The 144,179-nt window shown below is 33.9% G+C and overlaps 6 protein-coding genes, 1 long non-coding RNA gene and 2 pseudogenes across 9 annotated transcripts; 4 read left to right on the top strand and 5 right to left on the bottom strand.

Annotated features, from left to right (window-relative positions):
- Positions 1-7,740: 7,740 nt before the first annotated feature.
- LOC129872584 (ankyrin repeat-containing protein NPR4-like) lies at positions 7,741-11,609 on the bottom strand (annotated as a pseudogene).
- Positions 11,610-15,936: 4,327 nt separating this feature from the next.
- On the top strand, positions 15,937-17,946 carry LOC129873918 (uncharacterized). The gene is made up of 3 exons (XR_008762811.1): positions 15,937-16,142; positions 17,041-17,091; positions 17,660-17,946. It is a non-coding gene; the product is annotated as an uncharacterized LOC129873918 (long non-coding RNA).
- A 1,617-nt stretch (positions 17,947-19,563) lies between these two features.
- LOC129872582 (ankyrin repeat-containing protein NPR4-like) lies at positions 19,564-26,851 on the bottom strand (annotated as a pseudogene).
- Positions 26,852-33,320: 6,469 nt separating this feature from the next.
- Positions 33,321-49,428, top strand: LOC129871963 (potassium transporter 11-like). Of its 3 annotated transcripts, none has more exons than XM_055946780.1 (8): positions 33,321-34,404; positions 34,936-35,161; positions 41,628-41,873; positions 43,132-43,182; positions 43,318-43,578; positions 43,687-43,854; positions 45,971-46,225; positions 48,332-49,428. In XM_055946780.1, the coding sequence occupies exons 1-8, from the start codon at positions 34,276-34,278 to the stop codon at positions 49,375-49,377; spliced, it is 2,382 nt and encodes a 793-aa protein (XP_055802755.1). In that variant the 5' UTR covers positions 33,321-34,275; the 3' UTR covers positions 49,378-49,428. The 3 variants fall into 3 exon arrangements, with proteins under 3 accessions (XP_055802755.1, XP_055802754.1, XP_055802756.1); XM_055946779.1 differs by having other exon boundaries at positions 33,321-34,428; XM_055946781.1 differs by lacking the exons at positions 33,321-34,404; positions 34,936-35,161 and adding an exon at positions 40,761-41,410.
- Positions 49,429-51,755: 2,327 nt separating this feature from the next.
- On the bottom strand, positions 51,756-60,086 carry LOC129873809 (uncharacterized). The gene is made up of 9 exons (XM_055948997.1): positions 59,912-60,086; positions 55,955-59,123; positions 55,754-55,834; positions 54,901-55,053; positions 54,300-54,463; positions 54,042-54,189; positions 53,611-53,733; positions 52,974-53,061; positions 51,756-52,231 (listed from the first exon to the last, which is right to left on the bottom strand). The coding sequence occupies exons 2-9, from the start codon at positions 58,892-58,894 to the stop codon at positions 52,029-52,031; spliced, it is 3,900 nt and encodes a 1,299-aa protein (XP_055804972.1). The 5' UTR covers positions 58,895-59,123; positions 59,912-60,086; the 3' UTR covers positions 51,756-52,028.
- A 10,478-nt stretch (positions 60,087-70,564) lies between these two features.
- LOC129874034 (protein CHROMATIN REMODELING 4) lies at positions 70,565-90,422 on the top strand. Its single transcript, XM_055949256.1, has 11 exons — positions 70,565-71,121; positions 73,002-73,288; positions 73,655-73,756; positions 73,895-74,704; positions 79,809-79,913; positions 80,080-82,830; positions 84,334-84,491; positions 86,264-86,378; positions 86,659-86,747; positions 86,987-87,626; positions 87,954-90,422. Exons 2-11 carry the CDS (start codon positions 73,070-73,072, stop codon positions 90,072-90,074), a joined length of 7,110 nt encoding a protein of 2,369 aa, XP_055805231.1. The 5' UTR covers positions 70,565-71,121; positions 73,002-73,069; the 3' UTR covers positions 90,075-90,422.
- A 22,987-nt stretch (positions 90,423-113,409) lies between these two features.
- Positions 113,410-118,130, top strand: LOC129872581 (protein FAR-RED ELONGATED HYPOCOTYL 3-like). Its single transcript, XM_055947535.1, has 10 exons — positions 113,410-113,581; positions 113,759-114,136; positions 114,254-114,563; positions 114,773-114,878; positions 115,237-115,305; positions 115,592-115,660; positions 115,767-115,823; positions 115,913-115,981; positions 116,652-116,706; positions 117,979-118,130. The coding sequence occupies exons 1-10, from the start codon at positions 113,410-113,412 to the stop codon at positions 118,128-118,130; spliced, it is 1,437 nt and encodes a 478-aa protein (XP_055803510.1).
- Positions 118,131-118,792: 662 nt separating this feature from the next.
- On the bottom strand, positions 118,793-121,552 carry LOC129872580 (receptor-like protein EIX2). Its single transcript, XM_055947534.1, has one exon. It carries the CDS (start codon positions 121,550-121,552, stop codon positions 118,793-118,795), a length of 2,760 nt encoding a protein of 919 aa, XP_055803509.1.
- Positions 121,553-123,660: 2,108 nt separating this feature from the next.
- LOC129872332 (UDP-N-acetylglucosamine diphosphorylase 2-like) lies at positions 123,661-134,894 on the bottom strand. The gene is made up of 15 exons (XM_055947287.1): positions 134,622-134,894; positions 134,298-134,352; positions 133,946-134,097; positions 132,622-132,661; positions 131,565-131,657; positions 131,384-131,493; positions 131,197-131,271; positions 128,490-128,529; positions 128,242-128,324; positions 128,061-128,138; positions 126,452-126,595; positions 125,444-125,511; positions 124,965-125,079; positions 124,707-124,863; positions 123,661-124,013 (listed from the first exon to the last, which is right to left on the bottom strand). The coding sequence occupies exons 1-15, from the start codon at positions 134,769-134,771 to the stop codon at positions 123,916-123,918; spliced, it is 1,458 nt and encodes a 485-aa protein (XP_055803262.1). The 5' UTR covers positions 134,772-134,894; the 3' UTR covers positions 123,661-123,915.
- Between the last annotated feature and the right edge of the window lie 9,285 nt (positions 134,895-144,179).

The following is a 144,179-nucleotide window of genomic DNA, read 5'->3' as shown; positions in this document are numbered from 1 at the left end:
GCAAAGACTATGATTTTTCTCCGTCATCATATTAATGAAGGATTAAAAACTGAATATTTAACTGTGAAAGACCCCCTTGAATTATGGACTAATTTGAAGGATCGATATCACCACCTAAAACTTACGGTGTTACCAAAAGCCCGATATGATTGGATACACTTTCGATTTCAAGATTTTAAAACTGTGGCAGAGTATAATTCTTCTATCCACAAAGTAAGTTCCATGTTAAAATTATGTGGAGATACTATCACTGATGATGACTTACTTGAGAAAACTCTTTTCACTTTTCACGCTTCAAATGTTTTGCTACAATAACAATATCGTAAAAAAGGGTTTAAGAAGTATTTTGAATTAATTACATGCCTATTTGTAGCTGAGCAAAATAATATTTTTCTAATAAAAAATAATGAAGCTCGTCCCACTGGATCTGCTCTATTCCCTGAAGCAAATGTTGTAGCAGCAAATAATCAGTCTGAATCAAGATAAAATAATTATCGCGGCCACGAACGTGCTCGTGGACGTGGACGAGGACGTGGAAGAGGAAGAAATAATTATCGTCATCATGATGAAAATAAACATGAGAACAATAAAATTCTTTAAAATAATCCTTTCAGAGGTAAATCCAATATTTGCCACCGGTATGGTATAAAGGGTCATTGGGAAAGTGAATGTCGCACGTCCGTTCATTTTGTGAAACTTTATCAAGTCTCTCTCAAAATAAGTTAATTATGTAGAGGCACACTTGAATTTTTGAAATGATGATAATGAAGCAACTCCCTCAAATAAATATGAAGATATTGAGGCGAATCTTGCTTATAAAGATGATGTTTTCGAAGATCTACCAAATATTACTCATTTGAAAGCTGAAAATTTTATGAATGTTGAATGAAGAATTGATCATCTAACTGGGGATAAAAATAGTTATTATTATTTTTATTATGTTTGATATTATGTTGTCCTTCGTAAAATATTTCTTAAGGCAGTACAGTTTCTTAAAGTTTCTTATGTTATTAGTTTTTCACATTCTTATAATGTATCTTTTTATTTATGTAGAATATGGAGATTCATCAGTCATCAGTTGGATCCAAAAATAATTATGATGATATATGTCTTATTGATAGTGCCACAACACACACTATTTTAAGAGATAAAAAATATTTCTCTTATTTGATTATGAAAGAAGCTAATGTTAATACAATATCTGGTAATACAAGATTAATTGAAGGATCCAGAAAAGCTAAAGTTGTACTTGTCGAAGGAATAAATTTAACAATTAATGAAGCATTATATTGTAGTAAGTCTCAAAGATATTCGTCAAAATGGTTATCATATTGAGACTACAAATGATGAAAAGAATGCATATCTTTACATTACCATAAAAACGTCGTACAAAGAGTTTATATACTTGAAAAGTTATCCGCTCTTTCATCCGGCTTTTACTTTACAAGTATTAGCATGGTTGAAACACATGCCATAGTAAACCAAAGGTTTACTAACTCAAATGATTTTATTATTTGGCATGACCGGTTGGGCCATCCCGATTCTAATATGATGCGCAAAATAATTGAGAGTTCACATGGACACTCTTTGAAGAATCAAAAGATTCTTCAATTTAAAGAATTCTTTTGTGGTGCATGTTCTCAAGGCAAATTGATTACTAGACCATCAGTAATCAAAGTGGAAAACGAATCCCCAGCATTTCTGAAATGTATACAGGGTAATATATATGGGTCATTCACCCATCATGTGGACCATTTAAATATTATATGATTTTAATAGATGCATCTATAAGATGGTCACATGTGCTTATTATCAACTCGTAATATGGCATTTGCGAGATTACTTGCTCAAATAATCAAGTTAAGAACACAATTTCTAAATTATGCAATAAAGACAATTCATCTTGATAATGCTGGCGAGTTCTCATCTCAAGCATTTAATGATTATTGTTTGTCCACTGGGATAACAGTTGAGCATCCGGTTGCTCATGTTCAAACTCAAAATGGTTTAGCGGAATTATTGATTAAACGTCTCCAATTAATTGCTAGACCAATGCTTATGAGAACAAAACTTCTCATTTCATTATGGGGTCATGCTCTTTTGCATGTAGTAAGTTTTGTGCGGATCAGACCCACAAGGTATTATAAAGTCTCCCCATTACAATTGGTTTTGGTCAAGAGACGAACATTTTCCATCTTAGAATATTTGAATGTGCAGTATATGTTCCAATTGCTCCACCACAACACATAAAAATGGGACTCCAAAGAAGATTGGGGATATATGTTGGGTATGAATCTCCTTCTATCATAAAATATTTGGAACCTATGACTAGAGATTTATTTACTGCAAGATTTGTTGATTGTCATTTTGATGAATCAGTATACCTAATATTAGGGGGAGAAAATAAGCAGCTGAAAAATGAAATTGGAATGCATTATCACTATCTCATTTAGATCCTCGTACAAATAAATGTGAACTGAAAGTTCAAAAGATAATTCATTTGCAAAATATTGCAAATCAACTATCAGATGCATTCACTGACCTATCAAGAGTTACTAAATCTCATATTCCAGCTGCTAATGCTCCAATTCTAGTAGATGTCCCAGTAGGACAATTACTTAATGCAAATGAGTCTAAGCCACATTTAAAACGTGATAGACCGATCGGTTCCAAAGATAAAAATCCTCAAAAAAGAAAAGAACCAAACAATCAAGATGGTAATGATATGATAGAACCTGCTCAAGAAGAGCGAGGAGAAATATCAATTGATAAGACCTTGGAAGAGGTTAAAGCGCCTGAAAATGATAAAAAAAATTCAATAAATTATGTCTCATCAGAAAAAATATGAAATCGAAATAATGTAATTATCGATAATAATTTTTCTTATAATGTTGCTATTGAAATAATGCAACAAAATGGGGATCTTGAACCAAAATCTGTCGATGAATGTAGACAGAGGAATGACTGGTCAAAATGGAAAGATGCAATTCAAGTTGAATTAGCTTCGCTTGAAAAATGCAAAGTTTTCGGACCGATAGTCCTAACACCTAAAGGTATAAAATCAGTGAGGTACAAATGGGTCTTTGTGCGAAAAAGAAATGAGAAAAATGAAGTCGCAAGATATAAAGCACGACTTGTGGCACAAGAATTTTTGCAAAGACCTGACATTGATTATATGGAAACATATTCTCTTGTGGTGGATGCAATCACTTTCAGATATCTTATAAATCATGCAGTTCATGAAAAAATTGGCATGTATCTGATGGATGTCGTTACAGCCTATTTATATGGTTCTCTGGATAGCGATATTTTTATGAAAATTCTTGAAGAATTTAAAATGCCTGAAACATATAAAGATTCTTGGGAAACTAGTTCAATAAAACTAAAAAAAAAATTATATGGGCTGAAACAATCAAGGCGAATGTGATACAATCGTCTTAGAGAATATTTTGCTAAAAGAAAGATATAAAAATGATTCAATTTGCCCTTGTGTCTTTATAAAAAGGTATGGATCTGAATTTGTCATAATAGCCGTATATGTTGATGATTTGAATATTATCGGAACTTTTGAAGAACTTTCAAAAGTAGTAAAATGTCTAAAGAAGGAATTTCAAATGAAAGACCTCGAAAAGACAAAATTTTGTCTTGGTCTACAGATTGAACATTTTGCAAATGAGATATTTGTCCATCAATCAACATATACAGAAAATATTTTAAGGAGATTTTACATGGATAAAACACACGCACTGAGTACCCTAATGGTTGTAGAATCTCTTGATATTATGAAAGATCTATTTCGACCTCATGAAAATGATGAAGAGCTTGTTGGTGCTGAAATACCATACCTTAGTCCAATTTGTGCATTAATGTATCTTGCCAATAATTCTAGACCAGATATAACTTTCTCAGTAAACTTGTTAGCAAGATTTAGTTCTTCCCCAACGCGAAGACAGTGGAATGGAATTAAGCATATATTTAGATACCTCCGAGGGACCACAGATATGAGATTGTTTTACTCAAATGAATCAATGTCAGAATTGATTGGTTATGCAGATGCAATATATTTGTCTGATCACCGTAAAGGTCGATTGCAGGTAGGTACTTATTTACATGTGGTGGTACAACTATATCATGGCGTTCAACAAAGCAAACTATGGTTTCCACTTCTTCAAATCATGTAGAAATAATAGTCATTCATGAAGCAAGTCGAGAATGCGTTTGGTTAAGATTAATAACTCAACACATTCAAGAAACATGTGGTCTTTCTTTGATAAGAAACATTCCAACAATATTGTACGAAGACAATGCTGCATATGTTGCTCAATTAAAAGGAGGATACATCAAAGGAGACAGAACAAAATATATTTCACCAAAATTCTTCTTTTACCCATGATCTTCAAAAGAAAGGTGAAATAGATGTTCAACAAGTTCGTTCAAGTGATAATTTAGCAGACATGTTCACCAAGGCATTGTCAACTTCAACCTTTGAGAAATTGAGATACAAGATTGGAATGCGTCATCTTCGAGATATTAAATAATATTTTCATCAGGGGGAGTATAATACGCACTGCACTCTTTTTTTCCTTAGTCTAGGTTTTGTCCCACTGGGTTTTCCTAGCAAGATTTTTAATGAGGCAGCACTCAAGGCGTATTATCATATGTGTGTACTCTTTTTCTTTCATTAGGCTTTTTCATACTGGATTTTTCCTAATAAGGTTTTTACGAGGCACAATATCTATGGGGGTTCAGAATAACTACTATGTATATTGTTTCTTGTAAAGTTTTTAATGAGACACATTACACGTGGACATTCAAGGGGGAGGGTTAGAAAATAGCAAGTGGATGTTCCACTTTATAAAGTGGGATCCATAAATGCAAATTGAATTTGGCTTTTACTCTGGCTATAAATTGACAGTTTCTGGCAATGAAAAATATAGAGAGATACGTTTCATTTTCTGCTCCTCTTTCTTTCTCTTACTCTTTTTTCCTTCTTAATTTGTTAAGTTAGTTTATTTTATAACAAAATGTTAGAAGTAGGAAATATTAATATTTGAATGGGAAATTGAATGAATCAGTACAAAGATGGAATAAATAATTCTGCTTGTGTTTGGGGACGATAATATAATATGAAAATCTTTGACTAATGGTTAGATGGTGGCCTTATTTGGGAGTAAAAAATACACATTTTGTTTTTGTTGTCGAGAGAATTGACACTGCCTTAATAATATAACGAATGTTGGTATGAATATAAATATATTTTTAATTAATTGGACGGATATTCAGAAAGTGAAGACAAATAAGTTTTATTGGTGTACAATATCTTCTTAAAACTAAACATATGTTAATAATGAGCTTAGGGTCGTTCATTTGCACGGGTAAATTATCTGGTATAACAAATATAATTGGAATCAAAATACTAACGGCAGCAGTGTGGCAATTGTTTTTGAATAAAGACAGATTTTAAAATGCTTCTGCTAGGTTTCTCCCTTCATTATTGGGCAAAGTGTACGCCCATAAGCTTTACTTACCATTTTTTAAGCCCAATTTATAAAAATTACCTAAAATGGTCATTCGGACATATTCTTTTTCCAAAAGAAATGGCCAGCATCTTCTCCGTCCATCCTCTTCTTTTGCGTCTTCTTCTGCTGTTGCTGCTTCGTCCTTCTTCTTCTTCTTTCTTCGTCTTCTGTTGCTGTTTCCTCCTCTTCTTCTTCTTTATAATTTAACATATCACAAACGTGAATCGTTTCGAACAAATTATTTATTAAAAGACTCAAAATATCGAGAAAATTTCATATCTAAAATTTGAGACGGTTTAAAGGTGATATATATTGAGTTCGTTGAAATTGAATAATTAGTGTATACTTCATGTATATCCAGTTTAATTCATGTATAGTTAAACTATATTAAGCTTTTTAAGTATATCAAAATATATAATCACTGTATAGCTCATTATAGGTAAACTATATTCAGTTTTTTGAGTATATCATAATGTATAGTCAGTGTATACTTTTTATAACTTTTGACTATTTTTTATGTAAATAAAAACATGATTATATTTATTGTTGACTAATTACTTTATTGTATATAGGGAAAAAGACATCATATACCCCTCAACTTTGTCATTTAGAGTTGATATACCTCTCATTGTAAAATTGGCTCATACATACTCCTATTGTTACACAAATGACTCACATATACCCTTTTCCTCTAACGGAAATGAAAAAATCAATTTTAAATTTATTTTTAAAAAAAAATTATTAAAAAAAATATATTCATGTAGGGGTATATTTGATACTTCTCACACGTATTTTTTGTCTTTATTTATTCAACGGCTAATTTAAATTTATTATTTTGATGGTCAAATTTATTTTTTCATTAACTTTCTTGTAAAATTTATCATATATTCCCCAATTTTTTTTACATATACAAAAAAATAAATTACAATATATTTGAAAAATAATTAGTTTTAAATCTTTTTTCTCGTTTTTCATTCACATTTTTTTTCCTCATATTTTTACACTAAGAATGAAAAAAAGAGAAAAACTTAAATAATGATAATCAAAAAAGTAAAAAAAAAAAAGCATGTGTGAAAGGATCATATATACCCTTACATGAATTTTTTAAAAATTAAAAACTAAAAATTTAATTTAATTTTTTTCCCACTTTCGTCAGATAAAAGGATATATGTGAGTCGCTTTTGTATCGGTAGGGATATATATAAGTCATTTTTATAACGATGAGGTATATGCAAGCCACTTTTGTAATGAAAAGTATATCAACTCTAAATAACAAAGTTGAGAGATATATTAGACCCTTTTTCCTTCTATATATTTGAAATTATATGAATCTATCCCTTCATTATTTGGGAGATTTTGCATCTTAGCATACTATATGATCAACTATATATTTCGCCCACCAAATCAATCTTTAATTACATATCTCAAGTTCAAGCCCTGAGAAAGGAAATATTTTTTGGGAATATATATATATATATATATATATATATATAAAGAGTAGTTAATTAGAGGGAACCCAAAACAAGGAATCTCCAAATGGGGAAAGGAACATGAGCGCTACAGGGCAACATATATAACCTCTCTCTAAAACTTTTGTACATCACTCAAAACTTCAAAAGCCTTTTATACTTGAAGTTATACAGAATGCACATATAGTTTGCTCAATTGCAAGTTGTTGGTTAGGCTGGATGTTGCTTAATTTATCACCTTTATATTGATTCTACAGCTTCTACGAGTATTGCAGGGCGAATACTACTGATATATGGAAGACAATTGAGTTTTACAGTTTGGTGTCGAGGCAAGTATCATGATGCAGAATTTTGCCAGTTGCTTACACTTAAATACATACAGCTTTTTGCCTGCAGAGAAACTTGTTAAAGAACTTTAGAGCTATGGAAGCAAAGCACAAGTGTACCATACTATGATGTAAATGGAATGGAATTGCTTTTTGAGAATTTCATGATAAATCAAATCACACACTTAGGAACAGAAATTCAATGTGCTAAACCTATTAATTAATTATTACCAATCCCAAATAGCATTGATGGAGAAATTCGCTCAAGTTTCATAAACAAACATTACAATTAGGAGTAAGGCACCTCAAAGAATCCTGATTCTCTTATTACATAAGAATGTAAAATGTTGTTGCACGGTATTTTACCAATAATAATTAAGAAGATACTCCTATGTGCAACCGTTATCTGCAATGAAGGCTCTGCTGTTAATAGAGTTTGTGCTTTCCTGATCTAAAAAGGAACTTGGACCAATATGTTGATTTTACGACATCAAACCATAGTTTATACTGTAAACACCCAAATAAAGCTACAGGAATAGCAGCACAAGCAGCAATGAGCTTTGGCTCCCAACCCATATGATTACTGTAGACCAAAAAGAAGGTTGTTGCAAAAGTCAAGAGCATGCTAACTATCGAGACAAACAGCGCCGTGAGTCCGAAGAATAACTTGGCAGGCAATCACACAAGAAAATCGTCTTCAGCATAGCGAGATGTCAGAATGGACAAGAACATAATGATGGAAACGATTGAGCTGAATAGAGCCACTGCATCCAATATGACAAAGACCATAAATCTATTGAATTTTATCAATATTGGAATACCATTTTCACCGTTATTACCGCCTGGCACAGTGAAACCAGCAGCAAACATCATCGTTGCAATCAAAGTTGCAACGATCATACAAGAATTCGCAGTGTGTTTCATCCAGCTTTCCCCTTCTTTTAGTAATAGCTTGTGCTCTTCTGTGAATAATTCCCTTGGGGTTTTTCCAGCTCTGTTTCTGGTCTTTCGGAGTGAAGGTGGTACAAGTTTCTCCACTTCCTAGTCAATTAGTAATTAGTCATTCCGCAGCAACAAAAAAAAATTGAGAGCCATAACTCCTCCCATTTATGAAAATGCTAAAAATGAATGCCTTTAACAAATAAAATGGCAGATATTTGAAATGCAACAAGACGTGTTTCCGACTGCGAAATATACTTTTAGATAATCTCTCACCTTGAACCATAATAACTCCCTTTGCATTTGAAGTGCTGCTCTAGAAACCCTGAGAAATGATGGTGGCATAATCTTCTCCTATTGGCCAGCTCATTAATTATTTAAACAATAATAATTAATCCAAACACAATATTATACAATATTTCCTGTATCTGTGTTAAATTGGAATAGGTAGATAGAAGGAACATGTATAGTTTAAAAAGAATGAGGAAATACCTTATCATATAAGTTTGTCTGCCCTAACCTCCCAGCCGAATGTAGAATGTTATTTCCATCAGTATCATATCCTTCAAGAAGTAAGTTTTTCATTCCTCCTATTTGATGTATAAGACTGAGCACTTTTTCCTCTCGACATAAAACCGCAACATGGAAAATGGACCGGGCTTGATGGTCAAGGTACAATATGGAATCAGGATGACTGTGAATAACCACAGCTAAAAACTCTACATTTCCTGCTCTTGCAGCAGAATGGAGCAAGCATTCATTTAGCACTCTCTCCAATAGCTTATCCTCTGCACTTCTTTGACACTCCGCCCAGAGCTCCTCAAGTAGTAGACCAGCTTGTTTCTCTATTACATATCTTTCTGGGAGTACCCCGGAAGTTCTAAGCAATTTTAGCACTACAAACGGAGATGATATTAATTAAGCTTGTCTTCACACAAAATAATGAGATTACAACTTGCTTGGAAACATAGTACATCTTACATGTAATGAATTGACTCCCGACCATGAAAATCATGCTAATAAACTTTCTCCACACTGGAGAATCAGCTCCTTCTATGAATCTCTTCAAATTTCCTTCTCGGTTACTCATCACCAAGGACCTTTGAGATAACGTGTATATGACATCAACATTTTCTTGTAACATTTTAATGGCTAATTTTCTGTCCTTCTTAAGTATATATAATGCTACCTCTGCAAGAATAAAACCGAATTAACTTAGCTATAGAAATACATATTAGTAGGGTATTGTGCAAGATAGTCAAATACTACAAAATGCATTTTGAATGCGTAGTAAAAAAGGGAACAAAATGCATTTTGAACTCGTAGTAAAAAGGGAGGTGCAATACGCAGATTTTATGCGTTTCTAGTTTCCTATAAATAGAGGGCTTCTTGCCCTCATTTAGATTATCCCACAAAAAAAAATACAATCCAAAAGAGTAAGAACACAAGGAGAGTTATACATCAAGATAAATATTGTAGTCTTGAGTGTCCTCTTTAGTGAGTTGTTCCTTTTACAAGAGAGAAGTGTTAATTGTTGTTTTCTACTTGTATTTGAGAGCAGTGTACTCCCATATTATCATAGTAAGATCCTTCTACCCTGTGTTTTTTCCCCTCTATCTGTTTGAGGGGTTTCCACATAAAATTCTCGTGTCCAATTTATTTTCATTATTTATTATCATATCAAACTTTAGTTGTAGTGCTTCCTCTCCCCAACAGTGGTATTAGAGTCCTCGGTTATTTTGTCTGTTTTATGCGAATGTATTATCTATGAATAGTAAATTTTCGTAAATAGTAAAATTCGGTGAAAAGTACTATTCACGTGAATAGTAAATTTTGGTGACGGTACAGTTTTTTTGTTCGCAAAAATATTCAGAAATAATCTAGAAGGGTGTGAAGCAAATAACAATGTCGAGTATAATAAAGTTTAACGTTGAGAAATTCAATGGGACTAATTTCTCATTGTGAAAAATAAAAATAAGAGCGATATTGAGAAAAGACAATTGCTTAGCTACAATTGAAGGCAGACAGACAGACTTTACTAATGACAGCAAGTGGAATGACATAGACAGTAACGCAATTGCTGATCTACACTTGGCTCTAGCTGATCAAGTGTTGTCTAATATGGCTGAAAAACGAACGGGAAAAGAAATATGGGATACTCTTATGGGATTGTATTAATATGCTGAAAATACAATGTATATATATTAACACTGTATACACAAAGTCTTCATTCCTATGTAAAAGAATACTTGATATATATATATATATATATATATATATATATATATATATATATATATATATATATATGAGTTAAACGTCCACAAAGTCTCAGGTTCAGTAATAGGAAGAAGACAGCTCGATCTGTCGTGCAATTAGTTATCAAGAAAAGAAAGCAAAAACGTTCCAATTATATAGAACGAACCCATATATAGGCACTCTAATCAGTTTGTATATAACATGAGTACAATTTACATGGTTTGCAGGGTGGAATTCAAATTGGATGAATAGCAGGCAGTAAGTGAGGATCCATCCCCCACACAGACAAGCTCCTCATCGCGCGAATTAAGCACACTGGAACATCTCCTTAGATTAGATTGGTATCCAGGGGCAATTTTGTCATGAGATTTCTGTGATAAATTACTATAGTGCTTGTAACAGAGACAATTATCACGAAATGAAGAAGCTGTGAACTGCTGCTTCTGCTTATCCTTGCTTAATTATCAAGCAACATGGCTTTTTTGATAACCTCTAGTAGTTGGTTAGGCTCTATGTTGATTCTACAGTTGTGTTTTACGGTTTAGTGTCGAGGCAACTATCATGATGTAGGATTTTGCTAGTGGCTCAGACTTATATATAAAGCTATTTGCTCTGAGGAGAAACTTGTTTTAGAGCTATAGAAGCAAAGCATAAGCTACTATACTATGAAGTAAATGTAACTGATCTTGCATGATGGAATTGAATTGCATTTGCAATATGCAGCACCACTAACCAAAGATATTCTGAGAATTTCATAATAAGTCAAATCAAACACTTGAGAACAGAAATTGTTGGAATAAAGAGAAGAGAAGACAAAGAGAAACAACTTGCTGAAAATTATGCAAACTAGTATGGGTTTATTGTTAATATAACTAGTATGGGTCTTTATTGTTGTTTATCTTTTATGGGTTTTATTGTTATTTTAACTAGTATGGGCTTTTATTGTTTTTTTATCTTTTATATTTGTATATATAGACATGAAGATTGTAGAGGGTAGATCATCAAAAAAAATAATCAAAAATCTGTCTTCATTTTATACTTTCTTTCATGGTATCAGAGCAGCTGTAAGATCCAAATCTTTTCTTTATTTTTGTCATTTCAATCCAAATGGAAACCACATCACAATCATCTGAGGAAAACTCTTCTTCATCTGCAGTAATGGATTGTAGCAGTCCATATTACCTTCATCCCTCAGATTCTCCAGGAATGAATCTTGTGAATTTAGTTTTCGATGGAACTGGTTTTGCTGCGTGGAGAAGGTCCATCATTATTTCTCTATCAGCTAAGAACAAGATGAGTTTTATTGATGGTTCTGCCGAAATACCATCTGCTGATACACCTGAGTTCAAGTTTTGGACTAGGTGTAGTAACGTGGTGATTTCTTGGTTGCTTAACTCTCTTTCAAAAGAAATTGCAGGGAGTGTGATATACTCTAAATCTGCTAAAGATTTCTGGACTGATCTTCATGACAAGTTTGGTCAGTCCAATGGAGCTCAACTCTATCACCTTCAAAAAGGCCTCACAGATCTGATGCAAGGAACAACTGATGTAGCAGGATATTTCACAAGAATCAAGAGGATTTGGGATGAGCTGGATGCTCTCTCCAGCGGAGAAATATGTTCTTGCAACTGCACCTGTGGAGGAAAGAAGAAAGTAGTCAAATCCAAGCAGGACGAAAGATTGATCCAATTTCTAATGGGACTTAATGATGTTTATGCAGCAGTAAGAAGCAACATACTTATGATGTCACCTCTCTTAAATGTGAATCATGCGTACTCTCTCCTCATTCAAGATGAGAAACAGAGAGAGGCATATGTTAATCCTAACTTTCCAGGTGACACATCTTCATTTCTTGCAACACATCAGAATTTCTCAGGTCAGAGGTACAACAATACTGATTTTAGAGCAAGAAACTACAACAACAATCTGTATTGCACAAATTGTAAGAAATCAGGGCACTCAATTGCAAAATGCTACAGAATAATAGGTTATCCACCTGATTTTAAGTTCACCAAGGGGTCAAAATCACAACCAAACAACAAAGGGAACTCTATGGCTAATGCAGTGACAACAGTTGGATACTCAGGTTACGCAATAAATGGGAAACAAGCAAATGGACCTGCTGCACAGGAGAACTATGGTGGTTTAGAAGAAAAGTTTCAGAATGCACAGATTGGAGATGTGCCATTTGCAGAAAGTGAGGTTTCAGCTAACATGGTGCACTGTTTTTCTGGTAACACTTTCAGTGATCTAAGACTATATCAAACTCATGCTAACTCTAGCTACTGGATATTAGATTCAGGAGCTTCTACTCATATGTCTTTTGACCCTGATTTCTTTACTACTCTTACACTTCTGTCTTCTCCTATTTATGTCAAGCTCCCAAATTCTTTCAGGGTAAGGGTGACACATAGAGGAACTGTCACTCTCCCTCATAATTTGCTACTAAAGAATGTTTTGCTTGTCCCTTCTTTTAAAATCAATTTGATATCAGTTCATCAATTCTGCAAACAATTCTATTGCACTCTAAATTTTTCTTCCATTTGTTGTGTTATGCAGGGCCATTCAATGAGTACCCCTCTGGTTATTGGTGAAACAAAGGATGGGATCTATATCATGAACACTACTTCAGGTCTACAAAGTCTTGCCAAGTCTAGTTCTAAATCTGATGTTTTACTCTCCAGTTGTAGTTCTTTTCCTAGCTCTTTTTCTATTCCAGTAAATAATAGGGATGATGTAAAATTATGGCACATTAGATTGGGCCACATGCCTTTTGATTCAATGAAAAACATCAGTTCCTCTTCTTCCTTTTCTCATTTTGATCACAAATGTGATATATGCCCTGTTGCTAGACAAACTAAACTGTCATTCCCTTCTAGTTGCATCAAAACTAAGGTTCATATGGACACTTGGGGACCCCTACAATGGATACAAGTATTTTCTTACTATTGTAGATGATTTTAGTAGAGCAACTTGGACTTACCTCTTGAGTACTAAAAGCAATGTTTTCCCTACACTAAAGAACTACCTAGCTTACACTGAAAGACAATTTGGGGCTAAGATAAAAATGATAAGGTCAGATAATGCTCTTGAGTTAGGCAGTGGAGTGATTCTTTCAGAATATTTTCTCTCAAGAGGAATCATCCACCAAACTTCTTGCACTGCCTCTCCACAACAGAATGGAGTTGTGGAAAGGAAACACAGACACCTTTTGGAGACTTCTAGAGCTTTATTACACCAATCTAAAGTGCCTATTTGCTATTGGGGTGATTGTTTATTGACCGCAACTTTTCTAATAAATAGGTTTCCCTCATCTGTGCTCAAAGGAAAAACACCTTTTGAATTGATTTTTGGAACTTCTCCTTCATACAAGTTTTTGAGAAGTTTTGGATGTTTGTGTTTTGTTTCAACCCCTTCACATAACAGACCCAAATTTGCTCCTAGGGCAGTCCCTTGTATATTTCTTGGATATCCTGTAGGGAAGAAAGGGTATAAAGTCATGGAAATGAATTCTAAGAAAATCATCATTTCAAGGGATGTAGTTTTTCATGAAACTACATTTCCTTTTCACACTCAAACTCCTTCTCCTCCTATTTTCACTACAACCACAGCTGATTTAGGACCATCTATTTCTTCTTCTCATACCCTATCTCCATTGGTTTCTACCCCTGATGAATCTGATTCCTTAGGGTCCATTCCTAGTGATTCTAGCTCACTTCCTTCATCTAGCTCATCTATTGATGTTCCTCCACCTTCCCCAAGTCTATCTTCCTCATCTAATAGTCTTCCAACTCATGATGTGGATCCCGTCTTTGTTGCACCTGAAAGAAGATCAGAGAGGGTTCCTAAAAGGCCTGTGTATCTAGATGAGTATGTTTGCAACTCAGTTTATCTCACTGATCTTTCCACTTCATGTTTTACTGATCCCATTGATCCTCCTATTTTCTCCTTTACTGCTTTATCTATCTCTAATCAACAGGTCTTGAATGCAATTTCAAGTATAAGTGAGCCAAAGAATTATTCCCAGGCAGCTATGGATCCTGGTTGGTTAAAAGCTATGGACACTGAATTTGAGGCATTAAATTCCAACAACACTTGGGAAATTGTGAGTCTACCTCCAAATAAGAAAGCTTTACCCTGTAAATGGGTTTATAAAGTAAAGCACAAAGCAGATAGGTCTATAGAGAGATTAAAGGCAAGATTGGTGGTAAGGGGATACATCCAAAGAGAAGGCATCGACTTCAATGAAATGTATTCTCCTGTTGTCAAAATGACAACAATAAGATGCTTACTTGCAGTAGCAGTCAAGAGAGGTTGGAATATATCTCAACTAGATGTCAATAATGCCTTTTTGCATGGTGAATTGCAAGAAGAGGTGTATATGAAATTTCCTCCGGGTATGGAATCTTCTAATCCTAACTTAGTTTGCAAACTAAACAAATCTTTGTATGGATTGAGACAAGCCTCAAGACAATGGTATGCAAAATTAGGGGCTGCTCTTAATTTCAAAGGCTATGTTTCATCTCTAAATGATTACTCTTTATTCTACAAGCATTTAGGTCACTCAGTTTCTTTAGTTGCAGTCTATGTCGACGATATAATTATTACTGGGAATGATTCTATAGAGTTGTCTAATCTCAAGCAAATTTTGGACACTGAATTTAAGATAAAAGACCTAGGAAGCTTACATTATTTCCTTGGATTGAAGGTGGTACGAGAAGACCATGGTCTGATAGTGAATCAGAGGAAATTCACTCTTGAACTTTTGTCTGAGTACAACTGTGATGACTTAGCTGAAGTACCTTCTCCACTTGATCCTTCGCAAAAACTCTCTGCTGATGAAGGGACACCACTCACAGATCCTTTTTCCTATCGAAGATTGATCGGAAAACTCAACTATTTAACTCACACTCGTCCAGATTTAGCCTTTGCGGTTCAGCATTTGTCACAGTATATGCAGTCCCCAAGGTTACCTCATTACGATGCTGCAATTCGTGTTCTTTGATATCTTCGAAAATCTGTTATATCCCATATTTTTTTTTATTTTCACAATAGAACATTTTTGGGATAACGGTAACAAGTCAAGGGCAAGGCTATGTTTGATTTTGTTGGATACATAATTCTTATGACTAAATTGGGATGTGAAAATATTGGAAAAGTTTAAGGGTAAAATTAGAATTTCACATGTGGAAATACTATAAAAGATTATGGACAAAATTGGAATTTCATATGTGGAAATACCATAAAAGATTAAGGACAAAATTGGAATTTCACATATGGAAATACTACAAAAGGTTAAGGACAAAATTGGAATTTCAACTTGGGAATATTAGAAAAGGTGAGGGGCAAAATGGTGATTTCACCTAGGGGTCTTATATCTTCCAACTCCTAGAATGTTCAAGAGAATTGGAAGAAGATAGAGGAGCCAAAAACACTAAGGAAAAATAAGAGAGAGTTCGGCCAAGGCAAGGAAAACATAACTTCTTGAAATTTCATCCCAAAAATTACTTTCTCTTAGTATTCCTACTATATCAAGGGTCCTTTATAACATGGTAAACTTATTTTGGAAGATAGAAGGCTTGTTTGGTTGATTTGAAGCTTTGGTAAAGTGAAGAAGTTGGAAGGAAAAGGTAAGAATTAATCCAATTTCTTTGTGTTATGAAGTTTATTGATGTTGTAGTATGTAGAGATGTGTAAAATTTATGGAAATATGGAAGTTTGCATGGTGGGTTTTACATATGTATAAATCCATGTATATGAAGATTTTGGAGGCAAGATGAATTAAATTTTGTGTAGTATTTTAGTAGTAGTTATGGAGTAGTAGTTATGGTAAAAATTTTATGTTGGAATTGGAAGTTGAATGAATTTATTAAAGTTGGAAATATGGGTTAGGTGATGAAATGGAAAAAAAATTAAGTTTGTATAATTTATTAGTTGTGGTTATGATTTTGGGGATATAAATGAAGTTTAAATGGTGTAAGTTGGTATTAAACTAGTTTGTAGGAATTATGTAATTTGAGTATGATATTATAAGAATATGGAGGTAAATTATTAAAAGTATGGAGTGTTGTTGTTGGTTGTGAAGTTGAAAGAAGGAAATGAATTTGATTATGAAGTTGGAGGAAGAAAATGAATTATAATATTTTTGTTGTATTTATGGAATTTTTGAGTGAAATATGGAATTGATAAAAATTGGATAGCTTACTTAGAATATTTTTCACTTATGATGGAATGAGTTGAAATTAATTATGGATATGAGATATTCATATTTATTTGGAAATGCAAAGTTTGGTTGAAAGTTGTTGCACTAATTGGAAAATTACACCAATTTATGTTATGGTGTGTTAAATTGATTATCGATGGAATTGGTGTTGTTGTTGGCTTGGTTGTTAATATTGTGGCCGAGTTGTAATCTCGGGGTGTCATATATATAGGGGAGATGCTGCCGAAATTTTTGTAGACAAGTATTGGAAAAATTGAATTCTTAAAGTCTTATAAATAGTAATTGGTAAATGTGACCAATTGTAGATTTTGGAGGAAACGGGAATTGAACTTGGACAACCGTAAAAGGCCAAAAAGGTATGTAAAGCTTTACATTTTCTTCTCTTGGCATGTCCTTAATGTAATAGGAGTGAATACGAACCTCGGGGATCACTCTACTCTTCGGAATCGACGCTCGAAAATTTCCCTTTTCTATTCAATAGAATTGAATTAGGTAATTATGAATAGTTTTGGAAAAATTGTCTAAACTTCTAGATTTTGCACAAATGAATTCCGAATACCTTGAAACTCTTCTAAATAATGTTATGAAGTCTAACGCACGTGATTTGTATACGCCACTTCATTTGACCGAGGTGGGCCCCACTATTCCGAATTTTTCTTCGTTATTCCGTTTGAATTACGGTAGGTAGAATTTGAAAGAAACTCTTTGCTATGCTTCCTAATATTATATGAATAATTATTCCGTTAATTCCCATAATATATTTAGAAGTACGGAGATGATTCGGAAAATATTATTTTTACGTAGACTATTGTGATATTGAAAGTACTTATACTATTATTATTATTCAAGTTTCCTTTTACGATTTGTTATCGAAATTATGCCATCGAGTCTGTATAAATGTTTTGTAATTTAAATTGCATTTAGTTTCTCACTACTCCACTCGTGGATGCCTCAATGCTTCTTTCACTGAGCCTGGGCCAGGATATGTTTTCGTGCGTATTTCTCTGCATTGTTCGCCGTGTCCCGACGTGAGGGGGCAGGTATGACATGTACATGGGGTGGTAAATGTTATGCCACGGAGTTATGCTGTGCCATGTACATATATGTTTATGATATGATATGATTTGATATGGCCATCTGATATGATATGATTTGTTACGGAGATATTCCCTACTCTGGTGTTATGATGTGCCGTGGTGCCGATGATGGGAGGGCAACCACACTTTGTTCACCGAGTCCCATGACATGGGGCTGGATATGGCATATGTATTTGCATATATGATTTGGGATTATGATAAGTATTTTGAAATTCTGAACATTTATTTTGTTTTCTGTACATACTATTCCGATTATGATTTTAATTTATTACAATTCATGCTTTACATATTCAGTACATTTTCCGTACTGACCCCCTTTCTTCGGGGGGCTGCGTTACATGCCCGCAGGTACCGACGTTCGTTTTGCTGAGCCGCCTGTTTAGGACATCTGCTGTGTTATTGACAGTGCTCCCTTGTTCGGAGCTTGTATTTTGGTACTGACTTGATCTCTGTATATTTGGATATTTTGATCAGGGGTACGACGGGACCCTGTCCCGTCATATGACTATGCTATCATCTGTAGAGGTCTGTAGACAGATTTATGTTGTGGGTTTTGTATATATGGTTTGGGTTTTGTGTGTTTTGTGACGGCCTATCATCCCTCGTGCCTACATCTATTTTTTTTGATCTATTTAGCAATTTTTTTTTCACTACCTTTGTTTATTCGGTCAAAAGGCTAATTTGGGATAAGGGTACGTTTGGGTGCTCAATTCGGGCACCAGTCACGGCCTACGGGGTTAGGTCGTGACATCTCCAGGTCAAGGATTGTTCTTCAGTAGCAATCCTTCTTTTTCCATTCTTGCTTTCTGCGATGCCGATTGGGCCTCATGTATGGATACAAGAAGATCTGTCAGTGGGTATTTTATAAGCATGGGTGGCTCTCCGATTTCTTGGAAATCCAAGAAACAAATTTCAATATCACTTTCATCTGCGGAAGCAGAATATAGATCAATGCGACGAGTTGTTGCTGAAGTCACATGGTTGAATCGTCTTCTTCGAGATCTATCAGCTCCGCCAAAGCTACCAATCCCGGTCCATTCTGATAGTCAATCGGCACTCCACATTGCTAGAAACCCTGTGTTTCATGAACGCACAAAGCACGTCGAACTTGACTGCCACTTTGTGCGCCAACAGTTCACTGCAGGTCTCATTTCTCTAAATTTCGTTCCATCTGCATCTCAAGTTGCAGATATCTTCACAAAGCCTTTATCAGGACCAGCTCACAATACCATTCTTCGCAAGTTGGGGGTTAATTCTCTCCCCTCCAACTTGAGGGGGATGTTGGAATAAAGAGAAGAGAAGACAAAGAGAAACAACTTGCTGAAAATTATGCAAACTAGTATGGGTTTATTGTTAATATAACTAGTATGGGTCTTTATTGTTGTTTATCTTTTATGGGTTTTATTGTTATTTTAACTAGTATGGGCTTTTATTGTTTTTTTATCTTTTATATTTGTATATATAGACATGAAGATTGTAGAGGGTAGATCATCAAAAAAAAAATATCAAAAATCTGTATTCATTTTATACTTTCTTTCAGAAATTCTCTCAAGTTTCATGCACACATACTACAATTAGGAGTACTTAGAATATTGCACCGCCAAGAACCCTGGTTCTCTTATTACATAAGAATGTAAAATGCTGCTGCACTGTATTTTACTAACAATAAGAAAATACTCCTAAGGGTAATCGTTTTCAACAATGAAGGCTCTGTTGTTAATAAAGACTCTGTTATCCCAGTCTAAAAAGAAACTTGGACCAATATGTCGAATTTACCACATCAATGATCAAACCACACTGTAAACACCCAAATAAAGCTACAGGAACACCAGCACAAGAAGCAATGAGCTTTGGTTCCCAACCCGTATGATTACTATATACCAAAAAGAAGGTTGTTGCACAAGCCAAGAGCATACTAATTATCGAGACAAACAGCGTTGTGAGTCCTAATAGTAACCTGGCAGGCAATGACACAAGAAAATCGTTTTCAGCATAGCGAGATATCAGAATGAACAAGAACATAATGATGGAAACAATTGAGCTGAATAGTGCCACTGCCTCTGATATGACAAAGATCCTAAATCCATTCAATTTTAGCAATATTGGAATGCCATTATCAGCGTTATTACCGCCTGGCACAGTGAAACCAGCAGCAAACACCATTATGGCGATCAAAGTTGCCACAATCATACAAGAATTCGCAGTGTGTTTCATCCAGCTTTCCCCTTCTTTTAGTAATAGCTTGTGCTCTTCTGTGAATAATTCCCTAGGGGATTTCCCATCCTTGTTTGTGACCCTTTGCAATATAGATGGTACAATTTTCTACACTTCCTAGCCAATTAGTAATCAGTCATTCCGCAGTGTGAAATTTACTTTTAGGTAACTCTCACCTTGAACCACAACATCTCTCTTTGCATTTGAAGTGCTGTTCCATAAACCCTGAGAAATGATTGTGGCATAATCTTCTCTTCTTCCTGTTGACGTATTGACCAGCTCATTATTTAAATAATGATAATTAACCTAAACTACGGGACTTTTGTTAGGTTTAAGTGGAGTGTAAATGGGAAAGAATGGAAAAGAAGAATTAGGAAATGTGGGGAACCAAATAAAGGAAAAATGAAAAATCATTTCTTCTCATTGGTAGAAAAAAGGAAAAGTCTTATCCTTATATTAGGAAAGATTTCCTTTTAACTCATAAAGAGTTAAAGTAGAGGGTGACCCCTTGCGCCGTCGTCGCTTGGTCGGCTCAGACTCTGTGATTGATTGGTAATTTTTTAGACAAAATTTATTTATTAATCTCATTATTTGATTTTCTTTTTCTGAATATTAGTTCAGTATTAATTCGGAATTATTAATTAATTAATTTGCGGATTAATTTGAATTAATTAAATTCACAGAATTAACTAAAATAATCGAAATAACTAAAAACGGGATTTATTTTAAATTTCGCGGAAATGTTTTGAAAGGACCTGTTCCTTTCCGAAAAGACGCTTCCCTCCCAAAAGACATTGTGCCTATTCTGAACAGATGAGACTGTTCTGGACAAGCATATTCTAACCCATTGTTGGCTATAAATAGAGAGGCTTTCTCTCAGTTTTAGACATCGAAAAAAATATTCTCTTCTACATATATTTTCTTATGAACAAAGTTGTGTTTTTGTGTGATTACGTTGCTGTTTTTCCTGAGTTCGTTGATATTATCGAAGTTTGAGGTATCGCTACTTCTTTAATGTTCTATCTGTTTTATCATAGAAAATAATCCATAATCTTGGGTACAGTGAGAAGATTAAATTTCTTAAGAACACAAAGTGAATTCTGTGGATTCGAATTCTGTTTTATTTTTCATATTTAGTGTTTCTGATTTACTAACCTTAATGCTGGAGGAATAACAACTTTTGGTTATACAATATTTCTTGTATCATGTTAAATTGGAACGAAGCAAGTGTATATATAGTATAAAAAGATTGTAAAAGAGAGAGGGGAAATACCTTAACAGACTGTGTCTCTGTTATGTGTCTAATCTCAACATTATTATCAGCATTAGGAGGCACAGTCTGGACTTCCATCTGTCCAGTTTTCTGTTCACGGATTGCCTGCGCTAACAATTTCCAGCCAAATGTAGAATGCTATTGCCATCATCATCAAGCATTTGAATAGCTAAGGTTTTAATTTCTCCTATTTGGTGTATAAGACTGAAGACTTTTGCCTCTCGATATAAAAGTGCAACATGAAAAATGGTCCAGTTTTGATTGTCAGCTTGCCATATGAGTTCAGGATGACTGCGAATAACCACAACTAAAAACTCTATATCTCGCTTTTGTTGGAGGAAGCACCACAATTAAAGTTTGATATGATAATAAATAATAAAAATAAATTTGACACAAAATTTTTACATGGAAACCACTGGAACAGATAGAGGGAAAAAATCACAGGGTAGATGGATTTTACTATGATAATATGAGAGTACACTGCTCTCAAATACAAGGAGAAAACAAAAATAAACACTTCTCTTTTGTAAAGGGAATAACTCACTAAAGAGACAATCAAGACTACAATATTTATCTTGGTGTATAACTCTGTTTGTGTTCTTACTCTTTTGGATTGTATTTTTGTGGAATAATCTAAATGAGGGCAAAAGGCCTTTATTTCTAGGAAACGGAAAACGCGTAAAAATACGCATTTTCGTGTAAAATACATATTTTTTTGTCAAAAATTATTAAAGAATACAATAACTTTTGAAATGCGTAAAATACACGTTTTCTTCTTGAACGATGCATGTGCATCCCTTTTTGACTTTCTTGCAGCTTTTACAGCAGAATGGAGCAATTTTTCCTTTTCCACTATTTAGCTCCAATAGCTTATACACTTCTTTGACACTCCGCCCAAAGCTCTTCAAGTAGTATACCAGCTTGTTTTGCCCCTACATATCTTTCTTCCATTAAATGAAATCTGAACGCTAAAGTTCGAAGCAATTTTAGCACTACAAACGACTGATATTAAGATTGTTTTCACACAAAATAATGAGACATTGATATTATTACAACTTGTATTGATACAAAAAGGTTTAAAACACTGGACACTTGAATTTTCTAGACGGACAAATATATGATCTTGAGCTACACAGGTGGGTTATGGGTAATCAATTTTTAACATTTAATCTTTTAATCAATCAGTTGACTTAGCTACAACGAAGGATAATTACCAGTTGGTTGTTTCCAGTCAAGTAATTATCTCAAATTCCTTATGAAAAATTAAAGAAATGTCTAATTAGTTTTTAAGGTTGGCTACCGTCTCCTAATTAATTGCATATAAACAATATCTAATTATCGAGACAAAAAGTCCCCCATAGCGATCAGCAATTCCAAAAGAATTGGATTTATGTTACTTCTGATTAATTGCATATAAAAAACTAGTGCAACAGCACATGTATCAAAGAAATATGAGCCAAAATTATTGAGTTCGTAGGAGCATATAACTTGTGTTGGATTTTAAAAGTTGTGATGAAAGGTTGTGACTTTTTCGAAGAGATGCCAACTTTTTATATTATTGTAACAATAATACAATATTTTTTTCTATATTATTAGTGATTTATTTGAATTTATTTGTAGAATTATTGAAAAAAATTACTTTTGCTTAGTTTCTTAATAATAAAATCAGAAAATTGAAGATACATGAGATATATGTACTCCTAGTAGGTTCATGGGACTTGCGCCCCGTATTTCGGAGCTTACACCTCGCCTTATGCTACATAAAATGTCTCGCTTCGCATCCAACCTTTTAAAATATTGAAGCTTAAATTGCACACATATGCATGAGGAATTAAAATTTCTTAGCCACTTACAAAATGAATAGTAGAAAATAGTCTTTTAAGTACTTTTATATATAAAAATATAGATATCTTATGTGTAAAAATCAAGATCTCTCGTAAAAAACACATAAAAATTTTCAAAAAATTGTAAGTGATCTACAAAACTAATTCTTCTAAATTTTACCTTGAAATTTAAATTTTTATAATAATGTTTATTTATTTTTAGATATTTGGCGATAAATGGCCAATGAATGCTATATATTTGAGATCTTTAATTGTACGCTTGGCAAATCAATATCTTATTTTGTTCAAAAAAAAAACATTTATTACTCTTATTAGAAGAAACAAATGGAAATAAAGAAATAAGAACCACGTCGTTTCACTTTCTCATTATTTGTTAATAGTTGACTTAGTAGTAATAATTCGACATACTTTTAGCCCTACTGCTCTTTTTCTATATGATCTATGTACATTAATCCCAATTATTTATTGCCTAAGACTGACCTAATTTTTTTTAATGACAAAAGATCATGTGGCTGCTTTTGGCATTTATTGAATTATTAGATGAACATCGACAATGATATTATATTAAAGAAAGAACAATTAATTCGATGTACGGTATCAAGATCTATAAATCCATTATTAAGTGATTAACATGAACATAACAGGAAAAAAATAATTGAAACTTTATGTAATTACTTTTGACTTTACTATTCATAGTGTCAAACTTCCACGATCCTCCAATAATATTAAGTGCTCAGTTTTTGGTAGATATTCAATAAAATCTTATTAAAATATTTCATTATCACTAATAGATCTAGATGTCACTGCACCAATAGTTTTTAAATTAATTCAACTCTGGAGTCTAATTACAACCAATATAGTGATTTGATTCTTGGTCAGATAGATATTTAGTTGCATCTTATGTATACTTTCTCCGTTCCTATTTATATGACTTCCTTACTAAAAAAGATATTCTTTAATGATTGTCATTTTACTAAATCAATACATAAATAACACTATTCTTCTTATTTTACCCTCGAGAGTTATTAGTTTGAAGGTCAAATCCATCAGTGACCTCCTAAAGTTGGCACCAACTTTCACTTAGACACCTCAACTAAATTTTGTTCATTCTAGACACCCCATGTCGGATTCCGCTGTGTCATTTTGACACTTTTTTATATTTTTAAAATCAGATTAAGCGCGTATATTCAAACACCTCTTATGTGGAAAAATAAACGAATCAATATGAGACACGTGGATTTTTTAAAAAAAAAAACAAACAAACTCACTTTTACTTTATTTTTTCCCCTCCAATCAATACCAAACCCCATGCCCCCGCCCCTTTTCTTCTTCTTATGCCTTCTTCCCCTTCTCATTTGTTCTTCTCTACCAAGAAGGTAAGAACAGGGGTTAGTTCACAAAATAAAATAAATTGGAAGAATAAGTTAAATTCTATCAAATCGAGAAGTTTTTGTATGACATTTGAAAGAAGTTGATTTCTTATGCTGCTTTGATTGGGATTTACAATGATGGATATGTAAAAGAGATTTCTTTTATTTTTATTCAAGTGAAGGTTCTTTATTTCTTTATTTCTTTTTTTGTTCTCTTGAAATCAGTTTTATTTCTTAATTTCAATGGGGACGGTAAAAATGTAAATCATTTTTTTCATTTGAAAGAAATTGATTTCTTTTTTTGTTTTCTTGAAATCAGTTTTGTTTCTTAATATGAATCAAGATGCAAATTTGATTTTCAAAGAAGATGAAAGAATCAAAGAATGTAACCTAATTTAATTTGTAGAATTTTTTAAAAAGTTGTGTGGTTGATGGAAAGTGGTGAAAGGTAGAGAAGATGGAAGGGAGAAAGAGTGATGAAGAAGAAGGAAAAAATATATATTTATAAAAAAAAAGTCTCTCGCGCGCTCAAAATTCGTGCAACACACATACTAAGCTGAGTCAGCGAAAAGTGTCAAAATGACACAATGGGGCTTGACATTAGATGTGTAAAATGAACAAAATTTAGTTGAGGTGTCTAAGTGAAATATGGTTCCAACTTTAGGTGGCCACCGATGGGTTCGGCCTAGTTTGAAAGTATGAATTTGACCAACATAGAAAAACTAAATGATTAAATGCCTTCGCTCAGATAATCGAGGCGAGTATACTTACAAGGAGTTCGATTCCTATTGCAAGAGACAAGGGATTCAACATGAGAAGATGGTCCCACGCACCCCACAACACAATGGAGTAGCCGAGAGAATGAACCGGACAATCATGGAAAGAGTCAGAAGTATGATCAGTATGACAAAGCTGCCTAAGCCATTCTAGGGAGAAGTTGTTTGCGTCGCCTGCTACCTAATTAACCGGTCACCATCAACCCCGTTGAATTTTGAGGTTCCAGGGTAAATATGGTTTAGTAAGAATCCCTCATATTCTCATTTAAGGGTATTCGGTTGTTTAGCACATGCACATGTATCCAAAGAGCTCAGGAGGAAGCTTGATGGTAGAACTATACCATGTATCTTCATAGGCTATGGAGATTAAGAATTTGAATATAGATTATATGATCCAATTAAAGAAGACGGTGATCAGAAGTAGGGATGTTGTATTCTACGAAAACCAGGCAATAAAAGACATTGAAAAGCCCACAATGTCTCATGAAAAAAATTCCAGTGCCCAGAAAGTTGGTCCAGAACTACTACCATTGCAGTTTGCCACAAATAGCATATGGGAGCAAGAAGCAGTACCAGAAGTAGAACAGGAGGATGTTTGGCGGGGGGGCACAAACCCCTCCAGAAGCTATAGAACCATCATAGGGGAACGATGATGGTACACCTCCTGAAGCCAATGATCATATGCCTTTTTTGAAATGACTTTCATAGCCTTGTTTGTTAAGAGTTATACCTGATATTAGATTTAGCCGAAGATATGGCACATAACGGACATCCTTCAGTATCATTGTACTCCCGATATTTGTTTATATTTTGATATCACCAATTTCAACTATCTCACAAGAAGAAGTGTTCCCCATTTTCACTGCTCCAAAATCTCTTTCTTTGTATGTTGTGAAGAGATCCCTTTGGGATGTGACGTAGTATGATGTTGCAATATCTATCACTCATTCGTTATCTTTTTGACTTAAGACGTGAAGGCATGTCTCTTCTTGGATGGAACAAATGGCTACCTCTCTGTGGGTAGTGACTAATGCATCTCCATCCTTCTCCTTCAACTGCCCCTTCTCCTTCTGCAGATCTTCTTTAAATGGTCATTTATTCCACAGTGGTAGCACTTATATGATAGGTTCGTACCATATGTGGATTTTCCCCTATCTTTCTTCTGACTCTCATCTTATCTTTACTTTTTTCTTGTTGTCTCCCTCTTTCTATAATAAGGGCATGCGACTCACCATGATCGATGTCTTTTCTTCTGGCCTCTTCATTAAATAAGGCATCTTTGATTATAAACATGGTTAGATTTTCATCGGGAGCTGAATTACTGAGAGAGAATACCAACGTCTCTAAGCTATCAGAAAGAGAACTAAGAAGTAGTAGGACTTGCAACTCATCCCCAAGCGGCATGTCAACAAATGATAATTGATTTATCAAGCTATGAAACTCACTAGTATGCTCGGCAACTGAAGTTTCGTGCTTTAACTCCAAATTTACCAAATGCCTCATCAATAGGGCTTTGTTCCAAGCAGTCTTGGCTTGATACATCCATTCTAACTTCATCTAGAGGGCATACGCATCTGTTTCTTGTGCAATATGATGAAAAACGCTATCGTCAATCCATTGTTGAATTTGATCGATAGTTTTCATGTTTAGTTTCTTTCACTCTGCTTCTTTGGTGGAATCAAGGTTCTTTTTCTTTTCTTCTATTGAATCATACAAATCTTTACAACTGAGGAGATCTTTCATCTGTGGTCTCCATAATGTGTAATTTGTGACAGTAAGTTTTGTCATAGCTCTAGATGATGATGACTCTTTCATTATATCTTAAAAATGGCTTGTTCAAAATTTGAAGCAGAATCTCACCAAACAGAACTCACCAATATGTCTGAAATGGTGAAAAATGATAGGATTGACTCTTCTTGAGTCAAAATTGGGCCACCAGAAAATTTTCAAATTTACACCAAATAATTAGGGTTAAATTGAAAATATACTAAACATTTGGGGTAGAATTATAATTTTAGTAACTCCAGGGGTTATTTCATAAATTTTAAAAAAATTATGATAACTGGGTGTTGACGTGGCACTGACTGGGTGTGATGTGACATCTACATGGCAGGGTGATTGGGCACTGAGGTGGTGCTGACGTGGCAGGTACTGCTCACCTTCTTTTTCCTCTCAACAGAAAACCAAAAAAAAACAGAGCAAACTTTAAATGACTATAATTTCTTTGTTTTAGCTTCGTTTTACCTTCGGAAAATTATATTGAATTCGTATCAACATAAGAAATCTAATAAAGTGATCGAAACATACCGATGATCAAGTTTTCAAAGAAACCCAGCTTTGGCTTAAAATTTTTGTGTTCCGATATATTTTGACAAACACAGAACCAAGGGCTTTGTTACCACTTGTTGTGATTCTCTGATCACTATGAAGAATATTTGGGAGGAAAAACAACTCTATTTTACAAGAATAGAATTACAGAGAATTTGCACCAAGAATTTCTCTCTACAAAAAAAACCTCACCAAACACTCTGTTCTTCTCACAATCTCTTCCTAGATTGTATTTTGTGTGTTGATTTACAAGTGAAACATAAGACTCTATTTATATCCTTAAAAATGTTGTTGGTGGCTAATTTTTAACAATGGTGGCTGATGGCTTCAACAACGGTGTGCTGCTTCTAGAATTGTGGGCTTATAGAATGGCTGCTGAACATATCAATTCTCCCCATTCAGTTGCATTCCAACACAGCTACTATCTAAAAGTTATTCCAACTATGTCTCTGCACAGCTCTAACTATTCTTGAGTGACCAATTTTGTCAATATATCTGCTAGATTCTCCTTCGTATGGATCTTAACTAGTTTCAACAGTTGTTGATCCATCACCTCGCGTATTCACTAATAGCGAATGTCGATATGCTTTATCCGAGAATGATACATTGAGTTTTTGCTTAAATCAATAGCACTTTGACTATCACAACGTATCTTATACTCTATTTGATTTATCCCTAGTTCTTGAAAAAATTGCTTTAACCATAACATTTTTTTACCAACTTCCGCTACAACAATATACTCTACTTCAGTTGTGGATAGTGTAACACACTTCTATAATCTTGACTGCCATGACTCAGCTCCCCCTACAAATGTATAAACATATCCCGAGGTTGATTTTCTACCATCAGGATCTCCGTCCATATCTAAATCTGTATAGCCTTTCAAGACTGGATCAGCTCCCCCAAAGCACAGACTTGATTTTGAAGTACCTTTAAGATACCTGAGAATTCACTTAACTACCTCTCAATGTTTCTTTCCAGTATTAGAAAGAAAATGACTAACCACACCTACCGTATGTGCGATATCTGGCCTCATGCAAACCATGACATACATCAGACTTCCAACTGCTGGAGAATACGGAATTGTAGACATCTCCTCAATCTCTTTCTTGGATGAGGGGCACAAATTCTTGCTCAACTTAAAGTGATTTGCCAAAGGGACACCTACCGATTTGGCATTACTCATATTAAACCGTTTAATCACCCGTTCAATATAATTTTCTTGAGATAGACATAACTTCTTGTTTCTCCTATCTCGAGTTATCTGTAATCCCAAAATTTATTGAGCTGGACCTAAGTCTTTCATTTCAAAGGACTTAGAGAGTTCTTTCTTCAACAGTCTGATTTTTGTTGCATCTTGTCTGACGATCAACATGTCATCCACATAAAGTAGAAGTACAACAAAATTGTCATCCAAAAATCTCTGAATGTAAACACATTTATCTGCAACGGTCATTTTATATCCTTGACTTACCATGAATGAGTGAACCTTTTTGTACCGCTGCCTCAGTTCTTGCTTTAGGCCATATAAGTTTTTTCGTAAGCTTATAAATGAGGTTTTCTTTTTCTGAAACTTTAAAACCTTTTGGCTGCTCCATATAGATTTCTTTATTTAGATCTCCATGAAGAAATGTTGTCTTGACATCCATTTGTTCAAGCTACAAATTCAAACTGGCTACCAATCCAAGGATGATACAGATTGAAGTCAATTTAATAACTGGTGAAAATATTTCAACAAAGTCAATTCCCATTTTCGATAGGAATCCTTTGATTACTAACCAGGCTTTGTGCTTCACCACCTTTCTGTTGCCATCTTTCTTGAGCTTGAATACTCATTTGCTCTTTAATGCCTTTTTTCTTGTGGAAGTTTCACAATCTCATAAGTATTTTTTTGTAAAGAGTTCATCTCTTCGGTCATTGATTGCAACCATTTTTCTTTATCCTTATGGGATATAATTTCATGGAAACTCTACCAAAGAAGAAATATACCAATATATAAGTGCTCACCCAATTTCCTTAGTATGAGGCCTTCCAAAAATAAATATGTGAGGACTTAGCCCAAAGCAGACAATAGCATACTAATATGGAGTTAGGGGGTGGTATGTGCGGTCACAACATGTGGTATCAGAGCAAGGTTCGTGTGTGTCGGAGTAGTGGATTGCGGTTTGTGAGAAATTTTCGGTGTGACAACAAGACTAGAGATCTGCAGGGGTGCCTCGTGTCGAAAGTCTTCCTGTCAAGTAGTGGTCCAGGCAGCGTATCCCATTGGATGATAACGGCGGTGCAAAATGATTTGACAGATCAGATGGTGTGACCTAGCGATTGGAGATCTGCAGTTGATGCCTTGTGTCGAAAGTCTTCTTGTCAAAATGGTGGTCAAGCAGCGTATCCCACTGGTTGGTAGTGGCGGTGCAAGATCATTAGCAGATCAAATTTATTATCGCTGAAGGGGAGGTTACGAATTGTGTGGTATTGATTTGAGGGAAGGATTGTTGGGTAACAAACCCATCCCACATCGGATGGAGAAGAAGAAATGTACCAATATATAAGTGCTCACCCAACTCCATTAGTATGAGGCCTTCCAAAAATAAATCTGTGAGGTCTTGGCCCAAAGAGGATAATACCATACTAATGTGGAGTTAGGGGGGCGGTACACGCAATCACAACAGTTCATTAATTAATTAAAATAAATTAATTTATGTTCATATATTAAAAACTAACTTCAAGAGAACACTAAATAAGAATACAATCATAAACTACCTGGTTTCTTGAGAGACGTGAAATTTAAAATGGTGACATATAAACAAGAAGGAAGTATAACATATTAGATCTTCATCTAATGTCTCTGCATGACTCATGAATAGCTAAAATTGTACTCACTACCCAATCACTATCAAGTAGTGATAGTTCAGCTATCAAATTACTCTCACATACACTCAAAACTTCAATTTTAAAAGTGATTCTTTCTGACATGAATTCGAATTATTTAGATCTTAAGTTTCAGACATAAGATAATCAGAAACAAACCAATTAAATTGAAATCATGCATGTACAACAAGCCAAACATAAAATATATGTGAATTCTCGATTAGGGTTTTGAATTTTTAATGTTTTATTAGTTTAATAAATTTGTAAAAATAACATGAAGACTTAATGAGAAATAAAGGGGGGAAAAATAAATAAACCTATTTTTTCCCTCTACCCCTAATGGGGAAAGAGAAAATGAAAAATTCAAAAGAAAAATTTTCTGTTTTTGGACAGATAAGAGTGAAATCTTTGATCTTATCAATGAGAAGATTATTGCTTAAGAAAAAAAATTAGATTTATGTTGTACATCATCTTACATCATCATATGAAAATTCAATGAAGGTAGACACTAATTATACAAATACGTCATGCATGCAAACATTATTTAGAAACTTGAAAAAAGAAATTAGAACTAAAATAAAATTACAACTATATGGATTTCCATCATCAATTTTTGTGGGTCCTCAAGCATGTGAACACTCTTTAAGCTACAATAATTAGAGAAAAATATATAATTCTAAAATATTGTCACAATTTTTAGTTAGAAATTTATTGTGACAGTATATGAACCTACATATATTAATTAAATAAATATCTTGTCTCTTTTTCTTATCTTTGTATTTCTTTTATTATGGGATTAAAATAATCTCAACCCATGACGGGTTTGAATTTGTTTGCTAGCACCACTTCCTGTCTGTTAACTAATATATTATATTAGAAGAAGATATAAAGATAAATCTTTTTTTGTATGAGTAGTTTACACATTTGTATATGATATTTTAATTATTCATTTATATGTTGTGATTGATTCGTTTGTATTACAGTGAATATCACTTATGAAATTTATTTTTTCAAATTGTATGAGAAATTTGTTTTATTCAAAAAAGTATTTTAAGAACATTTTGACTAATCGAATATGAGAAAATTGAAAAAATATTTTTTTGAAAAACACACACGTATTTTTATTTTTATTTTGATATTTACTTAATTCCATGTAGGTGGAAATATTCCCACTAAATTAAATAATACGAGAATTGTTAATACAAAAATGGTAGGTTCTAATAACATCACATGAATTACACAATATTGGTAGGCCTAATTAGATTGGACACTCAAAATCTACGACCATACTTTTTCCTTTTTTATTTATGTTTTTTGCTAAAGGGAAAAACATAATATGATCAATCATTTGCAAATCGTGTTAAATCCTAAAGTCATCCTCTTAATACCTATTTAGTGGCTTTACTGATGATAATACATTATTCAACTTTTTTTTTTTTTCGTCTTTTTTTCTTTAGTTTAATCTTTTAATTGATCGATTAATAACTAAGGATTATTTGCTTCATAATTAAATGTCAAGAAAGCATTCTTCATAAAATTGTACGGAGTAAATAAATGAATGAGACAATGACACATGACAGCTATGATAATCAGTATGAAAAAACAATCAATTTAGCTCCAAATTAATTAAAATATTGAATATGTAATGTCGAATCATTATAGATTTAAAATCGTGATATCTTCGCTAATGGTTACTTGCTTGACTATTATACGCATGTTTGACTTCTACTGACTTGCGTAGAACCCTTAGAAAAGAGTTATGATAGTGCAATTTGAAAAGAATTTTTTCTTTACTTTCTATTCACCTTCTTAAACTTGAACGAACAAGTCAATTAAAAAAAATATTAGGTATTTCTTAGAAAAAAATCTTAGTGTAATTCTTCATATCTTAAGCAATTATTATCTAGAGAGTTACTTTTTTTATATTTTTTAAATTTGATAAATTACGATTATAAAGTTACATATTGTTTTGTCATCTTACTCAAACAGTGTTAAGAAAAATGTTTTTTTCATGGAAAACTACATAAATTAGATCCATTAAAATTATTTATTTAAATTAGATCTAACTTAAATTATTTATGTGTCTACCCTACTTTCTCTTTTCTTATATATTGCATAACGGCAGTATCACAATTATAAATTAATCATCTATGATACACCGTCGGTATATTGATATCATATCAGTATCATATAGAACTGAGCTTAATCTTCTGTAATACTCCATCGATATATTGATACCTTATCGGTATCATATAAGATTAGATTCTTTTTTAAGAAATAAATAAGAAACAATTAAGAGAAAATTATGAAAGTCATAATCTTATTTATTAAACTCTAAAATAGTAGAAAATATATTTTTATAATTGTTTTTCTCTTTTTGCAATTTTTTTAAAAATTGTATCTAAATTATGACTCTTTTTTTAACTGTTTTTAAATTAAAATATTAAAAAATTAAAACAAACATCAATATGTATGATACAGTGAGAGTATGTAGATATACTGTAATAGTATAGGAGTAATCTCATCAAAGGATTAAAACAAATATTAATGAAAACACTGATGGTATCAAGGAGAAAGAAATAGTCTTTCAATGAAGACGCTCTTCAATTACTCTCTAATACCATCAGAATACTATAATATACTTATGATGATATCAGAAAAGAAAAAACGGATGAACGTTGATATCAACGCACAAATTTAAAATAAAAAAAGATATGAAAATAATGAGGCATTTAAAAAAAAAAAAAATTACTTTGTTAAAGCATAAGCGTTCTTTTTCCTTTTTTTTCATTTCTCCTGAATTCGCGAAAATTGTTAGGTGATCTGTGTCTCTTTCTCGGTCCGCCACGCCAGCAGAACAAGTACGTCCTATTGAAACGACATCTCTCTTTTTCTGACCTTGAGAGAGAAAGGGAGAGGAACAGAAGCATATGAAAACGATGGAATTTTCTGTTATGTTTCGTAAATTCTTCTTCTTCAGGAGAGGAACATAACATAGTTGGGGGGGGGGAAATGAGGACTTGACTTCCTGCTGAAGCCGCAGAATGCACAGGAAACAACATATATAAAGAAAGAGCAGGAAAAAAAAACAACCCAAAAACCGAAACTTTTCTTTGTGCAGACATAATTCATCTTTTTCTGTCGTTTCAAGAATTGGGGTTTTTCTCATTTAGTCAAAGTTGAATTTATTTGGGTTCAAAATTGAATCTTGAACCATTTTGGGAAAAGAAGGAGAATTGGGTATTTAGCTAAATTGAGAAGAGAGGTTTTTGAATTGGTTTTCTGATTTCCTGTGGCTTTTATTGATTGGAGTTGGATTTGGAGCTGTCCCCACTCACGAGAATTGGGGTTTTTCTCATTTAGTCAAAGTTGAATTTATTTGGGTTCAAAATTGAATCTTGAACCATTTTGGGAAAAGAAGGAGAATTGGGTATTTAGCTAAATTGAGAAGAGAGGTTTTTGAATTGGTTTTCTGATTTCCTGTGGCTTTTATTGATTGGAGTTGGATTTGGAGCTGTCCCCACTCACGAGAATTCTTGAAAACACAAGAGAGACAGAGAGCAAATTTTTGTTTTAGATTTATACGGCTGGTGTTCTTGAACTGTTCCAATTCCAGTTTTGACTTTTGGTAAAAAAAATTGCAGAAGTAAAATCATTTTGGAAGTTAATCAGTTCTTTGATTGAGTGTTCATTTTGGTTGATTAGAAAGGTTGGGTGGCTGGATGTTATGTATTAGGTTTGCATCTTCTTGAATCATATTTGTATTGAAGATGGCTTCAGGGATGGGGCTAGATAAAGACAGTGGGGAAACTAAAGGAGGCATGTGGGATTTAGACCAAAAGCTTGATCAGCCTATGGATGAAGAGGCAGGAAGACTAAGAAATATGTATAGAGAAAAGGTAGGATGTGGCTTTTCTTTTAGTGTACTTGATTGATGCACCTTTCCTCTTTTTCTGCTTGCTTTAATGATTTTCTTTTATTCAGGGGATTAGTTTGTTTTATGTAACTGAATAGTCAATTGTATTTTCTCATTCATCTTGATGCTGGTTGAGTTACTCTTTTGATCCTAGCATGTTTCTCGATTCATGTCATGTGGAAGGCTGTTTTTCTTCTCCTTTTCACCCTTTGGGTGGGGGTGGGTAGCTGGATGGAGGGTAGGGTGTGGGAAGATAATTTTTCATGTTGGAAAACTTGTTGACTTCATGTTTATGAACTCAAAAGTAGATGATGTCTTATTGGTGAGCAATTGACGAAAATTGATTTGGTACCTATCTGCAGATGACCTATAGTCATATTTTTACTTGTTATATGAGTTTATGATCCCATAATTGTGAATATTTGGTTGATTACAGAGTGGAGTAAATTATGAGTTCATTTTTAGTTGTGATCGCTCATTCTCCCAGTGTGCTGATTCAGTTGTCTTAATTCAGACTTTCTCGTCATTGTTGCTTCTGCGGCTTGCTTTTCAGAGTCTGGGAGTGGTTTATGGAGACTTGGGGACGTCTCCTTTGTATGTGTTCTACAATATATTTCCCCATGGAATTGATGATCCAGAGGATGTCATTGGTGCACTTTCACTGATTATATATTCCCTCACACTTATCCCTCTCCTCAAATATGTTTTCATAGTTTGTAAAGCAAACGATAATGGCCAAGGTAAGCTAATTTCGGAGTTCAAGTCACTCATCTGACTTAGTTGATAATTCTGTATTATGCATGTCTCATGGTTTTTAAGTTTTGCATGCCGTCATGCTGAGCTGCTTTCCTGTATGAAATGTTTATTTCACTGGTAGCTGTAACTTCCAAGAGAAATGCTGCTAAGACATTGTTGAAACAGGATGTTACTGGCTTAACATGATTAGGCACCTTTGTATTGGCTGGACAGGTTGGGACTTTTTGCTCCCTTGTCCAGTTAATGAAGTTTCAAGACAGGTCAAGTTGGAGAGAATCCTTCAATTCTGGCTTAAACTAACGTAGCAGTGCAGCAGTGAAAGTTGGGTTTAAGCAAATCAAAAGGATTTGTCCGCGTGCTTGTGTGTCTGTTTATGTGAGAGATAAAAATATAGGGATGAAACTATAAGGATGCAACTAAACCAACAGCCCTTGTTCATGAATTACACAAACAAATTGAAATATATGCTCAGCCATAGATCTCAGTGCAAGTATGTTGCTTTTCCCCCCTTTGGAGTAATTGTGCGAAAGAGGCTGTGATGATGATCACGTTTTATTTTATGGGCTAATAAAGCAGGCCATTGAGGACAGTCCGACCTGTATCTTGGCTTGGAAACCCCAGGATGGCCTGCAACTGAGGCCCTCTCTTTTGCGTGCAACTGGTGATTTTGCAGCCATGGCATGGTTTCCTTCTATTTTATTGACCCGAGGGTCTATTGGAAACAACCTCTCTACCTCATTTCCACAGAAGTAGGGGTGGTTTTCATACACCCCACCCTCCCCAGATCCCACTTGTGGGATTACACTGGGATGTTGTTGTTGTTGTTGGCGTGGTTGCGTTCTCTTTTATATGTTGTCTCTAGCAACCAAATAAATCTTGACAGACAATGCAGTTATAAAGAAGTTCGAGTTTATCACAAAAAAATGGGTACTTTATCTGCTTCTTAGATATAAAGCACATGATATCAGAGAAGGTTTAACCTAAGAGACTCTGTAAGTTTGTATTTACGCCAAAAGCATTTTGGTTTCAGTGAATGCTGTTGATAGGTAGATATATAGATAGAGAATATGAGGCTATGATCATATTCTTTTCCCTTCCTTTATTTGAGCAACTCAATAGGGCAAGAAAATAGAGGGACCGTTTCTTGGCGAGGCAATCCGTATGACTAGTGATTTCGTGTCATGCAAACAGTGTTTGCATTCATGGCGTTGCCTTCATTCTCTTGTCTTATTTACAGACCCAAGCCTCAATTTTACTCATAAGGTCTCTTTGGTATGATGGAAAACATTTTTAACGATGAAATCAGTACTTGGTTACCATCGTATTCCTATGAGGAGAAAAAAGTTGTGAAATTTTCATGTGAGATCCAAGAATTCCTAAAAGAAGTCAGCCGAGAAAGAGAAATGAGGTTAATAGAGAGAAGGGATTTTCTTCTAAGGGGGGTTTCTCCTCTCTGTTGTACCAATGATTTCGTGTAGCTACTAAACCAACAGCCCTTGTTCATGAAATACTCAGAAGTAGAAGATGAATCCATATATCTCAGTGATGATAATAATGTCACTCTCTGGGTTAATAAAATGGGGAGTCGAAGAAAATCCAATCCGTACCTTGGCCTAGCAAATCCCAGTATGGCATGCAATTGAGGCTCTCTCTTTTGCATTGCAGCCATGGTGTGGTTGCTTTCTCTTTTATTGAGCCAAGGGTCTATCAGCTACCCCACAACGTTAGGGGTAAGGTCTGCGTACACCCAATTCTCCCAGACCCACTTGTGAGATTACACTAGGTTGTTGTTGTTGGAATATTCATCCTTAAACTTTCCCACCTTGTGTACTTGGTTCGTTTCTTGAGTTGCTTACTTCTCGAGAAAATAATAGAAGTGTTGGGGCTGTGTTTTTGACTGAGAGAACAGTATCTTTTTAAGAATCCCATGGTTTAACTGACGCATCATATTTAAAGCGAACAAGAACCCATAATCATTTATGATGTTCTAATTTGTTGCCTACAGTTTTAAATGGATTTCAGATTTGACTTGGGATACAAAGTTTTATGTCTCTTCCAGATTTTTCCGTACTATGTGTTTGTGCAATTCATATTTGGTTAAGATTGTAGGGTCTTTAATCTTGAAGCAATTCTCATAAGATGTAATGACACTATAAAATCCAAAGATGAAACAATTGGCTATTGAGAGCTTTGGTCTGAATGCTTCTGCTTTTCTTATAATCTCTTAGTTCGTTAAAGGGTTACTTGCAACCCCCCCCCCCCTAAAAAATCCTTGTTATCAGATCAGATCAGCGGGGTAGTTGCTCAATATCTAATATTTGAAACAAAACATGCTCAATTTCTAACATCCATTATCTGACTCTAAGAAACCTAACATTTCTAATAGTCCAACTATAACATACACAATTGTAATATACCTGATAATCAACCATTTTTTCAAGTGAATTTCTTTTTGCTTCGGATGGAGGATGAATGGAAAGAACTTATTTTTTTTTGACAATTGGTAAGTAGTATTCTTCAGCATTAGGGAAGGCTGGCCACCATCAAAAAAGGTGACAGCCATGTTCCAACAAAAATTACAAGCTTCCTATCATATCTATGATTTGATCTACATCTTCTATACATTAATTGTTTACACCAAAAAAGTAAAGCTACGAAACAATTCCATTTGACTTTGTGGATGGAATTGAGTCTACTTCAAAACATATATTATTCCTTTCTCTCCATACAGCCCACCAAATACATGAAGGAATCAATTTCCACCATCTCTTTTGAGTCTTGCTGCCTCCTCTTCTAATCCAACAGCTAAGAAGGTCAGAAGTATGTTCTGGCATGGTCCAGCTTTGGCCAGATATGTTTAGGAAGCTCTCATAGTTGAGTAGTGTGCTTACAATGTAAGAACAGGTATTCGTTTGTTTCTCCTGTCAAGTTACTCAAAAAACACCTGGGAACTAGTGTTTTTCCTTTTTTTTTGCAACACTTCTTGAGTAAGACATGTTCTCTTGATAACTAGCCATGTGAAGCATTTCACCTTAGTGGGTATCAATCCTTTCCAAATGTTGTTCCATTGGTGAAGTCTACCACCTGCCATTTCTTGTACCCTTCTCATAGATGCACTATTTACTGTGAAAACCCCCACCTTGGTGTGATTCCAAATTACTCTATCAGGAACATTTGTAGAGCTGTTAGCTCTGCCTAGCATTTCCAAAAGGGAAGTTACTCTAGCCACTTCCCCGTCATTCAGAATTCTTCTAAAGGACAAATCCCAACCTTGTGCAGTCCAACATTCACTAATTTTGGCTTCAAGATTGTTGCATATAGAAAATAGATCTGGGAAGACCTCTCTCAGTGAGCTTTGATTGATCCAAACATCTTGCCAGAACGTTACGTTGGTGCCATTCCCCACCTTCAGAGTTAGTTTTCTTCGAATGAGTCCCACATAGCTCTGATGGATCTCCGCACTCCCCAACCATATGGCATTGAGGTTATCCCTGAAACCCAAGGGCTACATTCACCATATTTTGCCACTATCACTTCCCTCCATCTCCCTACTGATATACCTCCAAAGCCATTTCCTTAGGAGACTTTCATTCTGCACTCTCAAGTTTCTGATTCTCAAGCCTCCCTTTCCTTTGCTTAGCATCACTGTATTCCAGTTTACTAGATGATAGCCCTTCTCTTCTTTGCCTTTTTTCCAGAGGAAATTTCTTCTTTCATCTAATTTTTTTCACCACCTTAGGGGAGATAGGAAATAGAGACATTACATAGGTGGGAAGTGAGTCCAATACTGAGTTTATCAGTATGGTTCTACCTCCTAGTGAGAGGTATTGAGCTTTCCATCTTGCTAACTTCTTTTCAGTCTTTTCAATGATCCCATCCCATATTTCCAAAGCTTTGTGCCGACTACCTAGTGGCATTCCCAAATAAGTGGTAGGCAGTCCCTCTATTCTACAACCAAGTATACTTGCCAATATCTGAATCTGAGGAATTTCTTTGATAGGAATCAAGCTGTTTTTTTCCCAATTGACCCTTACTCCTGCTACAGCTTCAAAAAGGATTAAAATCAGCCTGATGCATCTCAATTGCTCAATCTCAGGGTCACAAAAAATTAAGGTATCATCTGCGTACATCAAATGACTGATCTCTTTTCCACCCCCATTTCTGTCTCCTATTTGAAAGCCCCTTAGCCATCTGTTCTGTGTGGCTATTCTCTTTCTTTGATTCCAATGACCGATATCGTACAAGACGGAAGTCTTCTCTCTCTTGAAAGTGAAAGCCGAAGACGTTGAAGAAGGAAGTCGCTTGTAGTGGTTGTCTTGACAAAAAATGGACTGCCCGTTAGATGAGTTAGCTTTATGCATTCTTTGTGATTTCTCAGAGTCTTTGGTCAAAACCTTCCATTTCCAATATAAACAAATAAGGGGAGAGGGGGTCCCCTTGTCTCAATCCCCTTTCAGCATTGAAGAAACCCACAGGCTTTCCATTGACAAGGACAGAGAATCTAACTGTCTGTATACATGCCTCTATCCACTTCAACCATTTGATCCCAAAGCCCATCTGTTTCATAGTGTTTAGTAAGAAAGACCAGTTAACATGGTCATAGGCTTTCTGAACATATAGTTTGCAAAGTAATCCGGCATTACCATCGTTCATCCTTGAGTCTATACATACACTAGCAATTAGAGCAGCATCCATTATCTGTCTTCCTTTTATAAAAGCCATCTGATTTTTGTTTACCAATTTATCCACCACCTATTTTAGCCTTTCTGCAAGTAACTTGTCCATGATCTTGTACACTCCTCCAACTAGTCTAATTGGTCTGTAGTCTTTAAGATCCTAGGCTCCAATCTTCTTAAGTATTAATGCAATAAAGGTTGCATTAAAACTCTTTTCAAAAAGCTGCTTAGAGTGAAATTGTGCCGAGATCTCTATTATTATTGAAATGCAAGAACCAACTAATATCATCGTTCCTGTTGGTTAAAACTATATGCAAGCACCCAAGGGTATGACCTAGTGATCAATGAAGTGGTGAGAACCTTGAGGTCTCATGTTCAAAACTCAGTGGAGACAAAAAACACTAAGTGACTCTTCCCATCTGTCCTAGCCTTGGTAGACAGAGTTACCTGGTACCTGTTGCTGGTGGGAGGTGGCAAGTATCCCGTGGAATTAGTCGAGGTATGCGAAAGCTGGCCCGGACACCACGGTCATCAAAAAAAAACTATATGCAAAAAGAAAATAGTTGTCTTTAGAATGAAGAGGAAAGTCGTACTTTAAGTATATAGAAAGTTAACATGACAAACAAGAGCCTCAGAGTGCTATACTCTTATTGAAATAATAGATCCCAAAACCTTTGTATTCCGTACTTAAGGCTCAAACATTGACTTTACAGAGACAACCATCAAGCACCTTCACATAGGAGTGTTTCCCTTCTGTTGTGATCAAAGCGCAGCATTTAAGAGCTCATGAATTGAGATGTGAAAACAAGTAATCTCTTGCATCCCCCCTAAGGCGAATAACAATGTTGAAGCAGGTCATATGTCTTATCACACTTCCTTATCCTTTCACATGTGTGCCCCGACCTGACTTGCAGACATGAGCTGCTAAAAATTGCTGAGAATTCTGCAGAAACTTATTCCTTGTTAGCATTTACTATTATGTTTTCTATAAAAAATTTGTTTTGCATCTGTGGGATGATGAAGGTTCGTGGAATTCTGTGTTAATAGGTGGGTGGAGGTTTTGGCCTGAAAATCTAAGCTACGGCCTTCCCTAACCTCTAGATCTCTCCAAGTTATCTTCTTTCATAGACCTTTCCTGACCTTCATTATGGTGCGTGTTTCGTGAGGCTCTCTTGTTGACCGCAAGATTTGACCTTGTTATTTTCCGTTTTTTAAAATCTCCGTTTACAGAGACTTCTTCTCTTCTCACCATTAAAAAATCTGTACTTCTCCGTTGTTTCAGAAGAAAAAGAAAATAAAGTGAATAGGGTAAGCATAAAAGAAGTTGCAGAGGTTGAAAATGTCGAAATGACTAATGGATGAATGAAAATTTTAGATTGTATTGCAATTTGAGAAAAGCTTGTTGGATAATACTGTTTAGTATATCTTAATTTCACATGGAGATGCAGTTACTATATGTTGAATTTAAAGAACATTTTGCTTATCAATTGAAGTTAATTATTTACTGTGATAAACCAATTGCTCTAATGTTGACAATGTTACTGACACGTCATGAAGGTAATGAACTTAGCTCATTCTACATTTACATTGAAGGACTTTGCATTTGCATGCATTCATTTGATATTGTTATTTAGTTAACTTAATTTCCTTTTTTCTCATGTGCTTTACATTTTTCATAAATCAACTCCCAACTGTAGAGCAACATGAAAGATTCGTTCTCTAATTAATGCATGATATAATTAAGAAGATAAAGTTGAATTTTATGTCTTTTCAGGTGGGACTTTTGCTCTTTATTCTTTGTTATGTCGCCATGCTAAGATAAAGACAATTCCCAACCAACACCGGACAGATGAAGAGCTGACAACTTATAGTCGCACCACGTTCCATGAGCACTCATTTGCTGCAAAAACAAAAAGATGGTTGGAGGCATATCCGTTCAGGAAGAACTCGCTTCTTATTCTTGTAGTTATTGGCACTTGCATGGTAATAGGTGATGGAATTCTTACTCCGGCTATATCAGGTACTTGTTTGAAGCTTGTCTTTTACTTGTCGTCTATTGGATTGACAGAAGTTCATTATTCTAGTGTATGGTGAAAATTTTTCCAATTGGTAGGATATGATTGCAACCTGAATGTCCTAAATCCATCAAGGACCAGCTTAACCCTTGATAAAAATGCACAACCTAGTAGAGACAACACATTGTGTAGACTATGATGGATAACTGAAGGTGGTGCTGTTCATTAGTAATTCTGATCAAAAGAGAAAGGCTAATCCGATTAAATGGCATAGTTTTTTTTTTCCTTTTCAGCTAGTAACATATTCCAGCATGTCATATGAATCTTCAGCACAAAGATTGGGTTGGAAGCCGAAAGGTGTTTACAACAAAAACCAAGATACATTCCTTTCTCTTCTTACAAGGAATCTAAAACCTGTAGAATAGAATCTGGATCATCAATATATTTAGCTTTACACCAAAAACAAAAAAGGATAATGCAGTTCTTCTTGATCTTCTGAATAGTGCTAGCTGTATCTTCAAAGCATCTGAAGTTTCTATCCTTCCAGACAGTCCATCAAATAGCTGCTGGGACAATATTCCACCTGGCTTTGTTGGTAGTAATTTCCCCCCTTCATCATTCCAACATGACAGAAAGTCAGTTGATCATCCTGGCATTGCCCATAATACCCCTGAGGTCGAGAACAAGTCCCACAGATGACTGGTCACTTTGCAATATAGGAATGGATGGCTGATTGTCTCGGCCTCTTGGCCACAAAAGTATCACCTTGAACAAATTGATATACCCTTTTCCTCAGATTGTCCTGGGTTAGAGCAGCTTCTTTCACTATCAGCCAAGTAAAGCATGCCACGTTCTATGGTATCTTTACTCTCCATGTATGTTTCCTTCCAATGCCACAATTAGAAATGGAAGTAAATGTTTCATAGTACTGAGATCAAAGCACTTAAGTCCTTTAGAAAAGAATAACTAGATTCAGAGTACGAAATTGATCTATTTAGTGTTTGTTCTCAATTCAGAATACACTTTTTAATTCTTTAAAAATAAAGTTTATGCATTTAGAAATCACATAAAAGAGACACTTTTTTATAATAATAATAATAATAATTAAAAAATTTAGTCAAAAGGAAAACGGTTTAGTTATGGTATGATAGAGAGTATGAGAAAGCTTATGAAGATTTATTCTCTATATTTTGGTTTATGTTTCTATTAGTTTTTATGTTTTAAGTTTGTGACAGAGAACTTATTTGGGAAAAACATTCTCAGTTCTTTCAGCTTCTGGTGGGATCAAGGTGGACCATCCAAAAATGAGTAATGGTACTATTCTACTTATTTGTTAACACCACTGTGTTTTCTTTGTTGATTCATCTTCTTAACTGCTTCTGTTTTAATCATTTACTGTCCATCCTTTGATGCTGTGGGAAAAAACTAATTTCGTGTTCTTTGATGCAGATGTTGTAGTAATTGTTGCTGTCATTATATTAGTTGGTTTATTTAGTGTACAACACTATGGCACAGACAGGGTTGGTTGGCTGTTTGCTCCAGTTGTGTTGCTTTGGTTTCTTTTAGTAGGAGGTATTGGCATCTTCAACATCTGGAAATATGATAGCTCTGTTTTGAGGGCCTTTTCTCCTGTGTACATATATAGATATTTTAGGAGGAGAAAGAAAGACGGTTGGACCTCCCTGGGAGGAATAATGCTCAGCATCACAGGTTTTATCCTCTTCACAAACATCTCTTCAAATTGTCATATCTCAATAGCTTCTTTGATGGCTAAGAATGACCGTTTGAACTCTGATAGTTCCTTGTTGACTACTTCAGGAACAGAGGCACTTTTTGCTGATCTTGCTCATTTTCCAGTGTCAGCAATACAGCTTGCTTTCACAGTCATTGTTTTCCCTTGCCTTCTTTTAACATATACGGGGCAAGCAGCATACCTCATGCAAAATAAGGAACATGTTGTCGATGCATTCTACCGTTCTATTCCAGGCATGTCTTGCTCTCTTAACTTTAATATATGTTGTTATATCTATTGGTTTTGGTCCATGATGGTGTCAAAATCTATTAGTAGTGTGAATGTTAATGAGTTGTATGTCAATAGAGCTTAGAGCATGTTTTCATTGTCAGCTGTCAGTTCACATCAAAATTGCCTGTACTAGTTTTCTTTCTTTTTCCTGATATGTCCCTAGCTTTTCTAAATTTTGTCATTAGAGAGCATAATTTGTGAATTGGAAGAAGAAAAGAAAAAGTATGTGGACTCTGGTCACAAAGTGAGACAGCTACGACTGCTGGTAGACTGGTTTAGAAAAGGAGACCAAATTTTGTCCAATGGATATTTTCCAGTTTCTCTAAAATATTCCTTTACAGAAAGCAGTACTCTTGAATCATGCACTGAATACTTTTTTGAAACTGAATCATGCACTGAATACTACTGAAGCTAAAAGCCCTTTCTCCTACAAATGTAAATCAAGAGAGGCAGTCTTAAGGAGTTGTGCCCTTCAGCCCAAAAAAATGCACCTTGCTTGAGTTATACCTGAAGAGATACCTCAGTTTGCCTGCTCCACTAGACTTTGCCTTTGAAAATTAGTTTTACTTGTTAGGTTGCACTCCTTGTTTTCATTGTAATGGATACTAGATTCTTTTTATTAGTCAAAATGCTTTTGTTTATGTCACATCAAGACTTATATTGTGTTTATATTAAGCTTTCAAAAAATCCCATCCAACTAATCTGTATAACATGTGGATTCTATTCCATGTTTTCGCTGTAATGGAAACTAGATTCCTTTTATAAGTCAAGGTGCTTTTGTTGACGTCTCATCAAGGTCTTCGTTGAGTGTAGATTAAGCTTCCAAAGAAATCCATCCCACTAATCTATATAACATGGAGTATCCTTTCTACATCAGAAGTACAAATGGAATAAAGAAGAGATAGTTACTCTCCCAATCGGACTTCCAATTCCTTCAAAACTCTTCTGTTTCTTTTTCTCATTTTCAGCCAAAAACACAGAAACATGATTGTTTCCACAATACATATTTCCCTTGCTTTCTATCTCAATCTCCAAGTCACCAGTAATTTGCCACAGTTCTAGGTAGCACCCAGGCCACATTAAACATGGCATACACCTAGGATAGTAACTCTGTAGTTAAGATACAGTAAAGCAATATGTGGTTGTATCTAACCCACTTCCCTTACAGAAGCTGAGCTAACTAACTATTATCATCCTCTTACTTCTCATATTGAGCACTTCCACGTGACAATTAAGTGAAGAGAGCTTCTCTCTTGGGTTCTCATTCTTCCATATTTGTCTCCACATAGGCCTCGAGTCCCTTTCCCCAACTCCCTTCCCCGTGAATAATGCAATCATAATTGAACTTAACCGAGAAGTTCTTTGATGATGACCCTTACCGAATGCTGTCTTGTCCAGCGCTAGTGTAACTGTAGATCTTCTGGGGAAAAGACATCGAGATCATTCCTACTCCAGTGGGTATTCTGAAAAATATTTCATTACACTTAACATCCGTCTTTTTTGAGAAGATCTGCTTGTAGTCTCTTTGTTAATTGTGATAAAAAATAGATTATGAAAAATTTGTCTTTCCAAGTTGAGTTCCCACACCAAATATCAGAACATATCTGATGGCCATTCCTGATTGTGGAGCTGATGGATCTAGAGAACTCATTCCAATATAATAATCCATCCGTTTTATATAGTGATGTTTTCAGACACATAGGACCTACTCTATTCCAGTAATTATGCCTCAATTCTACAATGCCTTTTTTGTCGTCAATGACTGCTCAAAGATTAAGGATAGTTTTCAGTCCCTGGTTGTGTCAGGCACTTTTTTGTTATCGGTTCTAATTATTTTATTATTATTAAAAAAAAAATTGTGTGTGTTTGGGAGGGGGGGGGGGGTCCGAGTGTGTATACAAAATCTCTGAATACTCTGATACGTTAGTTTACAGTCTTTAGAAGGGAGCATTTTGCTGCCCTTTTATGAAAAACAAGGGTTAAAAAGCAAATGGAAATTCTAGTACTAGTGAAGTTGACACCAAATGTGTAAGTGTGAAGTTGTAATGTCTTTGACAGATCATCTTTTTGGTAATGCAGATAGCATATACTGGCCAGTTTTTATTGTTGCAACATTAGCTGCTATCGTTGCAAGTCAAGCAACAATTACCGCTACGTTTTCTATAATCAAGCAAGCTCTGGCACATGGCTGTTTCCCAAGAGTCAAGGTAGTACATACATCAAAGAAGTTCCTCGGCCAGATATACATTCCTGATATAAATTGGATCCTTATGGTTCTTTGCATCGCTGTGACTGCTGGATTCAGAAATCAAAGCCAAATTGGCAACGCATATGGTGAGTATGTGTGTTGAATATAATATTGCTTGATTTTGTTCGACCTTACCTGATGCAAAATACAGATAAATGTGATGTGGCTGGTTGTGTGGGTGCTGAAACTGCTGCTTAAGATACTAATTTACTTATTTGCACTTTCTATCTTACTTGCAATTAGTACTTCTGTTTTTTAAAATATACATTCATTCAACCTCTTGAATGGTTGTTCTATCTTTCTGGGACTTTATCAGGTCAGTGGAAAGAATCAGTGTTCATGGTGATGTTTTGATGTATGCATGCTAGAGGAAGTGTGTCTTGACTTAAGTCTGGAAGTTTAGTGATTGAATCCATGCAACGAGGTTTTATACTAGTGCACACAAAAATGAGTTGAATGTGGTTTTAGGTTTTTTCTTAAGCTATAGTAATCGCGTGGTATTAAACTTATGAGATGCAATGAACTGTGGAAAGTGTGACAAACCATAGATTTAGGGCTATTAAAAGGGTGACAGAGAACCAATGTAGAGTTATTTTTGGTAGATCTACAACAAAGATAGATGAAATTTAATAGGAAGAGAGTAGGATATCCACATGATATTCAATTTTTTATAAGGTAAAGTTCTATTAATAAAGTACGGAAATGGTATAAAGCAGTACATGACCGTCCCCTCCCAACCACACAAAGTAACATACTCCAACCCAACAGATACAAGAAATCCAAATATTAATCCATACTGTCTATTGTACTACTATTACGCCAGAAATATAAATTATGCAAACATTTATTCTTCCCTCCAGGTATGTGATTACTCTTCCCTTCAAAGCATGCACTATTTCGTTCCAACCATATGGTCCAGATTCCAGAATATACAAATGGGAATAGTCATCCATATTTGTTTCATATTCTTGGGACTCTTTGGCTTTACCAGCTTTCCAGTAAACATATGATCTTCTGAGGCATGACCCAACCCAACAGATACAAGAAATCCAAATACTGATCCATACCGTCTATTGTACTACTATTACACCAGAAATATAAATTATGCAAACATTTATTCTTCACTCCAGGTATGTGACTTCTCTTCCCTTCGAAGCATGCACTATTTCGTTCCAACCATATGGTCCAGATTCCAGAATATACAAATGGGAATAGTCATCCATATTTGTTTCATATTCTTGAGACTCTTTGGCTTTGCCAGCTTTCCAGTAAAGATATGATCTTCTGAGGCATGACCCAAGAAACACCAGCAATGTTTAGAAAAGCTGCAGTGAAGTAGTAAAAAGAAACATATGAATAGAGTTCAAATAAAGGTCCTTCATGCTATCAAACATGTCATTATAAAGGATATGTATGAAGGACCGTTACATATGAGAACAATAGGATGAGATTATAGAAGAGTTTTCAGTAACAATCGCTTTGTAGCAGGGATCTGCCATGAGCATATACTTGTTTATCCTAATTATAGATAAATCAACTGATAGTATACAAAATTGGGTTTTATGTTGTATGCTATTGAAGATGATATAATTGATGAAAGTAGTGGGGAAGTCAACCGAAATTTAAACTACGGAGAAGCAATTTAGAGAGTCAAGACTTTTAAACTAGTAAAAGACATTTTTTTTACCCCTTCTTTAGGAGCTCCCACCCTTTTTGCTCCCTTGGTGACTCGAATCCACAACCCAAGGGTTGAAGGTGGAGGGTGCTTACCATCCAAATAACATCAATTGTCAAAAAGTAAAACATAATATATGCTCCGCAAGGTTAATAAGCATAGAGTTATTCATTGGATTCTGGAGGAACTACTTTGTTAGGATTGGGGAGTTGCTGCTATACTTCTTGAATAGCATGGATTCAAGAAGTATTCTCTTATCCCTGTCAAGCTCTACCCTACCCAAATTTTGTCTTGTAAAGAAAAAATGAAGCTGAGATGAGATAAGGTAGGATAGTTCCCTAAAAGAAGACAACTTAGATATGTAGACTTAGTTCTGCAGAAGAATGACCTGTTAAATGAAGATGTAACACGTAATATTAAATAGGATGGCTGAAACAGGGTCCTGCATTTGGCATTAACCCCATGTGGAACACCTCACCTTGAAATTTACATATTAATGTAGCATTTTCTTGAACAGGAACGGCAGTCGTGATAGTCATGTTGGTGACGACGTTCCTCATGACCTTAATAATGTCACTAGTTTGGCGCTGCCACTGGGTTATTGTCCTTGTCTTCACCGTCTTATCTCTGGTGGTTGAATGTACCTACTTCTCCGCGGTGCTATTTAAAGTTGATCAGGGTGGTTGGGTTCCACTTGTGATTGCTGCTGCTTTTTTTGTCATCATGTATGTCTGGCATTATGGAACTGTGAAACGTTATGAATTTGAAATGCACAGCAAGGTATCAATGGCATGGATTCTTGGGCTTGGCCCCAGCTTAGGACTTGTACGTGTCCCAGGGATAGGACTTGTCTACACCGAGCTAGCTAGTGGAGTGCCACATATCTTTTCTCACTTCATCACAAATCTGCCAGCTGTACATTCAGTTGTAGTATTTGTCTGTGTGAAGTATCTTCCAGTTTATACAGTTCCAGAAGACGAGAGGTTCCTCATGAAGCGCATAGGACCCAAGAGTTTTCACATGTTCCGTTGTGTTGCGAGGTATGGTTACAAAGACCTCCATAAGAAAGATGAGGAGTTTGAGAGAAAGCTATTTGACAACCTCTTCCTGTTTGTCCGGCTGGAGAATATGATGGAAGGCTGCTCTGACTCTGATGAATACAGCTTATACGGACAGCAAACTCAGCATTCAACGGATTTCCTACTGCGAAGTAATGGCAACTTAACTACAGGAAGTAATGACTTCACATGTTCGACAGTGGACTCAATAATTCCTGTACAATCTCCTACTCAAGGGAACAACAACACAGTCACATCATCAGGCCGTGAGAGCAGCCAGGCAGAAACGGATGAAATGGAATTCTTAAATCGTTGTAGAGATGCTGGGGTTGTACACATTCTTGGAAATACTGTAGTTAGAGCAAGGAGGGACTCTAGGTTCTACAAGAAAATTGCTATCGACTATATATACGCGTTTCTTAGGAAAATATGCAGGGAAAATAGTGTAATCTTCAATGTCCCTCATGAGAGCCTGTTAAACGTTGGACAGATATTCTATGTATAATTTTTTTGTTTAAACAAATGAACGATCTAATCGAAGGATATTATCGATCTATCATGAGATCTCTTTTACACAAAAATGGCTACTGAGATTAATGGATGTTTTCGCATGACATCTTTTAAACATTAATATGTGTAACTTCCATCTTGAAACTTTGCTGCAAGTGTTTATTTATGGCTGTCTTTTTTTGTATGATTTGGTGTTAAATTTATACATAATGAAAAATCGACATTGTAATTTGTTTAGTTTGATGTGAACCAAAATGGAAAACGAATATACTCCATTTTTAATATTTCTCTAAATATTTTATGTCACCTGAATTTTAAGTGAGCATTCTGATCGATCTATTATCTATATCTATATCTTTTATACTATCTTGAAAGTTTAAAAAACGGCTTCCATTTACTGTCATGTTTGAATATGAGCTACCAACATTTATGTTGAAGAGGAGTTGTATGAATTATTTACGGATGCATCGGAAGAAGCCGAGTTATTTAGGAAAATATAAGAGCGTATAATAGCATCTATGCTTTTGCATCATTTGTAGTGAAATCGATAAAGGATTGGCATCTTCCAGGAAAGGAGTATACAGCTTTACGGCACAACAAATATATCACGATCTACCATCATTGATCTCGAAGAATAACAGGCCACGTTACTTTCAGCTATACTTCTACGATACAGACCATGTATTAGAATGACAATACTACAAGACGCAAATATGTCTAAGGAAGTCATGAGAAAATCAGAAAAATAATGGGGCAAAATCCATATGCAGAATTCTTTTCCCAACTTAAAGACCATTCGAGTTTTCAAAATTTAGAAATTCACATAGACCTGTGAATGCTTCTTTAGACCAACGGGCGTATAACAAGCCCTCAGTAGATCAAGTTGCGACAATTTGGGTAAAATGGACAGAATATCTATGAAAATAAATTAGTAAAACAACATCCAGTTATGTAATTTATTACTAGAGTTTATTTGTAGGCGTACGGTAGTAATAATTTAATTTTAATAAGAAAAATAGCATTCTTTAGTATTAGCTGCACTCTAAAGTAACTTCTTAAATGATCAACCAACTGATAAATTGTGCAAACACCTCCTTAATCTAAGAATAGTTGGTACCACCTAACTTAACATAAGCACCTATGGCTAAGAGACACACAATTGAAACCGTGATATAATGGACAACAATGTACCTTTTGGTGGTAAAGTCAAGGTCTTTGGAGGCTTCTTCCAACAAGTCCCTGGTGAAAGCAAAACATATATAACTAATATCAAGAAGAATACCTCAAATACATCAACACCAAATGGGCTACCACCAAATAGGTACTTCAATAAACTCATTCTGTCATTTGCATTCGTATTATTAGATTACTTGCAATCGCTATAAAGAATTCAAAAAAAAGGTGATGGCGAATACATAACAACTGATATATATATTTGAATACAATATATTAGGTTAGTTTTGAAAGAAAATGCGTCTATCATGATGCTCAGGAATCTGGACCCATCGAATGATTTATGTAATGGGACACAATTAATTGTAGAGGTTTGGCAATGTCATACACACGAAAATAACAATGGAACGATATGCTACGAAGTAGGTGTTGATTCCAAGAATGCAATTACACAACTGGAGAATGAAGAATGTCCTTTTAAATTTATTAGGAAGCAATTTTGAATACGTCTGTGCTTTGCAATGACGATAAATAAAGCTCAAAGTCGAACAATTCCTAATGTTGGATTGCATCTTTCGGCATGTTTTCTCACATGGGCAAATATACGTAGCACTATCAAGGGGAATCTCAATGGCAACGACGAAAGTATTGGTTATGACAGAACAACCAGATAAAACGACAGGGGCATACACAAAAAAATCCGTATGCAAGTATTAGGTAACGATTGATATAATATTTTACTTAAGAAATTTGGCAAGACCATACACATTACATTAAGCTAATGAAAATGCATTGATTGTATTCATAGGTTTGATTGAATACGAGACTAGATGACCATCACCATGCAACATCCGAAGAAAGAAAACGCCACTATCACCATGCAACATCCGAAGAAAGAAAACGCCACTAACGTGTAGACATAGTTATGGATAATTATGATACAACTGAATGGGCACGGTTATAATGTGTAAAATGGAGTATGCACACTATTTCAGCGATATATTACGACAAATGTATAATGGATATTAAAACTATGTACAAGATATGAATACTATAATCTACAAAGAGCTGATAAGTGATTGTCAAAGGGGGAAGAAAAAAAACATTTAGGCAATCACAAGGAACAAAGCAAAAACCCAAATAATCCGTGGTATAAACGTTTTTGCTTGACAAAACTGGAAAAAGGAGAACTGTTTCATCTCAAGAATCAACACCAATCTCTTTCGAAGGCCAAAGTTCCATTTTTAAATACAAATGATGATGCTTTACAAGTTGCAATATATCAAGATCTTTTCATGTTCCTCGGAAATAATATATATATATATATATATACTCTGTCGATCATTAGTTTTACGACAATGTTATTTCACACCCTGAAGGAGGCAATTCTCCCCCACTAAATATGATACAGATATATTCATTATCCTTCTTGTAGAATATCGAGGCAGGAATGCAGAAAAATTGCCCACATCATTACTTGGACTGTTGGTTTTGAGGTGAATGACCTTGTGGTCTTGTTGGGCATGCCGCAGACATAGCACGTAAGCGTCTGGCAATTTCAGTGAAGCATGGCCGAACAGAAGGGTCTGGAGCCCAGCACTGTTCCATAAGAATTCTCCACTCAGGATCGCAGAAGCTTGGAACAGGTGGTCTCAAGGTGTTGTTGACTATACCACCTGCATATAACATGAGATATCACGAGGCATGAGTTCCTGAACTCCAACTCTGGCTTTCATAATTCCTGGCTATGTTAATAAACGACATGAAGGTTTTTATGATAGTTACTATGCAACCTAGTTCAGCATGGGAGGACCAATAGAAACTACCCTGAGCAACACCTTTGGCATTCTATGGATGAGGTGGGACTAAGAGAAGCAAAAAGTTATCCATTACAGACTTTACTGTATGTTCAGCCACGCTCAACATTCCAAGAGGACTCCAAGAAGATTGGTGGCACTCGAACTGAGTAGAAACTAGAAGCAATTAAACATGCTATGCTTCTATTTAGCTTCATTAAATTGCTTTTCTGAGTGCCTTTCAGCTAGAGTATCGACATCTGACTCTCAAGTGCATCAACGTATTGGTCCTTGAAGAGACTAAACATCTCTTAATTAAATATAAAAACAACCATTCTGTAGTTGGGGGATGAAAATTAAACATACCTGACTTGATGCATTTACACTTCTATGCATTTTTTTCTTCCAGTCAAAAAAATTGGTTATTGTTGTTTTTTGCTGTTAATGAGCTCTCACACTCCTCACTCACTCGTTTAATTTTGAAAGCAGCTATTTGTAGATTACTAGGAAATGAAAGATATAACAGGTGGTAGCTTTATTTCATGTCAAGAAGGCAATAAAAGAAGATGACAGTACTGAACAGCAAGAGACAAAGCTTAGATGAGGATTAAGTAAAGCAAACCTATAATTGCTCCATAATGCATATTAGCATAGGGTTCCTCGCCAGTCAGAATTTCCCAGAGCACAATCCCAAAGGAAAAAACATCAACCTGCAAAGTTTCAATAATGTCAAACTCAGAAGAGGAAATACATATACATATGATATACCACCTAACTACCCTATTTCCTTTATGAGGAAGAAAGAAAATTAAGGAACCCACAAACATCGGAAAACGACAATTATTGTTAACCAAGGAAAATAATTCGTAGTTGATTTAATTTCTCAGATCTCTTGTATCTATGTGTTAAGGTCCTTATCAACTTCATTGCCAAACAAAGATTACCAGTAAGAAAATTGGAGGGAGTATAATAAAACAAAAGGACAGGTTATTGACTGCAGAAATTTAATAGACAGAAAATGACAGAGAACAGGCCATCCAAATGATTTCGAAGGTTTGGAAAACAGATAGAGAGAAGCATCAACGTACTTCCTACCCATCACAAATATAAAGGGGTTAGCATGAAAATTTAATACTTGAAATTTGAGTTGATCAGCAAGAAATATGCTCTCCCAAATCGCCATGCCACAAAAAGAAACAAAAATGAATTCATATCAGACTTGGCTATGTAAATGTAAAGATCAGAATCTGAAAGCTTACCTTCTCAGAAACCTTATTACTGCTACCATTCAATAGCTCTGGAGCCATCCATGGGAGGGTTCCCCTAACACCACCAGTGACCAATGTATTTCTCTTTATTTTTGAAAGTCCAAAGTCACCAACCTATAATAAATTGATATGACCTTTTTTCAGTTTTGCTTGATCCTACACAACATTTTATTGTTCATTTCTTGACTAAATGAATTTTCTGCCAATAGAAACTTGTTACTAATGATCATGATGAGTGAATAACAAAGTAAGTTGCGAAGGAATTATTTACAGTTCAAAGGCACACTCAGGATCATTACATGAAAGATCAACAAAAAGAAAGGTGCTCCTAGATATTCTAATATATCAGCTAGTGATTACAGTCATCAGACCTTTTTTTCCTTCTAAAAAATCAATGAAACCCACGATATACTTGTACACACCTTACAGATGGGTCGGGAAGGATCTTTTAAGTTGACAAGCAAATTGTCACATTTCAAATCAAAATGCACAATATTCTTTGAATGCAGATATTCCATTCCAAATGCAGCATCCATTGCAATTATGAGCTTCTTGCGGCGATCTAGGTGTCTGGTAAGACAGAATAGACAGAAAGTAAGAAGTTTTGTCATGAGGAAACACCAAAGCAGAGCTAGATATAAAAGGAAACAATAAAAAGGTTGAAAGCTTTGAAATAACACCTGTCCTTGCAAAGTAAAACATGTCTGAGAGACCCATTCACCATGAATTCTGTTAATGTGGCAAGAGTTCCCCCTGGCCCATCTTGCACTACACCATAAAATGCCACCACATTTGGATGATGAAGCTTTGAAAGAATTTCAGCTTCACGCCAAAACTCTAGAGTCTGGAAGTAGCTCAATGATTCCATTATAAAAATGCTAGTATAAAAAACCACAAAGCATGACAAATATATGAACTAATATGCTTCTACAGGTTCAAATTTAATCAAAACAGAATTAGATTTCTGAACAATGAAATTTGCTCAACAACTATTTCTGTACTGCAATAAAACTGATTAAAATGGTCCAAGATATATTTTGGAACGATGTGTAAGATTGTAAACCTTAAGTTAGTTTGTACATAATCTCATGGAACAGCAGAAACAGCAAGCAGAGCAACACAAAGTTACAGCATGAAGAATAACAATGCAAGCAAAAACATGTTTATATAACTTTGCTCATAAAAATTACAAAGGTGAAGTTCAAGCTGATGAGTCAGGAAAACAGGTGACGGTTGATTATGTTGTGGAAGACATAATTACACAAATCCAAAGACGCTCACCAATCTCTCCTGCTCTGATGAGCGACCTGTGAAACAGCTTTTCTTTATTCTCTTTATGGCAACATCAGTTCCTCTCCATTTTCCATGGTAAACAGTTCCAAATGTTCCAGAACCCAATTCCCTCAACTCCTCGAGATCTTCATTCTTGATAATCTGTGAGGCAAATAAAACAGGTTGACTACAAAAACTGACTCAAATTACAGATGCATGTACTTATTACAGCTTAAATAAAAGGATGTCTAATTTGTCTAGCTAGTCGAAACATCCAAATCACCAAACAGAAATCCAGAACAGTGAATTTTAAAATGTGTTCCGTTTTAAAATACTCTTGATTGCTAAAAGTAAGAAAACAATCTCAATATCTACATCAAATGCATAAACTGAAGATGCAGAAGAGCAAGCCATGCATATAAATGCAAAGCCCTCTCATCTCTAATTAAAGCAACAAGTTAAAAATAGTCTCTTCATTTCTGCATTAAATAAATGCATAAATTCAAGATACAAAAGAGCAAGCCCTGTATATGAACCAAAAGCCCCCTCCTCCCCAAGCAAAGCAACAACATAGCAGATGGAGTGAAGATATATTGAGCTCCTAACATAGTTCAGCAAACATCAATAACCACGAATTGTTTAGCCTTCATGCCAAACTTATTGTCATATAAGGATTTTTAGGCAGAAAATCAGAACTTGAATTTATCCCATACTTATGGCATGAAGAACTGTTATTGGCTGTGACCTATGCTATCTTAGGTTGCCTGCATCACTCATTCACCGAAGACTCAACCATCAAATAGTATACATACTTCAAGATATGCCAGATCTATGATATTTATGGGGCTTAAGTCCACAATACCTGCAATGAATTTGGATCAAAACGTCCCATAGAGAGATCGATGAGTGGAAAACCAGTATCCTGAACTTCTTGGTTCTCATCCTTCAAATTCAATGAAAGGGTTTTTTAATCACATATGCACAAGTTCAGAAAATAAGAGATAATAATATAACCTGAAGCACGATTACGCTGCTAGAAGTCTCAACAATTTAAAAAGAATACCTGATAATCGGATTCGGGTATTTTTGAATGCATTGCACCGTCATACTGCATGCTTTGGATGCCAGTGGTTTGAGTAGGATTGTACTCTGAAGACACATTCATGGTGGATGGTCCAACATCATCGCGTGATGGATGTTGAATATCACCTTCAATATTCATTCGGGAGTCCATATGGTCTATCATAGCTCCATCACCCTTAAAAGGAGGATAACCATAATCCATGGATGCTCCATCATCAACATTTGCACGAGAAGAAGAGAGACTAAGATGATCTTGGTCTATCAGAGACACGTCTTTTCTTACGAAATCATCCCGGACAAACTTTTGAAAAAAAGACCATCGCTTTGGTTCATGGTTCTCCATATTTAAACTCAAACCAGTTCCATCAGCACGCAGTGGAGCTGGCACTGATGAATCACCCATTATTTTAGCTTTGGAAAAAATATCAGAGAGGAATTCTCGGGGATAGTGGTCATTAATGTCAATAAGAATGTCACCATGCTCAGGAGAGTCACTGGTAGCAGATGGCTTCCCTGTGGTCACTGCTGCAAGATGAGGCTCTCTCTCAGCAAGAGGCTGTGTTTGCCCCGTAGCTTTATTTTCCTCTGGTCTAATTGCAGTTGCATCACCCCAATGAAGCTCTGTTGGCTTGGAAGCAGAAATGTCATGAACATTATTGCTAGCGATAGGATTACTAGGTCCAGATTTCACTTTATCGGCATAAGTTGCTGCTTTCAGTTCGGGCTTCACAAAATTTGCTTCAGAAACATCTTGACCGACTTTTGAATTAACTCCATTGGCATTGTCACCTAACTCTACAGACTGCTGATGTTCAACCTTTTTCTCTTCGGAAACAAGTTGATTAGCAGACAGATTCTTATCGGACTGTATAAATCTCCCAATATGAGGAATCACATTTCCATCATGTAATTTATCAACTGATTCCAGGATCTGCTGGCTGCCTTCAGAGTGTGCATGGGTCATTATGAACTGTGCAGCAGAGGAATCATCAGATTTGGACAAGCGATTTAGGCCAGCCTGTTCCCTGGGCAAACGTTCAGAACAAAAAACTCGTGGAGGCATTGAAGGTGGCTCGTAACTAAGGTCATATGGGTATGCTTCAGAGTCACCATAGCCTGCGTTCAAAGTTCTACCAGATGCAGAAAAGTGGCTATCTTCACTATATCCATCGGGTTTTTCTTCTTGAACGGCTCCAAGAGACACTGGGCCTTGCACTTGTTCCTGACTCTTCTCATTAATTTTAGATGGCATGACAGAATTTCCAGGAACTGCCATAGCAGCAGAATTTGATGCTTCAACTCGGGAAACATGACTTGGAGAAGAACTGACAAGTGAATTCGAGGAAACAACTTTTTCAGTTTCCACGGACCGCATTTTCTCAGGCTCAGTCAATTTCTGTGCAGAGTTTTCTCTTTTCATCTTTGCCTCCTTAAGCACTTCTTTTTCCAGAGATTGATCTTTAGCAAGTTCAACTTTCTTCGGGAAAGAGGCATCTCTTTTCATTTTTACCACCTCAGCTGGTGCTTCTTGGCCATTCATATGTGAACTTCTATATGGCTGTTCATGAGTTGAACCTCCTTCCCCATTCAGGTAACTGTGGCTAGAACTAACAACAAAGTTATCTGTGAGTTGTGAGGAGCTAGGTGGATGAGGATCATGCCCATACTGCGGTAAACCAGTGCTTTTAGCATCTAAATTTTGGAAGTTGTCAACAGGCATGGAAGGGGGTAAAGGTCTCCATTCAGCACCACCATGATGAATAGTTTGACCATGGTACCCTTGTTGGTTGGAGTCAAAGGCATGTAATGAACTTGACACCATCACATGAGCAGATTGACCAGTTAGAGGCACACCAGCCACTGGATGAGAAGCATCAGCAGCAACTCGACCATTCTCCCGACCAATTGTTAAACTAAGAAACTCATCAAGATTATTTCCCGAAGCACTTGCCAGAGCAATTGAGTTTCTTCTAGACCCGAAGTCCATGCCATTGACAGCAACAACATACTGCATCTCTGGATCTCCTTCAACATTCTCAACACCAGCTTGAGCATCATCCAAGTCACTGTTAGAGAAGAGAAAAATTCGCAGTTTGTGTGATCCATCACCTTCTTGAACATGACATTCCTCTATCATATTCTGCACATCCTCATCACAAGAAACTGACACCAATGCATCAAGATCCTCACCAGGAAGCTGATATTTTACTGTATGCACATGACTATATGTTGTCAACATCTTCTGCATAAGTTCGTCATAAGAAATATCCTTACTGACTCGAATAAGATGTGTATCACCTCCAACATATCTAAGTTTTCTATCACTTGGGCGAGGCATAATTCTACCGCCAAAACTGCAGAGAAACCTCAACTTTCCTGATGTGCTAGATCTAGAAGACGCATGACTTTGATACCCACGGATGTTGTTATTTCTTGATGAGGTTCTGGCCACAGATTGTGCAACTTGGTGGTAGGATTTCTCATCATTTACAGAAGTCCTAGATCTCTCATGATTTTGATCTCGACCTTTTTCCATTGAGGCAATCATGGAGATATCTGATCCGCTTTCAGAACCTGTATGAGATATTCCAAGTATGTCCTTCAGCTCCATATAAGTAGTTGCACCAGTAGTCGTCCCACCAGAAGCATGCGGAACGAGATGCTGCTTAGGGTTAACCCTTTCCCGCATGAATTCCAAAGAAAACTCCTCACCAGTCTGAATAGAATAATTTACAGGCCTAGCTCCAACAGGTACAGTGAAATCAGGTGGTCTTATGTTAGTATTAATAGAACTGGATGGATCCTGGAAGAATCTCTGATTTGTAGAACCAATGACCTCATTTCTAGTCTCCACGGAGTTATAGCGGCCTTGTTCATAGTTCTGCTGTCCCATCATGCCTTTTCCAACATTTCTATCCATTAAACAATACTAAATGTTCACAGCCTAAAATGACTGTTCAAAAAGAAATGAGATATAACTAATTTCTTACTTAGTCACCCTTACTGAACTTTTTACAGGTGTATCATGATCACATTTTAACAGCTGATCCTTGTAACGAAAGAAGGAAGAAATTGATTCCTTATTACACTACATTCGCACAACTTCGACATGCATACCTTGATCTTGCAGTTGGGTAAAGAAACAGAAGCTGCAAATAAAGAAAGCAATGCTTCATCAGAGCATGTTTAACAAGAAAGGTTAGAAATGGCTTGATGTGATCCATGTCCAAGGAAATTTAATACATAGTTAAGCAGTGATTTCAACAGTCCTAAGTGATCCACATTAATGGAATCATATTATGTTGGCCTGTGAAGATTAACTTAGAAAGATAATCACCAGCAGTCTAACGGAAACGCAACCTCTATTCAACTAATCACCAATCATGATACAAATACAACAATAACAACAAAAACAAATATGCTTCGTTCCCAAGTTATTTGGAGTCAGCTTTATGAATCCTCACTATCTGTTTCCCTTCATCTGTACCATTCTCAATTCGATGTTCAATAATTTTGGATTCTCCAACAGTAGACGTTCACTACATTTTCTACTGATCTATAAATCATAATACACATACTTCAGATAATCCAAAAAGTTCAAATCTTTCACACTAGTAAATGTACAAAAACTATTCTCCTGACTAGTTTCATATTATGCCAAAAGATCTGAAATCATTCGGAGTACACATGAGCTAAGATCAAGTTCGAAGCTCAGGATCCAGCTAATAAAGCAGAAACATCAATCAACAACCACCACAGAAAGGAATTCAGAGAACCTAAATTTCCAGTCCAATCAAACCAAATCTAGAACCAAAAACCACTCAATCAACGCTAAATACATCATACTAAACCAAAAAACGAACAATTTCGTTCCCAAACAAAAAATCACGAAAAAAAAAATCATAAAAACAGCACATCTTTATAAGATTGTTCATACTTGTTAACTGAACATCAGTATCATCGACTGGTCACCGGAGAAGAACGGAGGACGGCGGAGTACCGGCGGGGAAGCAGTGGAGATTTTGGGAGAGAGATTTTTTAGATCACTACCACTAGAGAGTCAATGGAGGGTTTGCAAGGGGGTGAATTGAAATGCCCTTTCACCCCCTAATGGTTCTTAAACGATGGTACTTTGTAGCTTAACAAGTTGTACTCTTTGGACATATTTTGTTCTGCCCAATGGTTTCTATTGGTTTGCGAAAGTTTTGCGTAGTGGCAATTTCGTCAATGGAAAAATATGAAGCATCACACGCGTCAGGCTTAATCGAGACGTTACGAATGCAACCACCGTTTATTATACTTTTAAGTCCCTGTAATTCTATAAATCTTGCAGTTTAGTCAATATTTTTAACTCAAAAATTCGAATAGTCCGTCTAAATTCTGTCATCAAAAAAAAAAACACTTTTTGTTCTGGTAGTTGAAATCCAAACATAATTAACTGAAACTAAAAGGGTTGTTGGTTATGAAAAATTTATTTATTTATTTTGGAGTTGAATTTCAAATATGTTTGATCATAAAATTTTGAGAAAAATCAGAATTAAGTTGAAATCATGAATTTGAAAAATACCCAAAAAAAAATATTTTCACTTTTCTCATTCCAAATTATTCAAAAAGCAACTCCAATTTATATTAATGATTAAAAACAACTCCAAAAATTTCAAATATTAATTTTTACTTTAAACACAAAGCTATTTTTTCTCAAATGCACGCTATTTTCATGATCAGACACCTTCTAATAAAGTCGCCTCAAAATTCATATCCTGATTAAGTTTTGATTTTAAGAGATTTAACGTAAAGTGAAAAAAGGATAGTTTAAAGAATTGGCTTGATACTTCTTGTTTGTTTGTTGTTGCTGTTTTTAAAAAAATTGGGGGACTTTATTTTAGGAATCAAAATTCATTTTGAAAAAACTGATGAGGTGTGACAGTAAATTTTACATATAAATTGTATTTATGGTTGAAGGAAATGAGTAGTCTTTGTAAAAAAAATTTAAAAAAAAAAGAACAAAAAAATATTTAAAAATAAGAGAAGAAGTGAATATCAACATCTCCAAAAATAGCTTGTAAAATCTATGATTTGGGATAAATATAAATTGCTAACATTAGGATGAGATAAATTGAGAGATTTGAAAAATATGAAAATTTTAGCACGATCCATAATGATTCAATCTAATTATTTTTGACAAAAAATAATAAACAATCGATTATTATACATATATATTGTAATTAATCACATAAATATAAATAACTAAGATGTGTGGGTTTAAGTAAGGTGTGAATTGGAAAATATGGAAAACCAAGTGGAGAGAAAAATAAAAAGTCACTTATCTCCCATTAGTAGAAAAAAGAAAAAGTTTTGTCTCTTTGCTTTGCCAAATAAAGAAAGCGGCTTCTATTCCTTATATTAAGAAACACATTATTTAGCTCTTAAAGGGTTAAGTAGAGGGTGCCCTCGCACAATCGTCGTCGCTCGCTCGGCTTTGACTTTGACTTTAGTAAATGATGTGATTGATAATATTTTAGACAAAATTTTATTTATCAATCTCATTAATTGATTTTCTTTTTCTGAATATTAATTCGGAATTATTGATTAAATAATCAATTAATTCGCAGATTAATTTGAATTAATTAAATTCGTGGAATGGAATTAACTAATTAATTCACCAAATAGAATTAATTTGAATTTCGCGAAAATATTTCGAAAAGGACCTGTTCCTTTCGAAAAGCCCTTTTTGTTTTTTCAAATGACACCATGAATGTTCTGGATAGACATGTCTTTCTGAACAAGTATTTTCGCACGTATAGATGACTATAAATAGAGAAGTTTTCTCTCATTTTTCTGCATCGAATTTTTCCTTCTCTTGCATACATTTCTTACAAACAAAATTTATCGAGTTTGTGTGTGATCTCGTTGCTGAAGTTTGAGTTCGCCGAAGTTACGAAAGTTTGAGGTGCAGCTATTTCTGTAATAGTTATCCGTTTTATATCTAGAGGAAATAATTCATAACTTCAGGTACATTTAGGTGATTAAATTTCTTAAGAACACAGATAGATTCTGTTGACTCGAATAATTTTTTTCTTTTCATTTTTATTAGTTTTGATTTGCTAACTTTACTACAAGAATAACAAGGTGTTCATTCTTAAGTTGAAGTCATGTTTGCCCTAAACAAATTGATAAAGTAAACCTCATTGGTTATCAAAAAAATATTAAGCTTCAAAAATTCATTTGTAATTAAAATTAAACCTCGTCAATTTAAGTGATGCTCTTAATATTGTTGCATTTTCTTTTGAGATGAATAATTAATATATTTTATATTTTTATTCTGTACAATGAATTTCTTGTATTAAAATGAATTAAAAAATAAATGTGTGCATTATGTAGAATAAAAATGATAGCAATAGGGTCATTTTATGCCAATGATATGATGGGTTGGCATTTTAAAAATTCTAAAGTGTGATAGATAAAATTGTGACTAATCAATAAATATTTACCTTTCCTGATATATTTAAGAAAAATGAAGATCCGTTTAAGGTTTTAATACACTTATGCTAGTATTATTAGTGAACTCTGATAATAATCTCATTACTAGAACGATGAATATTATTTTTTTTGTAAAATTTAATGACTATACATTCTCAATAAAAATAGCATAAATTGAGCCGATGACTCCAATATTATCTTAGTTTGATAGATAATTATTATTTAAAAATATTTATTTCCTATAAAAATAGATATGACAACTTCCTTGAAAAAGAAGAAGTTAAAAGTATGTTGTAAATTAAAATGAAAACGTAGTCCAATTTCCCACTTAATCATCACATTTATATTTGGAATATGCATATTTATTAATCTGAAAATAAAAATAAAAAAGGTTTTATAAAATAAAAGCAAAAAAATGACTAATGTTGGAGATAAAAAGTTAAATTATTATTTTATTATTATTATATATATACTATAATTCTAAACTAAAAGTATCTAAAAATTGTCGACTGAAATTATTAAAAACTAAAAAAATTATCCGCACTTCGCGCAGTGGTAAACTACCTCAATAGTCTTACTCATGATCATTCGGTTATATTCGAATTTTTGAATGAGTACACTGAATTGTCAAAAATATTTTATTCATAAGCGTATTTCAATATATTTTTAATCATACCACAAATAAATTTTGATTCTAAGTATTAATATATTTTATCCGTAGTTACGTTCTTCACGGTACCCTAACTATCATCACCTTAGACATAAATTTTCGGATAATAGATGTATTCAAAAAGAAGAAAAGATGTTTTATTATTTCATTTTTCATATTTATCTTCAAAATTTTTGACCTCAGTCTCATTACACGTTGTTCATAAAGAATTAGTAGTGTTTATTATTGTAATTAATTTTATTCTTCATATATTTGAAGATATTTTTTATAGCGATCATGCACATTTTCTCATGTGCACAATCGATAAATGCATACTGTATTTTGTTAAGAAATAAAGCCATAAACCTAATTTTCTCTAACAACTTGTTTATTTACAGAGTAGACTATTAGAAAAACTCAAAATAATAAATCCCACCAAATTTATTCCTTTTGCAGCTAGCCAAACTCAAATACACAGAACTCAAAAGCAAAATGTAATGATGCGTATTTTCTGTAGCAGAAGATAACATAATGCCTATTTATGAAGAAAAATCCCGAGAGGGGAAAATTCAGTAGCACCAAATATGAAACAAATAACAACTTCAAATTTTACATAATTCCTCTGATCAATGCCTGTTTTGTAATTTATCCTTCAAGATTTGCCTATTCAATATTCAAATAAAATCACCCGTATGAGTGAATATGGTAGAAAAATTGCGAAACTTTATTCTAAAAATATAAGAAAGAGAAATTATTTCGTGCAACCTTTCCGGAAGATCTTTGAGAACTCATGACTTAAAATGCTCTTCTTTACCTGGTGACAGTAATGAAATTGAACCACTAGACAATGATGAAGTGATAGAAGCAGAACTGCACGAGGAAGAGAACAATCGTAGCAGAAAAATGGTTGTGGAAGAGGAGACCAAAGAGCAAATTTAGGAGGCTTAGTGATTGTTTCATTACTATATGGAGATGCCTTCCTCTTCGAGAGTTTTTGCGTGAATAATCACGCCTTCTAATACACTTAAGATATAATATGATTCAAGCGCATACTTCTTTAGCCCGTTATCACGATGGACTGTTGATTTTTTTTCAATCCAAGGTTTGAATATAGTGTGTGAACAACGGGAGAAACAATGCTTGTTAAGATATATATATGGATTCAGTAACTGCATCAAATTCTACCGACTATAAAAATTATATGAAAGCATTTAGAGAATTTGAAGATGGTGAAAATATTACAAAATTGAGTTGTTTAATTTTTTCTCTCCTGTATTTTTAGATTGTTGCTGCAAAAGTAGTTTTTAATTTTTTCAAACTAACATATGAAATGGTTCAAGTTTCAACGTTAGAAACCTCTGATTTTATTTTTTATTCCAAGAAATCATTGTCCCTTCCGTAGGTTATTACTTACAACTTGAATTGATAAAGTAATTCTTATATACAATGGTTTAATTATATATATATATATATATATATATATATATATATATATATATATATATATATATATATATATATATATATATATATATATATATATATACTTCTACTAAACTACACATTAAAAAATAACAAAAACAAAAAGAAATAAAAAAAATCCTAACTACACATTAATTTTCCACTTCTCTCTCTCTCTATATATATATATTAAAATAAAATTAAAGTAAATAAAACGTGCAACAGATAAGTTGGGTTATTCAATCAAAAATATGAATAGTTCATATTCTTAAGTAAATATATAAATTTTGAAAAGTATTAATTTAAAATTCAAATTTAACCTTTTTAAAAAAATGGTTAATTAAGAATATGTAAATTACACTACAAATAATGAAAAACAAAATTCAACACTACAAATATTTTTAAGAAAGAGTATTAAAAAAAAGGATAAAATAAAAACAAATGTAGATGTTTTCACAAAAGATATTACCATTAAGTTATTATTGTTCTTTTTGTTGTTGATCAGAGGATGATGAAATTATTATTTATTTTTAATTACGTGTTTTAATTTTAATTTATGATTTTGTGAATTGAGAATTTATAGGATATGAAATAACAAAAAATTATGAATATTTTTAGAAATCGATATATTTTATTTGAAGTATTTGAAACTTATAAGATTTACAATATATCAATACAAACTTATTTGGTAAACATATGACGTTATCTTTAAGAAAAAGCGAATTAATTATATCATATAAAGATACACGTAAAATATTTTCATGCCACTTTGTGCGTGATTAATAAAAATTTGCCAATAATTTATCATTTATATTAGGATACCCATAAGTCAAAGAAATGGATAAATTCAAAAAATGTAATTGATAATTTATCTACAAATCGTGTTTAAATAGAATTGCTTACTTATTTGTTCAACATATTTTGAATATTTTTTAATTCTTAATACAATGATTATATAACTCCTAAAATTTTGATAACTGATACATGTGCAACAATTATTTTTTTGAATAGTGATTTTGCATCTTTTTAATGGATTTTTTTTATAGAATTATCTTCCTTCTATCCTTATTCGTTTAAGTTATTAAAAACTTTCTAGTTTTATGCTTATCATTATTATAATTCTAGGACTTTTCATAGTTATATTTTATTTTAATTTAACGATTAAATTTTCTCATACCTTTATTATTCTAACAAGTGCATATATGGACGGGGTGAAAATATTTATGATTTTGAATAATTTGAAAAATAACTAAATTAAATTATGCTAAAAATTATTATTGTCAGATTTAGAGAATGAACTAAGCTTATATATTGATTTGTTTTCATAAGTTTTCTACTATAGCCTATTAAGGTTCTAAATACTAACATTATCTCATATAAACTTTACAATATCATTTTATAATAAGTTGAATTTTGAAATTGTCAATATAATAATATTATAATTATATTTATCAACTGACCGCACAACGCGCGGATACGTATACTAGTATATACTAACACACCATATTTTTAATATGAAAAGCAAACAATAAATATCTACTTTAATTTAAGAAATAAAATTATAAAATAAAATCATCATACTAGGATTATTTCAAATTGAAGACAAAACACTTTCAAACGGTACAAAATTTAAAATTAATTCATAGGATATTTTTTGTTCAATTGATTATATTGTTACTTGAGAATAGCATATTTAAATGCTAGTTAACTTATAAATAAGTATACATTAAATATTCATGTGTCAAATTCTATAGCAAAAAATATACATAATTCAAGTGTTTATAGTAAAATTCCTTTTTTTTTTTGGTTTAAAGATAGCTTTATATATAACTAAGGTAGAACATACCTCTAAGGTGCATCAATAAGAAAATTCTTACAAGCTTATAAATTAATGGCTTATAATTATCTTTATATTTTATTATTACTGAGGTCAGATTGTTAATTTATCAGTTAAAACGTAATTAGTATTACACTAATTATTTACACTTATACGTTCTATCATATATACTTATTATTAATGGTGTGATATTTAAATCGATTTAATTATATATTGATTTGTAAATCATCAAGATGGAGAATAGTCAATCACATCACAAAAATAAATAAATAAAAAATATAACTAAATTGTTTGAATTTTTGAAGCTCAAATAGAGACTATAAGACTTGTTATAACTCAATTTTATTTTTATTTTTTGATTAAATTCATTTTTCGAAGTAATATGTAAAGATAAGCTCACATTTACTATGTGCATACAAGGAAAAGTGAACTTTAAAGAAAAATACCGGACATCATGATTTTGTACACTAGCTAATATATATATATATATATATTGCTTTATATCTAACGAAATTTTTTCCCTAATCAATTAATTCAAAGTAATTAGGAGAATTGACATTGATAAATCAGCTAGATCTTTTCTTTAAAGGGAGCATACATCTTATACTTAAATTATATGTTCACTCATAAATCAACGAAATTGTAAGTAATTAATAAACGACGATAAAATAAATATAACATGCCATTTGAATTTTTGAACTTCAAATAAAGATGGTAAGATTTGGACTAACTCTAATTTTATTCTCATTAAAAATAGTTATTTTTATTTACCGAAATAATATTCAAGGACGTGATCGTATTTACTATGTTCATATCCAAATACAAATTTTTATTCAAGATGTGTAATTTATAGCTGACTCTCTTACAAGTAAGAATAATATGCATATAATAATTTTGATTAATTTATAATATATTTACTATGTATAAAGTAAACAATTATTTTCTTTAAAAAGGTAACAAAATAGATTAAATAGATTTATGAGTTATAATAATACACTAATTTGTTATCTAATGATATTAAATTGTTGGCTATTAACACCCAATTAATTTTATACTAGTTATTTGTGGTTATATATTTTATTGTGTTTACTTTTTTATTAATTATATTATATTTAAAAATTAACTTCGCAAATCACAAAAGACGATAAGCAAAAATATATATTGTCTGAGTTTTTTTTTGAACTTTGAATAAAAATTATAATATTAACTCAAATTTTATCTCCATTAATAAGCAATTATTTTTATTTGCCGAAATAATAAAAACATGACCACATTTACTATGTGCATATCCAAATATAAAAATCTCTTCAAAATTTGTACTAATGTATAGTTTGACTCATTTCAAATAAGAACAAACATTTAATATACATGTAAATAAATCTGATTTTAATTAAAAAATAATTATTTTTATTTGCCAAAATACAGGACCGTCTCAACCATAAGGCCACTAAAGCAATTGCTTGGGGTCCCAAATTTTTTAGGGCCCCAATTTTTTCTAGAGAATATATATATATATATATATATATATATATATGTGTGTGTGTGTGTGTGTATGGAGGTCGTAATTATTGAGAAATTGAATAATATTTAATTAATTGAAGCATCTTTTTTTACATGACTACTATTTTGTTAACTTATTTATATTTTGGTGATTATCATGAATCCACGTTACAATTCTTACATTTAGCTTTTTTATGTCCAATCAATTTTTATTATCTCATTATTGAATATTCTAACGTCTATCGAATGGTCAAACCTTTTGCATTATGCAAAATCTATTATTTTGTGTTTATAAAAAGATCAAATTTATTTTTTGATGTATTCTTTATATTTGAAGCACTGCAATAAATTCATACTAATATCATTATATAAATTTTTATAAATTTTGAGCCAAATTCTATTATTCTAACTTTATATTGTATTTCTTCATTGAATATTTTCATTGTTAACATTCTTATTTCATAAAGTCTACGTACATCCTACCTTCTCAAGACTTCACTTATAGGATTACATTGAGTATGTTATAATTATTCAATTTACATATCACAACTAAAAAAAAGAGGCATCTCTTATGAAGTTTGGCTTTAGACCCCGAACGTATTGAGATGGCCCTGCGAAAATAATGCTCAAAGGTATGACTACATAAGTATATGCTTATCCAAATTCAAATATCCATTTAAGATATCTGATGTATAATTGACTCTCTTACAAATAAGAATAAATATTATTTAATATACATATAACTAAATTTGATTATTGTAATATATTTACTATAAAACTAAATACATTTTCTTTTAAAAGGTAAAAAAATAATAATCAATAATTAAGAGTAAAATAAGACAATTCACCAATTTATTATTCAATGATATCAAAGTATTAATTATTCAACATGTAATTAACTTCATACTAGTTATATACAGTTAGGTATTTTATTATTTTAATTTTTAATTAATCATATTATACTCAAATCAACTTATATGTCCACTCGCAAATCAACGAGATTGTAAGTTGTTAATATCACAAAAGACGATAAGCAGAAAAATATAATTATTTTTATTTGCTAAATAATATTAAAAGATATGACCACATTACTATGTGCATATCCAAATGCAAAGACCCATTTAAGACATGTAACGTATAGTTGACTCATTTCAAAAAAAGAATAATCATTTAATATAAATGTAAATAAATCAGATTTAAGTTAAACACAATTATTTTTATTTGCCAAAATAATATTGAGGACATGACCACATTTACTATGTGCATATCCAAATATAACAAAATTTTCAAGAACAATCAATTGTGCTTGTTTACTTGATGCTTTAAAGTACATTTACTACATAGTGATGGTCTTATTAGCATTTAATACCTACAGAGAACTTCACTAATACTACTCTAATACAGTGTATACATTGTTTAAGACTAATGAGATATTTATTTTATTTTACTTATGTTAATGAATGATGATTTATGCATGATATAGATAAATTATTACAGTGAAAACTACTAATGTAATAATATAAACATCTTTAATTAGGATTTAGATCCAGACCAACTTTTTTTAATTAATAATTCAAGAATTTTTACTTAAAAATAATAAAAAAGACATTTAAAAAAATAATAATCCAATAACCCAAAATTGCAGAAACAGAAACTGTGCAGTCACTTTCAAAGAAGTATATTTTCTATAAATAACACCATCATAGATTTACAAAAGGATCTATCTACATTGCTTCTCTAACTCCGTAATAATAACTTTCAATATGTGAAAAGGTACTACTACTACAAATATCATACATAAATAAGGATATATTTTTGAAGGCGGAATACATGGACAACTCTTAAATTTATTAATAAAATTTATTTAGATATTCAAATTAGGATTTATTGATTGAGTACTTGAACATGTAATAAAGTGTTTCTATTAGATGTTGTTAGTTCAAATTTTTGAAAAGTTTATGCATGTGTTTCATCCGGTACATTGATAAATTGACTACTTAAAATATATTGAATCCTTTAATAATATGCATCAGTCTCAATAAATCATAAATTTTTTGATTTATTTCAATTAAAGTCGACGTTTATAATTAAAGAAGGTGACAATATGATAGATGTTTAAGAATACCGATACTTTTTTTCTAAAAATTTGAATTGAAAATGTTTCCTTTGTTATGTGTTTGTGTGCTAAATAAAAACATATACTGTAATTGAAAAGCTAATTAAATTTATGGACAAATTTAAAAGACCGTTGATATATTTCCCTAATTTTTCATTACATTGGATTATCAGTAAAACAAGAAAAGCATTTTTTCTGTTTTAATTTACTTTGTCTTATTTTCTTTTATAGACCGTTTGAAAAAAAGCATATTTTTGATAATTTTTATATTTTAATTTATACCTGATATACTTAAAATTACAAGACTAAATCGTATATTATTATATTTTATATTAAATAAATAATAAATTTTAAATTTTCTTAAATTTCGTACGAAATCGAAGAGCCTTACACAGAACTGACGGCTATAATGGAAAGAATATTTGTCAAAAAAAAAGAAGAAAAGAAATATAGAGAGAGGAAAAAGGAAGTGACTTTAAAGTATCTGGAGAAATATAATATTTATTTAGAATTAAATTTTTAGAGAGAGAAATGACAGAAACATATATAAACATCAGATTACAAGAATGGTTCAACAGATTCTGTTAATCTCCTCTTCTTTGAGTCTTGAAAGTCTATTCTTCTCATTCAAGAATGTACAACAGTGTGATGAAAAGTGTGAAGAGAGAGGATGGGGACAACCATCCAGACTTCCACGTGGCATCATTTGAGTGGAAATGTCCTTTGGCTCGCTTCCCACAAAGCTACCCCACCCACCCTAAGAACAGACCCCCCCACCCCCCACCCCCTCCATTGGGCTGCCATGTCAGTGTTTGGTGTTTGTGTTGAGCTGTGTGTGTTGTGATGTGTAACCCCCAAAGTCCTATAACCCCGGTGAATCCGTATTTGGATGCACTCTCTCATTCTCTCTCTCTCTCTCTAAAACCTTTTCTCTCTATTTATATCTTTTGTCTGCCTTCTACCGCTTGCTTTCTCTCTCTCTATTTCTTGTATACCTCATACCCTAAATTGGGTTACTCTTCCTATTCCCTTTTCTTACTTTGTTGTTCTTGATTCAGCTAAGATATATATAAAGATTGGATTTTTATGAGTTTTGATCTATAGGTATGTGCTAAATCTTTATCTGGGTTGGTGTCATTTTGAAAAAAGAATGAGACTTGCTAAGTTTTTTGTGTTTAAATTTTAATTTGAGCTGATTCTTGTTTGTTTTGTTGTTCATTTTGATGTGGGTGTTTCTTGATTGGTGGGAATGTTGTGTGTTTTAGCTTGATTCTTGTGTAAAGGTTTGATCTTTAGGTGATTTAAATTGTGTGTTGGCGGTGCTGATTGAAATGGTTGAAGGGTTTTGAAAGGGTTATGATCATTGATGGTTTAATTCAGCTGTGCATGCATGTGATGGTTTTGTTTTACTGTATAACACATTGAGGAATGGCTTGTTCTACTGGATTGATAAAGAGGAAATGTAACTTTAATTTGAATGGCTTTAGTGTTCATCAAAATTATTTGAATGGCTTTAGTAAGTCTCTACTGACCTGAGCATTTGCATCACTAGTTTCAACTTGATTCTTAAGGTCTGTTTAAATAGAAATTAGCCATTCTTTGATTGCAATTGTGCTGTTTTCCTTATCTGGTTGAATTTTAACTTAGGTTTTAGTGCATTATGAATTTTTAATGAAACATATACATCTATGCTAGAAGTAATGTGCAACTGTGCTGTTTTCCTTATCTGGTTGAATTTTAACTCAGGTTTTAGTGCCCTATAAATTATCCAAATGAAATGCATACATCTATGTTGGAAGTGAAGAACGTGGTCTAATTTCCCGTAACCTGCCTTACTATGGCGTAAGCCTCTGTAATTAGATTCTTTTTGAGGGCTTGGTTTTAAATCTAACTAACTATTTTTATATATATATATATATATATATATATATATATATATATATATATATATATTCATAGGTGTGAAACAGATTGTTGTGGAAGTTGATGTTTTCCAAGTAATAGTGATGTACTTGCATTTCTGATAATCTAAACTGTCCTTTAATTAATTTCTGTTTATACTTTCATATTCCACAGCTGCATCTTCAGTTTATGATTTCAGCTACTTGTCCCGTTTTATCCTAGTTTGGAAAATTTCTGGAAGCAATGCTTACCTTTACCTTTTTTGTTAAATTAGTCAAGGTAGTGTATTCATGTCTGTTTATTTGGATGCAAATTTTTTTTTGCTAAACCATCCTACTATATTAAAAGTATACCTCGTTGCTACTTAGTCCTAGTGTTCGTTTTTAGGTTAGCCAATTATCTTCTTTTGGCCGATGCTAACTTTGTTTTAAGGTTTATTTTTAGTGTTTCTCTAGAAATTATTAGGTCAGTACTGGTCTCTGTAGAGTCAGTTCATGTTTAGTGTTCCCAATGATATTATTTCTTGTGTTCTTTCCATCATTAATTTCGAGGGAGCTTTCATCTTTCTTACACATTAATTCGATGAGTTTTATGGATCTAGTTTCAACATTCTGCTTTGCGCCCTCAATTACATGTTCGATTATGCAACGCTAGGTATTCACAAGCTAGTATCATGTTGATAAAAAAATGACATCTACAACTAAAACAGTGTTTGATTTACTCGTTCTGTGAATGAAGATTTAATCAGCTAACTAAGTTGTCATCTATGTGAATGCATTAGAAATCTTCAGCACACTATGAAGTGTTTCTAAGAAAGTGGCTTTTCCATTTGTTTTATAGTTAAGAGCGTCAAAGATACCTCTAGAAAAAAGGAGGAAAAAAGTAGAAGTGAGATCAAAGTTTAGGGAGCTTTGTTGTAATGTAGATTAAAATGTGAAGTTTTTGCCTATTTGAATAGCCTACTATGTTTTCTGTTCATGCAGTATGCTCAAATCTTCCTTCTTTACCTTTATCTCCGAAAGTTGTTCTAGTTTTTCCCTTCAGGTTCATGGTCTAACACTCTTTGAAATAAACTTTTGCAGGCATATGTGATCAGTTTGATGCCTGAATGTCATGATTTTCTGGCTTGAGATGTACAATTCCGTATGCAATGATGAAAGAAAACGGTTCACCGTCCAGTAAAATGCTTAACAGAAACTGGGTCTTAAAACGCAAGCGTCGAAAACTTCCATCTGGTCCTGATGTGTCAAATGGCAAAGAAAAGGCTTCAAAATCCTTGGATTTACCCTTGAGTGACTCACCCAAATGTCGAGTGAAAAACGAAATCACTTCAGGTCGTTCTTCTAGCAAGAAGAAAGGAAATGATGGGGTTAGTATATTCATTATGATTTTCTTAATTTGTTTTCCAATTTATGGCCGTGAAACTACATGGTAAACAAGACTTGAGCTGTAGTTTAGGAGGAAGATTTCCCTTACTTCTTGATCAAGAGACCAACATGCATATTTAGCTTGCTATTCTTAAAGTTTTTGGTTGTCCTTGCTTTTCTTTTTTTGGTTTATTCTTTATGAGTACGTTACCTCTAAGCTCTCGCTGTTAGCTTTGCTATTGTCTTGCCAGTATAGTCGGACCAAAAAAGCTATTTGAGATTTATTACCTTGCAGTGTGATTTACGTATTTTCCAAATTTGCCTTTTCAAAATGCTTCTGACTCTTGTTTCCTTTTGCTCTCATCCAGTACTATTATGAATGTGTTGTTTGTGATCTTGGTGGAAATTTGCTTTGCTGTGAAAGCTGTCCGAGAACTTACCACCTTCAGTGTCTGGATCCTCCTCTTAAGGTATACTGATAGTTGCTTTATTTAAAACCGGATTGACTATTTTCATTTAAACCTTTCATTTAGTTGTTTGGGTTTTCCTTTTCAATTTATCCCATCCAGTTTACTTTTGTTACTGACATTTTTTCTAATCCTATATAGCGTATACCAACTGGAAAGTGGGAATGCCCAACATGTTATCAGAATAACGATACACTTGAGTCTGTTAATCCTCTAGATACGGTCTCGAAACGAGCAAGGACAAAAGTTACAGGTGGAAAAGCAAAGAATGAAAATAAGTCATCTGGAATCTCCCTGATTTTTGAAAGCTCCATTCCTGGTAAGAGAAGATCCTCGGGAAAAGAAAGAACTCCTTTATCACATCTCAGTCAAATGGAGAAGCTGGGTAATTTCTCCAATGATGTTCCTTGTGATATTGAACCAAGTCACCATTCCCGGGATGGTGCTGCGGATGGTAGTTCATTGCACATAGGTGTTGATAAAGAAAAGGAGGTGCCTCCTGCAGATACTCCAGCTGAGAAGGAAGTGCCTCCTTCAGATACTCCAGCTGAGAAGGAGGTGCCTTCTGCAGAAACTCCATTGGAGAAGCCAAGCTGTTCTATGAATGATGCAACACCCTTTTTGAATATGATGGTTTCAAAGACAAATGACAAAGCCTCTGGAAAGAAGCCTGACTTGCCTTCTAGTGATAGATCTCCAGGTGGTGAACCTGTAGCTGTTTCAGAGGCTGCTTCTAGGAAAGACAGGAAAAGGAAGCCTAATTTTTACAACATTGACAGTCAGAACAAATCTAGGACTGACAAGGGAAAGCGACCTGCTGATAATACTAAAAAGTCTGGTTCAAAGCCAAGCAAATTACAAAAAAAGCGTAAGCGTGTTAATCATCAGCCTTCAGTGACTGCGTCAAATAGGGATGGGAGAGATACTGTTGAAACCCAACTTAAAGATGAGGTATAATCCCTATGTTTTGAAGTCTTTCACAAATCTGAATAGTTTTTTTTTTGATTGGTATATTTCTTTTTTTGGTAAGGTAAGATATCTTATTAATTGAAGTCATCCAGAGGATGTAGTATTACAAAAGTATGACGCTTGGTCCCTATACAATAATAACAATTACACAAATTACTTAGACATCTAGTTCCTAGGGATGGAATAGAATCCGAGGTTCCTTCAAACATCTCAGACTCCCGTAACATCCATGTTGAATATACAACTAGGAATGGCTTGCCACATATTTCTTCTTGATTTTTGCCCCTTCCAACTATACCAGCTGATTAAGGCATCCTTCATGATAAGTGGCATAAACCACGATAGCCCAAAAATATTTAGGACCATGTCCCATACATTTCTGGCAAGAATGCAATGTAAATACAAAAGTCTAATATCCTCAGCTTCAAAGTTACACATGTAACACCTATTACATAGATTGGAACCTTTTTCATCAGTTTTGCTCGATAGATTTCAGTGTGTTTTTTCTTTAGTGATAAAACATTTCAATCTGTTGGTTGGGGAAAGAAAACATAAGTTAGCCTTGAGTGAGTTCTTCCAAGCTAAACATTTCTACAAGTAGATCTTTTACCATGATATTGAAGAGAAGTACAACAACAACAACATACCTTGAGGAGGGTAAAGTGTACACAAACCTTACCCCTACCTTGGAGGTAGAGAGACTATTTCTGATAGACCCTTAGTTCAAGAAAAATTTATGAAGCAAAATAGTAACAACTTATATAAGGAATTTAAAAAAATAATTTAGTTATTTTAGTTTTTTTTTTTTTATATGGAGTTTAAATAAGTAAAAATATAATCAATAGAATTTTAGTTGATTTAAAAGTCCTAAATATTAGGAATATAAGTAAATGACTATCCAATGTAAAATTCATTTTAAAGGAGAAAAAGAGCGAACACACTTTCGTTAAGCGGTCTCATGGCATGCATGTCGTCCGTGTACCTTATCTTATGGAGTAGACTTTTTTTTTTAATTTTAAAATACACATTATTTTACAAATATTTTTTAGTTATGTAATAAAAGTTAAAGAATAATGTGTAAAATTATGAAAAAGATGATTGTCGGTCGATCCTTTTTTAGCTTACTCAATAAAGAAAGAAATTCAATCCTATAAAATTTCTGAAGCAGAAATTTTAAGTCCAACGTTAGGCTTGACAGTCCTGAACTTCAAATCCAAAATCCTGAATTCTAGTTTCACCAAATTAATTATAATTGTGATTTTATCCATCATGAAATATACTTAATAATAGTAAGAAAAGTAAAACATCATTTCATGTTAGAATTTTTATTCTTAGTATAGTGTAGATATATCTTAAATAGATTGTACTCGTCTATCAAAAAAAAATTAGTCCGAACATAGATCCTTAAATCACATTCCATCAAAATTATGGTAAAATTAAATTAATTGAATTCAAATTTCTAAATATTAGACAATTTTAAATACTAAAATAATATTTTAACAAAAGTTTATTTGTTAAAGGAATAAGTTAGTTCTTAGGCCCTTACATTTTTAAAGGTGTAAATACTAGTGTATCAAAAAACCAAAAATTAGTCTGAACTTAGATCCTTAAATCATATTCCATCAAAATTATGATAAAATTTAATTAATTGAATGCAAAATTCTAAATATTAGACAAAATCTTAATTACTACTATAATATTTTAACAAAAGTTTATTTCTCCCAAATCTAGTCTAGTGTTAAAAAAAATTAGATGCTTTTCATTTAAAATTAAAAAAAGAGATTTAAAATAAAAGTTACTTTGAGCTTGAGTATTAATTTCAGTATCTAAATCTTCATGTCTCAAAACAGGCATGCAATAGTGGGGATGTCCTCAGTTTATTTTATCTTTTTTTTAGTTTAGATATGAATGCTTAAATATTGTGATAACCCACTTCAGGAGAGGAGACTGTAGTTAAGTAATAAGGCCTTCAATATTGTGGGGCATGCAGGCTTATTTCCATAGAGGGATCAAACCATAATGTTGACCATCTTGTCTAGTTAATTGATAGTGTTAATCTGCTTGTGTTTGTTCTTTGATATTGATTGTGCTGTTTCTGGGCCTGCCTTCAGTTTTTTAAATGAGGCAGATATGGGAGCTGACTGCTTTGGGACCATGCTCAAAAGAATTTACTTCTTGTATAAGGAAGGCCTTGGTGATGCTTTCTGCGTTTGGCTCAAGAAAAAAAATTGGCTCCTAATAAAGACCATAAGATTTATGGTATAATTGTCAAAACTTTGAGAGGGAAGTTATGATGGCTCAAGGCATTTGTGCAGAGGTATTCAAGGTGGTTAACTCAATAATGGATTACTCTAAACTTCGTAAAAACAAAAGCCTTTTTTCCCAGCACTTCTTCAATTAATTCCACTCTATGTAACACTTACCATTTCAATTAACCCTACTCCATGTAATACTAACCATTTCTAATCCGAAGGGTGTGACCTAGTGGTCAATGAAGTGGGTTGAGAACCTTGAGGTTTTAGAGGTTACATTTAATGACTTATTAAAGAGAAAAATATCATCATCTCTAAAAGTCATAAAGTCACCAACATAAGAAATAAGAGTATAGTTTATTACTCCAGGAAAACCTTAGGTGTTGTAGGAATACCAAGAAGATGAATAAACCAATTATACGTACCATACTTGGTCTTATGTAGCAAAAGAATAACATCACCTAGTTTTTTCTTGCTCATTGGTGTTAGATCCACAACTGCATTGTCGGACTTCTTGTCATGAGTGTTACTTTGGGCCGGGCCAAAATAATTCTCTTTACCTTTATCCTTCTCATCAACATGCACTTGATCCGTGGGACATGTAGTTTCGCCAACCTTAGATTAAGTTCATCCAATGATGGTTTTTCAATGCAAACTTTCCCATGAGTACCTACAAAAGAGTCAAAACACTCGAAGATGTAGGAATATTAGAGTTAGAATAAGAAATAACCTCACTCAAACTCACTTGTTTTTCTCCCTCTACTTCATGACCGTCCCTCTTCTTTTACTCTCATGGTCATCTCTTTTTTCTTTTCCCTTGATCTCACTTGACATTCCATTCTCTTCACACAACACAACCTCTCCTTTTTCTTCTCTTGTGATGTCAACATACACTCCTGTATTCCTCTCAATCTTTTCTCTCTCATCATCATCTATCCTCACTCTATTTTTTTATATCCTTGCGGATTTGTGATGGAGTCAAAGATGCTTGAACAAATCTCTCCCTATTCATCTTGAGAGAGTATTTATTCTTTTCTATGTTGTATGATGCTCCACTGTTATCACACCATGGTTTTCCCAATAAGATATGACAATTATACATGAGAACAACATCACACCAAACCTTGTCCTCATAACTTCCAAGACTGAACGACAATAACACCCTTTTATTTACCTTTACAGCTTTACTTCTTTCCACACGTAGGGTGAAAATAAGCTCAATCTCTCAACCATATAAGTGCTAATTAAGTTATAGCCAGATTCTTTGTCAATTCTCATGGCACATAAATTAGACATCACTTTAACTCTAGTTTGTAAAATAACTCTACCTTGGTCCTCCTCATCCTCGTCAAGTTGTACATTCATTCAGTTTGTCCTCTTTCACTCAACTATGGTGGCATCTATTGCATCAAGTCGGACAATAATTATTCTGAGCACCTCAGCAAGTTGTTGTGGTTTTAAGTTCCCGCTTCAGTTTCCTTACCTCTTCGAGATATCTCAAGAAAATACAAAAGAAATAAGTATCTCTCAATTTGGATCCCCCCCCCCCCCCCTCTTTGTAGATCTCTTTCTCTTACCTTTTTCCATTCAAATTACTACGTTTGACTGAATCCTTTAGGATTTATATATAAATCCTACTAGTAACAACCCTTTAGAGGTAAGATGTAGAAAGAAAATGAATTTACCAACACTCTACGAATTGGGTTTGATGAGACAAGAAAAAAAAGGACCAATTTGTGTAACAAGAAAATTTTCCAAATTTTCCCCTCTTCTTGGTTTTCCTCTTTGACGTAGGAAACTGAGAATCAAATTAGTTTTCCTCTTTTTTAGGATGACTAGTCTATTAAGGGATTCTGAACAGGTAAGAAAGTGTGTGAGGGGCCAAAATTCCTAAGTGAGGATTGCGTTCATTGTTTGGAGAAACTGGCGTTCTACTTCAGGACTTCCTAAGATGATCATCCAGATTTTGAATATTGTTTTGTGGGGACTCAAGATTGATATCTGAACAAAGATGAGGAGGTATTGTCTAATGTTATAATTGCTTGTGGACATTAGTACATACAGTGATGTGGCACGTTTCTTAAATTAGAAAAGCAGAAATCATTTCTCTATTGTGGATAAGCTGATTCTTTTTAAAGTGTGAAACTCTTTGCTTTATTTGTTTCTTCTACACGTTGACAGGTATTTGCTACTTCTGGGGTTGTTTGTTTGATGTAAATGTTCATGTCCACCTTTTTGCATGTGATTGAATTTCTATATCGGAAAAAAGAACCTTTGCAAAAGAGAAAGTAGTAATAACCTGATGGAAAAATTATTGCATCTCAGCTCTCTATACATATGGGATTATCAGCAGCAGTTCTTGATTTCTTCAATTGTACAGTTTTGCTTCTATTTTAGTTTAATGGAACTTTGTGTTCACCCTAAACAAGGAGGGAAAACATGAAGCTTTGTACTTCGTTTTGAATTCCTGCCTAATAATAGTAGTTTTATTTTTGGTATAAAAAACAGCTTTTGTGTTCACCCTAAACAAGGAGGGAAAACATGAAGCTTTGTACTTCGTTTTGAATTCCTGCCTAATAATAGTAGTTTTATTTTTGGTATAAAAAACAGCTTTAATCTAGCTTGTAAAAAAAATAGTTTGTTTGAAGGCTGTGGGATAAATATGAATTAGGAATTAAATTGGAAAGGCCAAAAAGGAAAAAGAGAGAAGGAAAGGAAACAATAATTTTCTGAGCTATCTATTTTCTCTTTAATTTAACTGATATTGTAATATGCAAAAACCAACTTAATGATTGTTTCTTTTGTTGATTTTATTTCTTTTTTGGCTAATGCAGTTGGTTTCTGAAGAGGGTGCTCAGCCATCAGATCTGTCATTTGAAACTGGAAAAGTTGCTGTTGAACCTTTAATATATGATAATATTGGTACCAGTCTTCAACAGGTACTAGTTCCAAGGACCAACTTATAGGTTTATTATTATCATTTAATAATAAGGATCATCTGTTCCTTTGTCACTCTTTGATGTAATTTCTTCCCTTTAAAAGGGCAGAGAAACCAAGGGTATTGATGTTAATCTGTTTTCCTACTTGACACATGCTTAATTGCAGGTTGATAAGGTTCTGGGATGTCGAGTGCAAACTGATAATATTAGTCATTCGCATGATATCCCCGGAATAAATGCAAATGACCTAGCATTGGGAGATTCCGTGAGAGAGGAAGTAAATGATGGAAAAGCCTGCTGTGATGTGCCCGTAGTTGAGGTTGGTATAGAATATTCAGGCCGTGGCTCTCAAGAAACTTTGGACATTCCTGATAAAGGAAAAAGCTCAAAGGATGATACCAGCAAGGATAAAGTTCAAGTGTACAGAAGATCAGGTAGCAGAGAATGCAAGGAAGGAACTGGCACAGTAAAGGAAGACTCTCAAGGTTCAGTATCTGAAGGTGCAATCAACAACAACGAAGAAGACATTGCTGTGAATGCTGATGATTATCTGGCTAATACACAGAATTCTTCTGGAGAAAGCAAGGATTCCACTGAAAAGAACTATAATGACAAAGCCAAGTCGAAGGATAATGTCACATCTGGGACTCATGAAGTTGGAACTGCCAAGGGAAAAGATGAAATGATTACTGCAGATACCACCTCTTTCAAGAAAAGTGAGGAGACTGTCTTGGCTAACCCATCAACCTCCAACAGCGTAAATGTTGTCTATGAATATCTTGTTAAGTGGGTTGGGAAATCCAATATTCATAACTCTTGGATCCCAGAGTCTCAACTGAAAATTCTGGCAAAAAGAAAGCTGGACAACTACAAGGCAAAGTATGGGACAGCAACAATAAATATTTGTGATGAACAGTGGAAGCTGCCTCAGCGAATTATTGCAACTCGGCCTGGTACGGGTGTTTCAGATGAAGTGTTTGTGAGATGGACAGGTCTTCCTTATGATGAATGTACCTGGGAAAAAATAGAGGAACCTGTGATTGCAAAATCATCTCATTTGATTGATCAGTTTAATCAGTTTGAATCCCAAGCATTAACTAGAAATGCTACCAAGGATGATGTGGTGAGAAAGAGGAGAGAATGCCATAAAAATGATATAGTTACTCTGACAGAGCAGCCTAAAGAACTGGGAGGCTCATTATTTCCACATCAAATGGAAGCCTTAAATTGGTTGCGCAAGTGCTGGTATAAATCCAAAAATGTTATTCTTGCTGACGAGATGGGACTTGGGAAGACAATATCAGCTTCTGCTTTCTTATCATCATTGTATACCGAGTTCAATGCTGCACTTCCTTCTCTAGTTTTGGTTCCTCTGTCCACAATGCCAAATTGGATGGCAGAGTTTCAGTTATGGGCTCCACATCTAAATGTCGTAGAATACCATGGGACTGCTAAAGCAAGAGCTGTGATTCGCCAATTTGAATGGCATTCAAGGGATCGAAGTGACCTGAGTAAGAGGTCGACTTCATACAAATTTAATGTTCTTTTGACTACATATGAAATGGTTCTCGTTGATTCCACTTATCTGCGTGGGATCCCATGGGAAGTTCTTGTTGTTGATGAGGGACACCGTCTTAAGAATTCTAGTAGTAAACTCTTTAGCATGCTCAACACATTTTCTTTCCAGCATCGAGTGCTATTGACTGGTACTCCTCTTCAGAACAACATTGGCGAGATGTACAACTTATTAAATTTTTTGCAGCCATCATCATTTCCTTCACTATCGTCATTTGAGGAGAAGTTTAATGATCTTACAACAGCCGAAAAGGTGGAAGAATTGAAAAAGCTTGTCGCTCCGCACATGCTTCGCAGGCTGAAAAAAGATGCCATGCAAAATATTCCTCCTAAAACTGAACGAATGGTTCCTGTTGAGTTATCTTCTATTCAGGCAGAATATTACCGTGCAATGCTTACAAAGAACTATCAGCTTCTTCGCAACATCGGGAAAGGAATTGCACAGCAATCAATGCTGAATATTGTTATGCAGTTGAGAAAAGTTTGCAACCATCCTTATCTCATACCAGGAACTGAGCCTGAATCTGGTTCAGTGGAATTTCTTCATGAAATGAGAATAAAGGCTTCTGGAAAACTGACTCTTCTGCACTCTATGCTCAAAAGTTTGCATAAAGAAGGTCACAGAGTCCTTATATTTTCACAGATGACTAAGCTTCTAGATATTCTGGAGGATTACTTGGCAATTGAATTTGGGCAAAAAACATATGAGAGAGTTGATGGCTCTGTTGCAGTGGCTGATCGTCAAGCAGCAATAGCACGGTTTAATCAGGACAAAAGCCGATTCGTCTTCTTATTATCAACACGCTCTTGTGGCCTGGGGATCAATTTGGCTACTGCAGATACTGTTATTATCTATGACTCTGACTTCAATCCACATGCAGATATCCAGGCAATGAACCGGGCTCATCGTATCGGACAGTCAAAGAGACTTCTAGTGTACCGGTTAGTAGTCCGTGCCAGTGTTGAAGAACGGATACTTCAGCTTGCTAAGAGAAAGTTGATGCTTGATCAGCTTTTTGTGAACAAATCAGGGTCCCAAAAGGAGGTTGAGGACATCCTTCGATGGGGAACAGAAGAACTTTTTAGTGATTCCTCTAGCATGGCAGAGAAAGATGCTGTTGAAAACTCCAGCAATAAAGATGAGACAGTTGAAGTAGAGCATAAGCGCAAGAGGACTGGTAGCCTGGGTGATGTGTATAAAGATAAATGCACCAAGGGCAGCACTATGATTGTGTGGGACGAAAATGCTATTTTGAAATTGCTTGACCGTTCAAATCTTCAGTCAGAATCACCTGATAACAATGAGGCTGAACTGGAGAATGATATGCTTGGCTCAGTGAAGGTAACCACCGCTCTTCCAAAGATCTGCTTTATTGACATAAATTTCTTTAAGTGATTCCTAGAAGTGGATGGTTTTCCAACTCTATTGTTCTGAAATGGAAGACTGACAAATTAGGGTCTGATTTGTAGCTCAAACTGTGACGATAGATAGTGAGCACCTAAGAACAGTTGGAAGTTGTGAAGTGACTGAGCAAGTGTGAGATTAACTGTCATAGCCTATTACTAGCCAAATGTAAAAACATAAACATCATAGGACAGTTCTCATATCATCAATTTGGCGAAGATTAACTGTATTTTACTTGGGGGACTTAAATTTCCAACGATGGAAACTAGTTCTTGGTTTCCAATATAAGTAATTGAAATACACAAGGAAATGTTAAACTGCTTATCTAAAGACCTTAAACTAGATTTTGTGCTGTCATTGCTGGAAAGCTAATAAATGACCAAACTGCAGTTGGTTACTTAATTTAACAACATCAACTTAATCCGAACTATAACTTTCATGCCAATCTTAACTAGAAAATTTCTCTGGGAACTTTTAGCTGGTAATTTGCCATCTCTGAAACAGGCTATGTATTTGTTGTGGGCATAGCTTTCATTTTTTATGGTGTGGAAGAATGTTGGAGTTAGTTTTCTAATTCCATAACTTGGCATTATGCCTTGATGATTTCTTCAAATGCTCCTTTAGAAGATTTCTCTGATTCAACCTACTAGGGAAAATATACTGAATTTACTGCAACTTAAGTTTCCCTAAAGTAAACTATGTTTCCGAACTCTTTCTACATCCCTTATCAAGCGTAAAGTTTCTTTATTTGTTCTGTATATTCTTGAAGATGAAGGCTGCTTAGCAGATAAAGTTTGTCAGATCGATTCCAAGTAAAAGATAAAGCTACTGGAGTGGTATATGTTTTAGCTGTGTTAACATTACAAGTTTGTTTGGATTTGAATGGGCATGCCGTGACCATTTCACTGGATAAATTTACATCCTTGAAAAGTAGAATCACTTTAATACTTAAATTGTTCTAATTATGCTCTGCACATAATGAACAGTTTCTTATGACTTATGCTGAATATTTAGTGTGACGTAGTTGATTTTTTGTCTGGTATGGTGGCATGTAATGACTGTCCATGCACTCTTAGCAAAGTTTCTGTGAAATGATGAATCTTCCACTTTCTGTTTATTATGGTTCTGCGTCTTTTTAATTTGAAATTTTTATTGGTGGTTTCTCTTCGTGAATCTAAAGCTTTTCACTTTTCATGGACACTCTTGCTTGTTTTCAACTTGTAGTTACAGAGTTATGATTCTATTTGTCTTTAACATGACATGCTATTTTAAAAAGAATTCTACAGTATTTATTCTGCTCTCTGACTCAATAAGGAAGCAGTTTTTGTTTCTTTGGCAACTTGTATGCAAGATCTTAGGAACAACAATCATTATAAGATCATTCTAATGTCTTTCTGATCTTTTTTTGTGCCTGTTGCGTTTTCCTTTCTCTTTTGCTAGTCATTGGAATGGAATGAGGAAGGTCCAGAAGAGCAAGCTGGAATAGCATCAGATATGGTTGTAAGTGAAGACACTTGTGTGCAAAATGTTGAGAAGAAAGAGGATAACTTGGTTAGTAGCAGTGAAGAAAATGAGTGGGACAAGCTTCTAAGAGTGAGGTATTGTTCTGGCAACCTTCTTTATATTTGTTTGATGGTATACTATATTATGTGGGCTTAGCTATGCATATATATTCAATGCGGGTGTGTGCAAGTATCAGTAATATGGTGAATGTTTTTTCTGTATTTTGAAGAATATGCACGAAGTATACCAATTTTACACCCGTTCAATATGGGTACATCAAGTCAAAGAAAGGTGTAATATAGATAGCATATGAATTTCTTGAAGGATTGAAAAGGAGGAAGTTGTTTAGAAAGACCTACAATTTCTTAGAATCCAGCAAACCTAGCGAAAAGTAGGGCAGAATGTAAGTCAAGATTTATTTAGGCAGTACCAATTAGTTGAGATTGAATTTCCGACATGTTAGTTCATTTACTTTAGGTCCAACATTTTGCATTAAGGATATTTTCTTTTTGTGGAAAAGTACATTCATCACTCATTAGCACAAAGGCTGTACTGGTAGCCAATTTAATACAAAGACCAATAGGTTCAGGCTGTCCTTTTCTGCTTACAAGAACTCTAAAAACTGTAGTATTGGTTCGGTTTCATCTAAAAAAATTTCTGTACAAGATAATACATTCCACCTTAATCTTCTTTAATGAATTGTGTTCGTCTTCAAAACACACAACATTCCTTTCTCTCCGGACTGTCCACCATATGCATGCTGGTATGGCCCTCCACCATCTCTTATTCCCTACATCAGCACCTCCATTGTTCCAGCATCTCAAAATATCACAAGTAGTCCTGGGCATCACCCATTTTATGTTCACCAGAGCCGTAAACAGCTGCGACAATCGTGTGGTTACTTCAGAGTATACAAACAGATGGTTGCTATCTTCTTGATCTACCACAATTGATAAGTATATTCTTGCAAATAAAAAAATCGATGAGCAAACTGTTTTTACCAGTAACGAAGGGAAGCTCTTCGACTACTTTAATTACTACATTAGCCGATTAAGAAGAAAAGAAACAACAATTTCAAAGACTTCTTTTGATGTTGCTATATTTTTCTTGTGCACAAAGCTCAGTCCTTTTTAGGAAGGTCTATCTCTTCCATCAAGACTCCTATTTTTATTCACTTCACATGTTCAATTGTAAGATAATACTGATTTGAAACAGTGGAGACGCACCCAATCACAATACAAGTACGGGATTCAACTCTTGTAGGATTCACTCGTACTGGCTTCTGGTAAACAATGTAGAAGATAAACAAGTGTTTGTATTTGATACAATGGATGTTTTAGTGGTGTAGTGGGTAAATTTTTTACAATCATTTTCTATGACTTCCAGAGGTTGTTTCAAGTTATATAGGGTTTCACTTGCTCCTGGAGGTCTTCTTTTTCTGCCAATGATTCTTCTTGGAGAGAGCGAAAACGATAAGCAAAGAACAGAAAGAAGTATTAGGATTTCACCGTCTTAGTTTATTTAAGATGTTAGTTTATATGCTTGACATGGGTACTAGAAAGCTTTGCAGTGTTCTCAGCACTTGAAAGATGGTAGTGGTGCTTGTTTAACGGATGTTGGGCTCAAGGAAATGAAGAATAATATGTGCATTTGACAAAAATCTATCAGTAACATGATTGTTGCTTTTGATGCCTGACGGGCTGATTCATGCCCAGGAGTCGCTTGATTGATTGGTGAACTAAATGAAGAGTCAATCTTACATACTTAAGAATGCACAGTTTTCAAAACGATGATAAATGATTACATTTGAAGTGGTATACCTTCATTATGGATTTTGCATCCTTTCATGGTGTTCTCGTGGTCGTAGATGGGAGAAGTATCAAAGCGAGGAGGAAGCAGCGCTTGGTCGAGGCAAGCGCCTAAGGAAAGCCATTTCTTACAGGGAAGCATATGCTTCACACCCTAATGAAACATTAACTGAGGTACTTCCATATTGTAATTTATATTTCTACACCTCTCCCTCTTTTTTTTTCTTTGATAAATTCTTCAACCCTCCCCTCAAAATTTTTTGGGACCAGTGTTTTAAATCTTTAAAATTTTGATTTCAACTACAATGTTGTGATTCCACGAGCATAATGTTTGTTCATTTGAAGCTAATGAATTTGACATGGATGATTGTTTCCTAGGAGGCAGTCGCTCTGTGGTTTCCTAATTAGGACAATGTTTAAGATCACTAATTTTGGCCATTGACTGACATTGCAGAGTGCTGCGGAAGAGGAGCAGGAGCCTGTGCCTGTGGCTGAACCAGAGCGAGAGTATAGTCAAGCTGGACGAGCATTAAAGGAGAAATAGTGAGTCACTCTTTTGGCTTTTATCAGCATCTAAGTTATAATATATTTGCTTTAGTGAATTGAGATGATTCATCTTCTTATAACTTTTGCTTTATGGCGGGAAAAAAGGAGTAGAATGCATGATACTGGAATTTTTGCATCAGTTTGGCTGGATTATTTGAATAACTTGGCTATATCTGTAAATTATGAACTTCGAAAGATAATAATTATCTGAATATCTTTTTGTTGCTTTGGTGCAGTGCTAAGCTTCGTGCTAAACAGAAAGAACGGCTAGCCCGTAGAAATGCTATTGAAACATCTGGATCCATGGAAGGACAGGCCGGACGAGAGCCTCTCTGTCATCTCCTTCCTCCGCAAGCTCATTATGTGAATATGATGAATGTATCATCACAACACCGTGAAGAGAAACATGTGGCCATGAACTTGTATAACAATAGCCGTCTTAAATCATCCGAGACGCAGAGAAACACGGGTGACTCAACCTTAAGGTTGGAAAAGTTGAAACATAAATTGAATGATAACATAGATCTTCCATCAAGAGGCCATCCTCTTGCAGATATTTCCCAGTCAAGTAATCATGCACAAGATATGACCTATATTAACTCCGTGGATAAAAAGCTTTTACCAGTTCTGGGACTATGTGCTCCTAATGCTCATCAGGTGGAGGCACCACAGAGGAACTTGTTGAGGTCAAACATCCGACAACACAGACAAGGATTAGGAATGGAGTTCCCAACTATTGCTCCTCCTCCTGAGCTTTCAACTGAAATGGTTGCTAAAGGTTTCCCGCGGAGATTTAGATTGCCAGATCTTCCACTGGACCCTTCACAACAGCCTCAAAAGAATAGCTTACCTGATTCTTATCTCCCATTCAATCCAGTATACTCTCTCTCTCTCTCTGTTATACGCCCTCTGTCCCAATTTATGTGATGTTGTTTGACTTGGCACAGAGTTTAAGTAAGAAAGAAAGTCTTTTGAAACTTGTGGTCTAAAATAAGTCATAGATATTTTTGTGGCTATAAATCATCTCATTAAGGATAAAATGGGCATCAAGTTAAATTGTAACTAAATATAGAAATGTGTCGTTCTTTTTGGGACTGATTAAAAAGGAAAATGGTCACATAATTTGGGACAAAGAGAGTAACATGTTTTCATGCATTTTAAATGTAATGCTTATGTGAATTCCTAATGTTGCCTTCTCTGCAGCATCCTCGACCTGTCATGCGAGAAAGAGGTTCTGCTGGTAATTTGAAGAATTCTGGTGCTACTTCATCTGATATTCAAGACAGGACAGCATTGCCCAAACCTTTTGATAAGCCATTGTTACCAAGATACCCATTCCCTGCTATGAACATGCCCCGTCCACCCTCTGGCTTGTTTCCCAGCTTGTCTTTGGGATCAAGAGTTGCAGATGTCAATGATTCTGTTCGTGAGCACTCTGTACTGCCGTTTTTGCCCAATCTCAAATTTCCACCTCACGATGCATCTAGGTTTAACCCGCAGGAACAAGAGATGCCTCCTGTACGGGGGTTAGGGCATATGGCACCTTCATCATCATCATTTCCTGAAAACCATTGGAAGGTTCTGGAAAACATTATGCTGAGAACTGGGTTAGGATCAGGATCAGGGTCAGGCAACCTACTTAAAAGGAGAAACAAACTGGATGTCTGGTCTGAAGATGAACTGGATTGTCTCTGGATTGGTGTACGTAGATATGGAAGGGGCAATTGGGATGCCATGCTGCGAGATACAAAGTTAAAATTTTCGAAGTATAGAACTCCTGAAGATTTATCAATTAGGTGGGAAGGAGAGCAGCTCAAGATCATGGATGAACCAGCATTACCTGCGCCAAAACCATCCAAGCCTACCAAATTGGGAAAGTCAGGCTTATTCTCAGGCATTTCCGATGGAATGATGGCTCGAGCATTGCATGGTTGTAAACTAAATGAACAGCTCTTACCAACCCACCTAACAGACATGAAATTAGGGTTTGGTGATCTGCCTTCCAGCTTTCCACATTTGGAACCTCCTGAGAGACTTGGTCTGAACAGCAAACATATCTCACATCTTCCAACTCCCAGTGCTGACAAGTATCAGGTGAACATTCCTCGAGATTTGAATGCGGGACCATCGGACAGACCAGGAGCTCCGTCAAGCTTTCTTACGGATTCACCATTTCTGCTAAATTCATCGGGCAGCAGTAGCTTGGGTCCTCTTGGCTTGGGTTGCCAGAATAGGTTTGACTTGCAAAAGGAGAATGATGATGGTGCAAGCAGATTTGTTAAATTGCCTAGCCTTCTTGACAGGTCTTTAAATATCTCACATGATTCACATAACAATGCGGGAGGTCGTGAATCTAGCAATTATCCATCACTTCCTGTACTTGATAAAGGTCAGAAAGTTTCTCAATTAAAGGGAAAGGAAGTGGCTGAGTGTAGTTCACCGAAGAATAAGCTACCACATTGGCTTCGTGAAGCAGTGAATTCTCCAGCAAAACTCCCTGAACCGGATTTACCACCTAGTGTCTCTGCAATTGCTCAATCAGTCCGCATGCTATATGGGGAGGAGAAACCCTCCATCCCTCCATTTGTTATTCCTTCTCCCCCTCCATCTCAACCCAGGGACCCACGGTTGAGCTTGAAAAAGAAGAAGAAGAAGAAGAAACATGGACTGCAAGTTATGAGGCAGTTCCCGATAGATTTTGCAGGAACTATTGATGTGCAGGGTAGTAGCTTACATGGTGAGAGTATGGCTGGAACAAGTAGTCTGCAAGCATTCCCTCTGCTTTCTAGAGTGATGGCCAGAACTTCAGGACTTCCTTCCAATGGAGCTAACCTTAATATGCCTCCTCTAAGTGTGAATGTGAATCCTTCAACTAGTACATTTCCCCTAACGAAGGCAAACACTGGATTGTCTCCTTCACCCGAAGTGCTTCAATTGGTTGCATCCTGTGTTGCACCAGGTCCACCTATTGCTACTAGTACTGGATTGTCTCCTTCACCCGGAGTGCTTCAATTGGTTGCATCCTGTGTTGCACCAGGTCCACCTATTGCTACTAGTTCAAGTTTCCTTGGAAATATGGCCCCTCTCTCTAAGTCCATTGATCAGGTTGCTTCTTCAGACACCCAAGATGAAAAGCAGGAAACAGATCAGACCTCGGCTCCTAGTACAGGGGGTCCATTTCAGGCAAAGAAAGAAGTTGAAACTGATAGCGGGGATTCTAGCAAAACTCAGTCAGATTCAGCTCAAGCTAGACAGGAAGATTTAGAGGAGATATCATCTGAAGGGACAGTCTCTGATCATCAGAAAGATGACCATGAACCATAGCTCTTTCCTATGGGGGAGTTAATTGTTGTAATCATCTCTCGACGTGTAACTAAAGCCTCTGACCCTCCATTATTCTCAGTTTTTGTAGGGCAGGATGCAGTTAAAGTAGCAAATACAGTACAGGTTAGACAAGTTACTATGTAAAGCTTGTGTAAGAGAAAAGAGAAACATAGAAGTTAGCATATAATGTTGTTCGTCGTCCTTAGAGTCGTAAGGCTTTGACCTTGTAGGACTTGTTTAGCAGCTGGGTTCAGCGTTTCATTTAGGACTTAAAGTGTCAAAACTGTGGTTCATGTAAGCAAAACTTTGCTTATATGTATTTTATGTATTTGCAGTAATGTTCCATTATTATCTGTTGTTTCTTGTATTTCCATTTCCTAGACTGCTTCCGATTGTTTTTTCTTGAGCTAAGGGTCCATCGGAGACAACCTCTCCCCCTCAGAGGTAAGGTAGGGTAAATAAACGTACACTCTACCCTCCCTAAAGGGACTACATTGGGTAGGTTGTTGTGTTTCATGCAACTCTCTTATCTTTATCGTTGTTGATTTAGAAGGTGGATATGTTGTGGTTTTATTTGGATATATAGTGAAATATATGAATATCTTCTTGGTGGTTTTTATTATTTTGAAGGCAGGAGGGGAGAGGGGTTATGTGTTAATTTTTTTTTGATATTGTTTAACCTTGAACTTTATACTATTTTGGCTAATACATTTGCGGCCCCTTAAACTTGTCCGGTTTTTCCATTTAGACATCTGAATAAAGCCTTATTCCAATTGAACACTTGAACTAGAGTCAAACTGTATCTATTGAACACATTCAGTAATTGATTTCTGAAATTTCTGGAACATTTATTTGATTTCTGATGGCTGATTCATAAGGATGATCATAAAAGCTCTATTATTTTGATGGTGTGTCATTTTCTCATTTGTTACATTGCCACATCAGAGGCATTTGAACCTCACGCATCAGGCATTGTTGGCTTGCTGTTATGAATGTGTTCAATAGAAACAAGGCTTTATTCAGGTATACAAACGGAAAAACCGGACAAGTTCAAATGACCACATATGTATTAAGCCTACTATTTTCAAAGGCCAAATCCATCGGTGGCCCTTAAAGTTGACACCAATTTTCACTTAGACACCTAAACCAAGAGATATTCATTTTAGACACCTAATATAAGGGTCTGATGTGTCATTTTGACAATTTTTAAACAGCTGACCCCTCACGTGTTTTGCAATTATCTGAGGCGCGTAGAAGCTATTTTTTCATCTGATGTGGCACCAAACAAGGCCTATAACGGTCATATCTCTCTTATCTATATATGTATGCCTTTTCTTCTTCATTTTTGCCCTAATCAGTTCTCTCTTCTTCTTTGTTTTTCTCTCTTTCATGCCCTAATTTCTTAGATTGTTTCTCTGATTTGGAAAAAGAAAAATGCAAAAATCAGTTCTCTCTTTCATGTCACTCTTCTCCTACACTTCCATGTCGAGCTTCTCCAACTCTTCCATGGCCTCTTTGGATGAATGTCGATATTGTAAATGTGGTAATGAAGTACTATTAAAGACTTCTTGGACCCAACTAAATCCAGGTCATAGATTTTTTACGTAAACTTTCAAAGGTAAAGTAATTTTTTATGTTAATATTTTTACTCATATATTACAACTTTTATTCAATGTGAATCTTAAAGCTCCATTTATTTCCTGTAAGTACAACAAAAGAGGAATAAGTATTTTCTGTTAATTGTGGGCTTCTAATTTTTTTTTCTGATTGATTTTGTATAAAATGGGTGGCTGTGATTTTTTTTATTTGTATGAAGATCGACACCCTCCTCAAGCAACCATTTGGGGTTTGTTGAAGAAAGTCAAGGCTTTTGATGAAAAAATAAATCGAGCAAGAAATATATTTATTGTTGGTGTGATCGCTACTGGGTTGGTAGCAATTGGAATATGGAGATTGAAGCCTAATTGTTAAAATGTGTTGTGTTTTTGCTGTAAAGTTGTTTATGTTTTGGATAGGTGGTGGTGCAGTATTATTTTGATGTTGTTGTTGCTGTAAAGTTGATGTAAAGTTAATGTAAGGGTCTGATGTTGTTGTTGCTGTGAAGAAATAATCTTCATGTTGTTGTTGTTGTTGTAAATTTCTAGCTAGGCTACATTTGTATGTATTTTGATGTTATTGTTGTATACAATTCACAATTCACATCTTGTTGAAGTGAATATATTTCACTTATTAAAAGTTCAAAATTTCTGCACAATGTAACTCAAAAACAATGGACTGGTTAATACCAACAACAAAAATAGAGACTTCATAAATTTAATACCAAAAATATTTAACAATATCATAATGTAACTATAAAAACATAATCCACAATGAATTCAAAGTTAGCATTATGCTAAATACCACGATCAGTGGACTGGTTTAACAAGGTTACAATCCTCAAAAGACGTTACACTTTATGTTAAGCTGTTAAGCAATCCGCAATTAGTATTCAAAACTTCAAGCTGCTGTTACTTCTTCTTTTTGTTTGCCATTTGCTGCAACTGGTTGGTAGTGATAACATCTCTATTTTTCCATCTCAAGCCTCTAGGCTTAAAATCAAGGTCTATGCCTGTTGAACTTGCATCCTTAAAATTTGAACCTGTTGGCAGAATCCTTTGACTTAAAATCCCTGACTGTTTTTACAGAAAAAGAGAAACCAAAATTAGTAAGTAAGTTGCACACTGAAGATTAGTATGTAACCAAAGGAGAAAACAACATACATTGAGTATTTGAGTTCCACTTTCACTTGTGACTATGCCAAATTCAACATTACTTGATTCACCATATGATGGCTTTTTTGTCCCCCCTCTTGCAGAGTCTTCTCCAATTGTTGCAACTCCTCTCTTTTGTCCAACAGTCTCTTTTCTCCTTCGAGGTAGTTGAATTGTTATTCCTCTTGTAAAAGAAATACTTATATCCACATATGATGGTGGTTGGGTTGAGCTTGTATCATTCACCCTCTTAACTCTACTTGTATCATCACAAACTGTTGTTGAAGAAGCATGCTTGCTTGATGTAGTTGATGCAGGTTGACTGAATGTTGTTGGTTCAGCTTGCAGAGTCTTTTTTGGTTCAGGTTGACTGAAGTTTTTTGATTCAGGTTGACAACTTTCTTGTGAGCTTTGACCAGTAAATTATGAATTATGGGTAGCTGCTTCTGAACTTTGACCAGCAACCTGAATATTTAACCACAAAATATATGTTCATTAAAAATTCAACAAGTGATTAAAAAAGACACAAGCAAGTATAAATTATGTTACCTTGCAATATCTCTTGTTATGATCTTGTTGTTTACACATGGAACAAGTCTGTTTCACCCCTTGTTTGAACATTTTTCCATACTTCTTTCTTGATTCATCTTTGCCCTTTCTTCTACTTCTTGCAGGTCTGTCGGCATTGATTTAGGTTTAGGATGTTCAATCCTTGGGTTGTTAGTTTCAGGCCACATCTTCATATTTGGAATTGGTTGGATGAAATGACTATAAGCCTTTAAGAAGATATCCTTCTTATACCAATGCTCCACAAGAGGTTCAGGCTCCTGTTCTATGTGGCACAAAGCAGCAATAGCATGTTGGCATGAAATGCCTCTCAGTTGCCAAGTTCTACAACTACAAACTCTATCAGCCAAGTTAACTATATGCCTGTACTCCCCTTCTCCAATCTCAAACCCAACATCAGCATTCCAAAGCACCTTGTATGTCCTAGACTTGTCCTTATTCTCCTCTAAGATAAGTCTAGCCATAGGTGCAATATCAGATATCCAGGTATTGGCAAACTTAATCATGTCCACAGTTTTTGTCATTATCTTTCTCCTAATTTCCTCCAACATGGTTATTATAGATTTGTGTCTACATGATATGATCCATGAGTTAAAGGTCTCACACATGTTATTTTCAACTACATTACATTTGGAATGCTCTTGAAAGAATGCCCTAACCCATGACACCTTTGGATAATGCAATAGGCCAGCACAAATATCCTTACCAAGTTTGCTCATTTTATGAAGCTCATCCTTGAACTTCACTTCAAAACTTGAATTTGAACATCTCCAGAATTGTTTTCTGCTTTCCTCTCCTTTCCAGGTTTGATTCCAATTAGACCAAATGTGTCTAGCACATATTCTAACTTTAACATTTGATAGCAGTTCAACAACTGCTGCATGAAAACCCTGCAAAGAAAACAAAATGCAATTCAATACTTAATAGATAATCTAATAGCTTTAGCAAATGTAATATGTGATTACCTTTTGCATATCTGCCATCACAGTAAGGCCCTGTCCAGTACCCAACTGCAGGTCCTTTTTCAAGTAATTGATAAAGAAACTCCAACTATGCTTAGTTTCCTTATCTACAACTGCCTAGGCTATATGAAACATATGATTGTTTCCATTCTTGCCAACTGCTACTAGAAGTTCACCCTTGCAAGCACCCTTTAAGAAATATCCATCAAATCCTATTATTCTTCTACATCTTTCCTTCCACCCCCTTTTCAATGCATCCAAGCACATATAGAAGTATACAAACAAATTCTTTCCTGGTGCAATTTCTCCATCCATTCTTAAAAAAACAGAACTACCAGGATTGGTCTGTTTTATAACCTCAGCATAATCACATAATCTTGCAAATTTCATATTTCAGTCATTCATGGATTCTCTAAGAATCATTAGCTTTGCCTTGTAATAGATGGTCCTACCCACATACAATCCTAACTTTTCCCTGCACAATTCTTGTATTTTCCAAATCTTTATGGATGATTATTTAGTTATTTCATCCCTGAATTTGTTTGCTAGGAATTTACTTGTACGCATTTTGTTCTTATTTGATGGAGAACACTTATGTATAGGATGGTAGTTATTGATCAAAAAGTTACCAGAATCTCTATTAGTTGCACCATAACACAATTATTTGCATTTTTCTTTGAATTTACATTTAGCCCTCACTCTATGAATTTCATTAGGCCTTTACTTAATTTGATAATTATTTTCTACTATATAATTTTCCAAAGCCTTTCTAAATTGTTTAGCATTTTCAAAAATCATTCAAAGTTCAAAAATAGAGACTTCACATTCAGCATCATACCTGATATTTTTACTCTTCCTTCTTCCTGGTTGATCAATACCCCTAACAGCTTCTACATCTACCACATCTGTGCTATTATCACTATCACAGTCTGAGCTATCAATATACTCCTCATCTCCTCCTAATCTGCCAACATAACTATTCTTCTTATTTCTTCCAATATCTTCAAAGCCTCTATCAATACCAGCTTCACCTACTGGTATTTCTTCAGGTACTTTCTTTTTTCTCTTAGGATTAAGATTTCTTTTGTTCCTCCTTTCAGATCTAAAGGATCTCAATTCTTCATCAACATCTGAACCATCTTCATCAGGAATGACATTTATATCTGAGTCACTACTAGGCAGATCTGACTCATTCACATCTGAAACATCCTCAGTCTCATTCACATCTGAAACAGCCTTATTCTCCACATTTCCAACATCAACAGAGTCTGGCCATGGAAAAAGACCATCTGGAGTTGGCAATTCCTCTAACTCATCAATTTCATGGACCACATAAACATGAAAGTCATCACCATCTATTAAATCTTTCACATAGTCTAACAACTGAATATCAGAAGTAACTTGGACAAATTCATTGTTAATTTTATTTTGATAGTAAAAACCCTTTACGTTTGTGTACCCAAGGTCTTCAGTATATGAAAGAAACTCAACAAGGCTAAAATAATCTTTATCAATGGCAACGGAAAATATATCTATTTCTCCTCTATAAGTAGGGTTAGAATCTGCGATAATATGACCCCCATGATGAAAACATGTCAATATATAATCGTCCATATCTCAAAAAGGAAATATCCAAAAAGTTCCTTACTTTATCAGTGCAATTTCACAAAAAAAACCTAGTTACAAAATGCTAACAGACAGTGACACAACCAGAACATACACCTTTTTCTTCAAGGATGAAACATGCAAACACAAACTAATGTCACTTCAAGAAGAAGATGATAGAAATGTCAAAACGCCCAACAAAATTTCAATCTTCAACACTTGATTTCAACCTTTAAATCTGAAAATTGGCAACATAAACAAACATAACAGTTAGTACTAATTAAGAATTGAATGAAAATCAAGACACATTGAACTTTCATATACTTACCTAGGTTTTGATCGGTGAAGAAGAAAGATGGTTTCGTTTGAACTGAAGAGACAATGGACACAGTGTGTTGAAGATCAAGTTTTGGGCACTGAATGAAAGTCGAGGAAGATTGAACTTTCATACACTTAGCTAGGTTTGATCGGTGAAGAAGAAAGAAGGTTTCCTTTGAACTAAAGAGACAAAGGACAGAAGATTAAGTTTTGGGCATTTAATCTTAAAGTTATGACGTGTAAAGATGGTAGTGTTGGCGGAATTTAATTGGTCAACTAATCTATGTGGAGGAAAGTGTAATACACGCTCTACACTCCAACTTTGGATTATTTAAAAAGTGTCAAAATGACACAGACCCTTACATTAGGTGTCTAAAATGAATATCTCTTGGTTTAGGTGTCTAAGTGAAAATTAATGCCAATTTTAAGGAATCACCGATGAATTTGGCCATTTTCAAAACTTTGGAGACTTATGGTCATACCTTGTACCATTTTCATACTTACAATAATTTAAATTTGTCAGAACATTTTTTTAAAAATAAGGTTGACGTTTACCATATTTTACCCTTCACAAGAGCTTACCATACAAAAAGAATGAAATGGAAATAATGCACCCCTTCTTTTCTCCATCTCCCAATAAAGAAGAAACAACTCATTGATCATTTAATGAGATATTTGAGCATATACTCATATAATAATTGAGAGTACAATGGACAACTAGCTAGTTAGGTCTATCTTAATAATTGTGGACACAATTCCAACCAATAGGTAAGTTATAATAATAAACAAATCTTCAATTATGCAAACTAATTTTCTGCAGAGCTTTTATTTGCCATTTGATCTCAGACGCCAGAAAAAATAATACAAAGAAGTAATTTAATATTGTATCATATATACTGATTAATTTTATGACATCATTTGAGACCATTTTTCCCCCCAATGTTCACGGGTTAATTTTGACTTAAGAAACATAGTCATTAACACCATTTACAATAATTTTATGCATCATGTTTGAAATGGTAGCACATGGTACTGCCACACGCTCACCAAACATTTTCTTTGTGACACACAAATTTGTACAAACCAACATGCATACTTTTTATAAATATTTGTAGCCACCCCCCATCCCTCACGCTCCAAGACAATAATAAATAAAGCACCAAGTAAAAGTGAAGTTTAACAGAAAATATAGTAGTATATTTTTTACGTCTAAAAAAGTGAAGAAAAAAAGAAATAATTGAAGACCGAAAGCCAACAATGATGAAGGCAAGATTTTCCCTTCCCCTTTTATATATGAGTTTGCATTTTGATGTTTAAAAAATATGTGCATCAATTTAACTTAAATTAGGTTATGCTTTTATTATATTTTATTTAAACATTGGAACTATAATTAGCATAGCAGTGCACTCATCAGCACCAAAACCGTTACACTTTAGGTTTAACTTATACAGACACTATTAGTATATTTAATTTTACCTAGCTATATTTTCTAGGTCATGATCAAATTATTTTTGCTTATCCATTTCTTTTTCTTTTGGTTTAATGAAGACATTTATGATTTACCTAAATAGAACAGTAGTTATTAGTTAGTTAAATTCCTTCATTTCAATTTATGTGACGTTTTCTTATTTAGAAACTAACTAACTTTAAGTTTTTCATTTACTCTTAATAAGTTCATTTATATCCACGCACATATTTATAATTTATTTTAAACCATAAATAATTATTTTTAAATTAAAAAAAATATCGATAGTGTTTGTACTAAGTTGGTGCATCTTGACTATTCGTTAGATACCTGCTACTTTCAACGATCACAACTATCAAATAACATTTTTCCACCAAGGATAGACATATGATCAAAAGAAATCATCCGTTGACTGAAATTTAAACGTGATACTTCATGATGTATGTATATTTCTCTCACATCAATGACAAGTAGGTTAGTAGGTTGTGCCATTGACTGTTCTTTTCTTCTTCTTAAAACTTGGTATTTAATCAAATAAACCGTATACAAGACAGATTTTCATCCAACAATTTGTAATCATGAAAAAAAGAAATGATACACATATATGTTTAATTAATTTCCTTTTTCTAACTGAATTAATTAGTGGGAAGCAACGTATCGCAGTACTAGCGTTCTAGCTACAAATTAATTAAACTTTTGTAGTAGCAACATATCTTGAAGAAAAAGCACAGAACTTGTAATAATCTTCATCATCAGACACATGACTTGTATCAAAGTTCAACGCATAACTAAGTGGATCGTACCGACATTGGAACGATGATTGACGACTTGTATACGTACTACTCGCCGCAGCGGTTTTCAACATCTTATTGCTACATCTCTTCAACTTCCTCAACAATCTTGATAGCCCACAACATGATGATGAACTCATGATTGCAGCATTGCTTTTTTCTGATGATGTTGAAGTACTAAAACTTCGCGTCGTAGTGGTGGTGGAGGTGTTGGTGGTTAATTTTGGCCAGTAACATTGACGACCTTGCATTTGTGTCATTATTCTTGATAAATTAATGAACAGCCTAAGTGAGTGAGACAACTTTTGGTTAATTTGAGAGAGATGAAGGGAAATGGTTTTGAATTTATAAAGATATGAGGGTTCGTTGGAGATAGTAGTTGATAGTCTCGATGATAATTTAAATCTTAGTATATGTTACTATTTTATGTTTTCCATATATTTTTAATATTATGTTTGGTACTATGCATCATTAGTATTTTAATACTACCTAATATATTAAGTGTAAAGACAAGTGTTAGGATGAGATTGGAAAGAAAAAAGAGTTCATTGTATGTGTAAAAAGATAAGTTTAATTCAAAGTATCGGTCACTAGATTTCTTTACTAATATACAGTGAGTGATATCCGGCTAATCTGTGTACTCGCTATATAATCTTTAATCAATACAAATACATATTTGAATAAGCATAATACGTAATTTGGGTTCAACTGATATTTAAGTCCTTTAATTTTGGTGTGCATAAATAGACACTTTATTAAGTTTGTATATAAAATTAAATAAATACACATTCGTTCTATGTGATGTCCTACATGACAATATTGTATCCTACGTGTATTATGCCACGTAGGATGCGTGTATCTACTTATTTAATTTTATACAAATTTAAATATCTACCTGTGCATAATCAAAATTAAAAGATATATATATCAGCTGAAATCAAATTAAATGATATATTTATAATTTATGTATTACGCCTTTTGAATAACTTTGAAGGAAAAAAATTAATTAATAACATTGTCATATCATCAAAAATGAGTTATTCAATAGCAATGACAACATGGGATGGGATATACACAAACTTTTTTCATATTTTTGCATCGTGAGAGAAAAAAATTATTTTTGATAGATTCTCAATTTTTTTCAGAATAGTACTTTGAAAAGAAATGTTAGGATAATCAAGAAAAAAATTAGTATTAAAATATGATTAAAACTTATGGATAACATGACAACTAACGAGTGATCATAATTCATATGTATTTACACATAATTTTTTCTCATATAATTATCGATAATTAACTAAACGACAAATGTGGAGGGTGAGAGGTGAAAAGAACCAAGCAGACTGACCTACTTAATTATCGATAATTAACTAAACGAAAAATGTGGAGGGTGAGAGAGACTAATTCATGCATCTAAACTGTAGTTGGTAATGAGAATCCTAATGATTAAGAAATAACGATTTTAAAGAAAATAATAATATAACGAACAAAACCACATTAATTTTATTTGTAATTTTTTTTCTTATTTTTATAAAAATAATAATGTGAACTTAAACAATAAAGCCTAATTTTAAGTGGTGTTGGTTGGGGCAGGGGTGAAATCACCTTAGGCAAAGGGTGGTTCGATATACTCTTCACTGAAATATTATGTAATATATAGAGATTAAATGTTAATTAGTATGAATGTATATTTAATTTATACATTTTTAACACAATTGAAAAAAAATGTATATTTTTAATTAAATTTCGGACTCCGTTACTTGTGGGTTTATGGTTGGGGGGTGGGGGTCTGACTCATCTGACTAGATGAGATCAATTGCTGTCCACTCACTTCCACGTTGGTGAAGAGTAAAAAGCAAAGCTGAGCCAAACATTTTTATTGTATTCACATGATTGTTGGCTTTTTCCTCACTGGTAAAACATTTTTTTTACCACAAATGTCTCATGTTCATCTTTATTCGAGCTACTTTTCTTGATCTTAGGGTCTTTTTTATTAATTATAAAATTTAGTTAATTAGCTGTACTTTTAAGTTCTTTGTTTAACTATGCCAGTTGAGAGTTAGGAATTGTTTATTTATATTTGACCGTTTGAAATTTCTGTTACGAAATTTGAGCTTTTACTATAATACTAATGCAATTTACAATAACAATAATATATTCAGCGTAATTTCTGATAATTCGTTGATCTTATTCTTATCTTATAAGAATATATGACAATTATTTTTGATAGTCCTTCGACTTAATTTTATTTTATTTTTTAAAATAATATTAGAATAAAATAGGCGGAATAAAAAACAACAACCGGGTAATACTAGAGATTTAAGAATAAGCAGAAAATTCAATAGTTATTAAACTAAAATTTCAGTTATACAAAAGAAAGTAAATAGTTTCCACTTGCAAATCACACATCCCCAAACTGTCACCATTCGAATATTATTATTATCATAAAAGGGAAAAAAATCCAATAAAACTTTAATATTGTTAATTTGTTAATATTCGATCAGTATAATTTCTGTCAAAAAGAGCTAAGCTAAACTATATGATTTGTCAGTCATTATAGAGGTCAATCATAGGCATTAGGCAGTCTAATTAAAAACATAAAAATAGATCCTTAAAATGGAATCCTAAGAGATCTTGATTCTTTTTGATTGGCAGTCCACTCTTATTTTCTTCAGAAACAAATAGTAATTTTTTTCTTAAAACTAATGTACATTAATTTTTTTTTAAAAGAAGATTTTTTTATAAGCGTGATTAGAAAAAAGTCCTGTACGTTGAAATTTGAAATAAGAAGGTTACAGAAATAATTGGAATAATTATGTGACACTTGCATGTTTATGTAATTGAAGATAGAGATTTGCAATTAAACAAATGAGCCAGGCTATTGTAATCCTTATTAGCCATTTTGTTTCAATTTATTTGTTTTTTTTTCTTTCTATAATTCTTTAATTCGTTTTTTTTTCTATAGTATGTTTAGGATCATAAGGTGAAAGTTTTGCTAATTTTCTTAAATTTTGTGTCAAGTCAAAACCAAATAAATAAATTAAAATTTGAAACGGAGGGATCGGAGTAATAATAAAAAATGGTTTATGTAATAATAGGACCTAGCTAGCATATCTATGGGAATATATATCTTGTAATGTCTGAAGAAGACAAAATGAACATAAGTCATTGCCTGGGGGTGACTTTTTGGATGAAACTGTGTCCACATGGATATGAATAAGAGGATTTATAATATTGTGTGTGAAATATATATAAAGGGGTTGATAATGTTATGTTCGAGGTTTTATTAATCATCTTTTCACTTATTTAATTCATTCAGATTCGCATAAGCTTCAAAAAAAAAAAACCAAATATATAGTAGGAATAACCAAATTGTATATGATTATGTGCAATTAACGAACGGATTTAACCCTTAATTTTTCTTTCTTTACTAACTCTCACTCGTCAAAAAAGAAAGTGTATTCACACTTTTTACCATATCAATGTTCAAAGGGTAAAGATAGTCAAGTTCACGACGACGACGATAACAACAACAACTTGATCATCTCTCGTTGGAATAAATAATAGTAGTAAAGAAATACACGTCAGCGTGAATGAAAAGGTATGTTTGTATTGTGGTAAATATTCAGATTAATTGGTTAATTATTAATTTTCTTTTATTATTATTTTTATTATCTTCTTCCCAAAAAGCTTTGACCAAAAGGTAACTCTTTTGACTGAAAAATATATAGTCTACTAGTGATGGATCCTCCTCTCATGTGCTACAACGTGATATCTGCAGACTGCACAAACAAATACAATAAGAATGAATAATAATTAAAAAAAGATAAAGGAACTAGGACAAATTTTAATTAATTAATCTTGTAAATTGGAGGTTTATTTTAAATTGCCCCCTAAGTGCTACCCAAATATTGTTAATTCAACATGCATTTCAATTTTCACCTATGAGAATATTTAAAGAAGACCAAGGACCGCGGGGGGATCGTTTGATGGAAGGTATTTTAATATATATATATATATATATATATATATATATATTAGTTTTTATATTATTATCTTTTTATTTAATATATATACTTTTTTCTTATATATAACTAATGAAAGTATTATTGATTTATCCTACTAAACGACCCCAAAGAGTACTGGCATCACAAAGCAATAGGAAGGTTGGGTTAATTTCAAATTTGCTCGGGGTGATCTACTCAAACGAGATATTTACTATATCAAAAATGATTTTTTAATTGTAATTAATTAACGACAATAGCTTAATTTCCATAAAATATGTTTTTTAGAAGCAATTAATAATGATAATTATATTTTAGCAAGTGTCACTAAAGCCTATAACAACATTGAATCTAATCATGACGACAATTAATTAATGTCGGTAAAAATTTTAACACTCTTTGTTAATATGTATATTTGTTGCCGATAAAAATTATTTCTGTTATAGTGATTCTTACGTTGTTATTTAAGTATTAACTCTCTTTTTTAATATTTGTACCATAATGTCTTCTTAAATTTAACGGACAAAATATTTGATTGGATTAAAATAATTGAGTGGTAAAATTGGATTAAAATACACTTCAGTTGATCAGTGGTAGAATAATGACAATAAGTAGAAATCAAAGTTGGTGAACTGCGGTATATAAGTCATGACATATTGATATGACTCCATATAAGATGTATTGTTGTATTACTTACAAATTATATGAGATCTCATGATTTCATGCAGAGCTACAAACAAACAAAAAAGGAAAAAAATTGCATTTCAAAATGGTGAAAAACTAGTATGAATTTATGATATATTCAACATATATAGCTATTTTATTCAATAATTCACAGATCATATGTAACTTCATGCTAAATTGGCATAATTTCAAAGCTGCAAATAATGCCAATCATGATAAACATAACTTTACACAATATTCAACCTAATTATCATATTAAATTAATCACATATTATAAATCAAATCGCCACAAGTTCTTTGTTGATTCAGACCATAGTCTATAATATATGATGGACTTTTATTGTAATATAATATAATAATGGAAAAACTATATAAATTGGATCCATTAGGCAAAATATTTAGTAGGGATTACGCAAATTTTATAGTGTTAAGAGCTAATTATATCCTATTCCTACTCTTTTTCAAATTACAAAATTTCTTAAATTTGGTGAAATCCGGATACATCCCAAAACGTCCCAATACATCACATCTCGATTTCGAATATATCGCATCTTGATTCAGGATACATCACGTACGTGTCGATACGTCGCGTAAAATGATGTATCCGAGAATAGGAGAGAGTAGAGATTTTTGTAATTCTTTCAAATAGTAGCAAATTTTAGAGAATATGGTAAAATAAGTTGTGTATTTAGGTACTTTTTTCCAAATATGTACCCAAATTGGACACAACCCAAGCTATTTACTTGAGTTGGACCCACGTCCCAAACTATTTATCTGTCTGCCCCCTTGTTCTATTCACTGAACCACTGTTTTCTCATGTGAGATTTTTGTAATTTTTTCAAATAGTAGCAAATTTTAGAGGATATGGTAAAATAAGTTGTGTATTTAGGTAATTTTTCCAAATATGTACCCAAACTGGACACAACCCAAGCTATTTACTCAAGTTGAACCCACGTCTCAAACTATTTACCTGCCTGCCCCCTTGTTCTATTCATTGAACCACTGTTTTCTCATGCTTGATACCATCGAGTATATATATATTCTAATGGTACCTATATACTTTCTATATACTTTGATGGTATCAAACAGTAAATAAATAATCTTTTCACTGAAATACTGTCTGTTATATATATACTCTAATGATATCAAAGAGTAACTGAGTAGTGTTCTCTTTCATACCATAAGAGTATAAATATGCTCCGATGATATCAAACAGTAAACGCGAATTAACAGTTAAAAATATGGGGGTATGAAAAAAAAAGATAACTGCTTGTAAATAGATTGGTACAAGTGTTCCTTAGGGCATCTCCAACCCACCCTCTATTTTACTCTCCAAATATAGGGACTCTATATTTTGGAGAGTACCAATTCCAATTTTACTCTCCAAATATAGGGACTCTATATTTAGGGACTCTATATTTTGGAGAGTACCAATTCCAATTTTACTCTCTAAAAAAGAATCATTTTCTCTTTTTTCAATATTATATTATTATTTCTATTTTATTTTTACTTTCTTATTTCATAATATAAATCCTTTCTTCTTTTTTCAAATAATCACCCTATACTTCATGAAATATAAATTTCGTTCTTTTCAAATTCTTTATTTAATATAAAATTAATTTTATTCGAAATTTCTAAAATAACATAAATTGCAAGCAAATATTATATGTTATTATACATATTAATGGACAATTCAAATAAGTGAAATCATTGATGAAATACAATTACATAATAAATATTAAATCATTAGGTTTAATTATAAAATATATATATATATATATATATATATATATATATATATATATATATATATATATATATATATATATATTACATTATCATAAAATTTGTTGCGTGTACAAAATTTACTACCACTATTTTATTTTGAACGAAAATTTAAAAAAAGAAGTAGAAAAAATATTAATTCGGAATGGAAGTAATATACTTGTCAATAATATATTTTTAGATGGTGTATTACATTAGAAAATAATTATAAATATTATAGACTTATTTAATGTTCTTATATAATAAAAATAATATTAAAATAATTTTAAATTACATATTTAAAGTGACGACTTTTTTATTAAAAAAAATAAAGTAGAAAATTTATTAATTCGGGATGAAAGTAATATACTTGTCATTAATATATTTTTAGATGTTATATTACATTTAGAAAATAATTACAAATAGTAAATACATAATTAATGGTCTTACATAATAGAAATAATATTAAAATAATGAAAAAGTGAAATAGAGAATATGAATAGTAGCCTCTCTATAAAGTAGATTTTACCTAAATTTCATAGTGAAAAAACCCAATTACAACTTATCCCTACATTTTCTTAAATTACCCGATTTTCCTGATTTTTTCCAGAGTTCTGATACATTAGTAGTACGGCTGATACATCACGATTTGATACATAATAATTAATGCTTTTGATTCTTTTATGAAAAGGTAACGTAAATCAAGTTAAGTTTCCTTCTTTCAATCAATTACTTAGTTAATTAAGGGAATTAACCCATATAAAGCGTAACAGTTATGAGGAACTTGAAAAATTCAAAAAGCAGAGCATAGGATCGTACCAAACTTCAATCCAAAATTCAAAATTCATCAAGCAATTCGAGATGAGTATCTCGATTCTACTGAGACATTCTAAAGTTTGGCAATTCGAGGTGAGTTATGAATGATACAAAATTGATGGAATCGTAGTGGGCGACAATATATCTTTCCTGAATCTAAAATCAGTAATTACTGCTGAATTGACCATAGATGAATAAGTGAAAAATATTAAAATTCGATACATCATTCAAGGTAACTCGTCACCAATGATTATTCGTAATGATATGGGCGTTAATCTTTACATAGAGTTGAAGAAGAACGGGTCTGGATTCGTAATGTATCCCCTGTGCATAACAACATCTGATGGAAAGAGATGTGAGATACAAGCATTCGACGCTATATCTGGAGCAATTATTTATGTCGAAGCAAACACGAATGATTCACAATTTTTTGGTTTAGAAGAATCTGATAATGCTGCAACCTGTTATATACCGAAATTGGATGTGACGAACTACATAACTGATACAATTGGTGTGGAAGTGAAGGAGAATCAATTGTACAAGGACAAAGCAACATTAGTTGCTGTAATGGACAAATACAAAATTGACAATGGATTCAATCTCAAAGTTAAAAGATTCGACAGTAAAATGTATGGGCATTTGCTGATTTTGGAAATTTAATTTTTTTTATATTCATGATACTCACTAATTATCATGTATCGGTACAACTGTAAAAAAATTTGCTGTCAATATGTACTTTAATTTGGTCATATTACATATGAATGTCTGTGTATCTGATACATTTTTATATTTTCTAGTTTTTTTTCATGATACATCACAACATTACGTATCTAATACAGTTCAATAAGGTTCCCTAATATACTGCTGATTTTGGAAATTTAATTTTTGTTTTATAGTCATGATACATACTAATTATTATGTATCAAGTATAACTGAAAAATATTTTGCCGTCAATAAGTACTTTTATTTGGTCATATTACATATGAATCTCTGTGTATCTAATATATGTTAATATTTTTTTCTAAAAATGTGCAGTTATGTGTTAATATACTATTCAGACGACTGTTGTTGGAGAATAAAAGTATCATGTAGGAAAAAATCTGATATATTCAAAGTGAGATATTTCAATAGTGAACATTAATGTCCCTTAAGAGCTAGGATTTTCAACAAAGTTCATGCTACAAAGGCTTTTGTTAGTGCATTCACTGCACCTAAATTGGTTAATCATAAGAAAATTCACACCCCTAATGATATACGAGAGGATATTAAAGCAGCCTATGGGGTTGATATTACCTATCAACAAGCATGGTGTGCAAAAGAAGATGCTTTGGAGATGTTAAGGGGAAAACCTGCTGATGGATATAGACAGCTGCCTGTATACATATATATGCTAAAAATCGTATATCCAAATTCGTACATAACTATGCACAAGTCACCAACTGATGAGTTCATGTATCTATTCATAGCGTTAAGGCCATTGATGGGGGGTTTTTAATTTTGTAGACCTGTAGTTGTTGTTGACGGTGCTCATCTTGATGGACCTTATAAAGGGACATTTGTATCAGCTAGCACACTTGATGGGGAAGGTATTACTTTTTGTTATTGTTGTGTATTGAATAACAATGTATCATCTCATTTGACACATTTGTTGTGAATCTGATGAATTCCAATAAATATTTTATGGCTGTTAATAAATTTTTAGGTTGCATATTGCCATTGACGTATGGTGTTGTTGATACAGAAAATGATTCATCATGGTCATGATTTTTCCAGCACTTCAAAGATGCATTTGGTGAGAGGAACAATATGTGTGTTGTATCAGATAGGAATAAAAGCATAATAAAGATTGTAAGCATAATGTAGTAGACATTCAGCCTGAACTATTTGTTCATGACTAACGGCAGTCAATGGCATGGCCGGTAATGGAAGTCCCTATATTAGAGCATCTATCACATCTTGAGTTTTGGGCGATATCGAGGTTAAAGTAGTGGAATCCTATTTTTTAAGAATTATAAAAATATTATGACTTTAGTATAATAAACTTTACTAACTTTAATGAATCAGATACAATTGAGGAATATTACTAATACATTAAGGTTGGTTTTTTCTTTATTAATCTGCTCAACATGTTCTTCAATTTGATCAGTATTATCAACATTCTCTCTTGCATCTTTCATGGCAAATAATAAGATTAAGGGCGCAATTTCCAGATTATCCAATTAAGGCTATTCGCCTTGATAATGCTGGAGAATTTACATCCAAGCTTTTGATGATTATTGCTTATCAATTGGAATAAAAATTGAATATCTTGTTGCTCATATTCATACTCAAAATAGCTTTGCAGAGTCATTTATTAAGCGCCTACAATTGATAGCAAGACCTCTGTTTATGAAAAAAATTCGATTATTATTTGGGGTCATGCTATATTACATGCAACAGCAGTTGTATATCTCAGACCAACAAATTATAATAAATACTCTTCGTCACAATTAGTATTTGGTCATGAGCCAAATATAACCTATTTACAAATTTTTTGTTGTGCGGTATACGTGCATGTAGCACAACCACCACGTACAAAGATGGGCCCTTAACGAAGGTTGGACATAAATGTTGGGTTTGACTCAATCTCCATAATTCTCTATCTTGAATCGTTGACAGGAGACTTATTTACTGTTTGATTTGCAGATTGTTGGTTTGATGAAATAACTTTTCCGCAATTAGGGAGAGAGAAAAATGAATCCGAAAGAGAAATTGCATGAAAAGTTTCATCACCATCTCATTTTGATCCACGTACCCGCACAAGTGAGCAGGAGGTCCAGAAGATCATCCACTTATAGAGAATAACAAATCAAAAGTCAGATGCATTTACTGATTTGAAACGGATAATTAAGTCACATATCCCTGCAGTGAATGTGCATATCCAGATTGATGTCCCAAAAGGACCATCTACTAGCATCATAGCTTCTGAATCCCAAATACGCCTGAAGTGTGGTAGACCATTGGGTTCAAAAGATAAAAATCCTAGAAAGAGAAGTATGAGAAATAATAAAGATGATACTACAAAAGAACCTCCTAAAGAAGGTCAAGATTTGAGTAATCCTGATATTTTTGAAAAAAACAGTGAACCCGAGACTCAAGTGAATGTAGAACTTTTAATAAGTTTTATCGGTGATGAGATAAATTTAGATCGATCAAAAATCACGATTGATAATATTTTTCCATATAATGTTGCACTTAACCTCTTGCAAGATAGTGAAAGTCTTGATCCTAAATCCATCAAAGAATGTCGATGTAGATGTGATTGGCCAGAATGGTAAAAGGCAATTCAATCAGAATTAGACTCACTTGCTAAACTTGAAGTTTTTGGATCTGTAGTCCAAACCCTTGAAGGTGTAAAACCAATTGGCTATAAATGGGGTTTTGTGAAAAAATGAAATGAGAGAAATGAAATTATAAGATACAAGGAACGCCTTCTTGCACAAGGATTCTCTCAAAACCAGCGGTCAACTATGAAGAAATATATTCACCTGTTATGGATGAAATAACTTTTCGATATCTCATCAGTTTAGCTATACATAAAAATCTTGAAATATATCTAATGAATGTAGTTACAACTTACCTTTATGGTTCACTTGATAATGAAGTTTACATGAAAATTTTAGAAGGATTAAAATTGTCTGAAGCATGTACTAAGTCTTGGGATATGTACTTAATCAAATTGCAAAGATCATTATATGGTCTGAAACAGTTAGGGCATATGTGGTAGAATTGCCTTAGTGAGTACTTAGTAAATGAAGGTTATGTAAATGATGTCATTTGTTCATGTGTTTTTATTAAGAAAACGGAAACAAAGTTTATTACACTCGCCGTTTATGTTGATAACATAAATCTCATTGGAACCCCTAAAGAGGTCCAAAAGGCGATTGAATATCTAAAGAAAGAATTTGAGATGAAAGATCTTGGAAAGACAAAACTTTGTTTGGGTCTGCAAATTAAACATTTAGCAGATGAGGTCTTTGTCCACTATTCTGCCTACACTGAGAAAATTTTAAAATAATTTTACATGGACAAAGCACATCCATTAAGTACTCCAATGGTTGTTCGATCACTTGAAGTGGATAAAGATCCATTTCGACCTCCAGAAGAAAATGAAGAACTTCTTGGTCCTGAAGTACCATATATCAGTGCTATTGGTGCACTTATATATCTTGCTAACGCAACCAGACCTGATATAATATTTTTTGTTAATTTGTTGGCAAGGTATAGTTCATCCCCAACGCGAAGGCATTGGAACGTTATCAATCATATTTTGCGATATCTAAAGTGTACCATTGATACGAGTTTGTTTTATACTAACAAAAGTTGTGCAGACCTTATTGGTTATGCAGATACAAGTATTTATCAGATCCACATAAAGCTCGATCTCAGACAGGCTATATTTACATACGAAGGAACTACTATATCATGGCGATCTACAAAACAATTTATTGTTGCTACTCTTCAAATCATGCTGAACTAATAGCAACTCATGAAGCAAGTAGATAATGTATGTGATTGAGATCAGGGATACAGTTCATCAAAGAAAGATGTGGCCTTAAAAATGATGTCAAAGTACCCACAATTATATTCGAAGACAATGCTGCGTGCATAGCTCAATTAAAAGGTGGCTTCATAAAAGGAGACAAAATGAAATATATTTCACCAAAATTATTCTTCACACATGATCTCTAGAAGAATGGTGATATTGATGTACAACAAGTTCGTTCAAGTGATAATCTTGCATATTTATTCACAAAGGCATTACCAACATCAACTTTTGAGAAGCTAAGATATAAGATTGGAATGCGTCGTCTCCAAAATATCAAATGAAGTTCTCATCAGGGGGAGAAAAATGCGCGTTGTACTCTTTTTCCCTTAACCAAGGTTTTGTCCCAGTGGGTTTTCCTGGTAAGGTTTTTAATGAGGCAGCACTCAAGGCGTATTACCAGATGGGTGTACTCTTTTTCTTTCGCTAGGCTTTTTCCCACTGAGTTTTTCCTAGTAAGGTTTTAACGAGGCACAACATCTATGGGTGTTCAAGATAGCTATGTATATTATTTCAGGTAAAGTTTTTAATGAGGCACATTTCACGTGGACATCCAAGGGGGAGTGTTATACAAGTCACTGCCCATTTGTTTCTTTTCCTGCCCACTAATTTTGTCCCCTTACTTTTCCTACCCAATTGTATTACCACTTGCTCTTAATTATAAATCCCTCCCCTTCCCCGGCTATAAATAGACTACAGGTTATGATATTAATGAACAACACTCTCCATTCTCTCTTTCTATATCTGTCTTTCTTCCTAAGTTAATTTGTTTCATAACAGAATAAATATTTTCTTCCTTTTTTTTTTTCCATATAAAGGTTTTCTCAATTTTGGTTTTTTTCATTTCTACATTTACATATTCAAGTACTTGCTAAATTGATATATGTGGGTAAATATGAAAATGTTGTGTTATAGGTGATTTTTTTTTTGTATCTTCATATGATTTGTCAATTTGGAAAATTTGAAATGGAGAGTTAAGTGAGTTTGGTATGATGAAGTCATTTTTTATGGAAAAATGTTTTCTTTGCTATTTAGTTGGTGAGATGAATATGTGTTTTGAAGAAATATATATTATCCCCTCCATACCAATTCAATTCCAACATTCTACCCGACAAGTTTAAGATCATAAGATTTAAGGAACTAACCATTTTTTTAATTAAAAAACACGAGATTCAAAAGTCTCTCCTTATTTCTTAAACTCCGTTCCCAGTCAAATTAAGAAGCTTAAATTGGGATAGACAGAGTAAAAGTTAAAAACTATAGAGATTGGCACTTAATAATTCCTAGCAAATATTATGATGTTAAAAGTTGAGATAATTGTAAGCAAAATGACTTTCACGCATAAGTGATGGAAGTTACTTTGCCCACTTTTTATTTTTATTTTTATGATGTAGTTATTTTTCCCTCTTTAAATGCCATATGGACAAGGTAAATTGGATTCTCCCTCTTTTTTTACCTCTCTGTATATTTTTGAAGAGACCTGGTGTATTGAGGCTATATATGGAGCTATGACAAAATCTACACTGGCCTCAGCTCATCCAAAAGATTAGCTAAATTATAAGTAAGGACATCATTTTTAATCCAATAGAACAACTTGTTCAGATAACTAGAAATTAAATTTCATTAGTCCCAATTTTGGTTCCCCGGGAATCTTGGAAATCTTTCAGTTTCATTCAATTGTCCATGGTGTCTCCAGTGGCAGTAGGGACATCAAAATTTGTGAAGGTATTATATTAGGTACATTTTGACAATATGAACCTATCCCCCTTAAGTAAAGATCCTGCACTTTGCAGAAAAAGTAAAATGGTTCGCAAAGAGTAGAGGCCTTGTGGAGATTGAGTTGTTTTCTTGAGATAACGACAATGGCCTGAAAAATCTGTGCTCTTCTACCATCTTAACATAACAACATTGGCCTTCCATAACTATGTGAATAATTTCTGCTGGTGTAATTTTAGCTACTGCAAATGAATTCTGCACCGCTTCTGTGACATGTTATATAGAAAGGAATTCTGTGCTTTGATAGTAATGTTTCAGGAGACTGTATTTATTGGATTAATCTTTTTTTATCTCAAATAGAAACGAAAACTTATAATTTGTGGATGACGTGACTAGAATTTTCTTGTGTTAGAAATAATGATGATCAAATATAAATGGACATGTTTCAGGCACAAGGTTGAGTACATGGATTGGGAGAACACATTTTACCTCAATGGTTATTGACCTTGTGCATCCATCACTCGATCATCACACGGAGAAAGAAGACTGTGGGCGGCATACATGTGTACGGATTGAACATGCAAGAGGAGAGCTTTGTGGTACAGATGCAGCTACTGTCACTGCTTCGAAGAGTGTTTGCCTGGACATAGAGAATGCAGGAACTAGCTGGAATGAAAGAACATCTAATGGTGCAAATGTTCAGCCAAGCGCAGATTCTTTGGCTGTGAATTGCTATAGGAAGTTGGAGCCTCATGATGGTATGGAATTTGAATCGAAGGAGGATGCTTTTCATATTACAAAGAATATGCCAAGTCCATCGGATTTGCCTCAATAATAAAGGCTAGCCGTCGATCCAGAATTTCTGGAAAATTTATTGATGCAAAATTTGTTTGCAGTAGATATGGAAGTAAGCGAGAACCTTCTACTTCTGGTGCAGAACCTGTTCCAAGTGCTGATGCGGCAGGAAGTAATACTGTGAGGAGAAAAAAAGTCAGAATAAGCAGTTGAGTGTTTGGATAAAAATGCTTATGCCGAAGAAATGAGGAAAATAATGTAATTTTAGGGTTAAAAGAATAAAAAGGGTAGTTTGAGAATTTAGTTAAAATATAACGGATATAAAAGTAATTTCCATGGTCAAAGAAAATGGCTTTAGCACTTAGAAAAAAAAAGTTAGGAACCTTAACTTTTCATTTTTGGTTGACTTTAAAAACTTTATGACTTAAAATTAGCATTAGGCAAACACTATAATAAGCTAAAAAAGGCTTACCAAACGGGCTCTAAGTCAACATATACTTGGTTGATGCGAGCATGGCTCAGGGCATTGGGTGGACAAGTTCCAAAGTAATTCTAACTGATCAAGACAAAACATTGGAAGAAGTTATCTCTGAGGTTTTACCAGATTCACGCCATTGCTTTTGTTTGTGGCATGTACTGAGTAAGATCCAGGAGAAGCTTGGTCATGTCATAAGGCAGCATGAAAGTTTCCTCTCCAAATTCAATAAATGTATTTTGAGGTCAGCGACCAATGAATTATTTGAAAGGAGATAGTGGAAGGTGGTTGATAGATTTGATTTGAGGAATGACTTGTGGATTAAATCATTGTACGAAGATCGGCTAAGGTGGGTACCAACATACATGAATAAAATCTTCTTGGCAGGAATGTCTACGATGCAACAAGCGGAAAGCGTTAGCTCTCTTCTTGATGAATGCATATTATGCAAGACGACGTTGACGGAGTTTTTTGACCAGTATAAAAAACTGCTGCAAGAGAAGTCTCAAGGAGAGGCAAATGCTGATTTTGAGACAAGGCATAAACAACCAGGACTGAAATCTCCCTCCCCTTTTGAAAAGCAGATGTCAACTTTATACACTCATACGATATTCAAGAAATTCCAAGTTGACGTTTTGGGAGTGGTTGCTTGCCACCCTAAAAAGGGAAATGATGATGGTGAAACTGGCACATTTAAAGTCCAAGATTTTGAAGTAAATCAAGAATTCATTGTCGTATGGAATGAGAGGACATCTGATACTTCATGTTCGTGTCATTTGTTCTAGTACAATGGATTCCTTTATAGACACGTGATGATAGTTCTTCAGATGGCTGGTGTGCATAACATACCTTCTAAATATGTTTTAACACGCTGGACTAAAGGTGCAAAGAGTAGAGAGAACATGAGACAAGTAACTTTGGTTGATTCCAGGATTCAACGCTACAATGATCTATGTCAAAGGGCATTTGAGCTAGGTGATGAAGCGTCGTTATCTCAAGAGAGCTATAACATTGTATTTAGTGTGCTGGAAAATTTTCTGAGAACATGTGAGACCGTGAATGATGAAAATTTAAATGAATCAGAACCTTGTTCTCTTCCAAATCAAAGTCTTAATGACCTTGAAGTATTCATAGATAGTAACAATCCAAGTAAGAGTAACGGAAAGAACATTATGCAAGAAAAGAGAAGGAGGTAAGTTATTGATCTTCTTTCTAATTCCATTATGCAAGTTACTAAGGGGTCGTTTGGTAGGGTGTATAAGAATAATGTTGAATAAGGTGTATTAGTAATATTGGTATTAGTTATGCTGAGATTATATCTTATGTATTGTTTGTTTTGGTGTATTAATAATAACATGCAATGCATAATTTCTTAAATGAATTATTTATTTATAAAAATAGCCTCCACAAATACGGTGGAAATGATGAGAAAAAGGTTTTGAGGGACAATTGTGTCTTTAACCATGCTAATGCATGCTTAAAAAACCTTTACATTGCTAATTTCATGGTTTGCCATGTATTAGTTATACATAGTATAATACCAAATAGTGTGTATAACTAATGCTTGTACGTATTAGTTATACATACGTTGAAAAAGTGTACCAAAAAAAATATTAATAATACACAAAGCTAATGCGTGCATTGTTTTTTCTAATGCACCCTACCAAACGACTCCTAAGTGTTGATTTAGTTTGTTCTTACTTATATTTTAGGTAAATACGGAGCAGACGATAATATCCATGGTGGGGATAAATAGTAGATGGCAACATATAATTTTTTTTTTTATCATAGCATTCCATAAGCATACATGCACCTAAGACGAAAATATTGGCTGCTTTATCTCATGCATTCCATGTATGTTGCAGGGACAATCAAGTTTCGGAGAACCAACTGTGGATTATCCTTTTGGATCACATTCAGCCATACAGCCAATGGTGTGGTGATTTTATTTGTAAATTTTGTCTTATTTGGCACGGTGATAAAAAAATGAGTGTCTTGTAATATATTTACTACTCCCTTCTTTTCATGGCGGTGTTTGACTGGGTTTGACAAGCCATAATATTTCTGTGGCATAAAAGCATGTCATTTTGGGTAAAAAGGGAAGTTTAAAGTTATTTTTTTAAAAAAAAAAATCATTTTTTAAACAGATTATAAGATTGGAATATAGGAGTATTCGAATAATCATTGGTTTTGTGATCCAAATTCTATGATACATGTTAGGGCCATATATATTCCAGAATTCTAATTCCTGATGGCTACTATAGCAGCCCCCAAATGATTCAAGGAGTGGTATGTAATGCTACTTATTATGATTTGTATATCTGTGTGCTGTGTATGTACAGCATGAGTTCAGAATAACTGAACTACCCATACTGTTTTTTTCCTTTTGGTGCAGGGACAATTAAATACAAATACCCAAGGCTATGCCAACCATTTAAACATGCTGGTGCTGGTGATTAGATTAATAACTCCAAGCACTGATGTGGTCTATGATTTCTGGTGTTGTCTCAAACTAATGCGGTTGGCTTTGTTCTTTTCTAGGGACAATTGAATACACTTGCTTCAATTGAAGATGGCCCTTATCTCTCTCAACCTAGATTGCATGGACTGGTACTATCAATACATTACATAAAAAGTTTTTTGCTGTGTGTCGGGATATCATTTCCTGTAGCTTTGCTGAAGGTTGATAGATTAGAAAAATTCTTCGAAAATTAAATTCAAAGCTATTTGGCTATAAGATAAATGGTTTCTTTGGCGTACTAAAGTCAGATCAAACAGTAAATTGTGAGCCAATCACAACCGCATGCTAAACAAGGTTTCCTCAAAGACTAACCAAATACACACTCTGACCTTCTACTCTCTAGTTTACATTTTGCAATTTCCCCAGATATTTTGCATCCAAGCCCATTTCCGGTAATAGCTACGCTTTCTTGTGACAATCTTTATTCCATGGTTTATTTTCTACCCATGAATTTTAGTTTTGGCTGTGTGATGTTTGGAGAAGACCACAGATTTGTTCGGGTTAGTCTTGGTCTTGGTAAGTGTCTTAGGTTTCGAGTCACAGTTTATGATAATCCGAACACAACTTTTTCCCAAAACTATTTTCCAAAAAGAAAAATAAATAAATAAATAAAAATTCAATATCCAGATTAATGCAAGTCTGTAAGAGCAACCTTTTTCCAATCTATGGATAGATAACCTTCAACTAAATAATGTGTACTGCCAATTGTTGCTGTTCCATTTACTCCTGATATTAGACCATCATTCTTCTCTTTTGTAGGGACAAATGTATTTTAGGCCTGCAGATACTCAAAATCCCTTTGGGGTTCAGGACAGTCTCCAAGAGTTTCTATACTTTATGATCATTTTACCCTGTTTGCCTTGTTCTTCTCTTGTTGTTTCACCACCATTTTGTTCTATATACTTAATTTATTTCCATTTTCTGGGTTCTATCATCAGTCTACCATGGCCAATACGGAGAACTTATGCTCAAAGAATTTATCTTGACAATTGCTCCCACTGCAGTTCCTTGACCAACTTTACTATCTAGTAGTTTGTACATATATGAGATCATTGCCCGTGTGCACAGAACTTCAACAGGTGCAATTATTATTCTGATATCTTTTGTCGCTTCCATAACTTGACAAGCATGAAGGACCATGTATTATCTAATGTGAAGTGTGGAAAAATGAGGGCGAAGACACTATTTTTACATTTATACTTTTTACATTGGAAGAGGGAGTAGGAAGTTTTGAAGTGTTAAAACTAGGTCAGATCTAATTTCACTATTTAAATACTACTGGTAAAGTTGTTGCCATTTGACCAGGAGGTCACGGGTTCAAGCCTTGGAAACAGCCTCTGGCAGAAATGCAAGGTAAGGCTGCGTACAATAGACCCCTGTGGTCGAGCTCTTCCTCGGATCCTGCACATAGAGAGAGCTTAGTGCACCGGGCTGCCCCTCTCAAATACTACTGGTTTGTAAGTAGAAATTACTTTGAGATGTCTACCAAAAATATAGTTTGAATTGGTTGAGTGACTTTGTAGGTGAAATAACAGTAGTTGAGTAGTTTTTCTCTTACAATCAGTGTTATCAGAGGCGAAAAGCGCAAAAAAGCTCTAAGGTCCATTGGGGCTTTAAGCTCAGAGCGCAAATAAAGGGTGGGCTTTAATGAAAAAGGCGCAAAGGGAGAAAAAGATACAAATATATATGTTTAGTCCAAGACCAACAATTTTAAACATGAATGACAAATATATGATCAAAGAAATTGAAAAAAAGTATGATAAAGTGAAATATCAATTGTTTGGAGTCACTTCTTCAAAAGAGGCTCATTGGCAAGGAAAAGTTTGCCTTAGAACCTTGATGACCACACTGAAGCGCACATAAAGCGAGGCGAAGCGCTAAACACGTTTTGAGCCACGCTTCAGGGCTTAAGCGCGCCTTTGACAACACTGCTTACAACACAAAGTTGAGTAACTTTCAGAGATAAAATTGTTAGTTGAGTGACCGTTTGAGATATTAACTCACAAATGTTTCTATCAATTTTTTTTCTTTTGGTTTCTGATTGAGGCTCTTTTTCCTTAACATTCTTTGTTTCTGAATTAAATAGCAATGAATGACGCTGTTGAAGAGGCTTGTCAAAGCGGAGTGAGTGTTATTGAAGAACCAGGAGGGAGCTTAAGGGACAAGCATGCAGTGGAGTGCCGTAACAAGTATGGAGTCTCACTTGTTTTCACCAATGTGAGACACATCAGGCACTAGATAATCGGTAGGTCATTATTAGACTCCGGCAATCTATAATATTTATGAAGTGTTTTTGATAGCTAACATTCATCTCTGGAAGTGCTTGATAGTTTTGAGGAATTATCTATGATCAGAAGGGAGTATGAGTGTGTATATTATAGCAAAATTGTAGTTGTATGGGAAACCCTACTTGCTGGGTAAGAAATTTTTTGAAGTACTTAATGGGCTAATAAGTTACTATAATGGGAAGAGTAAAACATTGTTGAAGACCCACTCAGAAGTGATTGGTTACTACTTTTATATCTCTCTTATAAATTTTTTGTCTTAAAGATGTTTGATGTTTAAAATTAGTTTTTTTTATCAAATCATAAAAATACTTGCAGTAAATACATTGAATATCCATGTATTATGACTAGTTACGAAGATGTTGCTTGTCTTTTAGAATCAAATACATAATACAAATACCATGGAAATTCTAGTACAAGGACAAGATTACCTTAAATTTGCAGGTAAAAGAATTTTCTTTAGAATCATTTAAAGCACTACAAGAACAACAGAAAGGAACTGTTAATCTCCTTGTTCTTTCCATAACTAAAACCTTGCCAAAACAAAATTGTCAAATTTCTCATATATATATGGAGACATCAAATATAATCTCCTCAATGTCACATCTTTACAAATTATGTGTGCCATGATTTCCATTTTCTATCTAAAAAACTAAAATATGCATGTCTCCAAGGTCTTATGAAAAGCAAAGGAGCACTTACACCCCAAAAGGCCACAATGAATCCTATTGCCATGGAAACATAAAACCATTCCACTTCATTATCTTCTTCTTGTTCTTCTTCATTTTCAACCTCAGGATTTTTACTGCAACGCTCCATGAGTGGAAGCCCACAAAGCTTATTTCCAGTAAAGCTAGAAGGGCTAAAGCTTTGAAGTTGAGTGCTCACAGGAATCCTCCCTGATAAGTTGTTCTGAGATACATTCAAGTAGCTCAAAGAGGACAAACTCGAAATGCTTTGTGGTATTTCACCAGAGAGTTGATTATTCGAAATATCAAGTGATTCTAATACCTTCATCTTGTCAATGTCCCCTGGAATACTACCAGTCAGCTGATTTTGGGAGAAATTTAATGATCTCAATCCAACAAGACTTGTAAGACTCATAGGAATGTTTCCAGAAAGATTATTGTTAGAAAGATCCATGCTTGTAAACAATGACAAAATGGTATCATATTGATACATGTTGCCCTTAGTTACTACTTTTGCACTCTCCCTGAAAACTCCAACATAATAAGAATAATCCATCTCATCGTCTCCATCTCTAATTTCCTTCCTTCCATTCACCATTGCTGTGAAATTGTTAACACACCGTGGTATAGCTCCAAACAAATTGTTGTTGGCAAGATCCAAGATTTGAATATCATTGAGCTGGCAAAGTTCTGGAGCTAGTTCTCCATCGAATTTATTAGACCGGAGACTCAGGACTGTCAGCTTTGAAAGCCTTGTACCTAACCAAGGTGGTAAATTTCCATCTAACTCATTCTCATTCATGTCTATTTTCCACAATCTTGTGCAGTTTTTCAAGGATGAAGGCAATGGACCAGAAAGTTTGTTTCTTTTCAAGTCCAAAGATTTCAAATTGCTTAAAGCCCCAATGGATCTTGGGATTCCTCCGGTAAGCTTATTCTCTCCCAAGTTGATAACTCTCAACTCTGGCCAATTCATCCAACAATCAGGAATTTCTTCGGAGAAACGATTTCCTCCAAGGTGTAGGATCTCTAACATGTAAGATTCATTCTTTTTATCACACAAGAAGCTCGTTAAACCTTCTGAGAAAGAGTTATCTGAAAGGTCCAACTCTGTTACCATGGTTGGTATATGAGGAAGTGAACCACTAAAGTTGTTGGAACTCAAGTATATCAACCAAGGACCTCCACTTCCCATGGAGCTATCAGAAATTGAGAAAGTTGGAATTTCACCAATGAGCTGGTTGTGAGACATATTGAGGAAACGAATTTGAGACGATAAGTTCCAGAACCAAGTTGGAACCTCACCTACTATACCAGCATTCGATATGTCCAAATTCATAATTGATTGTTGAGATTGGATCCACAAAGGGAAGTCAGGGCCTAAGCGCCAACTGCCCATTACAATGTCACTAGCTTGAAATGGTGGAATCCAATCTGAACTCACTCTCAAAGTCAAATTACTCTTAGATGCAGAGAAAAACTTCAAATTTGTCAAGTTGGTGAAATGTTCTTCTGTTAACACCCCTTCCAACCTATTATTGAACATGAAACAGAACTGTAGATTTGGAAGGTGCCCAAAACTTTTTGGAAGATTTCCAACTAGTTTGTTGTCATTTAGTCTTAAAGTCCTCAAAGAAGAACAATTTCCTGAGCCTATTGGAGGGCAATCAGTCATAGTATTGAAAATCTCGGATACTTCTCCTTCAAATCGATTTTCTGAGAGATTGAGATCTTCTAATTTCCACAACTTTCCAATTACACTCGGTAACTTTCCAGAAAGAAAATTTTCAGACATATCGATACTAGTTAGAGATGTCAGATTTGAAATCGAATCTGAAACTATTCCCTCAAGAGTGTTTCCTTTCATGATAAGTGTTTCAAGATTCTTGCATTCATAGAGCCAATTTGGGATGGTGGAATTCAGATTATTGGAAGCAAGACTAAGATAAGTAAGCTTGGTAAAATTTCCAGCTCCATTTGGTATTGGACCCTCGAGACCATTATAACTCAAATCAAGATATTCAAGATTACTAAGATCAAATAACCATTGAGGTAAAACAGAACCAAAGGAGTTGCTAGAAGCTCTTAATGTTGTGAAAGAAGTCAAGTTAAAAGGACCCTCAGGAAATGAACCAGTGAAATTACTACCAGTGAATTCAAGAGAAACAAGATTACTAAAACTGAAAACCCACCCGGGAATCAGAGAACCAAAGTTATTCAAAGAAAGATCAAGATTTTCAAGAAGAGAATTGTTATGATCAAACAAAGGAGGTATTGAATGAAGACTACAATTCGAAAAACGGAGATTAACCAAAGAAGGAAGCATGTTAATCATCTCAGTCCAGTTCGTAGCTTCACTTAAATCCACACCTGACATGTCCAAACTATCAAGATTCTCAAGACTTGACAACCACTGGAAATTATCAATCTTTAGGCCTTTAAGTTCTGTCCAATCCCATCCATTAATGGATAGCTCAATGACAGAACCAGTTACATTGTGGCACAAAACTCCTTCCCAGTTACAACAATCTTCTTTATCAATCCAAGAAAATAGTACATTTGTTGGATCATTTGCTTCTTTCTTTAACCTTAGTAAAGCTTTTTTCTCATTTTCTTTGCAAATTCCACTGCAAGAACAAAACTTTAAAGTAAACAGGACAAGCACTAAGTAGTACAGCCCTCTCATTTTTGTGAAAATAAGAAAAGAATGTGCCAATAAGGTGGGGCTTAGACAGATAGCCAAGTTTGTCAGCATGATATATACATAAATTTGGATGACAGATTCTTGGTAGCTGCTGAAATTATAAAGTTTAAATGTGAGAGTTGTTTTCTAGACTTGGAAAATGCAAGTTGTTGCTTATTTGAATGCATTTCTTTTTGGTGTTTTAAAGTTTGTTTGACCATTAGGCTGAGTTGTGTTGAGATCTTTATAAGGAGAAATTGTTGACTTACATTAAAAGACACGAGCTAAAAGAAGTACGGAGAAAAGATTTACTATTCCTTCCGTCTCAAAATTTATGTTGTGATATTTGACCAAGAATGAAATTTAAGAAAGGAATGAAGATATTTTTAACTTATGATATTAGAACAAGTCATTATCGTTTGTGTAGTTATAAACCATCTCAATAATTATAAAATGAATAGTTTATTCTTAAATAAAGAATTATAACATTTCTTTTGGGACAAATTAAAAAAAAAATATGACACAAATAAAATCAGAAGAAGTAAAAAAAAGGAATATGGAATGAAAGAATGATTTAATAAAGTGTAGGTAGTTAGAAGCCAAGACCTCAAAATTGACTTCCATATATTGACACACACTAAACATTGGAGTATATAGGTTAGATACATGAATTTCTTTGTTTTAACAAAAAGGAAGTGGGTTTTACGAAGACTTTTTTTGGTCCAAATCGTGTTTGAAATATTAGTTTCAACTTTCAACTCATGTACTGATGTACGTGTGAATACTTGGGTGTGGACGGGTGGTGGTGGGCTGAGAAGTCAAATCAACTATTATTACTTCCCATTAATTTTTACTTGTCCATTATTTCGAAAATATATTTTCATTTCATTATTTTTTCATATTTTATTCTTAGCATTAATTATTTATTCTTCAAATTATATTGGAAAAGGTTCAAATATGTCATTGAATTTTGAGAAAAGACTCATTTGTGTCATCTGTTAAAAATTTGGCTCATTTATGTCATTTTCGTTTGAGAAAATGCTCATTCATGCGAATGGATGGCATAGATGAGCATTTTCTCAAAGTTTGATGGCATATTTGAACCTTTTCTATTTTAAATAATAATTTAGTTAATGACGCGGCCGAATTATAATTGACCACGTGTACAAAATAATTTTGCAAAATGGAAAATATTTTTAGTTTACAAATAATGGCATGGATGAGCCTTTTCTCAGATGAAAATGGCATAAATGAGCTAAACTTTTAACGGATGGCATAGATGAGTCTTTTCTCAAAGTTCAATTGCATATTTGAGCCTTTTCCCTTATTTTTCAATACCTAATACTTACTAAACAACAATTAATAGAGGTAATGTGGTAAAATGATCGTGTCAATAATTATTTTCTTAATGAATGTGTCAAATCTAAATGTGACTAGTAAAAGTGAACGAATATTTATTATCAATAATAAAGGAGAATCAAACTTAAAGATCGTGTAGATGAAATGCCACCTTACATATGTATATATGTTTATAATCCATAGAATATCATAAGTAAATTTTACAAATGGTCACATAACTGCTCTTGGCTAGATTGTCCTCTTTTTTCATCTCTTTTATATGCTTTAGCAGAACAGATTTTCGAAAACGAAAAATATTTTTTTATCTCCACCATTTTTTGTCTACATAAGTTAACACAAAGAAAAATAATGATAAAACTGGATGTTATTGTCATTCTTTTTTATCGTGTTGGTAACAGCTAGAGAAAGCCTCAGTGTAAATATCAAAAAGTAACAAATTATTTACCAGGTAAAAGACATATATATATGTTAGGCACATGTCATAAGTATGAACTTTGTTGCAGATAAAAGTTTAATATTTAGAAAATAACAATATGGATACTGCTTGTTTGGATGGTTGTTACCTATTGTATTTTTTAAAAAAATAATTATTATTATGAAGTAACGTAGTTTCAGGTACATTTTCAGAAAAAAAGAAAAAAGCACTGTAATCTTGGATGGCCTTTAAAGAAGAGTTTAAATTTTCAACCAAGAATTCACATATTTCATATTACAAAAATTATACGCCAATCAACCTAAATGAAAATTATACATACTAAATCCATTACATTTGCATCATTTTATTATACATAAAAAATACAAGCCAAAGCTTCCTCATTTAGTAGTATGAAATAAAGTGTTCTCGTTACACTATTGTCTACAGCAGAATATGAAAAGACAACCCTTGTGAACATGGAAAAAAAAAAGTTGCTACTAAAAGAAAAAAAGTGAAAATTATCAAAACTCAAAGGGACTGTATAAAGTGGAGAAAAAATTTCTGGCATTTACTTGATGAAATCAAATCGAAACTAAAACGAGATTTCACATGGTGCATGGAATGTTCTTCCACGGCAAAGAGCTTCCAGGTTTTCACCAGCATATGAACAAAGTGGTGAAACCTCCACACCTGAAAAGTTAAACGCGCAAACTTTGAGAAGACTATGAAACACTTATTTCTGTTACACTAGGGGTTTGTTTGGTTAACGGTCTATAACAACAACTACTACACGTTAGTCCCAAACGAGTTGGATTTACGGTCTAGTTAAGTTAAAATCATAATGTAAGAACTTGTATGCAGTGAATAATAATGCAAAGGTTATATGGTGAATAGTTATGCATGGATTGTTATCCGATGAGTAATTTTCCATGGATTGTTATGTAGGAATTACCTACTTTAAAGGGCATGTTTGTCTTAAATACTATTATCCACGAATTGCTAGTATACATATTCTTATTCCACATTCTATTTGGTACAAAATAATACATAGGTTATACCAGTATTAATTATACAATATTTGGGTTCTGGTGTCAAATTCTTAGAAGTTATTGAGTTTAATATCACAAACCAAACACTACATGAGTAGTTAAGCAGAGATTATATTAGTACGATATATTTTTTGTATATAAGTAACACAGTTTTATACGGGATAATAAATTTCCCTATCCATCATACCAAACGACCTCTAGTGTTTTTGCAAAGTCAAACAAGTTATTTTTCACTATTTAGCATCTCTGGCCTCATGATAATTAACCTTCAAACATTAGTTTGCACCATGCATTATGAACTTCTCAAAAATATTCTCCCAAAACATCAAATTACCTGTGGCATATAAGGGCACAGAATGTGTCAAGAAGCCTCCAGCTGCAACTACCCAACGGGTGTGGAGACGAAGAACAAGCAATTTAGCACTATCAGGAGTGTCAAAGTTTGCCCCGTTGGCATTTTTAACTGGAGCAAATTCTTCTTCACGTACAACCTATATAGACAAAACATTTCAAATACCGGTATTAGACAGATATGCATTTAGCTGCTATTGGAGACTTCGAAGTATTGTGACAAGAACAGAATGACAATTACCTCAAATAGCGTTGTCGAAGGTGTATAAGGAAAAGCATCAAATATGAATTGTTCCAGTTTGTATCCCACTGTGTGACCATGGATTGAGGGGATTTTCTTCTCTGCAAGATGATAACTGCAATCATGTTGTAAAAGCTTTTTTTAGACTGGTATTTCAACAATAATAGCTAACTCCACCTATGTTTGCAGAACATAGCCACTCCCCAGAGTCAAAACAAACGAAGAGGTTGCAGTAGAGTTAGAGAAATAGTCAGATATGCAGCGCACATGTAGAGCATAGTCGGGTGCTGATATGAAGGATTAGTACCTATAGGTCTGAAAGTAATAGCCTTATTTTGTGGCCGTCTCCACCGATTTATGGCCTTTATGCTTCTAGTATTGGTATGTGATTGATTCTAACATATAGCCACTAAAGCCATTACTTTAAAATTTTTAGGCAACCAAACAGAACAAATACAAAGCAGAAAGGCATTGCTCACATGCTGTCTTTCTCAAGGCCATTTGCCACTTGATTCAGGAAATCTACAGTAAACATATGTAAGCAAACCTGAAAAGGAAAATGCATAAGTAAATCAAAAAGCTATCTACAAAAGAAGAAATAGGTTCATACATAACAACTTTGCTTTCCTCTTCACAAGGTCCACTAGATACCCTTTTCTTTTTCTTTTGATAACACTATTCTTTATCTATTTTTTCTGATATCAAAAGGATTGCGAGGTTTGTATTTTTGTCCCACATAACAAAGAAACTATCTTAACAAATGAGAACATGTTTACAGCATTCATCAGAATTATTGAAATCCTCCCTCTATTTCTTTAAACACCACATCTAAGACTAAGAGCATAATTCCAACAAGATTCTTTTTTTCTGCTTGAACTAAACTCCCTTTTTTTTTTAACTTATCAACAAAAAAAAAGGAAAACTTTGGTTCAGCAAAAAAACTTCATGCATACAAATCTGAATTTCGCCAACTAAGAGAACTCACTCACATGTTTTGAGTAAAAAGCAGGTTTATTTTGAAATGTTCCCTTACAATTCAAGATAAGAGGTATATTTTTCTTATCAGATGTTCTTTAGCATGGTAATGTGATCATCAGAATAACTTTGGCAGCATCAAACTTGATATAGAAGATTTAGTGACAACTCTCTTTAAATCATAGCATCATAGGAACTCCACGATTTTCTCACTGAAAATTATCAAGGAAAATGGTCAAGGTTTTGGCTAAGATTTATAACATAGTTTTCTGTCGAAAACAACAACCTAAATTTACAAGTGAGGTAAGAAGGATACACAAGATTCAATTTCCATCCTGATAAAAATACTATGCCACAAATCAATAGAATGCTTCTGACTAGATATGTGAAAACCTGTTGCTGCAAACTATTAGTAAAGTCCCTCTAAATTATTCGTGGGGAAAGAAGTAGAGACACAAATCTAAGGAAAGAACGGAGATAGGAGAAATGGAGAGGTGAGAGGTTGAATTTACATTGCTCCAACAAAAGCGAAGACGTCCTGTTTCCTGGTTTACTGCACTAGAGAGTGAAGGATCCAACTCACTATACTCAACCACAGCAAGTGGTCCACCTTTACCTCGACGTACAAACACACCAACCTTCTCTTGTGGATAGGCCTACAATCAGAATGCATAAAAATCAATACATGCATACGTTATAACTTCTTTCTGAAGTGTTCTATTAAAATATTATGATGATTGATGCAAACTCTAAAATGTGATGCACTATCTTCTACACAAAAAGAATAAAAAAACTTTTTAGGTAAGTCAATAAGAAGAATGAGATTATGTTGACAAGTCAGGTAAATAAATGTAATTCATATCCAATCCAAGCTCCACTGCTGCTTCATCACAGAAACACCAAACTTCCACTTAGTTTTCTTGGACTAGAAAAATAACATCTCATACACTGTTTCTGCTGATACTTCGTAGCCTTTTGGATGGATTTTTCTCTTTAATAGATTAATGTACCTAGTACCCTGCTGCTGGTTATTGTCTTTTGCTTCTCTTAGGGAAAATATAGAAAGCAACGGCTTCCTGTACTTATCAGAGTCCATTTATTTTGTGAGAACCAAGTATTCCAGGATTTGATGGAAGAGGGGTAACCATATTAGAAATGTAAAAGGGCAGCCCGGTGCACTAAAGCTCCCACTATGCGCGGGGTCCGGGGAAGGGCCTGACCACAAGGGTCTATTGTACGCAGCCTTGCCTTGCATTTCTGCCAGAGGCTGTTTCCAAGGCTTGAACTCGTGACCTCCTGGTCACATGGCAGCAACTTTACCAGTTACTCCAAGGCTCCCCTTCAACCATATTAGAAATGTAAAATCCAAATATTAGTTTGGAAAAGAATGGACTGAACGAAGAACCTTTCCAAGACCTAAACAAGTTAAACTTAACACTAAAGGCAAAGTAATTAAAAGCCAAGCTTATATTGTTGATCTAGCAAGATTGTTTATTTTTTTGAACTGAATATTGTTGATATAGCAAGAATTACCATCATGCTCAAATATTTCAACTTAGTACCGATATATAGACACAAGGAATATGAAAATAGTATAAAGTTTCTGATGTTGGTATCCTACAACCCTGAACATGAGAGTGAAGCATGACATTGTTTTCATCCAAAAACAGAGGCGGATATTCCTCTCTATGTGGTCTCACCAACACTAGAGATATACATTAATTCATTGTGGGCTAGCAAGAGCCACATAGTTGCAGAGACCATAAAAACTACACAATCATCTCAGTGAAGAAACAAAACTCATCAAGTTTTATCGACCTTTAAAAAATTACAACTCTGCTACATTTTGCTCAGTTAGATTTATACTTGAGAAAAACATCTTTTAACCTATCTAACAACTATACCAGTGACTTTCCGTTCACAAAACAAAAAGACACTCTAAAAAGGAAACAAAAGAAACAGATTATCTGATTTGGCATCCTGAACAGATACTGGATTGGAATTATTGCAACTATTTCCTACCCTCTCAGATGCTAAATTGAATGTACAAAAAGTTGGATAGGAGAAGTATAGATTGTTTCTTTTAAGAAAAAACAGAACACTGAAAACAAAATTATTCACCTTACGTACAACTTTTGCAGCAGCAGACACACCTTTATCAATGAAATAACCCAAAAAGGTAGGATCTGCCACTCGAACCTGCTTCCAGAAAACAATTATTATGAATCTTAACAGAACAAATTGCTAAAACTTTCATTCTATGGGAAACCATTATTAAAAGTGGGAGGAAAAGCACAATTACCAAAGCATTGTCAACTCCATAGCAATCCACAAATTTAATGCCTCTTGAGTTCATGTCTTCCAATAAACTTGAAGATTTCAATGCTGGAAACAATTTAAATGTTAATTGACAGACTCCAATATGGTAGACTACAAGCAAATAGCATCTGTCCAAATCTCAAAGTTCTCAACTAGTACTCTATTGCATTGAGAGAAAAATGCTTAAAGTATAGCTCCTTAATAGGAAAAAAAAGTGAGGTATCACTGTACCTGTATAAACTCCACCATTTCCATCTGGAGACTTTGCTACCTGCTTCAACCAGAAAGCTTTAATATCCTATCAACACTTTAGAATATAGCCACAACTGAAGTAGTAATTTTATTTTTTGATAAAACTAAGTAACAATATCAAAGAAAATTAGATGGAAATACAGATATATTACAAGTACAAACTGGTATAACTCTTACTATCAGCAACTGCAACAAAATTAAGTTAATGCCTAGTCACTACATCAGTGCACTCTTTGCCTCTTTGCTCCATCAAATTGACCTTTCAAAGGAGGGGAGAGAAGGAAAGAGGGAGAGAACCATCCATGGATCAACCTCACATGCTTTATCTGATTCCACAATTCTTGTACCAGGAATTTCAAACTATCTAGACCCCTTTGTATAATTCTGACACAAGTCACCAAGTGTCATAAAATTTCAGCAGTAAATCCATTCGCTAGTAGGATCTTAAGTTTACTAAGCGCTGCTGTAATTCGTCAATTTCTAGTACCGAAGTTTAGGCGGTAACAACAACAACATCATACCCAATGAAGTCCCACGTAGTGGGGTCTGGGGAGGGTAGAGTATACACAGACCTTACCACTACCTCTACGAGGTAGAGAGAATGTTTCTGAAAAACCCTCAGCTCAAGTGCATCAAAGTACAAGAAGAAGAAAACAATGAAGAAAGCCTACCAATTAACAAGAAAAGCAGCCGCAAAATAGTGTGAATAAACAAATATGGCAAGAACTACAAGAGTATAACTAGTACTACGCAACAAACTTCTCAAGCAAATAACAATCTACCCCTACTAACCTTCGACCTTAATACGCGACCTCCACTCTTTGCTATCTAGATTCATCTCCTCGGTAATATAAAATTGCGTCATGTCCTGTCTACTCACCTCCCCAAATACTTTTTCGGCCTACCTCTACCCCTCCGCGTACCCCCTACGACCAGCCTATTGCACCTCCTCACTAGCGTGTCAGTGCACCTCCTCTTCACATGCCCAAATCATCTCAGTATCGCTTTCCTCATCTTGTCCACCACGTGGTCATTCCCACCTTCTCCCGGATAACCTCATTCATAATCTTGTCGCTCCTAGTATGCTCACGCATCCATCTCAACATCCTCATCTCCGCAATATGCATCTTCTGAACATGTGAGTTCTTGACTGGCCAACACTCCACCCCATACCACAAGGACGTCTAACAACCACTCTATGGAACTTACCTTTAAGCTTAATTGGTACCTTCTTATCACACAAGACTCCAGAGGCAAGCTTCCAATACGATGTGTGACATCATCGTCGATGTCCCCACTACCCTGGATTACGGATCCAAGATACTTAAAACTTTCTCTCTTGGAAATAGGTTGTGTGGCAAGTATAGACTAGAAAATAAAATATAATGGTCATTATATGGAGGGCAATAGAGTAAGTGTCAAGGCACAGAAACAAGCAAAAACGAGATTCTATGTGTGAATCACCAGTTAGTTCAATTCCTAATTCATTAACAATATATATATATATATATATATATATATTTCATGCACTTACACCTACTTAACAAAGAGAGCATCTGGGTTACTAGGTTGGTGATTCTCCAAATCAACAAGCGCATCTTGCAAATATCCTATTTTCTGTGTCACGCACAAGTAATGAACCTTGATCTTATCAGAATAAAAATAATAAGTTTTTCAAGGACTGATACACAGAGTACTAGAAGGTACGGCAACAAAGACACGGAATTAAACCTGCAGTCCTTGCATTTTGTACAGAGCCCAATCCAGAGAGTAGACAAAACAAATAGAGAGAGCAAAGTAGGTCGCTGAGTGCAGTGGACGCCGACGTCACACCTTCAACAAATTTTATGACACCATACCTCCTAAAGCTTGAAATAGTTCATGCAATATAAACTTAATACAGTAAAAACTCAAAAAACAATGCATAATCTCTCAGTAATCCGACTAGTATGTTCTTCTATGATTTGTGTTGAACTTAGAAATACATGGTTGATAGATGGATTTTATTTTTAGTCATAAGAAGAACAAAACTAACAGAGAACAGCTTAGAGCTCAGTTATGAGAGTTGAAAGGTGTCCAAGATTTGCGTGTTGAGACACTAATATGTCCGCCGCCACCAAAGGAAGAGATCAAGAGGAGGCCCATTACGATCTTGTTAGCTGAGAAAGAAGAACCCTTATACAGAGACTGTGAAACTAGCACACAAGGAAGGAAGTACTCTACAAATTGTGAAGTGTTGACTGCTCCCAACAGACAGCAACCTTTGCCATAAGATTGGAAAATAAGTAAAGCATCTCAAGTTATACTAACCAAACTGGAGGGAAATACTACGCAAACTGGTAAGCTATTGACTACTCAAGACAGATAAGATTAGCAAGCTTAGTGCATAAGGTTAAAAGGTAAGCAAAACATTTCTACTTATCCCCGGAATAAAAAAAGAAGGTAAAGTGAGACATCTCTAGTTGGACATGCAACTCTAGGATAGTGAGCTTAAACAAAAGGTTCTATTTCACCTGTGTAAATTAAATTATTGAACAATTAGACTTTCATTAGTAGCAGCAAAATATCTCGCATATGCTTATAAAATGCTTTCACTACATTGCAGCTTGAACATACGCATGAGATTTGATGACCGACTTTGTGAAATCATCTGATAGAAAAAATTTTGAAGAAAAAAATCACCTACCCTGTATGGGGTCTCCATGATAAACCTTCCATCCTTTGAAACACAAGGTATGGTACCTTGTTGGAAGAAGGTGACCTGCATTAACAAAAAATTTCTTTAATGCAAAAAAAAGATCAAAACCCAATAAACTCTCAGATTAAATTAGATAAAAATGAGAGAGAAAAAAGGGTAAAGATTGAAATCTTACTTGGTCTGCTTCAAGGCCAAAATACTTATGACTTTCAAAGTATTTGCGTGTAGGTTCATCAGTGAATGGACTGGTCATGATATACCACTGTATCGGAACAATGCCAGCACCTGAATGCTAACTATATATTAGAGTGTGGATACGTAAACTAACACCCAAGGGCATTGAACAAGAAGCTCACCCTCATTTGCAGTTATAGCTGCTAATCTTTGAATGCACAAAATTCTCTCAGCTTGAAGATGGAAAAGCGACTTCCCAGATGGAAGTCCAATATCTGGTACAAAAGAAGTAAAAAAGAACATGAATAAGTAGAAGCTGTATTTCCCATAGTTCTATATCCCACCATCCCTCCTCACCCTCCACCCCTTTAGAGAGAAAAGATGGAAATAATATAGCAGCTGCATGTTTATCCATCCAAAAAGAAAGTATTTAGGTTTTAATTTGGAAAAAATATCATTAATTATGGAGAAAAAAGAGTCTTTGGAATTCTCTAAATCAGTGATTTCCAAATTTCCACATGACTGCCACAGAAAGTTTTTCTACCGGTTAAGTGTTGATTAAAAAAATTACTATAAAATATTCTTGTGTATTAAGATATACCAAACCTCAAATATGTTCCAAGTTTTCCCAAGAGTGGAACCATGCCATTCAGTACAAAACAATGCCAGTCAGAAATAGATATATCAATGACAGTGCTGAAATACATTACTACCTAACTTTTTACCTTGTTCAATTTTTTAAAATACTCGAAAGTGACCTTTGTTATACTTCCGCAAAAAATATCTTGCCCATCCCATCAACATAATAATATTTGACAAGGCATGTAGATTTTACGTTGATAAGCGTAGTTTTTTATAACTTGGCTCTTTTTTCGCTATCATAAAAAGTTGATAGTTTAACTTACATACTAGGAAGACTACGAACAATGCCAAAGAGAAATAATTGTTATGTACCATGAATTCATACAGCACAGATGATGACCATAGACCTCTTAAAATGTTACAAAGAAAATACTTGTTTATAAAGCCAACTATCACCAGAATTAACCAAGAGTCAACAACTGTGGGAACATATTGTTGGCAGGTAATCACTACGAATAAGGTATTGTAGCAAACATTGTACATCCTGTAAACTACATCTTTGAGTGTGATTGGAGGGAACAACCACAAAAATCTATAAAAAGAATTAGAAAATTAGGCAACTCATAAGAATGTCAAATAAATATAAAAATTACTCACTGTAACATCCTTTGGGGTCAGAACTACCAAGTCGAGTCCCCTGCATCAAAAGTCATATTCTCAACATCTAGACCAGAAAATTTAGAATAGCCACAACACCTAAATTACAATATAGGAATAACAAAGTAAAATCACAAATCCAAAAAGTTTTTGGACAGATCATCCCATTGCATGTCAAACCCTTTGAAACTAGAACAGGCTCCAATAGATTTTACCTTTACTATAATTTTTATTGGAAGCAAAAAAAAGAAAAAGTTATTAACAAAGACCAAAAGGTGACCTGTTAGACCAGTGTTGGTGATCTATAACTGTTCTCGTCAATCATAATGCAAATTAGTCTAGCCAAAGGGTAACAAATATATTCAGAAAATAAAAGCTCCAGATAATCACTTTTGCTTACCCTAAAAAATAGAAAGAAAAAAAAAGGAGGGGGGGGGGGGGGAGTTGAAGTTTTGAATTAAGCTGATAGTACTGAGAAACTAAGAATATCTAATCCTTCGACAGGAACACACAATCAAGAATATTTTTTAGAACAATCAAAAAGTGATTTTATATTTTAAGATAAATATACACTGCACTTTTAAAATATTAATTATTATGATATTTTTACTGAATTAACTAACTTTTTTCTTTTTATTAGGACAGATATAACTATCTTTGCAAGTAGAAGCATCAACCAATAATGCACCAATTAGTCAATCAAAGAGGCAGCAAAACAGAGGCAATCTTTATAGGTATGCTACGAATGCATCATAAAATATTTAGGATCACAAATCGTTTCTTATCCTTAATGGTAAGTTGAGTGATAACCACCAGCAGTTACATGTACTAAGTTTTCAACCTATAACATAATGAGTAGAGTGATAAATGATAGCCAAGTTTACAATCTATATTATAATGAGACAGATACTGGAAAATCACATTGAATGGGACATGGTGTCCCCATTCTTACTTGGTAAGAACCTCTGTAATATTATAATACTTTTTCCTATTTATCAAAAGAAAATATTAATACACTTTATCTTACTTTATACATGAAATGATTATAGATCTCACTGAAGAAAACATCTTTTAAAGAAACTCCATATGCATAAACATTAACATATCCTACTTTTCATTCCCTTGATTAGAGTCAAGAGTTTCATAGTGGCAGCACAGAACCTCATGAAACTGCATGATAAGAAATCATACCAAAATGGTTAACCAATCTAAGTCAGCCACAAATTTTTTGACACCTTTACGTTTTCAGCTGGGCCAAGTAAAAGCAAAAAGGCACAAGTATGCTTAAAAGTCAAGAATGTTCTAAAGTCTTTAGTAACATTACCTGTCCACCAGACAAAAGCAGCACACCCAATTTGCCTTCTGCAATGGCCTTCATGCCCATCTTCCACCACTTTTCTCTGTCTTCCATTGTCCTTTCCTCCACAGTTGATACACAACTTTCCGGCACTGGCTCTATCGCTGCTGCCGGGAGTCCTGAAAGAAAAGACGCTTTCAGATACTAAGCTTTAAGGTAAACAATCTTTTCGAAAGTGCATCCCACTACGCACGGAGTCCAGGGAAGGGCCAAAACCACAAGGGTTGGGTTTATTGTACACAGCCTTGGCTGCATTTCTGCAAAAGACTATTTACACTCATTTGAATTAACTCAAAAAAAAAGTGTTGTTGGCACCGACCTTGTGAATGAAATGAACACCGAATGATCCGATCAATCCTAGGGAGATCTATATTCTGCAAGCAAAATACTTGCATGTTAAAAATCATCACTTTATTAGTAGTACCCAAAATTTTCAAATGACAATATCTAACTAGAAATATAAGACCCAACTAATCAAACCAACATTCTAATTTATCATGTAATTCACATTCTAAACAGAAACGAAGAAATACTCAATTAAAAGAAACATTTTTTCTTAATTCAAGAAACGCACTTTCCTTCTAATTTGAGAAGAAAAGGGCAAATTGGGAAGAAAGGGGATCTACAAAAAAAGAAAAAGGACCTCAATATCTTTAACAAGGAGATCTTTTTCTTCAGAAGAAAGTTCGTCCCATAGAGAAAAAGCATCTTCTTGACCATAATCCTTGAGTCTTTCAAGTAAGGATTGTGGTGGAGGAGATATTGGGGCAATCTCCATTGATGGTTCCCTCATTCTTCTCTCTCTCTATATCTAGATCTCTGAGTTTCTCTCTCTAGATCTCTGAGGTGAAAGAGTGATAGAATTGAGAGTGTTTTTCCTCCTTGTGAGCTGTATTTCTGCTGACGGTTGGGTGGTTATTTCATACAGAGCAAACAGTAACGAGCAAGACAAGAATCAGAGTTTGTATGGAGATAGTTCAATGACTAATTTGCCCTTTAACACCCAATTTTTTGATTAAATTTACGACTAATAATAATATATTCAGTATAATCTAATATCTCATACAATTTGTTGTCTAATTGTGTTCATTAGTCGTCAGGATTAAACTGCAGTTTCTTTGATCAATCTTAATACATTCTGTAAATCTCTGTCTCATTCATAATAAATTAATTTTCCAATAAAAGCTATAATAGTTGATTAAATACGACTGAATTATTTTAGTCCACCTTTTCTCCTATTTCTATGTGATGTTTCTAATAATTTCTTTTAGTCCACCTATTTAGAAAAGAAAAAAATCATGTTTTATTGACTCTAACGTAAAATGCCAAAAAATTCTAATTTATAAAGTAGCAACTATTTCTTACTATAAATTTTTTGAACATTTTATATTTGATCAGTCAATTTTAAAAGTACTTTGTTTTATATTGATTTCTACACTATGCAATGAAAAAAAAAACTCTTTTGAGTATTGATTTCTACATTCATTTAAAACAAATGATGAATAAATTAAAGTAGACATAATTCTAAAGGTATTTCTCACTAATAGAAAAATGTTTATTTAAAAAATAATAATATGAACAAGATCCAAGATAATCATTCAATACATTATTAGGATGGCCGTAATTGAGAGGAAACGAATATTTTATAATATAATAATTTTTGGTAACTATTGAAAGAATTAAATATAAATATTAAAAAAGTGAAAAATCCAAAAAGTGATAATAGTAAAAATTATGTCCTAATCTACTTTAGATCTATGTCGTGATTTTTCTTGATCCATAGTCACGTGACACCATAAAGTACGTGCACGTGCTCATTGATGTTTTTTGCGACCAGAATATTCTCATATACTTATCACCACATTAATTAATACTTAATGTTTTCTTTTTAATCATTTGCCTTTTCAAATAAAAAGCAGTGGAAATTAAAAAAAAATTCAAATAAAAAGCGCGTTGAAAGTACTCAACTATGCCATAATAATTAGTTTTTGTATGAAGCGGAATGACTGTTCTTTTATAAATCCATAAATATTTTATTAAAGAATATGATGTCTTGTCACGATGCCAACTGACACCCACAATAACCCTCCAATGGAAAAATCATTTTCTTCAACCCAATTTATCAAACTTACGAGATAAACAGTTAAAGACTTTTGGAAGCATGAATAAAAATCAGAATAAGATTGAGTTCCCATAAACTCAGCTAGCAAATTAAATATCAAAAGAAGTGCGGAAACATCATAGGAACTGAAAGTCGTATCAAAACTCTAACTAAATATCTGAATAAGAAAAGGGAAACACTCCCAAAAAAAGTCATAATATTAAAATAGTGTCTGAACATCTGATGCTTGAAAGAAGAACTGAAACTAATGAGAAAATCCACGGCAGCACGACATAGTAGCTTTCCCTTGGACTTTGAATAAGCTTTCAATCTTCCAACTGAGGTCTCTCCGCAACCGACTGAATATGCCTTGTACTCAACACAATGGCAGAGCAAGAGTAGTATCAGTACACAAAAATAATGGTGTACTGGTAGGATCACGTGGTTAGCCAGTAATCAGATTATAGACAAGTAAATTTCACACAATAGGCATATACATATACAAAATAAGTCAACTAATCTCAAGTTCAACTATATTCAGCAATATCACAACTCAATATCTTCCACGTGCTGTAATTTCATACAAGGGTCCTCTCAAGGGACCTACAAACGATCAACTTTGTGTCGGAATGTGACACCCGATTCAATTATGCGTCGGAATGTGCACCCGATCGAAGCATACAACAATCACAAATACATTCAGTATTTACAGTATTTATATCACTAAGAACAGGTTAATCGCAAAAACAGGTCATCAAGTGATCATTTCACACATAATCTAGCATGTTTCACAATTCATATACACACATGTATATCATGAAGCAATTTAACAAGTATATGAAACACATACAGAAAACTAGACCATCGCCTACCTCAAATTCACACTTTAACAGCCTTACAAAACAAGAGTCTTCCCTTTCTAGGTTCGTTCTTCTCGTTCTTAGTCTGAAAAATAGTAAATACATATAAAGGATCAACACAATGGCCTAACTATCATGAAATATAGCACAATTCACACTCTAGGCCAAACCCCTGATCCTAACCCCACCCTAGTGCTATTTTCCACCATTAGTTTTTAGTTCAAACCCTTCTCCAATGATTATCAACCATACTTTCTAGGTTCTAGGAATCAAAGTATGAAGTTAGGGAGTAAAATTCTTACTTTAAGCGTGGAAATCCCTGGAAAATTGATAGAATTCGCCCTAGGTTGCCTCTCAAAGTCCTAGAAACTGATTTTGCAGAAAAAGACCGTTTCTGGGATTTTTCACGACTTAAGCCGCGACTTCCCCGCTCTGGCGGGACCTATCTCGCTCTGGCGGGAATAATTCCGCTCTGGCGGGATATGTGAAAACAGTGAGATCGGAGTTTGTGCTCCAACTCTCCATTTCACAACACACCTCCTTCCAAAGACATATTAAAATATACTCTTCACGCCAATTTTGATTCCGGGAGTTTTACTCGCCCGAATGTGATTATGCGAAGCCATAAATGCTCTGTATCGTCCTGGCTATCAGTCTATCCAATCAAATTAGAGGTTTGACCTCCCATCATTCACATGATCACCCTAGAATTCACCCGACTCAGAATTCGTCCTAGTCTGGCCTAAACTAAGTTTTTCCAAAGTTACTATCCGAAGTTTTCTGGCCCAAAATTCTTTCTCATTGGCCTAATCCTAACGACGGAGACAGGTCATTACATGTCTTTGTGTTTGTCTTTAGGTTAAAGTGTATAGTATAATTCATAAAAATAAAAAAGTTAGTAGGTAATCGAGCGTTGTGATCTAGTTTTCTTATTTGTTGCAGTTATCATATTATTCGTTATTGTTATTTTTACTTTCCTAACATTTTATTCATCAATGTTAGTATTACTTGTTGTTTTCTTTAATTTGTTGTAGTTATAAATTAACGTATTATTTGTTTAATATCGCTATGAACTTGTTTTCTTCTTAATTATTTTTAGCATGACTTCTTTGCTATCGTATTTATCTTACATACTTGATTTTTGATATAATACATTTGAATATTTATCAACAACAATATTGATACTCCCAAAAGTGGAGAAAGTATGATGTACACCCCTTTGAATGTTATTGTTGTTGCATAATTCATAAAAGCTACTCCTATATAGTATACTCCAGGGAATGCAACATATGAGAAGTAGTAAAAAAAAACATATTACTTTTAGATAATTTTAAATCTAAAAATAAGAAAGTGAGTTATATGTAATTAATTTAGACATTTTTTTCCAAATAGTTAAATGTTTAATCTTCGGTTATCGATTAGTTCATTATGGATATTATTATTTTTATATGCTATATATGATTGTTTTTCAGTTGTTATTATAATTTTTATTTTTGTATTTTTTTAAAACTGTTTTGAGATATTTTTTTTGAATTAGAGGTTTATCGAAAATAACATTTTTATTTTCATTAAATAAAGATAAATTATGTATATTTAACTTTTTCAGATCTTATTTGTGAAATTATACTCATAGGTTGTTGTTGTTGTTGAACATTTAATTTTGTTGTCTTAATTTCATTTTCTATGTTATTAAAAATCAAAGGATAAGAGTGTCCATTTCTTTGCCCTATCACAATGGTAACTGCCAAATATTATACATTATTTTAAAGTTGCTTCATAATTCCTCTATCATCAAGGACACTTGTTGAATATTGTTGTTAGTTGAAACTAATAGTAATATTTATTTATGCAACTAATAAGAATATTGATATTACAACCTCTCTTATACATATGAGTGAAATACAAGCAAAGTATAAAATAACAAGCGGGATATAACTCCAAGATATTCCACTTTGTGTTTTTTTTTTAATGAATAATTCATAATAAATTACATCATCGTTTATCATTAAAACAAATAAAAACAATTTGAGATGCACCGACACGGAATATTACGAGCTCAATATATCAATAGTAATTTCCAATTGCCAAACCTTGTTATATGATATGATAATAACAATTAACATATTAACTGTTAAGTTTATACCAAAACTTGACAAAATAATGTAGGAGAGTAAGCCTGTGACACATATATTTTTAAAAAGAAAAAAATTATAATCAATTATTTATTTAATATTTATAAATTATGGTAATATTTTTGTAACGATCCATTAGGTCGTTTTGAGTACTAGGACTTTTTATTTCATAAAAGACTTATTTCGTAAATTTTTAATGGGTATTTGGACTATTAGATAACCATAGTTATTTAGTTGAGGGATAAATTTAAATAACTAATTTAATTAGCGGATTAAGTTGATAATTTATTTAACAGTCTATATCAATTAACAATTATTAAAAAAGGATAAAATTTATTAATTTTAATACATAATTAAGTAGAAAAGAAACTAAATAACAGAGAGAAAACCTTACCTGCGGCGCCGACTAGGGGAGTGCAATTGTTGCAGGTAAATCATCCATTGCATAAGTCTTTTATCATGAAAGTTGATAGTTATATTATTTTATTATATTAATAACTTGTGAAAGAGGAAGAAAATTGAATGTGCAAAATTAAATGTGCATATTGCTATGCACAGTGGCATCTTGGATTTGAACAAAAAGAAAAGTACTAAGACTTGGTTGTGTTATTCGTGGGTCTCTAGGCATGGTGGGGGACAAGCATTTAATGTTAATTATTGGGCAATTCTTGACATTAATTAGTCATTAGGATGTAGATATATAGAATAGATATATGAGTCGGTTAAGCTTGCAATATGTGTTCTAGGTGTAGCTTCTGATTTCACAAAGTAATGGATTTGATTTTTTTTCAAATTTTGATATATCGAGATAGGTAATTAAATATTAGTTGTATTATATTATATGAATACCATTAAAGTTATATTATTTGAAAGAATTAAGACTTAACCCTAGACTTGAGATATTAGTTGATTATAGAGTTGGGGTGAGTTGATAGGTCTAGGTTAAACATATATATAATATTGGTGTTTACAGGTTCGTTTGCTTACGAATATTGTATACTTGATAGATTGGAAACGTGAGGTATCGAAGAAAAGGAAATCACCGGTGAATTAGCTTGCTTGACTTTGATTGAGGTATGTTATGATTTTATTCTATAGCATAGATAGACTCTTAATAGTGATTGACAGTCATTGAGTAATGTGTGAAGTTTATGATGTATTTAATTATTGTGGTTTGGATGGATGATATGTTGTTGTGATTGGTCTGAGATCCCAAGACCATGAAATCTATAATCTTGAAATTGTCCTATCAAAAATGGTGTCTTGAATAAAGAAAGCTTGATAAAATATTGTTAATGAAGTGGAATGTAATAATAAATAATAATAAATTAATTATATTTGGATCAGATGTCACATTCCGACACGGTATTATTGGATCGGATGTCATATTCTGATACGATATTATTGGATCGGGTGTCACATTCCGATACGGTATTATTGGATCGGGTGTCACGTTCCGACATGGTAATATTAAAGCAGAACAACTTAAAATGACTTAATGCTACCCAATCTCTAATAACTCATTTCCCAAAAGAGCGTGATGTGGAGGTCTGAGTCCTCATGTGTGGTCTTGACATTGTTGACTGATTATGTAATTGTTCATTGTGTGGTCACTTGGTCTTGATCTTGTTGGTTGCCACATGTTAAGTGCTATGGTTGATTTTCCGCTACTACTTTATGCATATCGATTTCTATTTTGAGTCGGTCGATGATACCTACTCAGTATGTGTTATCCTGTACTGATCCCTACTTGTATTTTTCTTTGTTTTATTTGTGGAGTGTAGCGACTGTTCCACCGACTTCGACTCAGCCTCAGCTCTAGTCAGTCTCTAGGTCATAAGATTTCAGGGTGAGCTATCCTTCTGGCTCGTGATGGATTCTCTCGATCATGGCACAGTATTCTTATTTTTTGGACACATTTTGTTATTTATTTATTCAGGTGTTTGACATTTCCAGACTTAGTTTTAGAATTTAGATGTCCTTTATGTGATGACTTTCAGATTTTGGAGAATGTTACGTAATAGATTTTAGTGGCTTTTGTTATTTCTTACTTTAATAAGGTTTGGACTTCTGCATTATTATCGTGTTTTATAAGTTGAATCGTTAATGTAAGTTGGGGTTGTATCATTGGTTCTTCACCTAGGAGGTTAAGTGTGGGTGCTACTCATGGCCCATTTTGGGTCGTGACAATTTTTGTCATATCTTTAGAACGCAGAGTATATTAGCTATCAAGGGAAACGTTTTTCATGAAACTTGTTTTTTTAGTAAAATAAGTATGTGTTTTATTTAGGTTTTTATGTTCGTTATGTAAGTAAAAATTATTGTATTAAAAATATTTGTATATAATTTAAACAAACAATATAAAAAAATTGGTAGGATTATGGGGATGGGCTACGAGATTGGGTGAGGAGGGTGAAAAAACACGATCAATCTAAAATATTAGTTATAAAACTTTAATTTTCCTACTTCATTGACAAAAATTAGTCAAAAATAAAATAAAATAAATCAATCAATCAAATATATATATATAAAAATCAAAACATATTTTCTTTGTGGAACACACCTAAAACCTATTAAAATTTCAAATGGATGGACTAGTAAGAAAAAATCGTACCGCCGACATAAGCTGTAGAAATTTATAATTTCAACATATTAGTAAACTAGTTTTCGAACACGTGCGTTGCACGTGTATTTTATAAGTGCAAATTCATAAATAATTAGTCTATTATTTTCAAATTATGTACGTGAGAATATTTTTTATTTTCTAGAGGTTAAATCAAAATTTAGGAAGGAAAAAGGTCATGTAATATGTCATAGTGTAAAGCACAATACTATCAATATTTTTCAAATATAATTTTGTGTAAATAGTTATACATATAATAATAAAATATAAGTTTATGTAAATGATCAATGCTTGATTGCAATATAATGCCTTTCTTATCAATGTCAAGATAATTGAATATTATTTGAATCTACAAAAATAAGAATCAAAGATTAATTAGACACTTGTTTTGGGGTTAGATTATCATCTTTCATTCTTTTCAGAAAATTTACAATTTATTTTTAATAGAATATACCTGTAAGCAATTTTATAGATCATATCTATATTTTTGAATTACAGTTAAATAAGAGTATTGCTTAAAAAAACTAATATGAAAATTTTAACCATTTATGGAAAGGAACATCATTAATGTATAGTTTAAATAAGCTATATAGATAAATTTCGTGATACATGAATCATAGGAAAAAAAAGACATTTGTAACACACTCTAAACGCAAGAAATGTCTTAACATTTCATTTCTTCAAATTAATCTTATAAAAATAAGATATTCAGTATAGTTTCATAAAAGAGGATTTAAAAGAGTAAAGTACAAATATTATTCCTACATCAGAGATAAAGAGGTTTTTCTGTTAGACCCTCGACTCAAAAATTCTTTAAATGACCCTTATATATGATTATAATCTTGTTTATAGTTATACAAAAGTAAAACAAAATTTGTATCCACCATATATCATACTTGAAAGTTCATCCTCGAGCAAAAGGAAGGAAAAATATGGGGTTCTCCTTATATATAAAATATAGAGACTCTAAAATATAGACTTTCATTAATAGTAGTACTATGAATGTAAATTTAATAATATAAAACAGATTTTCATAAACGAAAAAATGACTAAAATCATATTAATACCAAAATCTCTAGCAAAACTAATATCTCAATCATGAGCTTCTACAACAACAACAACAACCCAGTGAAATCCCACATCGTAGGGTCTGGGGAGGGTAGAGTGTACGCAGACCTGACTCCTACCAATGTAGGACGGCTGTTTCCGAAAGACCCTCGGCTCAATAAAAACATAGAACAAGGTCAGACAAGAATATTAGAGTAAATAAGTAGATAACGAAAACGGTCCAAACAATAGTATAATCAAAGCACAAAAAACAGTAGATATTATTATTGGATAATAACATAAATACCATAAATAACATACAGCAGAGTACAAGAAATCATAGTGCGTTAATACGCCTACGAATAAGGGAGAATAGAACCAATATGTACTAGCCCTCTACCCTAATGTGTGTCCTCCACACCCTCCTATCCAGGGTCATGTCCTCGGTAAGTCGTAAATGCGCCATGTCCTGTCTGATCACCTCTCCCCAATATTTCTTCGGCCTACCCCTACCTCTTCTGAAACCATCCATGGCCAGCCTCTCACATCTCCGCACTGGTGCCTCTGGGACTCTCCTCTTCACATGTCCAAACCATCTCAGTCGCGTTTCCCGCATCTTGTCTTCTACCGAGGCCACTCCTACCTTTTCTCGAATAGCCTCATTTCTAATCCTGTCACTCCTGGTATGCCCACACATCCATCTCAACATTCTCATCTCGGCAACCTTCATCTTTTGCACGTGGGAGACCTTAACTGGCCAACACTCTGCCCCATATAACATAGCTGGCCTAACGACCACTTTGTAGAACTTGCCCTTAAGTTGTGGTGTCACCTTCTTGTCACATAACACACCGGAGGCAAGCCTCCATTTCATCCATCCTGCCCCAATACGGTGTGTGACATCCTCGTCGATCTCTCCGCTGTCTTGCATGATAGAACCAAGGTACTTAAAACTACTCCTCTTTTGGATGGCTTGGTCCCCGAGCCTAACTTCCGCGCCAACCTCTTGAGGTGTCTCACTGAACTTGCACTCTAGGTACTCTGTCTTGGTTCTACTCAGCTTAAACCCCTTTGACTCCAAGGTGCGTCTCCAATCTTCCAGTTTAGCGTTAACTCCGCTACGAGTCTCATCGATGAGGACTATGTCGTCCGCAAAAAGCATACACCATGGCACCTCGCCTTGAATTTGTCGCGTCAATCCATCCATCACCAAGGCAAATAGGAATGGGCTAAGAACTGATCCTTGATGCAACCCCATCATAACTGGGAAGTGTTCCGAGTCCCCTCCTACTGTCCTTACCCTGGTTTTGGCACCCTCGTACATGTCCTTGATCACCCTTATGTACGCTACAGGTACACCTTTAGCCTCCAAACATCTCCATAGTATCTCTCGTGGGACTTTATCGTAAGCCTTTTCCAAGTCGATGAACACCATATG

The sequence above is a fragment of the Solanum dulcamara genome, chromosome 11, assembly GCF_947179165.1.
Source record: "Solanum dulcamara chromosome 11, daSolDulc1.2, whole genome shotgun sequence".
In the NCBI taxonomy this organism is placed as follows: domain Eukaryota; kingdom Viridiplantae; phylum Streptophyta; class Magnoliopsida; order Solanales; family Solanaceae; genus Solanum; species Solanum dulcamara.
This window is presented reverse-complemented; position numbering and strand designations above follow the sequence as displayed.

Bases quoted from the DNA above. Each gene is read 5' to 3' on its own strand.
- LOC129872580 (XM_055947534.1), bottom strand. From the start codon at position 121,552: ATGAGAGGGCTGTACTACTTAGTGCTTGTCCTGTTTACTTTAAAGTTT.
- LOC129873809 (XM_055948997.1), bottom strand. From the start codon at position 58,894: ATGGATAGAAATGTTGGAAAAGGCATGATGGGACAGCAGAACTATGAA. The intron at 54,464-54,900 runs GTGAGCGTCTTT...AGCTACTTCCAG, and splicing joins CATCAGAGCAGGAGAGATTG to ACTCTAGAGTTTTGGCGTGA. The intron at 54,190-54,299 runs GTGTTATTTCAA...CTGTCTTACCAG, and splicing joins GTTTTACTTTGCAAGGACAG to ACACCTAGATCGCCGCAAGA.
- LOC129872581 (XM_055947535.1), top strand. From the start codon at position 113,410: ATGGCTCAGGGCATTGGGTGGACAAGTTCCAAAGTAATTCTAACTGAT. The intron at 115,306-115,591 runs GTGTGGTGATTT...GATACATGTTAG, and splicing joins ATTCAGCCATACAGCCAATG to GGCCATATATATTCCAGAAT. The intron at 115,982-116,651 runs GTACTATCAATA...TCTCTTTTGTAG, and splicing joins AACCTAGATTGCATGGACTG to GGACAAATGTATTTTAGGCC.
- LOC129874034 (XM_055949256.1), top strand. From the start codon at position 73,070: ATGATGAAAGAAAACGGTTCACCGTCCAGTAAAATGCTTAACAGAAAC. The intron at 82,831-84,333 runs GTAACCACCGCT...CTCTTTTGCTAG, and splicing joins ATATGCTTGGCTCAGTGAAG to TCATTGGAATGGAATGAGGA. The intron at 86,748-86,986 runs GTGAGTCACTCT...GCTTTGGTGCAG, and splicing joins CGAGCATTAAAGGAGAAATA to TGCTAAGCTTCGTGCTAAAC.
- LOC129872332 (XM_055947287.1), bottom strand. From the start codon at position 134,771: ATGAGGGAACCATCAATGGAGATTGCCCCAATATCTCCTCCACCACAA. The intron at 131,658-132,621 runs GTGAGTAATTTT...CTTTTGTACCAG, and splicing joins TGACCCCAAAGGATGTTACA to ATATTGGACTTCCATCTGGG. The intron at 128,139-128,241 runs GTAATTGTGCTT...TTCTGGAAGCAG, and splicing joins ATGGAGTTGACAATGCTTTG to GTTCGAGTGGCAGATCCTAC.
- LOC129871963 (XM_055946779.1), top strand. From the start codon at position 34,276: ATGGCTTCAGGGATGGGGCTAGATAAAGACAGTGGGGAAACTAAAGGA. The intron at 43,183-43,317 runs GTACTATTCTAC...TCTTTGATGCAG, and splicing joins CCATCCAAAAATGAGTAATG to ATGTTGTAGTAATTGTTGCT. The intron at 46,226-48,331 runs GTGAGTATGTGT...TTTCTTGAACAG, and splicing joins CCAAATTGGCAACGCATATG to GAACGGCAGTCGTGATAGTC.